Genomic DNA, 141,912 nt, shown 5'->3' on the forward strand with positions numbered 1-141,912 from the left:
GATGACATTCCTCTTTGTGGCACAGCTTTTTGTTCAGCTGTGTGCTGCGCTCACCTCAAGGCTCCCCATTTCTTCCTGGGGCTCCCAGGGATGCAGGAAGGTTGTTCCTCTGCCTCTCCTTCTGCTGCATCCTCTGCCTTCCATCACGGATCCCCAGGCTTTGATGATGCAGTACTTGCCTGGAGCTAACTGAGATTCTTGCTGCTGCTTGATGGCCCTGAGATTGTTAAAATGTGCTGGTCAGGTTTATCCTTCCTAATCCTGAATTATTCAAATTGTCTGCTCTGTCTTTCATGTTAAACAAACAGACAAACAGCAAGCCTTAGGAAGCAAAGTCCTGATTTGCTGATTAGACCCAGCCCTGCTGGAATCTCATCCTAAAATCCATCCGAGTGCATCTGGTAGGCTCCCCTGGAGAACGGCATCATTGTGAGGCTTGAAGGGCTGACTAGGAAAACATTTGCATTCAAGCACAGATCAGAATGGCCTGTGAAAAACAAGCACAGGGCAGCTGTCTGAGGCATGACTTTGCTCCCTTCAGCGTCAAAGGGGTTGCAAGAGAGACTGTCGAGAGTGTTAGTGGAGGGAAAGAAGGAAGGAAGGAAAGGAAAAGAGCACATATGCTAGAATTTATTTGCTGCTCTTCATTAGCAGTTCAAACACTGATGCATTCCTGGTAGTTCTTAGTGGTGTAGCCAGGAGTGAGAGGCAGTGATATGACCTGAAGGGAAAAAACCCAAATAACAGCAAACTAAGCTCAGGGTGGGGAAAGGATTTCTTCCTTCCACACACCTGGAGAATGTGGCAAAGATGTTTACCTGCAGATGGATGTTCCCTTCTCACTGCTCTGCTTCTCCAAGTGTGTCTGCACTGGGAGAAGGCTGCAACATAACCCTTGGACACAAACTCCTGGAATCTTTTGTATATTTTGCTCTCTGCTCGTGTTATAAGCTCAGGCTGCACCAGGGGAAGTTTAGGCTGGAGGTGAGGAGAAAGTTCTTCACTGAGAGAGTTGTTGGCAGTTAGAATGTGCTGCCCAAGGAGGTGGTGGAGTCCCCATCCCTGGAGGTGTTCAAGAGGGGATTGGATGTGGCACTTGGTGCCATGGTTTAGTCATGAGGTGTTGGGTGACAGGTTGGACTTGATGATCTTTGAGGTCTTTTCCAACCTTGTTGATTCTATGATTCTGTGATAACCTGACAGAGAGTGGCTCACTTCCTCTTAATTTAACTGAAGAGCTCCTAGTGCCTTTTCCAAGCCCCAGCTTCTAAGACTTTCCAATACAGTTAGAAGGGAGAGTCCTCACAGGGAGGTTGCTCCCTCTGGAGCAGGAGCTGGAGAGTTCAGGTAAGTTCTTCCCTGTCTCTGCTCCTTCTCTGCCTCTGAGCCTTTTCATAGTTTCATAGTTTCATTCAGGGTTGGAAGAGACCACAATGATCATCTCGTTCCAACACCCCTGCCATGTGCAGGGACACCCCACACTAGAGCAGCCTGGCCAGAGCCTCATCCAGCCTGGGCTTAAACACCTCCAGGGACGGCGCCCCAACCACCTCCCTGGACAACCCATTCCAGGGCTTCACCACCCTCATGGTGAAGAACCTCCTCCTCACATCTAGCCTGAATCTCCCCACCTCCAGCTTCATTCCATTCCCCCTAGTCCTATCACTACCTGAGATCCTGGGGTAAGGTGAGGCAAAGCCTATTTCTTGGTGCTCTGCCCTAGCTCAGTTAACACAAGGTGTGTTTACTGTCTTCTGTTTGCAATCCTGGTTAAAGCTCCTCCATTCCAAGCTGTTGTTTCCTGACTGGTTTGCTCCTTACTCCTAGCAACTACCTGTGCTGCACATTTGTAGCTGTGTAAACAAGGTCTCCTTGTCCCTTTCTGTCTGCTCTTCTCTCTTTAGTGAAAGAGGTGTCCCAGTATTAGGTCCCATAAGAGATAATTAAGAGCTCTCAAACTCATGGGGAGTTGTTCCCTTGCTACTTGGTCCTGTGCAGCTCAGAAGATCCCTTTCCTCTTTCCCATCAGGCACCCACCTGATTGCATCTGCATCCCTGCTGGGAGCTTTTGCCTGATGCTCAGGCTTCATATATTCTGTGCACAGTTTTTCCCCATTATTCCTAGTTAAACACTCTTGGATCACCCAGAACATGAGGAATGTGCAGCAGCTTCCCACAGCACAGCATAATTAGCTGCTTCAAAACCCTACCTGCAAAGAGTGATGCCCTCATTATGCCGAGCAGAGGAGGATTCGGTGGGGCGAGATGGCTCCAGCAAGAAGATGCATTTCACTTCACAGAAAGAACCAGAGGCAGCCACTGCCCTCCTGCAGGTAGCTTTATCACTCCTTGCCTTGGGAGCATGAAGGCACATGCCAGTGCCTCATGATGAAAGCAAGCACCTTCCATTAGTTCACAGTGATTAAAAGAAAACCTTGTGGTGCAGAGGCTGCAGCGTTCCCAGCAAGAAATTGCAGCTGTCCCTGGAAGAAGCTTTCCCTGCATTCCATGGAAGGTCAATGTTCTGCTAGGAGTCCTTCAAAACATACCTGTGGGCACCAGTTTAACCAGGCTTGGTGCTGCAGCAGTGCAAGTGACTCAGGGCATTTGCCCTGGCTGGAATCCTCTCCCATCCTGCTTACATCAAATTGAGTTGCTTCGCTGATGAGACAGCCCAAAGGAGCCAGCCTTGGAACGAGAAGCAGCAGCCAGTTTTCCCTAGGTTGTTTAGCCTGGAGAAGAGGAGGCTCAGGGGAGACCTTATTGCCACCTACAATTAACTGAAGGGAGGTTGCAGCCAGGTGGGGGCAACCAGCACCAGAACAAGAGGACACAGTCTCAAGCTGCACCAGGGGAAGTTTAGGCTCGAGGTGAGGAGAAAGTTCTTTCCAGAAAGAGAGATTGGCCATTGGAATGTGCTGCCCAGGGAGGTGGTGGAGTCCCCATCCCTGGAGGTGTTCAGAAAAGGCTTGGATGTGGCCCTTGGAGCCATGGTTTTGTTGTCAGGAGGTGTTAGGTATTGGGTAATAGGTTGGACTTGATGATCTGTGAGGTCTTTTCCAACCTGCTTGATTCTATGATTCTGTGATTTCTAGAACCCAGGCCTGGCCAAGAAGTTTCTAGTGCCTGCCTGTCAAATCACAGCAACACTCCATGCTTCTGCAGCATTTTTCCTCTAGGCTCTCTGAATGCTTTGCAAACAAAAAGTAAATAAGCTTAATGTCAACTCTCTTGGGCAGGTATTATGATACTTACTTAACAGGTGTGTAAACAGACACAGAGAGCTCAAGTTCTCCATGTTCAAAGCACTTTGCAAATACTACCTAATTAATCCTCGTGCTGGCCTTGGGAGGTATGGATTGGTCCCCTTCAAGGGCTGAGCAAAGTCACTGGTAGGAGGAAGGAGTCCTGAGTGCTGGTTGTCTTGAGCTGCAGCACTAAATACTGGGGTGCTCTTTGCATGCACCTTCAGGGAGCTAAGAAGTAAGTCTGTTGGTGTCTCTGGGTTCCCTTTAAAGTTAAGGGAGGGAGAGCTCAGGGCTGAGATGGGCTTCTGTTGAACTTCATCAGTTAAATTTTCTAAAGCCTTATCAGGCTCACTCATTGAAGCCTCTTAGAAGCTCAGACTTGGGGTCTGGAATAGTTTCCATGAGGACTTGGAGTCATGAAATGATGATGGCAGTTCTGATTCCTGGCAGGAGCCAGGGCAGGCACAGGCAGCCAATCTCAGGATTAATACCAAGGGAGGTCTCCAGGTATTGCTAGTGAGAGTGGTGGCATGATGGCAGCATGGTATTGAATATAGAATACAGAATTAACCAGGCTGGAAAGGACCTTTGAGATCATCAAGTCCAACCTATCACTCAATGTCATCTGATCAACTAAACCATGGCACCAAGTGCCTCATCCAGGCTCTTCTTAAACACCTCCAGTGGTGGTGACTCCACCACCTCCCTGGGCAGCACATTCCAGTGGTCAATTACTCTTTCTGGGAAGAACTTTTTCCTCACCTCAAGCCTAAACTTCCCCTGGCACAGCCTGAGACTGTGTCCTCTTGTTCTGGTACTGATTGCCTGGGAAAAGAGACCAACCCCCACCTGTCAACAACCTCCCTTCAGGTAGTTGTAGAGAGCAATAAGGTCTCCTCTGAGCCTCCCCTTCTCCAGGCTGAACAACCCCAGCTCCCCCAGCCTCTCCTCAATGGGCTTGTGCTCCAAATCCAAACTCCAAATCATCAGGTTCAGCTGAACCCATGACACCTGGTGTGCTCTGGTCATGATTCTTCTGTGTCACCTTCTCTAAAGACAGTCATAGAATCACAGAATCACTTCAGCTGGAAAAAACCTCTAAGGTCATCCAGTCCAACCATCAACCTAACACCACCATGGCCCACAGTGCCACATCCACCCATTTCTTGAACACCTCCAGGGATGGTGACTCCACCACCTCCCTGGGCTACCTGCTCCAATGCTTGACCAGGAGAGAAGGAGAAGAGAAGGAGAGAGAGAGAAATTGCAGCAGAGAAATTGTTCTTTATGCATTGCACCTATGTAGGTTTAGGCTGAACTTTAGGAACAATTTCTTCCCTGAAAGGGTAGTCAAGCCTTGGCCCAGGCTGCCCAGAGCAGTGGCGGAGTCCCCATCCCTGGAGGGGTTTAAAAGCTGTGTAGTTGTGGTGCTGAGGGAGGTGGTTTAGTCGTGATGGTTAGGCTTGATGATCTTCAAGCTCTTTTCCAACCTGAAGGGTCTATGACATAAAAACCTTCTCTGGGATGGTTTTATGCTGGTCTGATGTTTGAGTAAGTGCCTCCTCCTGAATGTTAGTCATAAATGGTCCTTTCTCTGCCATTCTGTGGTCTGGGGAAAACAGCTCAGCCTCTATGATCTACATGGGAGAATGCTGGCCCTGCTGTTCAGGTATTATTCACTGTAGCTGGGACTATTAACCAGCATTACCAAGCCTGCAAGTGTCATGGAGATAAGAAGGTCCCTGGCACTTGAAAAGTTCACAGACAAATGGGGGATTTTGCTGCCACTTCATGTTCTTGTGAGCTTTGGCAATCAGGCTACAGGTTGCTGTGAGCACGAATTCTGACTCTTCAGGAGCCAGCAATTACAGGCAGTGAGTTGCTACTTACTCATCTGGGGATTTGGGGCTCTTGTTATGATGGCTATTTTTGCCCAACTTGAATCACTTGCTGGCAATTCCAGTCACCAGGAAGGAAGTTTTGTACCTTTTAATGCACATACTTCTGCAGGGTGTTGACCTCATGGATTCATAGAACGCCTTGAGTTGGAAGGGACCTTAGAGATCATCCAGTTCCAAACCCCTGCCACAGGCAGAGGCATCTCCCACCAGCCCAGGTTTTGCCTGTGCTGTGTGGTCATCTTTTGCATCCACACATCCTGAGCTGCAGTCTAGACTGGATATGAAGTGGACAAGTGCCTGGAACCTGGAGTGCTTGAGTTGAATTTAAATTCATGTCTTATACAGAAGGTCTCATCCAACCTGTCCTTGATCACCCCCAGGGAGGGAAACATCCATGACCTCCCTGGGCAGCCTGTTCCAGTGTCTCACAAGGTTTGCAAAGCCCTCTCTGGATGAACCTCACTCTGAGAACAGAGAGCTGCTTGTACGTGCGTGGTGAGGGTGCAGAGACACACAGGTGTGAAGTGTGGTCAGGAGATACTGCAGCCCTGACTTCCAGAGGTGCCAAACCAGCAGCTCTCTGCTGGAGCTGGGCAGCTTTTTCATCAGTGGATGTTCTGATCCCATGAGTTTTTAAAACACAGATCCCAGAGAGCACTGAAACATTTTATTAGCCTTTAACAAGAGAGAGTTATATTCAGTTTGTTCAGCATTAATTATACTTTCTGCAGTGTTCTACCTACACCATCAATTATTAATTAATCTTACTCCATATTTTTAGCTGGTACCTGTCCCTAATCACCTTGCTGCTATAACTTTCTGGGCTTATGCCAACCTGTGTTGCCAGACCAGTTGAAGACATTAGTTCAGATGTAATTACTTCTTTATTGCTTGTGTCGTTTTGAGTCCCCTACATAGATTACCTGAGACAGGCTTCTTGGAGAAGGAAAGGTAAACACAAAGCTTGTGAGGGGTCTGGAGCACAAGCCCTGTGAGGAGAGGCTGAGGGAGCTGGGGTTGCTTAGCCTGGAGAACTGGAGGCTCAGAGGAGACCTTATTGATGTCTATAACTACCTGAAGGGAGGTTGGAGCCAGGTGGGGGTTGGTCTCTTCTCCCAGGCAACCAGCACCAGAACAAGAGGACACAGTCTTGAGCTGCATCAGGGGAGGTGTAGCCTGGATGTTAGGAAGAAGTTCTTCATACAAATAGTGATTTGCCCTTGGAATGTGCTACCCAGGGAGGTGGTAGAGTCACCATCCCTGGAGGTGTTTAGGAAGAGCCTGGATGGGGTGTTTGGTGCCATGGTTTAGTTGATGAGATGGTGTTGGGTGAGAGGTTGGACTCAGTGATCTCGAAGGTCTTTTCCAACCTGGTCTGGTCTATTCTGTTCTGTTCTGTTCTGTTCTATTCTATGTGAGGAGAGACTGAGGGAGCTGGGGCTGCTTAGCCTGGAGAGGAGGAGACTCTCTACAACTACCTGAAGGGGGGTTGTAAACAGGCAGAGGTTGGTCTCTTCTCCCAGGCAGCCAGCACCAGAACAAGAGGACACAGTCTCAGGCTGCACCAGGGGAGGTTCAGGCTGGAGGTCAGGAGGAAGTTTTACACAGAGAGAGTGATTGCCCATTGGAATGGGCTGCCCGGGGAGGTGGTGGAGTAGCTGTCACTGGAGGTGTTCAGGAGGAGACTTGACAGAGTGCTTGGTGCCATGGGTTAGTTGATTAGGTGGTGTTGGATGATAGGTTGGACGCGATGATCTTGAAGGTCTCTTCCAACCTGATCTATTCTATTCTATTCTGTTCTGTTCTGTTCTGTTCTGTTCTGTTCCGTTCCATTCTGTTCCATTCCATTCCATTCCACCCCCCAACGCATAGTTTCTTTCATGCCAGCAGCTGTCTTTCTCACTCCAAGACAGGAGAGTGACCTTTGTGTCACACTGACATGAACCCTGGATGCTGTGAGCTGGATTGATTGATTCATAGAATGAGTTGGCTTGGAAGGGACCTTAAAAATCATCCAGTTCCAACCCTCTGCTATGGGCAGGGACACCTTCCACCAGCCCAGGTTGCTCAAGGCCCTATGAAAGCTGGCCCTCAACACCTCCAGGGAGGGGGCAGCCACAACCTCCCTGGGCAGCCTGTTCCAGTGTCTCCCCACCCTCACTGTAAAGAATTTCTTCCTCATCTCCAGTCTAAATCTCCCCTCCTCAAGCTTCAATCCATTCCCCCTTGTCCCACCACTATAAACCTTTTTACAAAGTCCCTCCCTGGCTTTCTCATAGTCCCCTTTATGGTTCTGGATGCTGTGACCCTTCTCTGACCCAGCTCTAACCCAGCCATTGTGAAGTTGTGTCAGTACACAACAAGGCTTTATTGAAAGAGCTTCTGCAGGCAGGGTAGGTAAAGTCCCCAGCACTGCTGTGTGTCAGCAGGGTCAGAGCTGCTTGCCTCCAAAAGCAGGTACCCACAGCTGCAGCTCTTGTAAGCTCCAGAGAGAACCTTTTGCCTTCTCTGGCCTTGGACATAGAATCATTGAATCATAGACTGAATTGGAAGGGACCTTTAAAGGCCATCTAATCCAATACCCCTGCAGTCAGCTACATCAGGTTTATTAGGGCCCCAAACAACCTGCCTTGGAATGATTCCAGGGATGAGTTATCCACCACCTCTGGGCAACCTGGGGCAGTGTCTCACCACCCTCACTGCAAAAACTTTCTTCCTTCCTTCTGTCTCTTCAGTCCTTGTCTTTGGTGAATCAGTGATCCAGAGGCAAGGTGTCTTCAGCAGGAGGCTTCTGCATGTGGGAAGAAAGTTCTTCACAGGGAGAGCTGTTAGCCATTGGAATGGGCTGCCCAGGGAGGTGGTGGTGGTGGTGTTCAAAAAGGGATTGGACGTGGCACTTTGTGCCATGGTTTAGTAATCACGAGGTCTTGGGTGACAGGTTGGACTTGATGATCTTGGAGGTCTTTTCCAACCTTCTTGATTGTATGATTCTATGTGGGGGCCCTCCTCTGCCTGCTGTCCCTTTGTCACGCAACACAGACATCACAGCATCAAAATGAGAGAGCAGGGGAACAGAAGCTCCCTGGTCCCTGCATTAAGGGTTTCAGGTTTATCCTGTTTCTACACTAAGCTCCTTTTGCCTCTTTCATCACAATTATCACATCAAGATGTTGCCACAACCTTTCTCTCAAAGCTACCCAAGGAAAAAAAAAAACACACCAATATATATATATAGCTTCTTATTTGTGCATGCTAAATCTTCCCACCCTGCTGTGCTGCTTGCAGCTGGGGCTGTGTTTGTGTGCTCAGGCATGTCCAGGACTGCAGGTTTCCAGGCAGAAGATAAAACCCAGCCAGCCAGCAGACCTTACAGCCAAACCTTCCTTTCTTTCTTCTGCTTTCCAGTGGCTGCTTCCCTGCTGCTCAGCTACTTGTTGTTTGCGTAGAGGAACAAATGTCTCCACAGCTGGTTGCAGTGGTCAGTGCTGGGAAGGAGACAGTTACAGAAGAGGCTGAGGTTGAAGTTCCTTCCTCTCTGCAGCTGAGCCCAGCTGTGTTTGTCAGATGGTGTTTGTGTCCCTGCTTTGCAGCAGTTGGTGTGCTGGGGTGGCAGAGCCAGCTCCCCAGCCTGATGGAGCTTCGCGAAGGTCAGCGCCTGGGCTGCCATCTCAACTCCTTCCTCTGTTCCCTCCTGAGAAACAGGGCTGAAGCTAATCAACTGATTGCTGGTTTGTGTCACTAAGCATGGGGGGGGGGGGGGGGGGAAGTGTGTTTGGCAGGGCAGAGGTGCAAAAAAACCCCAATAATAATATTTTTCTTGGAAAGGGGAAGTGGGAAGGAGTGCTGAGGTAATTTATTGTTAGAACAGCACTTCACATCCATCCCTTAGCTCTGTGCTTTAACTTTGGAGTGATTATGTCCCCCAGAGCTGGCAAAACATTTGGAGAACTCTCTCTCTCTCTCTCTCTCTCTCTTTTTTTTTTCTCCTTCTTGGATACTCATTCTTCATTCACCCAGCCAAGATATTTCTGTGAGCACAACTGTGTAGCAGCTAAAAAGCTGAGTACCTTGACAGAAGTCCTTGAACTGCAGGTCTGGAAGCATCCACTCCAATAAATTAAACATTTCCAGAGTGTTGTGGATGAGCAGTCGTGCAGCAGAAAAGAGGAAGAGCAAAGCCATTAACTGAGCATAACAGGAAATACTTTGGAGCAGATTAAGCAGAGGAACCAGAGAGCCACACAAGACCCAGGGCTGTCCCAAGGTTTAGGTCTGAACGTTGAAGATCCAACATCTGCTTCCTTTGTTCTGCAGGAAAGAGCTGGCTGTGGAGGGCCAGAAGGGCAGAGCAAAGACCATCCTGGTGTAGAGAGCTGTGCTGGTGGGCACCATCAGCCAGGCCATGGGCTGTCAGGGTTTGCAGTCAACACAGACAAGCAAATAGTTGTTATGCACTGGGTGTGCAGGTGGAAGGCAGGGAAATCTCTGGAGCATCTTTGCTGTCTACAACTACCTGAAGGGAGATTGTAGCCAGGTGGGGGTTGGTCTCTTCTCCCAGGCAACCAGCACCAGAACAAGAGGACACAGTCCCAAGATGCACCAGGGGAGGTTTGGGCTGGATGTTAGGAAGAAGTTCTTCATAGAAATAGTGATTTACCCTTGGAATGTGCTACTCAGGGAGGTGGTGGAGTCACCATCACTGGAGGTGTTTAGGAAGAGCCTGGATGAGGCACTTGGTGCCATGGTTTAGTTGATGAGATGGTGTTGGGTGATAGGTTGGACTTGATGATCTCAAAGGTCTCTTCCAACCTGGCTTATTCTATTCTATTCTATCCTATCCTATCCTATCCTATCCTATCCTATCCTATCCTATCCTATCCTATCCTATCCTATCCTATCCTAAGACTTGCTGTTGGTTAGCAGTGCCTCCACAGCCACGGACACAACGTAGTTGATGGTTAAGTTTGGCTGAGTGAATTAGAAACCTTGGAGTCATCATCATCATGGAGTGGTTTGGGCTGGAAGGGACTATAAACACCATCTAGTTCCAGCCTCCCTTCCATGAGCAAGGACACCCACCTCCCACCAGCCCAAGTTACTCAAGGTCTCATCCACCCTGGCCTTGAACATCTCCAGGGAGAGAGCATCCACAACCTCCCTGGGCAACCTGTTCCAGTGTTTCACCACTCTCACTTGCAAAGAATTCCTTCCTAATATGCAATCTCAATTTACCATCTTCCAGCCTCATCCATAGCAGCCATGGAAGAGAAAAGCTCTGCACAGAGAGAGCTCAGAGCACTGGTGGCCTGGCCAGGGGTTCAGATGGTGCCAAGGCATCAGTACCCAGCCTGCTGGGCAGCACCTGCTTGATCCACTTGGAGTAAAAGACCTTTCCCAGTTGTTTGGGAAGTTTGCTGGCAGGTGCTCCCTTGCTGCTGGTGGGGAACACGGTGACAGCTGAGCTGTGGAGCAGGGCTGGAGGTCTCTGTGGTCAGCACAGAGGCAGAATAAGGCTGGGAAATGAATTTGTTGCCCAGAAAGCTAAATTTTCAACTTGTGTGACAGAAGTGGGATTAGTTCCCTTTCAAAAAATCCAAACTGCATTCTCTCTGAGTGGGAGAAGACAAATTCTGAGGTGAGTGACTGGAAGCACCACAGCTGCAGATAAACAAAGGATTCCATAACTCCTTTACAAATGAAAAGCCACCCAGAGCAAAGGCAAGGTGTCAAAAAGCCAGGCAGGGGGAAAGCCTGGGAACATCCAGCCTAGCAATTAGCTACAATTAGTGTGGCCAATCAGATCTGCTGCCAGGCTCATCCAGACAGGTTTGCCACGGGGTCAGGCTGGCACTTTTGACCAGCCAATCCTGGCTGCCTGCAGCTCAGGAGAGCTGGGGAAAGAAAGGCAAAATAAAAAGGGTGGGGGAGAAGGGGTGGGGGAGGAAAAAAAAATGCAAACCAGAGGGAGTTAGCTCTCAGCTGGCACAAATGGGTGCAGCATTCCCTGACATCAGTAGAATTATGCCTGAAATCTGGGCTGCTATTTTTTGCAAGGGTTTTGATTGCTGCTTTGACTCTGGGAGTCGAAGTGGTGCTGCTATGTTGGGCTGGTGGTGGGAGCTGGAGCCTAGGCTGTGAATAAAGCTCAGCAGTAACTTTTCTCCCGAGTGCTGCTGTTCTGTTTTCCCTTAGAATTTGCCAATTTGTCAAATTTGTTTGCAGAAACAGTGTGATTCTTTTTTTTTTCCTTTCCTATTTTGTTTTATTTCATTCTGGAGGAATCATGGCAGCTATGGAGTGCAGTCTGCTTGGCACTCTTTTTTTTCCCCACCCCCTCCTACCCTTAGATCTGCTTTCGAGCTGGAGCTGCCTGCCCGGCAACTCAACTCGCTGAAAGCCTGGAAGCTGCTGAGATCTGGCTCCCAGCTCTGCTGTCCCATATGGTGCTCCTCAGGATGGCAGTGCCCGCTCCATTTCACACAGAAGTGAAAACATTTTCTCTGCTAAATGCAAAGAAGTTGTTCTCCATCCAGCTCTGATGTGAATTCCTTCGTGCTGCAGAGGCTGCTTACCTCTGGTGACTGTACAGCTCCAGCACAGCAGCCTTTGGTGCAGCTGAAGTATTTATGTGCTCCAGAGATGTGTTAGGTACTGATGGAGAGCCAAGTGACCACCAGATCAGAGTAGCTTGTGAGAGGGAAGGGATGCTCAGTGCTGGTTTACATTCTTCCAAGCTTGCACTTGCAGGTGACACACAGCAAAATATGCCTTCCAAAATCTTTTGGGTTTGTGGGTTTATTTCCTGTCTGATAAGCACAAAGTGCCTGGAGCTGAGGGCTTTGCAGAGAAAGAACATTCCCACCCATCTTCAGGGCTTGTCCTCTTTACCATAGAATCAATAAGGTTGGAACAGACCTCAAAGATCATCAAGTCCAACCTGTCACCCAACACCTCATGACTACTAAACCATGGCACCAAGTGCCACATCCAATCCCCTCTGGAACACCTCCAGGGATGGGGACTTCACCACCTCCCTGGGCAGCACATTCCAGTGGCTAACAACTCTCTCTGTGAAGAACTTTCTCCTCACCTCCAGCCTTAACTTCCCCTGGCACAGCTTGACATCATGGAATAGCTTTGCTTAGAAAAGACCTCCAAGATTCATAGAATGGTTTGGGTTGGAAAGGACCCTAAAGATCACTTAGCTCCAACCCCCCTGCCATGGGCAGGGACACCTCCCACCAGCCCAGGTTGCTCAAGGCCTCATCCAAGCTGGCCTTGAACATCTCTAGGGAGAGAGCATCCACAACCTCCCTGGGCAACCTGTTCTAATGTCTCCCCACCCTCACTGCAAAGAATTTCTTTCTCATCTCCAGTCTCAGTCTGCCCTCTTCCATCCTAAAGCCCTTCCCTCTCATCCTATCACTACGAGCCCTACAAGATCATTCTCTAACTCTACCAAGTCTGGTGCTAAACCATGGCCCTCAGCACCACACCTCTGTCTCTTTTAAGTCAAGATCCCTCAAGTCCCAGCAGCTGTTCTGCTGTCTCTGATGGTTTTTTTTCCCCTCCTCCCAGGAGTTAAAGCACCCTGCAAACATGAAATGGTGCAGAAGGCTTGAGGAGTAAAGGAGAATAAGGACACTCAGACCTCTGCTCAGAGCTTTAAACTGGCAAAGCCTGGCCATTCCCTGCCTCCCTTCTCATGCATTCTTATTTCAGGAAGATCCAGGAGAAAGAAATTAAAAGCAACCAGAGAGAAATCCCCTTTCCTGAAGCTCTAGCAGGAGTATGGATCTGTTATCCTCCACACAGGCTGGGCAGATACCTTCTGTGCCTCTGATGCTCTCACTGGGCTTAACTGCTGAGTTTGATGGGACAGCCATGTGACAATGCAGATGTTAACAGCTCCTAAGAAGTTAGTTAAGGCTTGCTGCAGCCAGCACGTGAAATGGAGAAGGAAGGGCATGGAAATGATTGCACTGTGTGGCCCTGTGAAGTGATGGTGATAGGTGGTGGTGTGGATGACTGTGGGCTGGAAAACGACTCTGGGACCTGTTTGGGTTTACTCCTTTGGCTCAAGTGGTTGTGAATAGTGGAGTGAGCTGGAAAGTAACCCTGTTGACAGGGCCATGGGGCTCCATTCAAACCCTACAAGGAAAATGGGGGAAATTGTACTGGGGACTCCAGGTAGAAAGAGGACAAGAGGACAAGACAACTTTCAGTCCTCAAGAAGAGCACAGGAAGATGGAGAGATGCAGATTCTCACACTCAGCTCCAAATAACTTTTTTCATCTCTTTCAGTCAAGCTTTCTTCTGCTCTAACCCTGGCAGTTGTAAATCTCTGAGCTGATTCTGGAGAGATGGGAAGAGTGAGGATAATTGCCCTGTAATTCAGAGAGCCTTGGTGGGGATGGAGGGGTGTGGAGTGCATGGGAGAGAGGAATGGCTCCTTTTATTACAGCAGCTCTATTTGCTATCAAAGCTGAGTGACAGCCCTGCTTGAACCTCCTCATGCCCTTGCCTAAACTTAGATATCTGAACCAATTCATGATCCTTCAATTAAAAAACAGACAAACAAACCAACCAAAAAACTACATCTTTTAATAAGAAGTAACAAAGTGAGGGCTGAGGTGAGGAGGCTGAGGGAGGATCCTATTAATACTTAGAAATATCTAAAGAGTGAGGCTGAGGGAGGATCCTATTAATACTTAGAAATATCTAAAGAGTGAGGATCTTATTGATACTTACGAATATCTAAAGAGTGGAGCTCAGGAAGATGGGGTCAGACTCTTCTCAGTGGTCCCCTGTGACAGGTGAAGAGGTAATGAGCACAAACTTCAACATGGGATGTTCCATCTAACCACGAGGAGGAGCTTTGAGTGTGGCAGAGCACTGGAACAGGCTGCTCAGAGAGGTGGTGAAGTCTCCACCTCTGGAGACACTCAAGGCCCACTTGGATGTGTTCCTGTGTGACCTGTGCTAGATCCTACGGTCATGTGTGACCTGCTTTGGGTGATCCTGCTCTGGCAGAGGGTTTGGACTGGATGATCTTCATAGAAACACAGAATCATAGAATCAATCACAGTATCACTAAGGTTGGAAGAGCCCTCAAGAAAAGACCTCAAAAATCATCAAGTCCAAGCTGTCACCCAAGACCTCATGACTACTAAACCATGGCACCAAGTGCCACATCGAGGTGAGGAGGAAGTTCTCGAGGTGAGGAGGAAGTTCTTCACCGAGCGAGTCATTCGTCATTGGAACGGGCTGCCCAGGGAGGTGGTGGAGTCACCATCCCTGGAGGTGATCAAGAGGAGATTGGATGTGGCACTTGGTGCCATGGTCTAGTCATGGGGTCTGTGTTGATAGGTTGGACTCGATGATCCTCGAGGTCCTTTCCAACCTAAGTGATACTGTGATACTGTGATCCAATCCCCTCTTGAACACCTCCAGGGATGGGGACTCCACCACCTCCCTGGGCAGCGCATTCCAATGGCCAACATCTCTCTCTGTGGAGAACTTTCTCCTCGCCTCCAGCCTCAACCTCCCCTGGCACAGCTTGAGACTGTGCCCTCTTGTTCTGTTGGTGGTTGCCTGAGAGAAGAGACCAGCCCCCACCTGGCTCCAACCTCCCTCCAGGTAGCTGTAGAGAGCCAGAAGCTTCCAACCATTCTGTGAAAGCAGGCATTCAGCCCTTGCTTCAGCACTGAAGTTTCCTAACTTCTGAGTGTTCATTTTGGGAACCTTTTCCTTTTTATGCTTCTTTTTTTGGTTGAATACCGTTTCAGGTGAGTTATTTCTGGTTATGGGTTTGGGGTTGTTTTTTTAACCTAAAGCTTAGTATCCTAGCCCAGCTCGTAACAGTTGGCAGAGCTCTTGACAGCAACGTGGCCTGTGGGATCAACCACCCTGTTGTCAATAAACTCAGCTCCTTTCCTCATTATATAACAATGCAAATGTAATAATTTCTTCCCTGCTTCAGTTGCTACTCAATCCCCGATTAATTCAGCAACTGGGCTAGCAGTGAGTGTGGAATTGGAACTGCTAGCACAGCATAATGTGAAGTTTGGGTTTATTGTCAGGTTGCTATTAATAACCTTTGTGATTAGGCACCAACCTTCCCTTTTTTTCCACCCCCCCTCCCCGGAGCTGTTGAAATGTTGCTGCCGGAATTCAGGGGGGGTGAAAGGAATCTAATCTCTTTCCCCCAGCCCTCAACCTCTGTATCACAGGAACTTGAAAACATGCAGGGTTGAGGGGGTTTGGTGGTGCTTTTTTTTTTTCCCCTATTGTTTTTCAGTCTGTTGTAGAAGTGCTGCAGTGATTCATTCTTGCATAACTCTCAACACCTGTTCCAGAGCCTGTCGAACAGGGCCCAAGAGCTGAGATGCCTTCAGCTCAGCCCAAAGGCTAAAGAGAGGCAAATGTGAGTGGAGCAAGGGCACAGACATGCTGCTGGTGATGGGGTGGTGAGCAGTGGGACTGAGGGCTTGGGCAAATCTCTCTCTGCCTCTTCTACCTCCATCCTTCAGAGCTGATCAGTCATAGAATACCAGGTTGGTAGGGACCCCAAGGATATGCTCCAAGCTTTCTAGGTGATAGTGGAGTTGAAATGAGTTGGCCCTGCACCCTGGCAAGAGTAGAATAGAATAGAATAGAATAGAATAGACCAGACCAGACCAGACCAGACCAGGTTGGAAAAGACCTTTGAGATCATCAAGTCCAACCTATCACCCAACACCATCTCATCAACTAAACCATGGCACCATGTGCCTCATCCAGGCTCTTCCTAAACACCTCCAGTGATGGTGACTCCATCACCTCCCTGGGCAGCACATTCCAATGGCAAATCTCTCTCTCTGGGAAGAACTTCTTCCTAACATCCAATCTGAACCTCCCCTGGCACAGCTTGAGACTGTGTCCTCTTGTTCTGGTGCTGGTTGCCTGGGAGAAGAGACCAAGCCCCATCTGGCTACAACCTTCCATCAGGTAGTTGTAGACAGCAATAAATTCTCCTCTGAGACCTTAAGCTGAGTCTTAAAGCTGTTCAGTGTGGGGGACTCCATTGTTTCCCTTGGGAGATGATTCCAATCTCTGGTTGCTCTCATGGAGAAACATATTCTTCTGGAGTCCAGTGGGAATCTCCCCAGCAGTGACTTGTCCCCATCACCCCTTGTCTTTTCCATGGGAACTCCTTGTAAAAAGGAAGTCTCCATCCTCCTGGCAGCCACCCTTTAGGTATTGGTCCATGATAATAAAGTTTCCCCAAACCCTTTTCTTCTCTAGCCTGAACAAACCCAGCTCTCACAGTGTTTCCTCACATGGTAGGGCTTCCAGTCCTCTAATAATTCCTGTGGCTCTTCTCTGGACACTTTCCAGCTTTTCTACATCTTTGTTTGTATCAAGCCAGCTCTCAAGGATTGATAGCAGTCAGTGCCCTGACCAGGTGCTCAAAGGTCTGGCTCTGCAGCTGTCTTCTTTACAGAATCACAGGGGCTGGGAGGGACCTCTGGAGATCATTCAGTCCAACCACCCCACCCAGAGCAGATTGCACAGGACAGCAGCCAGGTGGGTTTTGAGTTACTCCAGAGATGGAGACTCCACCACCTCTCTGGGCAGCCTGCTCTACCAGACTCAAAGCAAAGCAGTTCCTTCTCTTGCTTAGCTGGGACTAGCCCTTGGTACTGTCCTCCATCTGTAGTTTATTGTCTTCTTTACAGATTCACAAGGGCTGGATGGGACCTCTAGAGATCATCCAGTCCAACCACCCCACCCAGAGCAGGTTGCACAGGACAGCAGCCAGGTGGGTTTCGAATTCCTCCACCACCTCTCTGGGCAGACTGCTCTACCAGACTCAGAGCAAAGAAGTTTCTTCTTTTGCTTAGCTGGGACTAGCCCTTGGTACTGTCCTCCATCTGTAGTTTATTGTCCTCTTTACAGATTCACAAGGGCTGGAAGGGACCTCTAGAGATCATCTAGTCCAACCACCCCACCCAGAGCAGGTTGCACAGGACAGCAGCCAGGTGGATTTTGAGTTACTCCAGAGATGGAGACTCCACCACCTCTCTGAGCAGCCTGCTCTACCAGACTCAGAGCAAAGCAGTTCCTTCTCTTGCTTAGCTGGGACTAGCCCTTGGTACTGTCCTCCATCTGTAGTTGTTTATTGACTTCTCGTTGAGCAAGCAGAGCCCTGTGGCACTGTGCCTCCGCTCCCTGCCTGCCGCAGCAGGGTCTTGATCTCACGTGGACTTTTTAGATGCTCTGTAATGCAGAGAGCCAGGCGACAGCCCAGCCTGCTCAATTTATGGCAGCTGGGCTCTTTTCTGTTGTTTCTTTGGGGTTTTATTTTGCTGGACTGCATTAATGATAAAGTATTGATTCTCATCTACTGGGACCCAGGCAGACTTGGGTATTGTGTTTAATTAAGGACTTTAAAAGAAGGCCTTGTAAGGTGATCAATATTTATTAGGACAGAGTAATCTTGTTTTGACTTTTAAACAGTGGGGCTGGAATACGTCACCCAGAGGGCTGTAAACATGGAGTAGTGAGATGTGCTTTTCACTGGGTAGCAGCTTTTATGATAACCCAAAGCCTAGCTTCACTTTAATGGCAAAATATATCACCCTGTTCTGCTCCTGTTCCTAGCAGCTCTTCTTTATTCATTCAAAGAAGGGAAGGGGAGGGGGGGGGGGGGAAATAAAAACTCAAGAAGGTCTGTGAAGGGGGGAAAAAATGAGCAGAGAGGTTACTGACTGCTATCTATGGTCTTGCCACAAAGGCACATTTACTAACACACAGTAATCCAGCAGCAGCTTGCATTTAACAAACTTCATCAGAAGTGCTTCCCAGGCAGGACTGGCTGAAAAAAAAGCCAAAGTCTGACTTTCATACCAATATAGAATCCATCCGTTCAGCTCTGTTTGATTTATTTCTTTCCCCCCCCCTCCCCGTACTTCATTCATCCCTATTGCATGAGAAGTCTCCTGTGATGTGTGAAGATCTCAGTTTCACCTCAGATTAAAGGCAAGACTTCTCTTTGGGCAGTGTTTCCTACTAATGAACAAAGGGAAGGAGGAAGGGGTACCGTGTGTGGAAGGCTTGGTCCCTGCTGTGGCAGCACTCTGGGTATCCTTTTGAAGTGTCCTCCTATGGAGTGACTTTATTTATCCAGAGTCCTGGCTCTTGACCTGATTTTTCTACTCTACAGTATCTCCTGTGGACACTGACATCTAAAGCCTGTGAAAAGGTTGCTATTCTAGTTCCTGTGCCTGGCTATAATGAACACTGTGCAGAGTAGTGGAGAATGGAGGTTCAAGGTTGGACCTTCAGTCAATGGAAAGGGCTGGAGCTCCAGAGCTCAGAGGTCGTTTTGGATGCTTCCTTGTCCAACCTGTTCTTAAAATGATCTCCTGTTGAGGAAACTGCAGGACCTGCCTAGGCAAAGGTGAAATGCTAAATAAAATATTGGCATGCTTGAGGAGAGAAGAGTTCAGTTAGGTTGGATATGAGGGAAAAATTCTTTGCTTAAAATGTGGTCTGGCATTGGGAGAGGCTGCCCAAGGAGGTGGTGGAGTCACCACCCCTGGAGGTGTTCAAGAAATGGGTGGATGTGGCACTGTGGGACATGGTTTAATGGTCATGGTGGTGTTGGGTTGATGGTTGGATTCAGGGATCTTAGAGCTCTTTTCCAACCAAAGCAATTCCATGACTTTGTTGCCTGAACAAGCCTCAACCTCTGGGCTGAAACCTCGGTGATTTGTTCCTGCGCTTGAGCATCCTGAGAGCTGCAAACTTTTCCCTGCAGTCTAACAGTAAATCTCCCAGCTGGAGGCTGGTGCTGTACACAGGTTCATCCTGTGCCAGCATCCAGGAGATGCCCTGAAGTGGAAAGTGAACTTTCACTTCAGCTGCACTGTCTGTGCTCTGGATTTTTTGACTCATCCACTAAGAAGGACAGGGAGAGCAGGAGAGTTTTTGTGTGCTGTGTTGGCTTAGCCCCAGCCACTAATCCTGGGGGAAGGAGAACAAGTGCAAACCTGCACGCCAAGCTGCAGACAGACCTCCTGATGCCTAACAAGCAGCGACTAAAAATGTTTCCTTCCTCCTCTCTTTAGCTCCAAGAGAGCTAATCCCAAATGAAAACCTTTGTTTTGCCTAGCGAGAGGCGGCAGGCTGAACTCTGCTCGAAGTGAATGTGTGTGTGTAGGGGTGGGGAGCTCTGCAGTGTCACCAGCAGGGCTGGGGAATTTGTGTGACAAAAGAGTTTACTCACAGAGCAATGCAGTTTCTGAGTGGGAGGAGGCAAAGCTGTTCGTGAATTTGGGTCAGATTCAGCAAACAGTTACTGCCAAGGGGAGAAGGGGGAAAAATCTAATAATAATAATAACCAAAGACAACCAACAGCAACAAAAAAAAACCCAACCAAACCAACCATGCCCACACACAAAACCCCAACCACCAAACCTCTCCTTTATTGCTTTTCCAGATAATCAAAATATTTCATTTGCTACTTCCCAAGCAGCAAAAGAAAACCCCAAACAAACAAAAAAACCCAAAACCCACCCCCAACAATTCAGAATTAACCTCTTCTTTTCCCTTGGGAGTATCCCACACTGAGGGACACAGCTGAGCAGCACCACTTGCCCCTGCAGAACGTCTTATTTAGCAAACCCCTTTGTATTTCATGGGGAAACAGCTGCAGGGTTCTGGTGCAGGTGGGGGCTCCTGTTCCCACCTCTCCCCCTCCCCCCCAGTTCGTTGGCTGAGATAAGGGCAGCTTCTAGGTACCGTTGCCTTGTTAAGAGGAGAAAAGCCAGCAGATGGTGCTGGAGAATACACACCCTGGCCTTTGGAGCTACACCTGGGTGTAACTCTGGCGCAGTCACCCTGACGGTGTCCTGGGGCTGGGGGCGCAGACAGCCTGGCTGGAGCCGAGCAAGAGGGTAGGAGGTGAACTGGGCATCTCCAGGTCTGATGTTGCCTGTGTAGCACATCTGTGCTTGCCCTCCTCTGGCTGAAGGTGTGATGAAGGCAAGTTGCACCAAGGAAGGTTTAGGTTGAAGATTAGGAAATATTTCTGTCCTGCAAGAGTGGTCAGGCACTGGAACAGGCTGCCCAGGGAGGTGGTGGTGTCACCACCCCTGGAGGTGTCAAGAAATGCATGAACATGGCACTTTGGGACATGGTTTATTGGCCATGGTGGTGTTAGGTTGGTGGTTGGTCTTGATGATCTTAGAGGGCTTTTCCAGCCTTAATGATTCTGTAACGAAGCCACAGTGCTGCTGCCTCTCTCCTCCCCAGCTCCAGTTCCAGCAGCAGCAGCCATTGATGTAGAGACCTGCAAGGTTGACCTAAGGGGATACCAGGCTGCCATCAACACTTCTTTTTAGGAGGTGTTCAAGGCCAGGTTAAATGTGGCCTTGAGCAACCTGGTGTAATATATCTTAAGGGGGCCTACAGGAAAGCTGGGGAGGGACTTCTTAGGGTGTCAGGGAGTGATAGGACTGGGGGGGATGGAAGGAAGAAAGAAATGGGTAGATTCAGATTGGATGTTAGGAAGGAGCTGTTTCCCATGAGGGTGGTGAGAGCCTGGCACAGGTTGCCCAGAGAGGTGGTGGAAGCCTCATCCCTGGAGGTTTTTGCAGCCAGGCTGGATGTGGCTGTGAGCAACCTGCTGTAGTGTGAGGTGTCCCTGCCCATGGCAGGGGGGTTGGAACTGGCTGAGCCTTGAGCTCCCTTCCAACCCTAACAATTCTATGATCCTAACAATTCTATGATTCTAATGTTAGCTGTCCCTGCCCATGGCAGGAGGGGTTGAAACCGGATGATCTTTAAGGTCTCTTCCAACCCAAACCATTCTGACTCTGCCACATTTCCCACCCTGGCAACTCATCTCTAGGAGCTGTGTTGCCAGACTGAGAAGTGTCTCTTTCTTCTCCCCCCTCCCCCCCTTCTTCTTGTTTCCAGCACAAGGAGATGTAATCCTGCTCCATTTGCTCCTTTAATGTGTGAATTAAGCACAGAGGGAAGGGGAAGGCTCCCAACATCTGTCTGTTGTTGTCTTTGCAGAGATGCTCAGGCTGTGAGTCAAGGCATCGATGCTGTTGCATTCTGTCTGCGTTCAGGACACATGGGGCTGAAATTACTGTGGCTGCAAATAAAGCCTCTGATGTCATATTTAAAGATGAAGCAACTGCTCCCTCGCTTTTCTTCCCATGCTCTCTCCAGACTGTCAGTGTTCACAGTTTCTGAAGGCTTGGTTTGAAGAGGGGAAAAAAAGAAAAGAAGTAAAAACCCAGTCCCCTGTGTGTGTGGCAGGCTGCCCCAGCACCCTGGGTGCTGCTGGCTGCTGGCAACCTGGTGTGATAAGGTCTGGCTTGGGTGATGGATTCACACAGAGGCACTCAGGGCAAGAGGTGTGTGTCTGTCTGTGCACCTCTCAGCCAGATGCATCTGTGCATGCATGCATATCTGCATAAAGCCCCATCCCTAAGGACTGGGTTTGCAGCTCAGGCTGTGCTCAGAGGCTGGGAGGCTTTGCACATGCTTGTGAGTGCTTGCATACAAAGGAAGGTGTGATGGTGTGAACCTGTGTGAGCACTCACCCTACAGGCAGCACTCCAGAAGGAAAGGGAAGAGTCTTATCCTTTCTGAGACACTTTGCAGCACAAAAAGGCTTGAGGGAGGGCTCTCAGGAGCTGTGTCTGGCGTTTTGTGCTTTGATTTGCTGCCTTTGTGGAGATCAAATCATTTCAGTGTGATAGTGCAGCAGGCAGCAAGACTTTTGTTCAGCCCTGCCATGTTGGTTCCTGTCTTCCTGAACCACATCCTCTGAGGGCAAATACTAGCTTGTCTAGAGCAAGGTACAGTGTATTGTCTGCTGCATCTCCCAGGAAGGTGTGTGCTTTCCATAGGCACAGCTCAGAGGTGGACATGGAGCCTGTGTGGATTTGGGGAGGCTGTTCAAATCCATCTACTTGGTTTCATGCAGTCAATGCCTTTAGCAATGAGCCAAAGAGGCATGGATTTGGAAATACCTGCTCCTACCAATTTCATCTCCTCCAGACACTGTGATTACCCACAGTGCATTTCCCAGGAGTGCACTGAAATACATTTGAAGTTGCCTTCTGACACTCTGGGCAGCTTATCTTAGAGCTGTTGGAGGCTGAATAGATTCTACAAGCTGGATGCTCTTGGCTCACCTGAAGAGTTTTCTCCCTTCCCTCTTGATTTATGGAATTTGGGTCTCACTCCATCCCTCCCCACACCAAGAGCTTGGTGTGGTGTCCATCCTCTCAGCAAAGCACAGTTCTCTTGCGTGGATATCAGATAATGGAGATGAGGAGGAAATTCTTGACAGTGAGGGTGGTGAGACACAGGAACAGGTTGCCCAGGGAGGTTATGGCTGCTCCCTCCCTGGAGGTGTTCAAGGCCAGGTTGGGTGAGGTCTTGAGCAAGCTGGGCTGGTGGGAGGTGTCCCTGCCCATGGAAGAGAGGTTGGAACTGGATGATCTTTAAAGTCTCTTCCCAAACCATTTTCTTATTCTGTGATAGAGCCTCTGTGAATAGGTCAAATTCCCAAAGTATTTTTTAATGGGGGGTGGGGGTGAGGTGGGGGAGAAAAAGAGCAGGAACTTCTCATTTGGAAGAAGGGAAATTATCATAGTAGCATAGAATCAGTCAGGGTTGGAAGGGACCACAAGGATCATCTAGTTCCAACCCCCCTGCCATGGGCAGGGACACCCCACACTAGATCAGGCTGGCCAGAGCCTCATCCAGCCTGGGCTTAAACACCCCCAGGGCTGGGGCCTCAACCAGGACTTTTTTCAGGATTCATTTTTTTTCATAGCAAACATCAAATTTTTATCAATTGTAGGGAAAAAAGAACCCTTCCTCCTCCCCCTTCACCCCCAGCCCGTCATTGAAACACGTGAGCACAACACTGTCAGTCAGTGGAGAGGCAACTTTTATGTCTCCAGCCAGGAAAAAGCAAGGCTGAGCTCAGCTGGGATGTGTCACAGGCAAGCTCTGCCTCCAGAGGTAAGGCTGGTGAGAAGCTGGAGAGTATCATAGAATCAGCCAGGTTGGAAAAGACCTCACAGATCATCAAGTCCAACCTATCACCTGATACCTAACACCTCCTGACAACCAAACCATGGCTCTAAGGGCCACATCCAAGCCTTTTTTGAACAAGGCTTGGATGGGAACTCCACCACCTCCCTGGGCAGCACATTCCAATGGCCAATTACTCTTTCTGGTTAGAACTTTCTTCTCACCTCCAGCCTAAACCTCCCCTGGTATAGCTTGAGGCTGTGTCCTCTTGTTCTGGTGCTGCTTGCCTGGGAGAAGAGACCAACCCCCACCTGGCTACAGCCTCCTTTCAGGTAGCTGTAGAGAGCAATAACATCTCTCCTGAGCCTCCTCTTCTCCAGGCTAAGCAACCCCAGCTCCCTCAGCCTCTCCTCACAGGGCTGTGCTCAAGACTTCTCACAAGGTGGTTTGGAACTAGATGATCTTTAAGGTCCCTTCCAACCCAAACCATGTTATGATTCTTTGACTGTCTAGCTGATAAGAAGTAGGAACCATCCATGGACCTATAGAATTCAGTCTCTTCTCCCCCTCTCCAAACAGTGCTTTATTTTCACTCTTTCCCCCAGTTTCAGAGCTGATCACACTGTAGAGTCCCAGTGCCTGAGCAGAGCAGTGCCTGAGCAGAGCAGTGCCCACCAAACAGAGCTGATGGCCTCAGCCATGGGAATCTCAGCCTTTCCACCTCTGCTGGGATATTCTGCTGCAGCAGAGCCTCTTGTCAGTGCTTTTACAGGAAGCTTTCAGTGGCCTGCTTTGCTATTCATGCACATCTGTTCCACTGCAGGCTGTCATTAATCTCCTGGTGGAGGCTTAACTTTTCCCTCCTGTGTTGGCTGCCTGGTCAGTCACAACAGAGACAACTAAATGAATGCTGATACAAAACAAATAGTAGCTTTGGGGGTCACCTGGTGATTGTTTTCTTGTTAAAATATACATGATGCATCTTTCACTGAAGGGAAACACTAGGTTGAGCTCGTGGGGAGGTCCCTCCAGCCTCATCAGAGAGCAAAGCTTGGAGATAAGCACAGTTGTGGTCCTCCATGGTCCTCCTGCACGTCACAAAGGGTGCAACAGGCTATGGTCTAGAGAAGAGATTGGCTGTGCCCTCTCCATCCCCAGTAACAGCCTGAAGTACAGAACTTATCTTCTCATGCTCCACAGTCCTCCTGCACCTCACAAAGGGTGTGCTCAAGAGAGCAGGCTGGCTGTGCCCTCTCCAGCCCCAGCTTTCCCCGAAGTGCAGTAGTCATCTTCTCATCCTCTCATTGCTCTTCATGAGAGTGGTAAAATACTGCCCAGAGATGTGGTTGAGGCCCCACTTCAGGAGGATTCAAGGTCAGGCTTGACAGGGTCTTGAGCAAGCTGATCTAGTTGGAAGAGTCCCTGTTAACTGCAGGGAAATTGGACATGATGGCCTTTGAAGGTCCCCTCCAACCTAATGCAGAGTGAGAACATTTGAGAGATCAGACTGGCTGTGCCCTCTCCAGCCTCAGCTTTCCCAGTTCACCTTACAACCTGAAGTACAATACTCATCTTCTCCTCCTCCAGGTCACAAAGGCTCTAGGGAGCAGACTGGCTGTGCTGTGCCCTCTCCAGCCCCAGCTTTCCCAGGTGTAACCCAAAGCGCAATCCTCACCTTCTCAAAATGTGATGGTTGCTGGGCAGGGCTGCAAGCAGAGCTGCAAATGCCTTGCTGGGACTGCAGCATACAGGTAGGAAGGGGCAGTTTTCAGGCACCTTCCTGAAGGAAGATGGAAATTAAGAAGATAATTTTTGTCCCAGGGCCAGACCCTGAGTAAGCTTAATTTGGCTCTGATGACTTCATAGGAGCAGTGCCAGTTTGTGCAGCTGAAGACCCATCTCTGGTATCAAGAAAAAAAAACCCCACAAACCTCATTTATTCTGTGTCCACCTATTGGAGGAAAAAAAAGAATGAAACATAACAGAGCAGCCCTGCAGTCATGAGGCCAGCACACATCAGAATACAGGATTAAACAGGCTGGAAAATGGCTCAGAGATCCAGTCCAACCTATCACCCAACACCATCTGATCAACTAAACCATGGCACTAAGTGCCTCAGCCAGGCTCTTCCTAAACACTTCCAGGGATGGTGACTCCACCATCTCCCTGGACAGCACATCCCCATGGCCAATCTCTCTTTCTGGGAAGAATTTCTTCCTCACCTCCAGCCTAAACCTCCCCTGGCACAGCTTGAGACTGTGTCCTCTTGTTCTGGGGCTGGTTGCCTGGGAGGAGAGACCAGCTCCCACCTGGCTACAGTCTCCCTTCAGGTAATTTTAGATGGCAAGAAGGTCTCCCCTGAGCCTCCTCTTCTCCAGGCTAAACAACCCCAGCTCCCTCAGCCCCTCCTCACAGGGCTGTGCTCCAGACCCCTCCCCAGCTTTGTTGCCCTACTCTGGACACCTTCCAGCATCTCAACTGAGAGGCCCAGAACTGGACACAGGACTCAAGATGTGGCCTGAGCAGTGCTGAGTACAGGGCAGAATGACCTCCCTGCTCCTGCTGGTCACACTGTTCCTGATGCAGGCCAGGATGCCATGGGCCTTCTTGGCCACGTGGGCACACTGCTGGCTCATGTTCAGCTGCTGCCAACCCTTACCCCCAGGTCCCTTACTGCCTGGCTGCTCTCCAGCCACTCTGACCCCAGCCTGTAGCACTGCATGGGGCTGAATCAAGGCAGTTAAAAGGAACAAAAGGGATTCTCTGAGGGGGGAATTTTTCACTGGGTTTTGGGTTGTTGGTTGGGGTTTTTGGTATCAGTTTTTTGGTGGTTTGGGGGTTGTTGGTTGGTTGGTTGGTTTTGGCCTTGAAGGGTTCTGTCCCCACGTTTCCTTTGCAAACACAAGGGTGAGAATGCCTTTCTCCTGCAGGAGAGAGACCAAAAGTAGGTGGCAAGCATCACATTGTGAGATTGAGAGTGCTGTTTTCACAGGGAGCAAGGCAGAGACAGAACTCTGGCAGCCCCTTCTCCCACTTCCCCCTCCCAATCTGTCACATCCTGATCACAAAGTCTCACTCCAGGAGCTCTGGTGGCATGGAATGGCTTCCACCAGCAGTGGGATGTTCACAAGGTCACTCAGGAGTGTTTTGCCTTGCAGTGTGGAGAGAATTTCTGGCCATGGATCATTTGAAATGAGCTCCTGGCAGTGACAGTTCTCACGCTGTGCTGTCCTGGGCATGCTGGGTGGTTCTAAAGAGCACTGCTTTGTTCTTCCAGGCTGCCTCAGGAGGATGTTCTGGCACAGCAGAGTCCTGTGGGACAGTGTCTGGTTTACTGTGACTGCTGGGATTGTGTTTTCTCAAGCTGCTGCTTTCTCTGAGTGTTTTGTTCATAGAATTGTTTCTGTGATGACCTTAAAGATCATCCAGTTCCAACCCCCATGCCCAACCTCCCACCAGCCCAGGCTGCTCAGGGCCTCATCCAACCTGGCCTTGAACACCTCCAGGGAGGGGACATCCACAGCCTTTCTGGGCAGCCTGTTTCAGTGTCTCCCCACTCAGCAGAAGACAAAGACAAGTGGTCAACACAGAAATGGGGCTGAAAGCTACCCTAGCCCCATGCATCATTTCTCTTCTCCAGGTCTGTGCCTGCCTGCTCCAGCCCACCAAGGATCTGTTTGCATAGATTCACAGCATGGGTTGAGTTGGAAAGGACCTCAAAGCTCATCCAGTTCCAATTCCCCTGGCACAGGCAGGGACAGCTCCCACCAGCCCAGGTTGCTCAAAGTCTCATCCAGCCTGGCCTTGAACACCTCCAGGGAGGGAGCACCCACAACCTCCCTGGGCAACCTGTTCCAGTGTCTCCCCACCCTCACTGCAAAGAATTTCTTGCTAATAGCTTGTTCCTGCAGTTTGTTCCTTCCATCTTGTTGATGGCCTCCAACCCCTGTGCAGTAGCTGAGATGGAAACAGTCCATCTCCATGGAAGTTGTCCTCCTCCTTCTCACAAGAGGTTTTTTTGTCTTGGAATTATTTGTCAAGTGCTTTAATGTCGTCAGGTGCAAGATGCTAGAAGATTCCTCTCTTCTCTTTCTCTTTTTTTTCCCCTCTTTCTCACCCACTTCAGCACAAGGAAAATGAGTGAGTCAAATGCTTGTCATAGCCCAAGTGAGAACAAAGGGCTCAGCTGGACAGGCATCTAAGCAGGCTCGGAGAGAAAAGCCAAGTCCATGCACCCACAGTTTGGTTGTTCCCCCCCCTCTCCACCACCACTGTCTGTTCAGTATCAGGTAATTTACAGCTCATCCCTAAATGGTGAATTTTAATACCATTTGCTTTCCAGAGTGTTAGACACAAATTTGCTGTACCCAGTGCAGAAGTGTCTGCAGGCACAGGGATCGTTAGTGCTGGGCTGAGTGCTCAAGACTGATACCTTGAGAGGGGAAAAGAGAGATTCTCTCCAAAGTGGGAACTCAGATTGTAAATGAAATTTGTCCATAGATATGGAAATCAGGATCTCAGGTAGTGACAGGACTAGGGGGAATGGAATGAAGCTGGAGGTGGGGAGATTCAGGCTAGATGTGAGGAGGAGGTTCTTCACCATGAGAGTGGTGAAGCCCTGGAATGTGTTGTCCAGGGAGGTGGTCGAGGCCCTGTCCCTGGAGGTGTTTAAGCCCAGGCTGGATGAGGCTCTGTCCAGCCTGATCTAGTGTGGGGTGTCCCTGCCCATGGCAGGGGGGTTGGAACTGGATGATCCTTGTGGTCCCTTCCAACCCTGAATGAAACTATGAAACTATGAAATGGTTTCCAGTTTCCTCTCCTCCCCAAGCACTGCTGGGATGGGTTGTTCTGGTGCCACGGTGTTGGTGTGGGAAGAGAAAACAGCAGTCCCTGCTCTGGCTGCAGCTGACAGGGTCCCAGTGTGGGGATCTGTTGTCACAGCTTGAGGCCACCTGAGTTAATTAGGTGCTCATCAGTGATGGCAGCAATGCAAAAACCTTTAGGAACAGAGGTAAAGGGCTTTGAACCTCCAGGAAGGTTGGAGAGGGACTTCTCATGAGGCTATCTGGTGATAGGGCAATAGGGAATGGCTTGAAGCTGGGGGAGAGTAGGGATAGACTGGAGCTGAGGAAGTGGTGAGACTCTGGCACAGGCTGCCCAGGGAGAGCGTGGATGGTGTTCAATGCCACGTTGAATGAGGCTCTGAGCAACCAAGCCCTTAAATGTCTTTTGTATGAGACTTTTGTGCCAGTGCTTGTGAAGCAGTCTGTCCAAACGCTGCCTGCTGACGCTGGAAGCTGGATTTAAGGGAAAGCAGGTTAAGACAGGAAGAAGTCACACTGTGAAGGCATAAAACTGAGTAACAAGATGTGCTTTAGAGCCTCAGCTCCTCCCAGTGCCACCAAACAAACTCCAAAGTATGAAAAATGTAATGAAAAACCAGCACTTTGAGAAATGGGCAAAGTCAGCCCAGCATCAGAACAGAAACGTGATGGAGCCTCCTCACCCTGTGGTCATTAGCCTGGCGAGCAGAGGTCTTAGCTTGGGGCTGCCTTTTGCCCTGCCTGGGAATTTATTGCACTCCCATCCATCCTGACAGGAGTGGCTTCATTCTTTTGGTTTTAGTGGGGTTTGGGGGATTTTTCTTTCTTGGTTCATTAAAGTGCTCCTTTGTCTCCCTGCCATAGTTGTCCTCCCATCTCAGACCTCTGTGGTTTTCAGGTGGGTGGTGGACCTGTTTCTCGGGCTTGTCTGATGTTTGCACAGCCTTTCTGTAAGGGAAAGGGCTTCAGCAGGTTGTGCTCCTGCTCTTCCCTCTCCAGGTCACCTCACATCTCCTCCTGGCAGCTCTGGTTCATGTCACCCCACGTGCAGCTCAGGGGTGCAGGACCAGTGCAGGATGGAGCCTGCTGCAGGGAGGGGTGGTGGCTCCGTGACATGGATGCTGTGTTGAGCAGGCACAGAGGACGGTGAAAGCTCATTTGTTGTGAGCTGCCTATCTGTCAGGAGCAGGCTGGCAGCTGACATGGTGACAGACACTTACACTTGTTTTGCTGTTGCTCCTGTGCAATGCCTCTGAGAGGTCAAGGAGCTGCACTGACTCTTTGGCATCGTTACCGCCTTGGGCTTTGTTCCTCTCAGCTCAGCCCCTCTCCCTCTCCAGACATCTTGGTGTCCCTCAGCACTTCTGCAGTCTTTATCAGACTGCTTCTACAGCTGACCCCAATTACTTTCTTTTCAATCCTCCCCTCACCCTAAAACCCTCCCGTGCCTCCTGCCAGCAGCCTGTCTCTGCCTCACAGACCCAGCTCTTTTCTCTCTCCCACTTCTCCACAACTCATTATCCAGCTTCTCTTGGGCCAAGGAACAAGAGTTTTATTTAGGGCTATAGCCAAACCCATTTCAAGTCTCTAAAACTCTCCTCCTGACATCAGTGAGGCTGAGTCACAACTGATGTAACTTCACAGGTTGGTGACAAATCTCCAGCCTTTGCAGTACTTAGCTGAGTGAATGCTCTGAGCCAGAAAGAAGCTACATCAAGAAAAGAGAAGCAGGTTCCTTGGGAAAACAAAATGCAGTTCTTTTCCCACCATGCTTCTGCTCCCAGCCAGGATCCCAGGGGGGTGTGAGCTGGCCTCCCTCTACCTGCTTGAAAAGTCCTGGTGAGGGTTTTTCTTTTCCTCCCTTCCTTCCCTCTGTGCTTTCGAGCACAGAGTGAATTGTGAAGAGCTGGGTACCAAAGTCCAGGCTTTGGCTGCGAGTTAAACACCAAGAGTTAAACCCCAGCCACTGAGTTACAGAAGGCTCTGCTTTATCAGAGCAGTGTCAGGCTTCCCCTGGCTGTGACTGCTATCAGTAATTAGCACACCCTACAGAGCCTGCTGCTCACCAGTCCACATGCTGAATGCTGCTTTGTCATCAAAGTACACTAGCTTGTAACTAATTACATCCCAGCTTTATCTGGACCAGTTCTTCCTTTTAAATACACTTAATAACTCCGCCTTTGAAGGTTCTAGGCATAAAAATAACCACTTCAAATAATCTCCTGAAGACACATGTCACATTAGGTGCAGAGCTGAAGTAGGCACCCTGGATTATCAGAGCACAACAAGAGCCCTGGGGCTCCTGCTGGGGCATGGATGGAGAGCTGAGGTCTGTTGTGCTCTCTGTGTGTTGGAGAGGGGAAAGCTGGAGAGCCAAAGGCCACGTTAGACAGGAGTCCTGTGCGTGCATTGTCAGGAAAGATGTGAGGAAGGAAAGGTGGACTGTGCCAAAACAGAGCTGCAACTCAGCAGTCACTGACCTGGGTGGAAAGACCAACAATGTAAGGGCTCAGATTCAGCATTAGTCCTGAGTCCTCCTCCACGACCCCAAGACCATCCATTTCTTCCCCTAAATCATGCTTGAATGTTGCCAGTTGGGCTGGATTCACAACTCTGTCTTCTGTCTTCCTCTCCCTGACCCTGTCAACAAGAAAAGGCCAAAAGAAAACATTTTCTTTTCCTGACTCTTGGAAGCTCCTGTGGGATGGGAAACACCTTTGCAGAAGGAAGAGCTGGTTAGCATGGTGTGGAAATTAGGCTGGAAGTTGGTGGTGAGACCAGGATGGATGAACTGGGTGTCTGTTGAGAAGAATTCTCCACTGGTTTGTTTGAAGTGGTCACTGTTTGTGCTGCTCACTGAAGCTCTGAACTCTGGATAGCATCATGGTTGGAGCTGATGGTCTTGGAGGTCTTTCCCAACCCTATGATCCTCTAATTAGGCACTAAAATATCCCATAAGGCAGGATTGATTCTTGTCAGAGCTGGCTGGGCTTGGTGTGTGTTTTTCTTTATTGCTTAATTTTCTGTTGCATGGGGAGACCATAAACTCCAGTGGTGCTTGGGATAGATGGGAGTCTGCCAACCTCCAGCAGTTTCAGGGTCTTTAAGTTAGGGAAAAGGCAGAAAATCCCAATTCAATCCATGCAAGTACCTTGGCAGGAGGGAGGAACAGAGCAGATAAGGAGGCTTGCAGCTCACCCAAAAGCAAATCCAGACAGAAGTTGAACCTCTGCAGTGAAAATGTCCTGGCTGGGAAGCACCAAGGACATAGAATAGAATAGAATAGAATAGAGTAGAGTAGAGTAGAGTAGAGTAGAGTAGAGTAGAGTAGAATAGAATAGAATAGAATAGAATAGAATAGAATAGAATAGAATAGAATAGAATAGAATAGAATAGAATAGAATAGAATAGAATTAACCAGGCTGGAAATGACCTTGGAGTCCAACTTATCACCCAACACCATCTACTCAACTAAAGCATGGCACCAACTGCCTCATCCAGGCTCTTAAACACCTCCAGTGATGGTGACTCCACCACCTCCCTGGGCAGCACGTCCCAATGGCCAATCACTCTCTGAAGAATTTCTTCCTAACATCCAGTCTAAAGCTCCCCTGGCACAGCTTGAGACTGTGTCCTCTTGTTCTGGTGCTGGGTGCCTGGGAGAAGAGGCCAACCCCCACCTGACTACAACCTCCCTTCAGGGAGTTGTAGACAGTAATAAGGTCTCCTCTGAGCCTCCTCTTCTCCAGGCTAAGCAACCCCAGCTCCCTCAGCCTCTCCTCACAGAGCTGTGCTCCAGACCCCTCCCCAGCTTTGTTGCCCTTCTCTGGACACTTTCCAGCAACTCAACATCCTTCCTAAACTGAGGGGCCCAGAAGAGGTAGCAGAAGAGGAAGAAACGGTGGCACTTCTAATGAAAGATATTAGGGAGATTCCTGGAGACAAGAGGCTGGGAGTTAGGAAGGGATTTGTTATGGAGGGACTGACTGTGCTGGTGAACCACCTGAGTGCTTTGAACCTGCCTTACTGCGCCCTCAAAGTGCAGATGGGATCACTAGGGGTCAGTGAAAGCCTGTGGGTCTGATCTCAAACGAGCAAGAGAGGCTCTGGGAGCCAAGATGAATATTTACCTCTCCATCATTTCCCCTTCCACCACCCCTCTCAGGCTTCATGGGCAGTCCAGAACAGCGGTGATCTTCAGCTCCCCCGGAGCCAAGCTGCTCCCAAATGTGCTCCCCCTCCATAACCTTCTGCCTCACAGATTTGTCTGCTCTCTCCCACAAGGAGCAGGCAGCAAAAATGTGTCAGTTTTCAGCTTTAGACAGAGTTGACAACTTTCAGTTTGCAACTTGCCACCAAAAGGAAAAAAAACACCAGTGAAAAACCGGGGGGGGGGGGAAGAGAGGAGATTGTTTTGTCAACACTCACATATGGAGGCTCATTCAGCTATACTGGGACACAATTAATTGTTTGAGTCTGCTGTCTGTCAGAGCACTGCAAAGAGAAGTTTTGGCTGCTTTGTTTGTTGAATCCATAGTGTCTTTTGCTTCCTTCAGAGTGGAGCTCTCTTCTGTTTCTCTTTTTTTCTGTAGTTTCCTCTTATCTTAGCTCTTTCTAAAGCTTTCATTCCTGCAGTGCAAACGGTCTCTGGTGGCTGTGCCGCCGTCGGCGTCTCTTCTCTCCTTGCTGCACCAGAGATTCACAGAATGGGTTGGGTTGGAAGGGATCTTAAAGCTCATCCAGTTCCAATCCCCTGCCATGGGCAGGGACACCTCCCACCAGCCCAAGCTGCTCAAGGCCTCATCCAACCTGGCCTTGAACACCTCCAGGGAGGGAACATCCACAACCTCCCTGAGCAACCTGTTCCAGTGTCTCACCACCCTCACCATAAAGAATTTCTTCTCCTAATCTCCAGTTTTAACCTCCCCTCTTCCAGCTCAAAGCTATTGTCCCTCATCCTGTCACTACAAGCCTGTGTCAAAAGTCCCTCCCCAGCTTTCTTGTAGACTCCTTCAGATACTGGAAGGTTGCTCTAAGGTCTCCCCAGAGCCTTCTCTTCTCTAGGCTGGACAGCCCCAACTCTCTCAGCCTGTCCCCACAGGGGAAGTGTTCCAGTCCTCTGATCATCTTTGTGGCCCCCTCTGGACCCTCTCTAGCAGTCTGATCAAATCACCTCAGATGGAAAGGCAACAAGAAGTGCCCAGCAGCAGCAGAGCTGGTGGCTGAGCAGTCAACTGGGGCTGGGAGGCAAAGCAGATCCCTGCTGTGGCTGGAGGTCTGGGTTCATGCTAGCTCTTCTCATCACTTAACAGAGATGATGCCTGGGGGGATAGCTGTGCTAGCTGTTGCCTGAGTCAGTGAATGAAGACCTCCCCGGTGTGATTCAGCCCGGAGTCACTGTCTGTCTCCCTCTCTGCTGACTACAACCCTGCCAGGGGTGACTAAACCCTTCAACTAGATGCCTACAGGCAGGATCTGTGCCTGCAGAGAGAGGCTGCATCCTGCTGGGGTGCACAGTCCCAGCTCTAAGGGTTTAAGGGAGAAAAGGTGTAAGCAAGGCAGATGTAGATTGAGCCATCTTTTGAGCTGCCACACTGCTGGCAGAGCTCAGGAGGGCTGCCCACCATCATCCATCCCACATGGTGGTAACCCCAGGTCACTGTGTCCCAGCAGCACCTTGGTCTTTCTCCCCAGCACTGGAAGAGAGCTGTGGTGCAGGGGCTGGAGCACTGAAAGGTGGCTCAGTTGGTAGCACATAAGACCCTTAAAGGGAAGGTTGTGAGTTCAAGCCTGCAGTGGGCAGTAGTGTCCTCCCTACTCTACTCATGAGGTCTGTGGTGACAGGTTGGACTTGATGATCTTTGAGGTCTCTTCCAACCTTAGTGATACTGAATACTGAATGCTGAATACCTGCAGGCTCTTCCCAGACCTTCTCCCCTCTTGCCTGCAGACCATGGGGGCAACAATCCCCATGCCACAACTTGGAGCATCTTTAGGTGCTGGGCCCACTGTGGTGTTTGCAAAGCCCTTCAGCAGCTGTGGAAGTGCCAAGTGTCCTCACGGCTGCTGCTGCTGCAAACGCTGTGGTGTGCACAGGCAGCCTGCAGGTCAGGAGAGCTTTGGCTGTGCTCTGCAGGTGGCAGCTGCCATAAAGGAAACAGATGTTTGGTGACTATTTCTAAGGACCTCTAACAGCTTTGTTAGGTCTTGGGGAGCAGAGGGCTGAGGTCAGCAGTGAGCTGTTGTGGACAGTGCCGCAGGACTGATTTTATCATCAGAAAAACGAAGGCTTGTTAGTGCAGGGGAGAGCTGGGGGAAAAATATGTCCTGAGGAGGGGAAGTGTTTGTGAGTGTTGGCTTGCTATGAAAGCTGTGAGTGGACTTGGCTGGGCCTGCAGTTCCCTGTTATCAACTGCCCACAAAGCCTGAAAGCAACAACTGTTGGGTTCCAGAAGTTTCTTCGAAAGAGATCCACTTGCGCTTTGCACAGTGAGGATGGTTGGACCATATCCTGCTTTGGCTTGCTGGGGATTGTGCTTTGGAGGCTGTCACTGGGTGCCAGGCTCAGCAGATCTAAGCTGGCACTCTGAGAGCCAACAGGAAAAGAGCACTGGGGGAGTTCCACAACCTCCATCAAGAGCAGGTGGTCTCCTTTGCTTTTGGGGCTAACCGAGGGACAGGTCACCCCTCAGTGGTACCTAAGGTCCTGGCACTTGTAAAACCACAATGGGACAACCCCACACGAGGTGTGTTTCCCAGACCTCTCTCTGGCTTCAGAGCCAGGCTTCTCCACAGGATTCCCAAATGTTTTCCTTCCAAAGCCTTAATGTCAAATCTTGGAAGTTCAACTAATCATCTGCATTCGGATTCTGCTTAGCTCAGGGTTTTGTTTTCTCCTTTGATTCACTTTGCAATGTAGCCTTCTGTGCAGGGTATTAATCTCCTCTCTTTTTTTTAACCAGCTGCTTTTATCCTTGAGACTTGAATGCCAGGCACCTTGGGGCAAACTGGGTGGCCACAGGCTGGGAATAGTCGGTGAGTGAGTTCAAAGGCAGGAGGAACATTTCATCTGTTCAAAGCCAGCTCCAGTCCCAACTGCTGAGAGTTTTTAGTGGCTCTCAGAGAGGCTAATAATATTTAATTAATAAAAGTAAAAAATAACTCTTTCATAAGCAGCATTTGAAGGGGTTTTGCTCAGGTTGCTGCGGAGGGAAATGCCTCTGCACCCTCCCTAGCAGTCATAGAATTGTTTTGATTGGAACAGATCTTCAGGATCATCATGTCCAACCATTGTCTAACTCTGGGGCAAGTTCTGGGGACAGCAGTCCCGTGTCTCTCTTATGATGAGGACACCAGAACTGGATGCAGCATGGTGTCATAGAGTCAACAAGGTTAGAAAAGACCTCAAAGATCATCAAGTCCAAGCTGTCACCCAAGACCTCATGACTACTAAACCATGGCACCAAATGCCATGTCCAATCCCCTCCTGAACACCTCCAGGGATGGGGACTCCACCACCTCCCTGGGTAGCACATTCCAGTGGCTAACAACTCTCTCTGTGAAGAACTTTCTCCTCACCTCCAACCTAAACTTCCCCTGGCACAGCTTGAGACTGTGTCCTCTTGTTCTGGTGCTGGTTGCTTGGGAGAAGAGACCAACCTCCACCTGGCTACAACCACCCTTCAGGTAGTTGTAGACAGCAAGAAGGTCTCCCCTGAGCCTCCTCTTCTCCAGGCTAAACAATCCCAGCTCCTTCATCCTCTCCTCACAGGGCTGTGCTCGAGGCCTCTCCCCAGCCTCATTGCCCTTCTCTGGAACATGTTCAAGAGTCTCAGTGTCCTTCTTAAATTGAGGGGCCCAGAGCTGGACACACTGTGTCATTGCTTCAGAGGTAAGCAGTGGGACTGCTCAGGGAGAAGCATCCTCATCTAATTCCATGTTCCCCCTGACCCCAGCTCGGATGCTTGCAGGGAATGTGGGAACTGGGGAGAAGGGAGCAACTCGCTGGGTGACGAGCGAGTACCCCCCGCTGAGCAAAGAGCATCTCTGCAGAGCTGCAGACAGCACTCAGCAGCTGCAGTCACAGCCAGGCTGATCTTCAAGATGAATGTTATTTAAATTGCTGTATTTCAGCTGCTGTGGGAGCTGCACACCTCAGCTTAGCAGGCTAAATATACCTTATTAATTGCCTTGCTCTTTACACACACCGGAGCCTGGTGTGTCGTTAAATACACCGAGAACATTTTCTTACAGCATTCCAGTTGGTAATGGCTGCTCTGCTTGGGATCAGGCTGGAGCTGGAATATTGGAGCTTGTCCTGTTTTCAAAGAGTCAGGAAAAGGCCTCTAAGATCATCAAGTCCAACCATCAACCCACCACCACCATGGCCACCAAACCATCTCCCAAAAGTGCCATGCCCACATGGTTTTGGAGTAGCTGCAGGGACAGTGTCTCCACCACCTCCCTGGGCAACCTGTTCCAATGCCTAACCAACCTTTTGGTGGTGAAATTGTTCCTAACAACCAACCTAAACCTCCCCTGGGGCAATTGTAATCCTTTTTCTCTGGTTCCAATCTAAACCCCTCCTCAGCAGAGCACAGCAGCAGTGTCCCAGTATCTGTAAGTACTTCGTGTTTGTCCAAAGCAGCATTGTTAGCCTGGAGGAGCAAACACCTCCTGAGAGTACTTAGCTCTGCTATTTTTCTCTGCTGCTGCATTATCTAAAGGCTACAGCTGAGACTGCTCTTTGCCTTGTGCAAAGGGAGAGGCAGCCTCCCAAAGTGCAGTTTGCAATCTAAGTAGGCAATTAGGCAAGTGTCAGGGTAGAGCCCAAACACAGGTCAGAAACTGAGACCCTCTGGCTCAAGGCAGTTCACAGCATGACTCACTTCAGAAAGCACAAGGGATAGAACCCGAGTCCAATTTCTTGCTTATTGTGCTGGAGCTGCTGCTTTCAGGCCAGCACATAATTGGCCCAAGAAGAGCATCTGAGTGGTGATCACTCCACTCCAGAAGCCCACGCTGTCTTGGAATACATGAGCTCTTTCTGGACCTGCTTGCATCCACGGGTGAGGACTCAGAGGGGTTTGCAAAGAGGGTTTGGGAGCTGCTTAAGGTTTCTTTCCAAAAGTGCCTACCTGCATCCAGAGTGCTGCAGAGGAGCAAACGCTGGGAGAGCTATTTCTGATGGGAACAAACCTATCCTTGGCTGCACTCGGTATCACCACCTAGAAGCGTTCAGGGGGAAATGGGCTTGGTTTGTTTAGAGTAGGGGAAAAAAAACAACCCTCAGCTCCAAATGGCATGTGTTTTTATCGAGCTCCTCTTCCTTTTTTACAGCCCTGTTTGTTTTTGCTGTAAAAGCTGGTGAAGCCCCTTGCACAGCAGTGTTAGTTACAGCAGCTCCTGCCAAAGCCTCTGCTCCCTTCCAGCGCCGCGGCACATGGGGAGATGAGCGCACGGGGCTGTGAAGAGTGGGACGCAGCCCATGGGTGGGCTTTGAGGGTCCCTCACAAGGCTGTGATCCACCTCTGGATCATCTTCCATCCGCAGAGCCCCGGCCCTTTGGTAGCCTTCTCTAAACGACCCGTTCCTTCAGGCGGTTTCGAGTCTGCCTCCTTTCCTGGTTGCATTTGTAAAGGAAAACACAACAGCAATCACCAGGCAACACCTTCTTGTATTATTCATGCCCTGTAGTTGAGAGTGATTGAGGTGGGGAAAAGGAGGAGAAAAACCCTGCAAAATTCATTTCCAGCTTCAACACCACAGAACCTCACGGGATTCGGGAAATTGTGGCTTTGATCGGAGCTAATGTGTCCCTGTTGCTGAAGAGAGGTCTTTTGAGTGGATGTACTTTGGGCTGCAGCAAAAGCAGTGTGACCAGCAGGACCAGGGAGGTGATTCTGCCCCTCTGCTCTGCTCTTGTGAGACCTCACCTGAAGCACTGCATCCAGCTCTGGGGCCCCCAGCATAAGAAGGACATGAGGCTGTTGGGGTGGCTCCAGAGGAGGTCACGAAGATGATCAGAGGGTTGGACAACTTCTGCTGCAGGGACAGGCTGAGAGGTGTTCAGCCTGGAGAAGAGAAAGCTCCAGGGAAACCTTAGAGCAGCATTCAAGTACCTGGAGGGGGCTAAAAGAAAGCTGGGGAGGGACATTTTACAAGGGCTTGTAGTCATAGGATGAGAAGGAATGGATTAAAGCTGGAAGAGGGGAGATTGAGCCTGGAGATTTGGAAGAAGTTTTTTACAGTGAGAGTGGTGAGACCTGGAACAGCTTGTCCTGCAGCTGTTCAAGGCCAGGTTGGTCTAGTGGGAGGTGACCCTGCCCATGGCAGGGGGTTGGAACTAAATGACTTTTAAGATCCCTTCCAACTCAAACCATTCCATGAATCTCTGTGCTGAACGCCTGTGAGTGTTGGGTGGGCCAGAATTAAAGGTCCCCAGTGCAGGTTTCGGATGGAGACATCATGAGTCACGGGGGAAGCCCTGGGAGTGACTACAGCAATGACCTATGCTGTGACCCACCTCCTCTGCTTCATGATGGCAGTGTTGCTTTACACTTGTTCTGTCTTGTCTGGTGAGGCTCTAGATGGTGGGACAGAGACTTTCCTACCCATCGCCTCCGGCAGCTCCTGACACGTTCGGGCTCTGATGTCTGCAGCTGCTGCAACACTTAGGTGGAAATACAAAGGAATTACTGTAACCTGCTCTGGCACAGACATATTGTGAGCACCAGCACAGCTTCTCAGTTCAAGGGCATGATTTAATTGTTGGATGCTCTTTGCTGTGTTGCTACGTTTTTCAAAGCAGACAAGTTTTGTGTTTCCCAGGCCTTTAGAGAGGGAAGGAGATGTCCATCCAAGGTATTTATGGACTCCTTGATCTTCAGAGCTAATATCTGATGTGTTTATCCTTGCACTGCCTATTGGTTTATCAGGCATAGTTGGTTTTCTACTTTTCAGGCTTGTGGGGAGAGAGGAAAATAAATGCAGACAGCTTAACAGCTTCTTTGGTGAGGAAGTTCAGGTGGAGCAGCACTCCTGCATTTCCCAGAGCTCTCCAGTCTCTGGATCATCTTTTTTCTGTATGGAAATCACTGGAGCTTCAGTCCTGCCCCTAAATATTCAGCTGCAAGTCCTGTGGCCACAAAGAGCAAAAACAGTGTGACTGAGGCTTTCTTCTGGAAGTCCTCTAGCAGAAGGGCCACGCTGTGGTTTCCATGCTGTTTCCCCCTTTGCTAGCCTGTCTGCTCCGTGGCTGTGCTGGTGATTGCACCACTTTCAGCCTGACCCTCTGCAGACAGAGGAGGTGGCCATGGGTGGATCAGTTTTCTGAAGAGGGATCTTTAGTTCCTCTCTCTAGCAGTAGGACAAGGGCAGTGGTTTGAAACTCGAGCAGGGGAGATTTAGATTGGACACTAGGAAGAAGTTCTTTAAAGTGAGGGTGGTGAGACACTGGCACAGGTTGCCCAGGGAGGCTGTGGATGTCCCCTCCCTCGAGCTGTTCAAGCCTGGGCTGGATGGGCCCTTGAGCAACCTAGGCTGGTGGGAAGTGTGCCTGCCCACGGCAGGGAGGTTAGAACTGGATGATCTTTAAGGTCCCTTCCAACCCAACCCATTCCATGATTCTATGACCTGTAGCCATCAGCAGAATGCTGATTTCTGCTGCTCTCTTTAAAGCCTGGTTGTCTCAGAGTGGACTCTTCCTGGCAGAGCCCAGGAGGCTGGAGAGTAAGTAGAGGATGAGGAAGGCTGAGCTGATGGTGTCTGATTAACTTCCATGCCAGACCTGCTTTGTTTTCTGTGCTGAGCCACGACTTCTTCCAGATTTGAATTAATTATGACTATCAGCACAGCAGCAAAATGCTGCTTTTCAAATCAAACTTTTCCCACTCAATGGCTTTTTGTTTTCCTGCACAAAATAAAATGCTGCCTGATCCAGGGGGAGACAATTCTCTCTCTCTCTCTCTCTCTCTCTCTCTTTCCCTCCTCTCCCACCTTCACTACTGCCTGATCTTTACGTGTAGTTTAATTAAAACCACACAGAATTTCCCCAGCTTGAGTCCTGCTCTGCTGCTAGCCTTGTGTTTGATTTATATACAGCATTCTAGTGAAACTGCCTGGAAAAATTAAATAGACATGAATCAACTTGCCTGCAGGCTTTTGAAATCAAACATTTCACAGCTAACTCCCTGCAGACATCTCCTTTCAGCCTGATGCAGGATAAATGTTACTGTAAGCTACTAAGTACAAGGCTATGTTAAAATGCAGTCATTAGGTTTGGGGTTGATAATTGTAGCTGTTTGCCAAATCACAGCTTAAGAGTCAGGGAGCACTTTGATTCATTACTCATGATTATAGGATTATTGGGGGGGGGGGGGGGGGGGGGAATAAAAGAAAGCAAACCAGAAGCACTTTGGGTTGTTAGAGTTTGATTTGTTTTTGTCTTGGCTTTGGGAATGAATTAAACCAGTGGCCAGTGTCAGATGATTGTAGGCAGTGCAGCAAAACTGGGGTTGATGAAGCTGTTGGAGATGCTTTCCCTGTCTGTGTTTTATCTGGAGGTGTATGCTTAGCTCTCAGATGTTTGTTCTCAGCTGAGCTGCAGCTCCTCTCAGGAGCTTAGTACATCATAAACAAAGTTAACTCCTTATCAGAGTCTCAGCTATAGTCTCTTTTTATCAGTGTGACTGAAAATAGACAAAAAGCAAGGCAGGGTGCAACAGAAAACCTGCAGGAGCAGTGCTCTTATTCCATGCACTGCTGAGGCCACAACTCAACTCATGGATTCAGCTTTGGGACCCTCATTGCAAGAAGGACATTGAGGTGCTGGAGCAGGTCCAAAGAAGAGCAGCTAAGCTGGTGAAGGGTATGGACAACAGGGCTGCTAAGGAGCAGCTGAGGGCAGTGGGGTTGTTTAGTGTGGAGAAAAGGAGGCTGAGGGGAGACATCATTGCTCTCCACAGCTCTCTGAAAGGAGGTTGGAGGGAGTGGATGTTGGTCTGTTCTCCCTAGTATCAGGTGATAGAACAGAGGGAAATGGCCTGAAACTGTGCAAGAGTGGCCAGGGGTTGGAACAGGCTGCCCAGGAAGGTGGTGGAGTCACCAACCCTGGAGGTGCTCAAGAAACATCTGGCCATGGCACTTTGGGACATGGTTTAATGGGCATGGGGGTGTTAGGTTGGTGGCTGGCCTGGGTGATCTTAGAGGACTCTTCCACCTGAAACAATTCTATGATTCTATGTACAGCACCATAGAGACTCAGAGAGTTGTTTTGCTGGAAAAGGCTTTTAGGATCATCAAGTCCAATCATCAGCCCACTAAACCATGTCCCAGAGAGCCATGTGCACATATCCTGAACACTTCCAAAGATGGTGACTCCACCACCTCCCTGGGCAGCCTGTTCCAATCCCTGACCACTCCTGAAGTGAAGAAAGTTTCCCTAATACCCAACCTAAACCTCCCCTGGTGCAGCTTGAAGCCATTTCCTCTCCTTCTATCACTTGTAGCTATTGTTACTAGTCACAGTGGAGCTTCCAAGATGCCTCTCATCCTTCCTGCCTCATGCTAGACAGGACTTAATCACGAATTGCCAGCCTTGTGGAAGACAAAAAGAGCCCTCTGTGGGATTTGGGCTCAGCTGTGTCCTTTCAATGTTTTATAATAAGTCTTGGGCTCCGATAACCTAATCACAAGGATTTGGGGAAAGAGGCAATGAATTTGTTTGTTTCCTCCCAGCCACAGGTGATATTAAAGCAAAGAAAGAAAAACTAATCCCCCTTCCTGATTTGTCTTCTAAAAGATATGCAAATGGCATGAAGGGCTGATCCAAATGGCAGTGGCTGCTGGGCTGCTTGGAGCGAATGCTCAAGCAGGACCCTCTGGAAAGCCGTGCTGTGGTGGCTCTCTGGAAGGTCTCTGCTGCTGTTAGGCAGCAAAAGGCTGCAGGTTAGAATTCCCTCCATGGTCAGCCATGGAAGTATGTTGGAGAATTTGACTGAGAGATGCAGGATGTGGCCTTGGTCTGGGCAGTTTGGGTATACTGGGTGCTAAACACTGTTTAGGGAGGGAGGGAGCTGAATGCCTTCAGAGAAGTGCAGAATGATGCTTGAAGGAGCAGAGGATGCAACATCAAACCCAAAGACATGAACTTGCCTTGACAGATACCACCTTAGAATCATAGAATCAATAAGGTTGGAAGAGACCTCAAAGATCATCAAGTCCAAGCTCTCACCCAAGACCTCATGACTACTAAACCATGGCACCAAGGGCCATGTCCAATCCCCTCTTGAACACCTCCAGGGACAGTGACTCCACCATCTCCCTGGGCAGCCCAGGGATCTAAGCTGTGTGCATAGAAATATCTAAGGGGTGGAGGTCAGGAGAATGGGGCTGGGGTCTTCTTAGTGGTGGCCAGTGATAGGATAAGGGGCACTGGGCTCAAACTAGAACACAGGAGGTTTCATTTGAATTTAAGGAGAAATGTCTTTGAGGGTGCCAGAGCCCCAGAGGAGGCTGCCCAGAGAGGTTGTGAAGTCTCCTTCTCTGGACATGTTCCTGTGCAATCTGATCTAGGTGAACCTGCTTTAGCAGGGGGGTTGGACTGGATGATCTCCAGAGGTCCCTTCCAACCCTCACCATTCTGTGATTCTATTACTCCTCTGTGCTGTCTGCTGCCATGAGTGGGAGAGTGCAGTGTGTGTCTCTGGGGTGTTTTGCAGACAGAAGGCAGCAGCCTGAGATGCCCAGGGGTGAGGTAGCACTTAGTGAGCCCAAACTCTGAGCTCTGGTGGAAGGAAGGAAGGAAGGAACTGGACTCTGAAACAGGTTTTCATGGCTACAAGGCCTCCATCCTGTGCTGCAGACCTGCAGCTGCTGCCAAGAGGTTCCACAGTAGAGCTTCAGCTGCTCCAGAGCTCAGCTCATGCATGATAACTCCTTACACCACTGTGAAAAACCCAAGGGAAACAAAATGCAGGGGGAGTAGGAAAGCCAGGATGAGATAAGGGAATGGACTGAAGCTCAAGGAGGGCAGACTCAGACTGGGGATTAGGAACAAATTCTTGACAGTGAGGGTGGGGAGACACTGGAACAGGTTGCCCAGGGAGGTTGTGGATGCTCCCTCCCTGGAGCTGTTCAAGGTCAGGTTGGATGAAGCCTTGAGCACCCTGGGCTGGTGGGAGGGGTCCTTGCCCGTGGCAGGGGGGTTGGAACTGGATGAGCTTTGAGGTCCCTTCCAACCCAAACTGTTTCATGGATCTATGAATCTGTGAGCAGTTGTGTGAAGGAGGAGCACAGCAGCAGCATGTTGGTGGATCTCAGACTGGAGGAGCTGCTTGATCTGGGCTCTTGGGTGCATGGTGTGGAGCTGGTGGGGTGGCTGAGGTGGGTGCCAGCCATCCTGGCCTTCCTGACCTCCGGAAATCCTGCCATGTGGGAGGGACCCTGCCAGGGCCTGTTTGGAAGTGCTGTTCAATTTAATACATTTTAATCAGAAAATTAATCAGGAAACACCAGTTCAGCAAGATAATTGAACAATGAAGAGACATGATAATTACTGTTTAGTCTAATTAACTTTGTTAAGTCTTTATTGGGAACAGAGACTTCCTGAGTGAAACTTATTAAATGTCTCTCCCTGGAAAACAGAATCCCCATCAAAAAAGCCTTTGTTCCTCCTGCTGTTCCTTAGGAATTGGGTGCATGTCTTGCAGGCACAGTTAGGGATGCCAGCAGGTGGGGTTTGGGAGAGCTGTAAGTCACCTCTCAGGCTGATCCTCTACGTCTTCGATTCATTTACATCTCTTTAATCCACTGCTCTCCTCCTGTCCTCTTCCCAGGCAGGCAGGATTTGATTGCCAGCAACACCCTCGGGGCTGTGCAGAGCTGCATCCATGTGCAGCCACAACGGCTTTGTTCCCAGCCTTCATCTTCAGGCACATGGAAAATAGCCAAGGGTCCCTGTGGCCCTCGTGGCCAATGGTCTCCTGGGGTGCATTAAGAAGAGTATGGCCAGCAGGTTGGGGAAGGTTTTCTTCTTCCTCTACTCTGCTGAGGGGCCTGGAGCATTTCTGTGAGGAGGAAAGGCTGAGAGCCCTGAGGCTATTTAGCCTGAAGGAGAGCAGCCTGAGAGGGAATCTGGTCAATGCTCAGCAAGAGCCTAAAGGGTGGGAGGCAAGAGGATGGGGATGGGATCCTCTCAGTCGTGACCAGTGACATAGAAGTGGCACAGACTGGAACTCAGGAAGTTTCACTTGGACTTAAGGAGAAAATTCTTTGCTGCCAGGCTGCTGGATCCCTGGAAAGGGAAACCCAGAGAGGTTGTGGAGTCTCCTTCTCTGGAGAGATTCCAAAGCTGCCTGGACATGTTCCCATGCAACCTGATCTAGGCATACCTGCTCTAGCAGAGAGGGTTGGACTGGATGATGTCCAGAGGTCCCTTCCAGCCCCTACCTTTCTGTGGTTCCATGAAGTGGCCAGGGCTTACCAGCAAGGAATGCTGAGGGGCTGCTTGTTGCCCTGATAAATAGGTACAAGCCCACAAACTCTTTGGGAGGGCTCTGACAGGGTGGAGCTGGCAGGAAGCCTCCAGCAGCTGACATCAAGGGGGAAGGTGGTGGTCCTTGTGGGTCAGGTTGATGTGGTCTGGGGGAGGGCAGGTGTGAGATGGAGAGGTGTTGGGTACTGGGACATTGTCAGAGCCCTGATGTTACTACTGAATATTTCTGTAGGGGCAGAAAATTTAACCTGGGTGAAACAAAATCAAAAGCCTTCAGGAGCAGGACTTGTCTTTGTGCCTGCTTTGTGCTCCCTGGCTCTGACCTCTGTCCTCACAGCCTCTTGGAGGCCTCAGACAAAGATCTGTGCCCATTGAGGAACATTAATGGGTGGAAGCAGCAGCATGCAAAGGAGCAGGAAAGAGTCCATCTGTCTGGTCCGAGCTCTCTGCTCTGCTTTTGCTTCACTTTGCTTTCCTGGTAAGGGCACAGCATTAAATATTTATCGTTTCAGAATGGGGGATTAAAAATAAATATTGAAATGAACTTGATTGGCTTTTGATCTGCTGAGAGAGCCCTTTGGCTGGCCACAGTCCAGTCAGCAACTGACACACCGGTAGCTCCTGCATTATTCATCCTAGGTTAGGTCAGGAAGATGAGAGAGACTCAGGATATCGACCCTTTAGGAGAAGCAGGAGGGAATGTGATTTAATCATCCCTGCCTCGTGGGGTTATCTTCTCCAGGCAGCAAGCTATGAACCAGGGGGAACTCAGGAGCTTAGATCTCACTGTTAAGTTTCAGCCCGGCCAAACCTGAGCCATCCTTTCATAGCCAAGGGGTTGACATCCATGTAGCTGGGCAGAGCAGAGCTTCCCCAGGGACAGCAGTGTCCAAAACAAGCTGCAGTCCCTTGGCTGTTGAAGGTGAGGTTGTTGAGATGCTGGAAGGTATCCAGAGAAGGGCAACAAAGCTGGGGAGGGGTCTGGAGCACAGCCCTGGGAGGAGAGGCTGAGGGAGCTGGGGTTGCTTAGCCTGGAGAAGAGGAGGCTCAGGGCAGACCTTCTTGCTCTCTCCAACTCCCTGAAGGGAGGTTGTAGACAGGTGGGGGTTGGTCTCTTCTCCCAGAAAACCAGCACCAGAACAAGAGGACACAGTCTCAAGCTGCCAGGAGAGGATTAGGCTGCATGTTAGGAAGAAGCTCTTCATAGAAAGAGAGATTGGCCATGGGAATGTGCTGCCCAGGGCGGTGGTGGAGTCACCATCACTGGAAGTGTGTAAGAAGAGCCTGGATGAGGCAGTTGGTGCCATGGTTTAGTTGATTAGATGGTGTTGGGTGATAGGTTGGACTCCAAGGTCTCTTCCAACCTGGTTAATTCTATTCTATTCTATTCTATTCTATTCTATTCTATTCTATTCTATTCTATTCTATTCTATTCTATTCTATTCTATTCTATTCCATTCCATTCCACTCCATTCCATTCCACTCCACTCCACTCCATTCCATTCCATTCCATTCCATTCCATTCCATTCCATTCCATTCCATTCCATTCCATTCTCATCAGACCTTCATCTGTTCATTACAAGTAGGGGACAGGATTGCTCCCCACAAACCCTGCTCTCTCCCACAGTTAATTTGCCCAACTAACAGCCTGAGTGCTTTGAGTTTGTAGCCTGCACTGTAATTGAAATTCTAATTTATTTGGTCCAGTTTCTAATTAAAGTAAGTACTCTCTCACTTATCGTTGTGTGCTTGCTCTTGGGTTTTTCCACCCATGTCCTGCTTTTGAGGCTGGAAACCATCTGCCTTGTGCTCAGCCCTGAAGCACAAGGGAAACAACTTCATTACTGGCTGGGTTGGGGTTTTTTTTCTGGGTCAGCCCGTGGCGGTCCTTGCTTTGTTGGGCCGAAACACGGAGTGTTTTCACAGCTCAGGACGGGGGTCTGCTGGGAACAAGGCTTCTTGGAGAGTGCAGCCTAGCAGCCCTGCCTCCTTGTTTGTTTTCTCCTTCCTCCTCTCTTTCAGTTAATTATTGTGTAAATGCGGCTGGTTGCTGGAGGCTCACCCTGGCAGCGTTCGCCTTTCACCAGGGAAAGGCAACAAATGGCTCTTCCAGGGGGGCAGCTCTCGAGAAACCTTCTGATTGAATTCTTGGTGGTGGTGGTGGTTTGTTTGGTGGGGGGGGGGGTTTGTTGTTGTTGCTGTTCCCCCATAGTCATGTAGAAAAGAAAATTGCTGGAAGCTGTCAAAAGCTTCCTGGGCTGAATGAGAGAGTTAATTGTTATTGAAGAGGGACAGTTGGGCAAGGTCAGAAACTGTGAAACGCGAGAGAGGAAAGCGGAAAAAAAAGGGGAAGGAAAGAGAGGCTGCTTCTCTGCGGCGTGGTGTTGGTACAGAGCAGTATCTGCAGTTACAAGGTGGAAGGGGAGGAGGATTATCCTTTTTCATTTCCTGCAACCCTTCCAGGACTCGCAAACAGCAATTTTCTCCTTCAGAAGGGGAGATGGGAACTGGGGAGCTTGCTCGTCGTGTTTCAGCCCAGCTTGGTAGCCATGCAAATGATCTGAATGACCATGCCTCGGAGACACCTACCCTTAGCCTTTGTGAAGCCAGCTGTGGTGTTCCACAGATCACAGCTGGAGGCTGCTCTTTGCCACGCTGCCTTAAAGACTAAAATCCCCATGGCAGCAAATATCTTCTGTCTTGTGTCTGCACAACAAATGGCACAGCACATGGTGGGATGGAAAGGGCAGGGGATTCCCTAGGCACCAACAAAAGCAAGGAATTAAGAACATCATAAAGCTGAAATAGGGACTTCAGCCTGTTCTTCAGGGTAGCTTTGCCCCTGTAGACCTTGATTGTGTTTAGGGAATCACAGAATCACAGGATGATGGAGGTTGGAAGGGACCTCTGCTGATCATCTGGTCCAACACCCCTGCTACAGCAGGCTTCCCTAGATCAGGTTGCTCAGGAACATGTTCAGAGGGGTTTGAAATCTCTCCACAACCTCTCTGGGCAGCCTGCTCCAGGGCTCCAGCACCCTTCACACCAAAGAAGTTTTCCCTCAAGTTAAAGTGAAACTTCCTTGCTTCCACTTTGCACCCACTGCTCCTTGTCCCATTATTTGGCACCACTGAGAAGAGCCCAGGCTCATCCTCATGACCTCCACCCTTTAGCTCTTGCTGGGTATTGATATTCCCTCTCAGGCTGCTCATCTCCAGGCTTCACAGAGGTGCTCCAGACCCCCCAGCATCTTTGTAGCCTCCACTGGACTCTCTCCAGTAGTTCCTTGTCCCTCTAGAAGTGTGGAGCCCAGAACTGGACCCAGTACTGCAGGTGCAGCCTCACATGGGCAGAGTGGAGTGGGAGGAGAACCCCAAAGACATTCTGTGTTGGTTCTGCTCCCCAAACCCTGTCCCACACCTTCCTTCCCCTGCTCAGCCCCTGCACAGGGCAGATGCTGTGCACGGGTAGAGAAGCCTTTCTCCAGCAAGGAGGGTGGAATATTTTCACCAGCAAAGACTCTTCAGTCCTGAGCTCCCAAAGCCTTTGTCTTGAGGCTGTGACGTAGCAGATTTACCTCACTGCCCTGTGCACAGCCACAAATGCTTTTGCTGCTCAACAGGCAGCGAGTCACAGGCTGCTGCAAAACCTGCCCCACGCTGCTCCGTTTGATCCTGTACCCTGCGGAACAGCTTTCCCCCCAGCTTCTTGTGCAGCCTATTTGCTTTTGTCACAAAACTTCCCAGCGCTGTGCCTCCAGCACTCACCTACCTGTCTAATTTCACTTCACAGGCAGGCTACAGAATGTGAAAGAACTGCTCGCTGGTCATTAAAGCTGTATTTACAGAGCCTTAACAGCTCCGGAATAGGCAGAGAACTTGCTCTGCAGAGTTGTTACTGCATAAATACAGCAGAATAAGCAGCTGGTAGTTAAAAGCTTTGTAATGCATGGGAAGCTGTAATTTGCTGATTACCAATGGTTGATTGCAATTGTATTGCAATATCTATTTCCTAACAGCACCAGAAACCTGACCCAGCCAGAAGCAAGGGAAACAATGTTAGAGGTGCGGGAGAGTGATCAGCAGCTTGAGTTTTCACCCATAATGTTGGACTGCTTTGGAGGGGAGGTGGGGTTTTGCAGTGCTGCGAGGTAGCTGTTGGCAGGAGATGGTGGGGGTCAGGATGGAGGTCAGGATGGGGGTCAGGGTACATCTCCTGGCAGTTTGGCTTTCATGGAATCATCGAATTGTTTCAGTTGGAAAAGTCCAGTCCCACCATTCTCTAACTCTGCCAAGGCTGGGGCTAAACTGTGGCCCTCAGCACCACATCTCTGCCTCTCTTAAACACCTCCAGGGATGGGTATTCAGCCACCTCCCAGGGCAGCCTGTGCCAGGCTTTGAGAAGCCTTTCAGGGGAAAAGCTTCTCCCAATATCCAGCTTAAACCTCCCTTGGAGCAGCTTGAGGCCATTTCTTCTCACTCTGCTCTTTGTTACTAGTGAGAAGAGACCAACATCCACCTCAATCCAACCCTCCTTTCAGGGAGCTGTAGAAAATGAGAAGGTCTCCCCTCAGCTTCCTATGCACCAGCTGAAGAGCTGCTTCTTTACTGCTGGAGCTCGAAGCCATCCTTGCTTTTCTCCCCTCACTAATACCCTGCTGCCCATTTGTTGGAATTCCTCAGCAAGTCACTTCACCTCTATCTGCCTTTCTTCTGGGCTTTCTCTTTTCAGGTTCCTGGCATCTCAGGATGCTCTTTGCTCAGAACCTGCTGGACATGAAACTGTTTTTCCATGCACCTCTGCAGCGTGGATGAAACCACTGAGACCACTGAACTCTATCTGACTGGCAGGATTTGGGTGGGATGTGGGTTTACTCTTTGCATGAACATCCCTTTCACCCAAAGGTGTCTTCAGACTCTTTGAGTCTTCATTTTAAATTATATGAGATGGAGGGGGGGGGGGGGGAGAAAAAAAAGAAAAGAAGAGGAGTGGGGAGCATAAATTAAGCCTTCAGATGCATGTGCAGTTCTCTGTGACACAAACTTTGCTCTTGGGGTTTATGATGCTAATAAAATACTGCTCAGTGCTAACAGATCTTTCCTTCCTAGCCTCACAAACTGAGACAAATAAGTGCATGGATTGAAGGAGTTCACATTTTATGCCTCTTTGCATCAATATGGCCCTTCCTTTATTGACATTTTTAGGTAGAAAGTGGCCTGTCATGCCTGGACTGTGTTAACTAGTATTTATTATTTGGATTGAGGACCCAAGCCGCCCTCCTCCCTCTAGGTGGTTGTACATACAAATCAAAACTCTTTTTGTATCCCAAAGAGCCTCTAAATATTGTGAGAGACAAGGACTAAGGAAGATACAAAGAGCAGGAAGCAGTGAGCTGATTGAGTGAGCTGGGGTTGTTTAGTCTGGAGAAAAGGAGGAGAGGAGAGGAGAGGAGAGGAGAGGAGAGGAGAGGAGAGGAGAGGAGAGGAGAGGAGAGGAGAGGAGAGGAGAGGAGAGGAGAGGAGAGGAGAGGAGAGGAGAGGAGAGGAGAGGAGAGGAGAGGAGAGGAGAGGAGAGGAGAGGAGAGGAGAGGAGAGGAGAGGAGAGGAGAGGAGAGGAGAGGAGAGGAGAGGAGAGGAGAGGAGAGGAGAGGAGAGGAGAGGAGAGGAGAGGAGAGGAGAGGAGAGGAGAGGAGAGGAGAGGAGAGGAGAGGAGAGGAGAGGAGAGGGGAGGGGAGGGGAGGGGAGGGGAGGGGAGGGGAGGGGAGGGGAGGGGAGGGGAGGGGAGGGGAGGGGAGGGGAGGGGAGGGGAGGGGAGGGGAGGGGAGGGGAGGGGAGGGGAGGGGAAGGGGAGGGGAGGGGAGGGGAGAGGAGAGGAGAGGAGAGGAGAGGAGAGGAGAGAAGAGGGAATAGAATATGGAATGGAATGGAATGGAATGGAATGGAAGAATAGAATAGAATAGAATAGAATAGAATAGAATAGAATAGAATAGAATAGAATAGAATAGAATAGAATAGAATAGAATAGAATAGAATAGGATAGGATAGGATAGGATAGGATAGGATAGGATAGACAAACCAGGTTGGAATAGACCTTCAAGATCATTGCATCCAAGACCCCATTCTCCCTACAACCCCTCGAAAGGAGGTTGGAGTGAGGTGGGGGGCTGGTCTCTTCTTCCTAGTATCAGGTAATAGAATGAGAAGAAATGGCCTGAAATTGTGCCAGAAGTGGTTTAGGTTGGAGATGAGGAAAAAATTCCTCGCTGCAAGAGTGGTCAGGGATTGGCACAGGCTGCCCAGGGAGGTGGTGGAGGGCTTGTTTCAGCTGAGGACCTGGACTCTCCTATCTATGCTTCTGGATTTCAGCTGTCAGGCACCCACCAGGGCAGTTATTTTAAGTGATCAGCAAGAATAATTTTTTGTCATCCTTATAATTAATCATGTTAGGAGCTGCCTGAGCAGGAACACCTCTGACTAGATCAGATGGCTCAGGGCCACATCAAGTTTGACTTTGAATGTCTCCAGGGATGGGAACTCAACCACCTCCCTGGGCAACCTGTTCCAGTATTTCACCACTCTCGTTGTGCAGAACTGCCTCCTGATGTCCATCCTGAAGCTCCCTTGCTCTCTCATCCTATCCCCACAGGCCCTTCTAAGCAGGCCCTCCCCAGCCTTCCTGCAGGTCCCCTTCAGATGCTGAAATGCAGTTCTAAGGTCTCTCCATGGCTTGGAAGCTGTGATTTTACAGGCTGGTGACATTAGGCTTGATCTTGCACTAGAATCTGTGATTTCTCTAATCCAAGTTCTCCCAGTCTCTTAGCTTCACACACTGTCATACAGATAATGGACTCAATCATCTTGGAGGTCTTTTCAAGCCTTAATGACTCCATGATAATAATGCTTTCTTTTTGTTTTCTTGCCCAGCTTCTTACTGCCCTGGAACAGTGACAAATGCCTCTGTCTGATCCAGAGATTCATGTATGGAACCATCTGGGGAAACCACAGAGGAAACCTGGTGCAGCAAACAGCCCTCAAAATGGAATTAACCTTTAGGAAGATCTCATAAGTAAGTGGTTTGTATCCTTCAAGGCATTCTGTGAATCATTGACAATATGACCAGGCTAATTTAAGCATTTGTCACATAGACAAGGGAGAGTCAAATTCAGTTCTTCAGCCATAGGAATGCAGGGAGAGGGAAGGGCAAAGATCTGCACTCCCCTCTGGTTGACTTCCCTGGATTCCACCTCAGTGCTGCTCTGATGGGGACAGCCCCAGCTCCACTGACGGTAGGGGAGTGGGTCTGTCCCAGCAGGGATGCTTCAATTGCTTCCCTTGTGCCTAGGAAATCTCTGCACTTAATTTGCTCTCTTTTTAGGACTTAGTCTGGTTTCTAAAAATAGAGCTTTATTCTTCATGTTCACTGCCTAAAGGACAATGACAAAAGGGGGGGGAGAAAACGCCATAAACTGGGACATTTTGTTACCACATTCACTGCACATCTGGGAGCTCTTTTGGTACATAATTGCTGCATAATGCTGCTCACAAGCTGTACACACGTCCTCTTGGAAGCTGCTGGTGTAGTGCTGGAGCCCTTGCTCTGGAAATTGAGCGTGACCTATTGGGCCAAGTGCACGCCTCACGGAGTGGAAAACTCTTGGTTCCTTCTCTTTGCCCTGTGAGCTCTTGGCCAGGCCAGTGCTGTGCTAGCTGTTGAGGCTCTGAGAAAGCCTCATTGCTACCCAAATCCACTGCTGAGTGGAGGGAAGTGCCCTGCTGGAAGCCTTGAAGCTGATTCAGTGCTAGGACTGAATGTGTAGCTCTCTGCAAGGCTGAGACACGGATGAGGAAACTCCTCTGTGTCCCTATTTGTTTTGCTGTTGCAAATATCAGCTTATAATGAAGCAGAGAAACAGCTCCATTGTTTTTTTGTTATTCAAGGAAGGAAATGTGACCACAGAAATGTTACCCAGCAACCTGGTCGTGATTAACAGCCCCTGTGCTGCGTGTTCCCTTTCTGCTCTTCCAACAAAAAGAAAGAAAAGGGGGGGGGGGGGGAAAACACAACCTCCCAAAGCCAATCCAAAACACACTGTTGAATTTCCTAACTGTTCCAAATGCAGTTTCAGCAGATAGGTTTTGGAAGGGGGAGGGTTGAGGGGTGTGTGTAGGGGGGGAAGGCTGGTTAAGATACTGCCCTACCTTCCCTTGGGATTATGTATGTCCTAACCAGTGAACCCCAACATTCTGGGGGGGGACAGCAGGGGAGGAGACAGCAGTTGGAGGGACAGCTGCATGCAGTGCTGGCTGCTTTGCCAGCAGCAGGATGACCCAGCAGGTTTGTGGACGTGCAGTGTCTGATAATGGATGAATGCAAGTTTAAAGCAAAGATGATTGAGTAAACCTCCACCACCCTGACTTGGAAGCGGTGCCTGTCCGTGCCACACGGGGAAGATGATGAATTGCAGTGAAGCCGGGACCTGGAGCCATCAAATTTCCTCCCCTGTCTTTCTTAACCTTGGGACAAATTAAATCAACTTCTTCTCTGAAGCCTAAAGACACAAAGTTTGTTAGCTGTAGCAGGATCTCCTGCCAAGCAGTTGGGACACCCTGGCACTAATTACTGTCTTCAGGAAGATACACAAATGATTCAGGGGGAAGCCACCCAGCAGTATGTAAAGGATGAAAATATGTTACAGCATCAGTTTGGTTGGAAAAGACCTTTGAGATCATCCAGTCCAACCATTCTCTCGCTCTACCAAGGCTGGGGCTAAGCAATGGCACTCAGCATCACATCTCTACCTCTTTGAAACACCTCCAGGGGTGGGGATTCAGCCACAGTATCACAGTATAACTTAGGTTAGAAAGGACCTCGAGGATCATCGAGTCCACCTCCCAGGGCAGCCTGTGCCAGGCTTTGAGAACCCTTTCAGGGAAGAAGTTTCTCCTAACAGCCAACTTAAATCTCCCCTGGACCAACTTGAGGCCATTTCTTCTCATCCTGCTATTTGTTACTAGGGAGAAGAGACCAACACCCACCTCACTCCACCTCCTTTCAGGGAGCTGTAGGCAGTGAGAAGGGAGACCTCAGCCTTCTTTGCACCAGCTGAAGATCTGCTTCTTTATTGCTGAGGCTCAAAGCCATCCTTTCTTTTCTCCCCTCACTCATATCCTGCTGCCACCCTGCTGGAGTTCCTCAGCAAGTCACTTCACCCCCATCTGTCTCTTCCTTCAGGGCTTTCTCTTTCCAGCTGGCTGGCATTTCAGGGTGCTGTTTGCTCAGAACCTGCTGGACGTGAGAGCTTTGCAATTCCTGTCAGTGACCATCCAAACTCCAGTTAGTGGTTTTCTGTGGAGAGCAATAACCTGTTCTAAAGCTGCTTCCATTCCTGATCAATACCATATCAAATATGAACAGCATTAACACAACTGCTGCAATGGTGCATGGGAGTAATGACCACTTAGGAGCTGAGCAGGAGGGGGGGCTGCTGGAAGTCCTCCTTGCTATTAGCTCTTCTCTTCTGGGGCAAACAGCACCAGCTGAGGGGGGTGCCTGCCATCCCAGCCTGTACATGGCTTTTGCTCCACAGCTGTAATTAGTTTCCCACACGTTTTCAAGAAGGAAGGCACAGGCTCTGCTCAGTTGCACCCCGTGAGGAGAAAGTTCTTCACAGTGAGAGTTGTTAGCCATTGGAATGTGCTGCCCAGGGAGGTGGTGGAGTCACCATCCCTGGAGGTGTTCAGGAGGGGATTGGACGTGGCACTTGGTGCCATGGTCTAGTTATGAGGTCTGTGGTGACAGGTTGGACTCCATGACCTTTGAGGTCTCTTCCAACCTTGGTGATTCTGTGACAAGGGGCAATGGATACAAACTACAGCACAGGAAGAGGAGCTTCTTTGCTGTGAGGGTCACAGAGCCCTGGAAGAGGTTCCCTAGAGAGGTTGTGGAGTCTCCTTCTCTGGAGACTTTCAAGCTCCATCTGGATCTGTTCCTCTGCAGCCTGTGCTAGATTCTATGGTCCTGCTCTGACAGGGGAGTTGGACTTAGTATCATAGTATCAGTCAGGGTTGGAAGGGACCACAAGGATCAGCCAGTTCCAACCCCCCTGCCATGGGCAGGGACACCCCACACTAGATCAGCCTGGCCACAGCCTCAGCCAGCCTGGGCTTAAACACCTCCAGGGACAGGGCCCCAACCACCTCCCTGGACAACCCAGTCCAGGGCTTCACCACTCTCATGGGGAAGAACTTCCTCCTCACATCCAGCCTGAATCTCCCCACCTCCAGCTTCCTTCCATTCCCCCTAGTCCTATCACTACCTGAGATCCTGAGAAGTCCCTCCCCAGCCTTCTTGGAGCCCCCTTCAGATACTGGAAGGCCACAATGAGGTCACCTGGGAGCCTTCTCTTCTGCAGACTGAACAGCCCCAACTCCTTCAGTCTGTCCTCACAGCAGAGCAGCTCCAGCCCTCTGATCATCCTCCTGGCCCTTCTCTGGACACCTTCCAGCACCTCCAGATCCCTCTTGTGTTAGGGGCTCCAGAACTGGAGGCAGTACTCCAGGTGGGGTCTCACCAGAGATGAGCAGAGGGGGAGGATCACCTCCCTTGCCCTGCTGGCCACACTTCTCCTGATGCAGCCCAGGATCTGGTTGGCTTTGCAGGCTGCAAGTGCACACTGAGAGCTCCTGTTGAGCTTCTCCATCCCCAGCACCCCCAAGTCTCCCTCCTCAGGGCTGCTTTCCAGCCTGGATTTGTGCCTGGGATTGCCTCCACCCAGCTGCAGGACCCTGCCCTTGCTCTTGTTGAACCTCCTGAGGTTGGCTTGTGCCCACCTCTCCAGCCTGTCAAGGACTTGAGGATCTCCAGAGGTCCCTTCCAACCCCTAGCATCCTGTGAACTTCTCAGCTCCTCCTCACACAGCTCAGAGGGTCCAAAGCATCCTCATCTGTAGGGTCAGGCTAATCCCTGTTGCTGTTGGCAGGGGCCTGGAGATGCCCTACCTGAGTTCTTTCTCAGAGCAGTGAGAATTTGTTTTCCCTGTAAAAATACATCCTAAAAAAAAAGACTCAATCTTTCCAAACCACCCAGCTCTAGGCTGGGATGCAGCAGCTGATGAAGCTTCTACTACTCCCAGGTTGTTGCAGTGATTCATTACCCCATTTAGGAAAAAAAAATAAAAAGCAAGCATTATTTTGAATTCAAATTTGGCTGCTTTTAATTTCCACCAAGAGATTCTCCCTCTGCTCATCTCTGCTAGATTAAAGAGCCCTCAGTAGCTGATAGTTCCCTCCTGTGAAAGTGCTTGTGCACTGTAATCAAATTATCTTCTGAATTTCTTCCTGATAAGTTAAAGAGATTAATCTTCTCACAGTCTTCACTCTGAGGCATTTGGTTCCGTGAGTCTGAGTCACTTCTCAGTGCCCCATCTCCAGATTCCTGCCCTGTAATGATGCACAAATACTGCAATTAGCTGGAAGTGCTGGGAAACTCAGCTCAGAAAGAGCCCAGGGTGGGGGGGCAGGTGCCACACTGATTCTCCTTGCTGGAGCAGACAGGTCAGAATCCCAGGAAGCCAGGATGGAAGGGACCCCAGGGATCATCTGGTCCAACCTTTCTAGGTGATAGTGGAGTTGAAATGAGCTGGCAGCTGGCCCAGCACCCTGGCAAGCTCAGTCTTTAAACTGCCCAGTGCAGGGGACTCCACTGCAGCAAACACAGAAGCAGATATCAGAGCCTTGCAGTGATGTGGCTCGGCCTGCTGGGTACTTTACCAGCACAGGGTCATGGATGCCCTCTCCCTGGTGGTGTTCAAGGCCAGGTTGGATGAGGCCTTGAGCAACCTGAGCTAGTGGAAGGTGTCCCTGTCTGCATCAGGGGGGTTGGAACTGGGTGATCTTTAAGATCCCTTCCAACCCAAACCATCCTATGAAGCTATGAACACCAACACATGGCTGCTGTGACCTCCAGAAGCTCTCTGCTCCAATGTGAGCTGCTGGCCCAGCCTTTTGCTGAGCTGGGCTGGCTGCAATGCCTGGAGCATCAGAGAAAGCCATCCCAGCTGGGGTGGAGGCTGAAGCAGGGAAATGATTTCCTTTTTAAATCAGAAACTTAAGCAGCAAGTGGAGTTTTACAGAGTCCTGCAGTCCTCCAGGAGGCAACTCACCCCCATAAACAGGCACCCCCAGCTCTCCAGCACGCCATAAAACCCTCCAGTAACGACCATCATGACAACTCTAAACCTGGTGTCTCCATTCTCTGTGATTTATGGAGCTGGTGGGAAAGGTGGGGCTGCTGTTTTATAGGGCTGATCAAACATTTGCAGAGGGGAAAATACAATCTGCATTCCTCCAAGCCTGCTCTTATACCCCGAGCCATGAACACCTTTCCTTTCCCATTAGCAATTGAACAGTGCAGGGGACAGAAGCACTTCTTCAAAGGGATTATTTCCTTCCCTTTTTAAAAGTAAAATCCTGGCTTGATGGGAGGGAATGGAAGAAAGAGGCCATGCAGCCGTGGAGAGCTAGCTCTGGAACCTGCCTCCAACTGCCTGTCTCTGGGGTTTGTTCTTCCCAGGCAATATTGAAAGTGGAAGTTTTCAGTCCTAATGGGGGTGAAGCCACGTTGCAGTTTGCCAGAAGCCTCCACTGAGCAACAGATTCCTTCTCTGGAAGCTCTGATAGATGCAATCACCTGTCCTGCCCCCCCGAGGTGCTGGCCTGTGATAATGGTGAGCACAAGCAGTGCAGCAGCCATGGCTTGTGGAGCAGAACAGCTGAGGGGAAGGGATTTTGGTTCAGAGAGAAGAGAGGCTGCAGGGGGCCTAGAAGAGAGCTGGGGAAGGACTTTTTATTAGGGTTTCTAGTGACAGGATGAGTGGGAATGGATGGAAGCTTGAGGAGGGGAGATTGGGACTGGAGATGAGGAAGAAAATCTTGACAGAGAGGGTGGGGAGACTCTGGAACAGGTTGCCCAGGGAGGTTGTGGATACTCCCTCCTTGGAGCTGCTCAAGGCAAGGCTGGATGAGACCTTGAGCAACGTGGGCTGGTGGGAGCTGTCCCTGCCTGTGCCAGGGGAATTGGAACTGGATGAGCTTTGAGGTCCTTTCCAACCCAACCCATGCTGTGAATCTATGCAAACAGATCCTTGGTGGGCTGGAGCAGGCAGGCACAGACATGGAGGAGAGAAATGATGCATGGGGCTAGGGTAGCTTTCAGCCCCATTTCTGTGTTGAACACTTGTCTTTGTCTTCTGCTGAGTTAAAAAGTCTCCCCAGGTACTCTGGAGCTGCTGCCTCTAATAGGTGCAAACCTGGAATCGAATACAATTAATAACAGTAATTGTAGCAAGCAGCACACTTTTGTAATTGACCTAAATGTTTCTTACTAATTAGAACAACTCCAGCTCAGAAATCGTTCACAGGCTAGAAACAAGGCTTTGTGCTGGGGAAAAACAGGCTGGCCTCCACCTGGGACACACAGCAGTGGCAACAGAGCAGTGGCCAGGGGCAGGGTTTGGTTTATTGTGATGTTTCCTTCCGTTTTCTGGGAATATTTGAGGTCTGCCCCATGGGACTCAACCAGTCAGCCACTGGGGAAGGGGCTACTTGGGCAAGCAGCACTTCCCAAGAGTGGCACCATGGGCTTCAGCTCCTAAGCTCGTCTCAAGAATGCTCTCAAGTGTGTTAAGGCAGAAACAGTGGACCAGATCCCTAGCTGGTTGTGCTCAGGAGAAGTCCACAGCTGGACATAGAACTGATGGGGCAGAGCCAGGTGAGAATGGCTGACAGCAGCTCCCTCAGCTCTCTGCAAATTGGCTCTCCCCAGAGTAATGCCACCCACAGACATCCTTCACCTCTGCAGCACTTGCCAGTTTCACAGAGTCACAGATTGCACCAGGTTGGAAGGGACCCTCAAAGGTCATCTTGGCCAACCACCCTGCAATCAGCAGGGACACCTCCAACTAGAATAGACTGCCCAGGGTCACATCAAGTCTGATTTTTAATGTCTTCAGGGACAAGGCCTCAAACACATCCCTGAGTAACCTGTTCCAGTGTCTCACCACCTTCATGGTACAGAGCATCCTCCTAATGTCCAAACTAAACCTCCCCTGCCCCGGTTTCAAACCATTGCCCAGTTTAAAACCAATTCCCCTAGAAAAAATAAATCACTAACCCCTGCCCTTCAAGGAAGGGAGATTGGGTAAGGTGAGAGCAGCCCACACTGCCATCCATGGAAGAGCAGAGCACTGGGCAGCATGAGTCAAACTGCTGGGGAGGCAGAGAGGTTGGCTTGGTAGGAAAATCAAAAGGGAGCACTTAAAGGCCTTGGCAGTTGGTTGCCCAAAGCAATGACAAACATGTGTCTCACCCTGGTAGGTCTCCTGAGCACAACTCAGATGTCATTTGATCCTGACAAGTGAGGGAGAGACAAAGCAAGCTGTCTTTGGTGGAAAACAATGAGAGAGCTGCAGGGAGGAAGGGAGCAGAGGAGAACAGCCCTAGGTGAGTTGGGTCTCATTTGCATTCCTCTTCTCCCATGCTTTGTCCAGTGGTGTTAATATAGTCCAATGGCATCAGGTCAAGGAAGGTTCTCCTCCCCCTCTACTCTGCCCTGGTGAGGCTATATCTGGAGCATTTTGTTCAGTTCTGGGCTCCCTGCTTCAAGAAGGACAGAGACTTGTGGGAGAGGATACAGGAAAGGGCTACAAAGATGATGAGGAGACTTGAACCTCTCTCTTGTGAGGAAAGGCTGAGAGAATTGGGGCTTTTCAGCCTGGAAAAGACAAGACTGTGGAGGGATCTGATCAATGCTGATCAATGCTTCAAGGATAGATGTCAGGAAGATGGGACCAGGCTTTTTTCAATGGTGCCCAGTGACAGGACAGGAGGTAGAGGGCACAAACCTGAACATAGGAAGTTCCATCTGAACATGAGGAGGAACTTCTTTAATTTAAGGGTGAATAAGATGCTCAGAGAGATGGTGGAGTCTCTGTCTCTGGAGACATTTAAAGCCTGCCTGGATATGTTCCTCTGTTGCCTTCTGTAGGTGACCCTGACTTGGCAGAGGGGTTTGACTTGATCATCTCCAGAGGTCCCTCCTGACCCCTACCATTCTGTGATTAACTGGGGGGGGGGGGGTTATAAGGGCTGGGTTTGCAGCAGCCCTGCTACAGCTCTGTGCCAGGCACTGCATAAATACAGGGGAGTAGAAAGGACCAAGCCCCTGAAGCAGCTGCTGTGCAACCAGCAAAGACTGGAGGCAAGGCACTGAGCACTGATCCAGAATGGTTTTTAGGAGATAAAAGTTCCATTCCCAAATTTAACCTGCACTCCTCTGTGGGATGGTTGGGCAGTTCTCTTAATCCCTCTGTGCCTTAGTTCTCCAGGCTTAGACACATTAGAAGAGCTTTAGGTACAGCTGATCCCACGTTAGGGAATGAGGCTGTATCCAACACCGTGAGAAAAGAGCCACATCAGAGGGCAGGGCCAGCTGCAGGGACCTGTACCCAGCTCAGATGCCAGGGAGATGCCTGAGGCTCTTCCCTCCTTGTGTGCAGCACAACAAGACACCATCTCTCTGCTGGCACTGCCCTGTCTCACAGAGCTGATCATTAGGCAGTGCCCTTCCATCAATCAGCTCTCTCCAGCCAGCTCTGCTCCTGCAGGAGGGATTAAGCAGCAGGTCCAGCTTGCAGAAGGTGTGCTGGGCTCCCTCTGGCCTTCCTCCCACCACACACCCACACTTTGGGTGTTTTTCCCTTCCAACACATTTCAGTCTGAGGCTGAAGCACAATTGTAGAGGAAGGACAGCAGGTCAAGGCGTGGGGCAGTCTCTCTCCTCCAGCCCAGGGCTTTGTTCAGTCCCCTTCACATCTCTGCTCATGGCTGCTCAGTAGGTGCCTCTGCCATGGAGATCTGTGCTGCTTTCTGGCTGCATTAAGCATGGGGCTCCAAGTGAATTTCTCTCAGAACTAATAAAAGGACTAAAACCTGCCAGATCCCACTTGACAAATGGCTCAAAGGAGGATGTCTTCTAAATGCTTTTAGCATTTGCAGTGATTGATCAGGGCAGGCTCAGAAGCAGCTGACCTGTTGAGTTTGGGTTAGGTGTTGGTTTTTTTCAGAGGGGAGATGATGGAAGGATGATATTGCTCCTTTCTTCTTGATCACTGTAATTTTTGCTTTGCAGCAGATAATGCAGCCACTGGGCAGAAATCACCACCTGTGATTTGGAACTAGCCCAGGAATATGATTTACATCCATGCATGCTAACTATGCACCTCTCTGTCAGTCCCCTATTCATGCAGCAACACAGCTGGGACTCAGAGGACTCGTGCTGCGGTCCCTGCTGCAGACAGGTCACACAATAGCTTGGATCAGAGCCTGGCATCAGTCACTCCAGCTCATTCCAGCAAGGGCCTGTCTGCAGCCAGGCATTTACTCTTCATTTAAACCATGTCAGTCTTCAGCAAAAGCTCTGAAAGCCCAGGCTCAAAGATGGATGGGTTTTTGCTTAGCTGGAGCAGGGAGAGCCATTCCTGCTTGGCACACCCAGTGTCCATCTCTGGGCAGTACAAGCTGGCAAAGCTGGCAGGAGCTGCTCAGCAGCAGTTTGCCAGGGCACAGAATGAGCTGAACCATAAAGCAGAGGAAAGGACCAAAGCTGAGTGGACAGTGCCTCCATTTGACCTTGGGCAAGATAAGAACATGAGGATTTCCCTCCTTCAGTCAAATTCAGGGCAGGGATCCTCCTTCCACAAGTACTGAGTGCTTCCAAGTCCTGGAGAGGAGCTGAATCTCCAGTGATCTGTGCTGGCTCCTCTTGGCCAGACAAGATGAGGGACCTGGGATCTCCTCTAACTGCTGTACTTACCCCTGAGATTTTTCTCATCAAATACATTTCCAAGCCACAGTGGCAGCTGGGTTTTGCTCACCTAAATAAGTAAATCAACCTAATTGTCTAAAAGGAGGCACACCATGAGGTCATCAGAAAACCTGTCCTGTTCCTCTGCAGGATAACATCTTATGATCCTTCTCCCTTCTGCCTTCTCCCTTCCCCATCCCCATCCCCATTCCCTTCCTCATTCCCATCCCCTTCCCCTTCCCCCTTCTTTCTTTTATCATTCCTCTCTTTCCTCTCTTTTCTCCTCTTCTCCATCCCTATTCCCTTCCCCTTCCCTATCCTTTTCCCCTATCTTTTCCCCTTCCCCTTCTGTATCACTTTCCCTTTCCCAATCACTTTCCCCTTCCCAATCACTTTCCCATTCCCTTCCCCTTCCCCTTCTGTATCACTTTCCCTTTCCCAATCACTTTCCCTTTCCCAATCACTTTCCCCTTCCCCTTCCCCTTCCCCCTCCTTTCTTTTATATTTCCTCTCTTTCCTCTCTTTCTTCTCTTTCCTTTCTTTCTTCTCTTTCTTCTCTTTCCCCTCTTTCTTCTCCTTCCTCTCTTTCCTCCTCTTAATTTCTTTCTTCTCCACCAGGCAGCATGATTAGCTTCAACAACTGCTCACAAGAGATTAGCCAACAAGCTGAGAACAGTTCCTCTGGAACACGCTTGGAATCAGGCAGCTCTTCCCGACCCCTGTCTTGTCCCTCTCCTTCCCAGGAGCTTTCCCTGAGCGCTTCAGGAATCTTGAGGAGCCTTTCTGGAGGTGGATTTTCCCAGAGGGTCGACACCACAGCTGCTGATTTCCCCTTGTGAGCAGTGGATAGGAGCAATTCCATGTTCTACTCTGAAACCTTGTGTTCATTTTATGAGTAACTCCTGTAAGTGTCACTTCAGAAGCTTATTCAGCAAAGCAACAGGGAAGGGACACACATGGCATGTCCAGGGGGAAAAAAAAATAAGGGAAACCAAATCCTGTCAGCAGCTTGGGTGCCTGGGGGTATTTTGTAAGCTCACCCTGGTGGGCTGGTGCTCAGGGAGAGGAGAGTAGGCACTGGAGCCTGAGCCTGGCACAGAGCCACTGGTGCAGCTTTCCTTGCTGTCTCTGTGGCTCTCCAAAGCACAGGGAGCTGTGGAAGCAGGGCAGCAGCATCTTCTCCACTCCCATCTGTTCTACACCCTTGCAGAGCTCTGCAGGAGCTGTTAAGGTGAGGTGTAACTGGAGTTCATCTATTCTTCTGCAAGCCTGGAGCAGCTGAAGTACAGCCTGCCTCCCTCCAAGCTCTGCAAGAAGCTGGCCTGATAGGAAGGACTTCATATGGCCTGAGCTGGGGGGGGGGGGGAAAGGGTATTTTGGGTTTGTCAAAAACGTGAACTACATGGAACTAATGCTTGCCTTGGGAAGAGGTGGTCCTTGCCATGGGAGCTGGGGTGGCCTTTGAGTGCTTGTGGGTGCAGGGAGGCTGCCTGTGGGGTGCTGATGGCTGTGAGCTGTGTTGGTTTGTTCAGGCTCTCCCCAGGCTCTGTTTGTCCAGCTTTGCCTGGGGGGGGGGGGGGAGTTTTCCTGCACCTGTTTGTACTGAGTGGAGAGCATGTGGATGCTTCTTCAAGGGCTGATGCTCAAGAGGATGAGTGAGAGGACATCTGTGCTGCTCTGAAAAGACCTCCTGTGTACTTTGAGACCCCCTGCTGCTCCAGCATGGCTGGGGTCCCCCCTGGGTGGGAGTGTTCCTGGGGCTGTGGCAAAGCTGAAAGCAAAATGTCAAATCCCCTTCCTCTTTTTGCAACAAAAAGGAGAGGAGAAGAATACAAAATGCTGGGAAAGCCTTTAAACTGGCCTGGGCCAAGCATCCTGAGGGCTGTGTGCACTCTTTTTCTCAGGTAGAATGGATGGATGCTCAGCTGGTGTCACCTGACATCTCTGCCACCTGTCCCAGCCCCATGTGGGTTTTACCTGAGACCCCCAACTCTGAACCTGGCCACTTCAGTGCCTTCTCCATGGGGTGAGCAGTGCAGAACCTGACCTCTTCAGTGCCTTCTCCATGGGGTGAGCAGTGAGTGCTGAACCTGACCTCTTCAGTGCCTTCTCCATGGGCCGAGCAGTGAGTGCTGAACCTGACCTCTTCAGTGCCTTCTCCATGGGCTGAGCAGTGAGTGCTGAACCTGACCTCTTCAGTGCCTTCTCCATGGGCTGAACAGTGCTGAACCTGACCTCTTCAGTGCCTTCTCCATGGGCTGAGCAGTGCTGAACCTGACCTCTTCAGTGCCTTCTCCATGGGCTGAGCAGTGCTGAACCTGACCTCTTCAGTGCCTTCTCCATGGGGTGAGCAGTGAGTGCTGAACCTGGCCTCTTCAGTGCCTTCTCCATGGGCTGAGCAGTGAGTGCTGAACCTGGCCTCTTCAGTGCCTTCTCCATGGGCTGAGCAGTGCTGAGGGGCTGGGGGCATGACTCACACACCAGCGCTGCTTCTGGAACGCTGTCAGCATTTCTTTAAGATGCCACAGGCTTTAATAAGCAAGGGATTAATTACTCTTCCCATGGCTGCTTGGCAGTTTCACCTTCCTGCTGGAGCATGTCAGCACATCATTAGTCAGAGGGCAGTAATGTCCCGGTCCCCCCCTGCTCTCCCCCGGCTGCTCGTTCCGCCGTGCTGCGCGGTGGCGTTCGGTGTGATTGCTTTGGATTCCTCCTCCAGAGGAGATGGAGGCTGTGCTCCCGGGCAGAGGGTGAGCTGTGCTCCGCAGGTCACCAGTCCTCTGCTCTAACAAGTGTAATTGAAGGGATTTACTCCATTATCCAATTTGATTACAGGCAGGCTGCTGGGTAAACAAGGGAAAGGGAATGCTTGGGTGAAACCGCACAGCTCGAGTGGCTCTTTGGAGCTGAGCTTAGCAAACTTGTTTATGGAGCTGTGTTTGCCAGAGCTTCTCTGGCGCAGCTTTGAAGGTCTCTTGCTCGCTCTGCAAGTGATTCATGGAACCAGCTCCGTGTGGTGAACCGGCCTGGCAGGACTTGTTTCCTGCTGTGGGCAAACGGGGCAGTCCCCGGAGCGTCAGGTTTCCAACCCCCCTGTGCTGGGTTACACCCACCCCGGGGGAGGGCTCTCGGGAGCAGAAGTCCTTCGATAAATGCTTTGTGTGGGGTGTCAGGAGGCTGAGAGACTTGGGGCTGTTCAGCCTGGAGAAGAGCAGACTGAGAGGGGATCTGCTCAGTGCTGGTCAGTAGCTAGAGGGTGAAGGCTGTGAGGATGGGACCAGGCTTTTTTCAGTGGTGCCCAGCGACAGGATGAGGGCTAGCAGGCACTAGCTTGATCAGGGGAAGTTCCACTCAAACCTGAGGAAATATTTGCTTTGAGGCTGGTAAACCACTGGAACAGGCTGCCCAGAGAGGTTGTGGAGTCTCCTCCCCTGGAGAGTTTCAAGCCCCACCTGGAGGTGTTCCTGCTTTAGGTGATCCTGCTCTGACAATGAGGTTGGACTCCATGATTTTCAGAAGCCCTTTCAAACCCCTACTGTCCTGGGGTTCTGTGAGCACTGAGGACAGCACCAGCCAGGAGTCTCTGTGCCACCTGCTCTGGGTGACCCTGCTCTGGCAGGGGGGTTGGACTCCATGCTCTCCAGAGGTCCCTTCCAACCCCTTTCATTCTGTGATTCTGCTCTTTGTGACTTCCTTTGAGGAACCTGGGATGACTTCTCAGGCAGTTCTGACCAAAAATGTCACCTGAGGTGTTTGCTCCTTGGGGAGCTGAGCGTGAGACAGATCCTGCTGCGTCCTGTCTGATGAGAGTTAATTGTGCTTGTGCTGGAACAGAAGCAGGCTGAGGGCTGCCTGGCTGCTCATGCATTGATCAGGGCTGAAGTTTCAAGAAAGTACAATTGAGCTGAACTTCTCAATAAAATTTGAGCCAGGGATGATGGATCAGTCAATGGGAACTGCACTGAGAGCTTTCCCTTGCCCAAAAAAACCCTGAGCTGCCGTGCCCAGAGCAGCCTCGGTGCTGCAAAGCTGGAGACACAGGCGGTGGCACCGAGACAGTGAACCTGGCATCCACTGCCTAATTTACCTCCAATCAATGCCAAAGTGTTTATCTTTGATGAACACAATTGTTTGGCTTAGTGCTGGGAGTTGGCAGCAGCTGTGGTCTGTGTCAGGGAGATGTCTTCCCAAGGCTGTCCTCCCCGCTGGGCACAGGGCTTTGCCTTCCTGCTCTGGGCTTGGGTGAGGACCTCGAGCTGTCAGGCAGTGGCTGTCAGACTGCAGAGCCAAGGTGTCACTGCTGAACGTGGGACCTGCTCCAGCTGAGCTGTGTGTCAGCAGATGCTGTGAAAGGGGAATCAGCTCCACAGCTGCCTGAAGGGCCCTTCTTTGGGTTGCTTTTGTCGTTGGCAGATGTCTGGAGAGTTGCATTTCATTAATTTGAGAGAATCACAGAATCCCAGCATGGTAGGGGATGGAAGGGACCTCTGGAGATCGTCCAGTCCAACCCCTCTGCTGAAACAGGGACACCCAGAGCAGCTTGCCCAGGATCACAATGGCCAGGCAGGTCTTCAAAGTCTCCAGAGAAGGAGACTCCACAACCTCTGTGGGCAGCCTGCTCCAGGCCTCCAGCACCCTCAATTTGAAGAAATTTCTCCTTAAGCTCGAGTGAAACCTCCTGGGTTCCAGTTTGTGCCCACTGCCCCTCTGTCCTGTCACTGGGAACCCCTGACAAGTCTGGCCCCATCCTCTTGCCCCCCACCCTTTAGCTCTTGCTGAGCATTGCTCAGATCCCCTCTGGGGCTGCTCTTCTCTACGTTAAACAGCTCCAGGGCTCTCAGCCTTTCCTCCTCACAGAGGTGTTCCAGGCCCCTCAGCATCTTCCTGGTCCTCTATTATTAGACTCTCTCCAGTACTTCCCTGTCTCTCTTAAACTGGAGAGCCCAGAAGTGGACACATTATTGTGTCTTTAAAACCAAGAGCCATACTGATGCTTGCCCAATGGTTTATTGCCCTGAAGAGCCCTGATGGCAGAGCTCCAGCTGCTCAGGCAGCTCTCGGGTGGGTAAAACCATCTGAAGTCTGCTTCTCACAGACCATCCATCACATCCAGGCTTCAGCAGTGCAGACCTGCCCCCCAGCCTGATTACTTACTGCTTAACAAGTGCATTAGTGCAAATCAAGGGGCATGTTTCAATTATCTAATAGGGGAGTTATTGATCCACACTCTTGTTCTGAGCGTCCGAATGTTCCAGCAGGAGAAATATTTGTGTGTGCCCTAAAAAAACAACCCCAAGCAAAAAAGCCTGAGGAGTGTTTGTATGTTTCAATTAGACCTTGCTTGGAGACCTGTTGCAAGATCATAGAATAGCAGGGCTTGGAAGGGAGCTCTAGAGATCATTGAGTCCAGCCCCAGACAGTTCACGCTGTCCCTTGGTGATGGTGTAAAATGCAGTTGAGGGATAGAAGAATAGAATAGAATAGAATAGAATAGAATAGAATAGAATAGAATAGAATAGAATAGAATAGAATAGAATAGAATAGAATAGAATAGAATAGAATAGAATAGAATAGAAAGACTAGAATAGACCAGACCAGGTTGGAAGAGACCTTCAAGATCATTGTGTCCAACCTATCATCCAACTCCACCTAATCAACTAACCCATGCAACCAAGCACCCCGTCAAGACTCCTCCTGAACACCTCCAGTGATGGTGACTCCACCACCTCCCTGGGTAGCCCATTCCAATGGGCAATCACTCTTTCTGTGTAAAACTTCCTCCTAACCTCCAGCCTAAACCTCCCCTGGTGCAGCCTGGGACTGTGTCCTCTTGTTCTGGTGCTGGTTGCCTGGGAGAAGAGACCAACCTCTGCCTGTCTACACCCCCCCTTACAGTAGTTGTAGAGAGCAATAAGGTCACCCCAGAGTCTCCTCTTCTCCAGGCTGAGCAACCCCAGCTCCCTCAGCCTCTCCTCATAGGGCTGTGCTCCAAGCCCCTCACCAACTTTTTTGCACTTCTCTGGACATGCTCCAGCAAGTCAACCTCCTTCCTAAACTGAGGAGCCCAGAACTGGACACAGAACTCAAGGTGTGGTCTAACCAGTGCAGCGTACATGGGCAGAATGACCTCCCTGCTCCTGCTGGCCACACTGTTCCTGATGTTCCCACTTCCCTTTGATGGAAACCATGGGGCTAATATAGAAACTTCAAACCCATTCCAGGCTCTCCTCAACACTTTCTTTTTAAAGCAGCTCAGTTCAGCTGCCAGTCCCTAGCTCCACTTTTAATTAAAACAGGTTGGTAGTTTTCAGTGACAAGCAGACATCTACAGTCAGTTTCAAGCTCTAGAGCAACTCTTCTCAGCTTAAGGAGGATGCCAAATAAAATGTCACTTCCACCTCTCCAGGAGGCCTCTCCCTCTTTGAGAGTAAACAAACAAAGCTGTCACCTGGCAAGTGGTTGACAACCTCTTTGTAGGACAAGGAGCTTAGATGAGACATGATAGAAGCTGTGTGTTTCATGCAGCCCCAAAAATGTTGCTAAGAGACTTCATGGTCCTGAATTCTCTTCCCCCCCCCTCTATCCCCCTCTCCATTGTGCACTGTCACACATTAAGCATGGCAGGGCTTAGTGGCCACGGTGGTGTTGGGTTGATTGTTGGACTCCATGATCTGAACAGATTGAGCCAGTTGTATGATTCTGTGACAGAGTTTGGTGTTTGTGGTTTGGATGCATATTTGCAGGGCTGCCCAGCAGTAGCAGGCTGGGGTCAGAGTGGCTGCAGAGCAGGCAGGCAGAGAGGGACCTGGGGATACTGGTTGACAGTAGACTGAACACGATCCAGCAGTGTGCCCAGGTGGCCAAGAAGGCCAATGGCATCCTGGCCTGCATCAGGAACAGTGTGGCCAGCAGGAGCAGGGAGGTCATTCTGACCCTGTACACTGCACTGGTGAGACCACACCTTGAGTTCTGTGTCCAGTTCTGGGCTCCTCAGTTTAGGAAGGAGGTTGACTTGCTGGAAGGTGTCCAGAGAAGGGCAACAAAGCTGGGGAGGGGTCTGGAGCACAGCCCTGTGAGGAGAGGCTGAGGGAGCTGGGGTTGCTTAACCTGGAGAAGAGGAGGCTCAGGGGAGACCTTATTGCTGTCTACAACTCCCTGAAGGGAGGTTGTAGCCAGGTGGGGGTTGGTCTCTTCTCCCAGGCACCCAGCACCAGAACAAGAGGACACAGTCTCAAGCTGTGCCAGGGGAGCTTTAGACTAGATGTTAGGAAGAAATTCTTCAGAGAGTGATTGGCCATTGGAATGTGCTGCCCAGGGAGGTGGTGGAGTCACCATCACTGGAGGTGTTCAGGAGGAGACTTGATGGAGTGCTTGGTGCCATGGTTTAGTTGATTAGATGGTGTTGGGTGATAGGTTGGATGCGATGATCTTGAAGGTCTCTTCCAACCTGGTCTGGTCTATTCTATTCTATTCTATTCTATTCTATTCTATTCTATTCTATTCTATTCTATTCTATTCTATTCTAATCACAGAGCTCCTTCCTTTCCCCCAGCTGCTCTCAGTTCAGAACCCTGCAGGAGATTATTCCACATCCTTTTATTGAGCAGAACATCCTCTCCTGGGCTGAGCAGTGCTGTAAAACCATCCAGGTGGGAAGCATAAAGAGGGGACAGTGGCTGTATTTTCCCTCTCCTGTTTACACTCTGGTTCAATTGGAGGGGGTGGGGGGTTGTTTGGGAGGGGTGCTTTTGATTAGCTGGAGGAAAAGGAAAAAATATAGGAAAAAAAGGGGGGGTGGAAGGTGAGGGGAGGAAAAAAAAGGTGAGGGGAGAAAAAAAAGGTGAGGGGAGAAAGAAAAGGTGAGGGGAGAAAAAAATATGTGAGGGGAGAAAGAAAAGGTGAGGGGAGAAAGAAAAGGTGAGGGGAGAAAGAAAAGGTGAGGGGAGAAAGAAAAGGTGAGGGGAGAAAAAAATATGTGAGGGGAGAAAGAAAAGGTGAGGGGAGAAAAAGAAAGGTGAGGGGAGAAAAAGAAAAGGTGAGGGGAGAAAAAGAAAAGGTGAGGGGAGAAAGAAAAGGTGAGGGGAGAAAGAAAAGGTGAGGGGAGAAAAAGAAAGGTGAGGGGAGAAAAAGAAAAGGTGAGGGGAGAAAAAGAAAAGGTGAGGGGAGAAAGAAAAGGTGAGGGGAGAAAGAAAAGGTGAGGGGAGAAAAAGAAAGGTGAGGGGAGAAAGAAAAGTGAAGGGGGGAAATAAAAACCCTGTTTCAATTGAAATTAATTTCTCTCCAGAAACCTGCTCTTGTGAAAAGTTTGGGTGGTTTGTTCTGAACTGGAATGCAGGCAATGGAGTGAGAGAAATCAATTTTCCTCCCAGGTCTAATCATGACCAGTGTGAAATTAAATTGTCACACAGTCCCCCTAATGTGCATGTCTAAGTGCAAGGCAGAGTGTTTGCTGAGGCAATTTGCAGCAACCTGCTTCTTCCCCATCCCCCCTTCTCTCCCCCTCCCCCCCTTTCTCCTGGAACCAGGCTTCCCTTGTTACTAAACACTGCAGGGCAAACTGCAGCATGACACCTTGACACCAGGCAGGCACAAAAGTTTCAGAGGAGGGAAGCAGGGCATGAAATAGCAACATCAACTGGTAGGAATCAAGAAGTTATTTATGAGCCATTTACTCAGGTAACCCTAAAAATAGCTGAGGGCTGTGTGTGAAGATAGGGCTGTGATTGAAATCAAGCCCTAGACATGATGTCATGGGGAAAGGGGAGGGGTGCAAAGGCAGATGCAATCAGTTGTTCTATCAATAGACCTCCTGTTCTCTCCAAGGACGGGGCAAGAGGCTGGTTTGGGCTTTTGCTGCCAGGTAACTGGAGGGGTGAGTGGGGCTGGAAGAGTTGCCTTGTGCTGGCCCAGGCTGTGCTGCAAGACTGAAGGCAATGGAAACACCAACAGTGCTGAGACTGAAATCCACAGGGATGGTGACCTGCAACCACCTCAGAGTCTCCTGGCTGGGGATGTCCTCAGTGCTCACAGAATCACAGGGTGGTAGGGGTTGGAAGGGGCTTCTGAAAATCATTGAGTGCAACCCCACCATCAGAGCAGGATCACCTAAAGCAGGAACACCTCCAGGTGAGCCTTGAAACTCTCCAGAAAAGGAGACTCCACAACCTCTCTGGGCAGCCTGGTCCAGTGTTCTGCCACCTTCAAGGTTCTTCCTCATGCTCAGATGGAGCTCCCCATGTTCAAGTTTATGCCCTTTACCTCTTGACCTGTCTCTGGGCACTATTGAGAAGAGTCTGGCCCCATCTTCCTGACAGCCACTCTCTAGATATTTGTAAGCATTGCTGAGATTCTCCCTCAGCCTCCTTTTCTCCAAGCTGAACAGCCTCAGCTCTCTCAGCCTTTCCTCTCTGCCACCACAAGATGCTTTGCTTCCAAGCGCTCTCTCAGCTGCGAGCCCAGGAGCTCAGTCCAGAGGACATGCAGAGGGATGTCTGTGTGGCAGGTGGCTTTGAGGAGCATCCAAAAGAGTAGAACTGAGCTGCTCTGACACCATTTTGGTGTTTCTTGGATACCCTCACAGCAGGACCTGCGTTAGGAGGGTCACTGGTGCTTCCTGTTAAGAGGGTCACTGAGCTTTCTGTAGTGTTCCAAGCCCCTCCTTACCCACAGCATCAAACAGGTTGGAAAAGACCTCAGAGGTCATCAAGTCCAACCTATTACCTAACACCTCCTGACAACCAAACCCTGGCTCCAAGTGCCACACCCAAGCCATTTTTTAACACCTCCATGGACAGGGCCTCCACCACCTCCCTGGGCAGCACATTCCAGTGGCCAATTACTCTTTCTGGGAAGAGCTTTCTCCTCACCTCCAACCTAAACCTAACAAGACTAAAGGTGCTGAGTAACTTCTGCCGTTGTGCTTGCTGGAAACAGCAGCCTGCAGCACAGCCTCTTTGATCCTTTGCTTCCATCTGGCATTTTATGACCCTTGCTCCACAGCTGCAATGTCTAACATTTCTTTTTAACTGAAGAGGTGACACACTCCCTCTGGCCTGCTGTGGTCCTCTCAGGTCCTTTGATGCTGGTGCAAACACAACATCCTGGCTGGGTGACCAGAAGCAAGCTTTGCCTCTCTCCTTTACCTGCACTGCAGGGTTTAAGCTTGGTTTAAACTGTGTTTAAGCTCTAGTTATTGCAGGGACTAAATGAGGGCAGGTGTGCAAAGCCACCAGGTCTTTCTGTGGCCTGGAGAATTTGCCCTGTCACACTTGGGCAGCTTTCTGGCCTTCTTTTAGAGTGGGCTGAGAAGCAGAACTCTGCTTTTGGCCCAGGGCAATGAAATAAATCCACTGCCACCCATAAAATTGAAACCCTGTGAAACACAGCTGCTGTGTCCTGCTGGCCTTTCAACAGAGATGCTTTCCAGAGCAATAGGTCCAGGTGTGTGTCTGTGCCAGACTGGCTCAGGAGGGTTTGTTGCAAGGGCTTGATGAAATATTTTGGCAGATGTTCCTCTTGGGCTGGGAGATATTGCTGCAGGGAATGAGAGGAATGGAATGGAATGGAATGGAATGGAATGGAATGGAATGGAATGGAATGGAATGGAATGGAATGGAATAGACCAGGTTGGAAAAGACCTTTGAGTCCAAGCTGTCACCCAACACCACCTAATCAACTAAACCATGGCAGCAACCACCCCATCCAGTCTCCTCCTAAACACCTCCAGTGATGGTGACTCCACCACCTCCCTGGGCAGCACATCCCACCACCTCCTTGGCCAATCACTCGTTCTATGAAGAGCTTCTTCCTAACATCCAGCCTAAAGCTCCCCTGGCACAGCTTGAGGCTGTGTCCTCTTGTTCTGGTGCTGCTTGCCTGGGAGAAGAGACAAACTCCCACCTGCTAAATCCTCCCTTCAGGTAGTTGTAGAGAGCAATAAGGTCTCCCCTGAGCCTCCTCTTCTCCAGGTTAAGCAACCCCAGCTCCTTCAGCCTCTCCTCCCAGGGCTGTGCTCTAGACCCCTCCCCACCTTTTTTGCCTTTCTCTAGACACATTCAAGTGGGGCCCAGAACTGGACCCAGTACTCCAGGTGTGGTCTAACCAGTGCTGAGTACAGGGCAGAATGACCTCCCTGCTCCTGCTGGCCACACTGTTCCTGATGCAGGCCAGGATGCCATTGGCCCTCTTGGCTGCCTGGGCACACTGCTGGCTCGTATTCAGTCTACTGTCAACCAGTACCCCCAGGTCCCTCTCTGCCTGGCTGCTCTCCAGCCACTCTGACCCCAGCCTGTAGCACTGCATGGGGTTGTTGTGGCCAGTGTGTAGAACCCAGCACTTTGGCTGGATATTTAGGTTGGACCTTAGGAAGACTTTCTTTCCTGCAAGAGTGGTCAGGGACAGGAACAAGCTGCTCAGGGAGGTGCTGGCATTCCCAACCCTGGAGGGGTTCAAGAACTGTGTGGCCATGGGAGATGGTTTAATGGCCATGGTGGGGTTGGGTTGATGGTGGGACTGGCTGACCTCAGAGGGCTTTGCCAACCTGAATGATTCTCAGAAATAAGAAGCACCCTGCACTGCAACAGTCAGTGACTTGAGGTGTCCCTCTGAACATCCTCCTGCCACTACTCAACTCTGTTGTAGTTCTTCAAACATTTTTAGACCCTAGAAGAGAAATGTTGTTTGTCACCTCTAATTTCCACAACTGGCTCTGAAAACCAATTAGTAGAGCAGACTGTACCATCTGCTGCCTTGCTATCTGCTCCTGCTCTAACTATGTGTATTTTAAGTTGTGGGTTGTTGAGGTTCTTTTTTTTTCCCTCTTGGAATTGCTATTGCTTCTCAAATGGCTTCATTCCACCTATTGATGGTTTCTTGTGGAGCTGGATTCTGCTCCTTATGTATCTGCAGCTCTTCTTGACATAAAGATGACCTGAGAGGAAGGAAACACAAACCAGAACTTAATCCTTGTCATTCTTTCTGCTCAGAAGTGTCTGCTTTGTGTTCCTTGCTGGAAATCTCTGTAGGGTTTGAAGATAAGAATCATAGAATCATTTTGGTTGGGAAAGACCTCTGAGAACATCCAATCCAACCATCCACCTAACACCACCATGGCCGTCAAACGATGTCCTGAGGTGGGCAGGGGCTTCTCACCTTGCAAAGCACAGAAGCATTGAATGTTTTGGTTGAAAAAGGTCTCTAAAATCACAGTGCCCAACTGTCAACCTAATACCACCATGGCCACTAAACCATCTCCCCAGGTGCCCTGTCCTCAGGTTTCTTGAACACCTCCAAGGATGGCAATTCCACCACCCCCCTGGGCAGCCTCTTCCAGTGCCTGGCCACTCTTGCAGTAAATAAATAGTTTCTAATATCTAACCTAAACCTCCCCCCAAGGGACACTAAATCTCCATGGAGAGGAACTTGGGCTCCCTCTGTCCCCTCAGCCCTGAGAACAGGAATGTCCCATGGGCTGGGAAGGTGGTGGAGCTGCTGTAAGTCAGCCATGGCTGCCTGTTCATGGCTAGTGGGCTGACCTGAACTGCTGGGGTTTGGTCAGTTGAACATCCTTCAGAGCAGAGCAGGAGTGATGCTTTTGCTATGCTGAGGAGTGTTTTCCAGCTCAGAGTGTGGCACAGCTCAGTGATGCTGCATGTTTCCCCTAATATTCTGCTAGCTCAGTGATGCTCCATGGTGGATGTTTCCCCCTAATATTCTGCTGAAATTTTCTATTACTCATTTTAATATCATTATTATTGTTTACACACCAAGCAGCTCTCCTTCCCTGCTGTTCCCTGTCCTCATTGCATCTGCTTTCTGGAAGAAAGCCTCTACTTGAGAGCAAAATTTCGTCTTTAAGAGAAGCTGAGCAATGAAACCTTTTTAGTCCTGGGTTGCATCTGCAGGATGGGTGATGCTTCCCCGAGCCTGAGCTCCCAGCTGCATCCAATTTTGCTTTCCAAGCTGTTGGGATGGAATTACAACAGGGAGGGGGGAGGAGGAAGCTGGTGCTGACTTTTCAGCAGGGCTTCCCTTCTGAAATGGGCTACTGCCATGTAACTGCCAGCACTCCCAGAGGAGGGGGAAGAAGATCAAAACTAATAACTCAGACTAGCCATGTCAGAAATGACAAGCTGAAGCCCAGCCAGGTGTTGTGATGTGCACCTTGCTGGGTTCTCCTCACTTGCAGAAGTATTGACTGTTAACAAGAAAGAAAATTGAAATGCTGGTTATGGGCTAGCTAAAACAAAATCTATACCTGTGATGGATGCTGTTCCCACTCCCAGATGCCAAACTTCTTCAGACCCCAGGCTTCTTTCAAGCTCATGAGACTCCCATCAAGCCAACAAGGGTTATGCCTGCCAAATAGCACATCTCAGATGAGAGCTGCAAGATTCTTACTCTGCATGAGCTGAGCTGGTTAGATGATGCCCTGCTTTCATCCTTCCCTTTGAGGTCTCCTAGGCTGGTGGCAAGAAAGCCATTATCAAGTAGCTGTTCCTTTGCCTTGGCTTTGTGGATATAAATACTGATCCCTTGTTCCATTTTTCATGCCTTACTTCTTTTCCTGTCCCACTCAAAAGGACAAAAGGAGTTCTGAGCTTTCTGAGCTTGGAATTTAGGAGGTTTTGCTGGGTGGTGCTGCTGATTTTTTTTTCCTTGCCCTTCCCTTCATCAAAAAATAGCTTTTCCTTGTACCCATGGCCGTGAAGGGGAAGGGGAGAAGATGAGGAAGGAGCTGAAATGCTGAGGAAAGCTGGGGGGGAGGCCTAACCTCCATGCATGAAGCAGTAACCAAAGTGATTTTATTGTTTGTGCTTTCCGCTGGCCATCCCAGACCATCAATAAGCTCTTGCTGTCTCCCTGCTTAGCCTTCCTTGTTAGCTGAAGGTACAGGGGAGTGCTGCCTTTCTGCAGCTGGCTGGGAAATGGCTGCCTGCCTGGTTAATTCCCCTCTCCCCCCTTCCTCTCCAGCTGGCTTTCATTTCCATTTGGAATATAGATGGGACGGGAGGCACACATGACTCCAGGGAGCAGGAGGATTTATGGCCAGCAGACAGTATTTAGTACAGATGTGCAGAGCAGCAACTATCAGTTGCCAGCAAAACCTCTGGAGATATACATCATAGGAGGAAGTTGTCAGCAATTAATTTTCAGAGGGCCAAACTTCACCCATTTTTTAATAGAAGAGGAGTCTGAGGGACCACAGAGGGAATAAATCATTGGCACTCGTGGGAGTTTTTTAGCTACTTGCAGAGCAAGTGGTGCTACTTTTTCTCCTCTGCAACAGGTGAAACATCCATTTCCCAACCACTGAGACAAACACTTTTACATAAGCAAGGCTTAAAAACAAATAAATAACAGCCAAAATTACTCTTCTTTACGAGATCCCTTGAATCCATCCCCAAAGATACCCAGCACACAGGCAAAGGCCTGGTTGAACTCATAGGTGATGCTTAGCAGACACAGTGAGGGGGGCTGCATAGGGAAGAACTTATCACCTTCCTTCTTTTCCCTCTCCTTGCTATAATTAGTGGATATTGAAAGGCTGCTGACAGGCCTGGGACTCTTCAAACTTGCTTATGGGTTGGGTTTTTTTAGGTGGAGTGGGAGAAATGTCATTTCTTTACAGCTTAATTCATCTGCTAGCCCCCAGACTTGAGGGAGGAGATCCAGCCTCTTCGCTCTAGAGATGGACACAGCATAATTGCAGGACTCGTTTATTGGTGGTTCATGGTTGTAAGCTGAATCAATAATGTTTTAATGATTCTGTGTTAGGAAAGGATAGATGATGTTCTTTCTGCAGAGCCTCCATTCATCAAAGCAGGTCAGCGTTTTGCTTACAGTTGTGCTGCTCTGTACAGGAGAGCCAGGCAGGAAAACTGAGGAGCAGAGCGAGGTGTCCAGCTTCACATCTCAGAACAGGCTTAGGTTCAGCATGGATTTTGGGAACCATTTCTTGCCCCAAAGGGTTGTCAAGGCCTGGACCAGGCTGCCCAGGGCAGTCAGTGGTGGAGTGCTCCCCCCTGGAGCGGTTTCAAAGCTGTGGAGGTGTGGTGCTGAGGGACATGGTTTAGTGGTGACCTGGCAGTGCTGTGTTAATCATGTCAGAGCTGGAAGGGACCTCAAGGCTCAGCCAGTTCCAAACCCCCTGCCATGGCCAGGGACACCTCACACTCCAGCAGGTTGCTCACAGCCACATTCAGCCTGGCTGCAAAAACCTCCAGGGATGAGGCTTCCACCACCTCCACCAGTGTCTCACCACACCTACGGGGAACAACTTCTTCCTAACATCCAATCTGAATCTACCCCTTTCTAATGTTGTTCCATTCCCCCCAGTCCTATCACTCCCTGACACCCTCAAAAGTCCCTCCCCGACACCCTCAAAAGTCCCTCCCCAGCTTTCTTGTAGCCCCCTTCAGATCCTGGAAGGCCACAATTAGGTCTCCTTGGAGCCTTCTCTTCTCCAGACTGAATAGTCACAACTCTCTCAGTCTGTCCTCATAGGAGAGGAGCTCCAGCCCTCTGCTCATCCTTGTGGCCCTTCTCTGGACACCTTCCAGCACCTCCAGATTCTTAATGGTTGACCTCAATGATCTTGAAGGTCGTCTTCCATGACTGCTGTGCACTGTTTAAAAGGGCTCATCAGTGTTTAGCACCAGATCTGTGCTGCCAGGCAAACACTAACACTGTGTGGTAGCTTTTCACTGCTAGTGAAGTTTTTCAGTGCCACTAAAGTTGACAATTATCTTCCTACATTAACCAAAGCTTTCCTGTAATTAAAGAAATCCACACAAATCTTCCTGTGTTCATTATGGTGTTGCTCTGGCAGGTGGGGTTGATCTAGATGGTCTCCAGAGGTCCCTTCCAACCCCTATCATCCTGTGATTCTGTGGTGACAGCTTCAAGCATTTCTCCCCCTACTTTACATCACTCTGCTTCCAAAGTGCAAAAGGCAGTGGGTGGTGAAACCTTCTGGAAGTCAGCAGCAGCAGCCAGTTCCCTGCCATCAGCAGAGCTGTTCTGCCTTCCCCCAGGTGAGGCAGTGGACTGGAAAGCTGAGGAGATAAAGAACTTGAGCAGAGTCACTGGAGAAAAATTCCACTGTGACATATTCCTCTTTATTACCCTTTCCTCCACGGCCAAGATGGGATTAGTGATATTTCCATTTGTCTGCTTTATGTATTTTGTTTTCCCTTCCCCTGAAAAATGATTACAGGGTGAAAAGTTTGTCAGGCCTTGGAGTTCTGCAAAGCTCTCCCTCCATTTAATATCCTCCTGTGGAGTGTGAGCAGGCACCTAGAAAGGCACTGTTTGATGAAAGTTTTTGTTTTAACAGAAGAAAATGGTTATTTTTGGCTTCCTGGTGAGTGCAGGACACAGAGCTCTGTGGGAAAGGCAACAGTTTTGTTTGTCAGATGCCTGAAGACTTACAAACCAAAGAAGCAGAGGTGACTTCATGTAAAGGAAGAGGGGACCATCCATCAGCAATCAGTGACACAGAGTGTGGAGGGTTTGAGAGGAAAGCCCAGCCTTCTCCCCCCCCAACAAAGACAAGACTATCTACCTTTGCTTTCAACAGACCTGCTCAGCCCTGAAGAAGAAGATTCAACATCCATCAGTGCTCATGCCTCCACCTCTGGAAGCTCCAGAAAGACCCATGATGGTGTCACGCAGCTGAGGGTAGGGTCAGCACCTCGTGGGATCTCTCCTCTTGGTTTTGAGCCAGAAAATCATAGAATCACAGAATGGTTTGGCTTGGAAAGGACTTTAAAGATCATCTAGTTCCCAACACTCTGCCATGGGTAGAGACAGCTTCCACCAGCCCTGGTTGGGCTGAGGGGGCATCCACAATCTCCTTGGGCAACCTGTTCCAGTGTCTCCCCACCCTCACTGGAAAGAATTTCTTCCTAATCTCCAGTCTAAGTCTTCTTTCTAATCTGCAGTCTAAATCTTTCTTCTATCCAGTCTAAATCTACTGCATCCAGCTCTGGAGCCCTCAATGCAGGAAGGACATGGACCTGATGGAGCAGGTCCAGAGGAGAGCCATGAAAACAACCAAGGGGTTGAAAGACCTCTGTTATGAAGACAGGCTGAGGGAGCTGGGGCTGTCCAGCCTGGAGAAGAAAAGGCTCTGGGGAGACCTGAGAGCAGCCTTCCAGTACCTGAAGGGGGCTACAAGAAGGATGGAGAGAGACTGTTTGTAAAAGCCTGCAGGGACAGGATGAGAGTCAATGGTTTCAAACTAGAGAAGAGCAGATTTAGATTAGATGTGAGGAACAAGTTCTGAACCATGAGGGTGCCCATGAGGCTGCAACAGGTCACCCAGGGAGGCAGCTGAGGTCCCTTCCCTGGAGATACTCAATGCCAGGCTCAACAAGGCTCTGCGCCTCGCTCTAGTGGAGGATGTCCCTGCTGACTGCAGGGGGGCTGCACTGGATGATCTTTGGAGGTCCCTTCCAAGCCAAAGCACTCTGTGATTCTCTGATTCTAGCCTCTGATAAGGAGGAAGGGTGAGGGAAGAGAAGTTTTGCTCCAGCTGGTTCTTTTCTAAACGTTAGAAATTCGACTGCGAAGGAGAAAAGCAAGAGGAGCAAGCACAGTGTCCTTGGATCAAACACAACACAAGTCAGATGAGCTGAGATCTGTCAGAGCTTGAGGCCCAGCAGAGCCAGATTCAAAGGGGTCTGGCATGAAATGGCTCTCTTGATTTTATCATCCTCTCTGTAGAGTCTCTCAAGGCCTTGATCTAATTGAAGGGGTTTGTTCCGACACCTGCTGCAATCACAGCTAAATACTTTTCATGTAAAATCAATGCCAGTAATGAAGCCTGTGCTGTGCCTGCCTCCACACTGCCTCTCTCACACTGGTCTCCACTTGTTCCCAGTTGCAAGAGACCCTTCTGCTCCACCACTGCTTCCACCTGCAGCATCTTCCTGCAGCTGCCTCCAGGCAATGTCTAGCCTGAAAACTTGTGGGGCTTTCCTCCTCCCACATTTCAGCCTTCCTCCTCCCCTGCTCACTGGCCTCACAATCATATCAATTACTGGCCTGGAATCATATCAGGGTATCTGCAACTGCCAGTGCCTGAAGGGGACTTCAAGGAAGCTGGGGAGGGACTTTTTACAAAGGCTTGTAGTGATAGGAGGAGGGGCAATGGATTGAAGCTGGAAGAGGGGAGCCTGAGGCTGGAGACTAGGAAGAAATTCTTTCCAGTGAGGGTGGGGAGACACTGGAACAGGTGGCCCAAGGAGATTGTGGATGCCCCCTCCCTGGAGGTGTTCATGGCCAGGTTGGATGAGGCCCTGAGCAACCTGGGCTGGTGGGAGATGTCTCTGCTCATGGCAGAGTGTTGGGAACTAGATGATCTTTAAAGTCCTTTCCAAGCCAAACCATTCTGTGATTCTATGATTTTCTGGCTCCAAACCAAGAGGAGAGATCCCACTAGGTGCTGCCACTACCCTCAGCTGCGTGACACCATCATGGGTCCTTCTGGAGCTTCCAGAGGTGGAGGCATGAGCACTGATGGATGTTGAATCTTCTTCTTCAGGGCTGAGCAGGTCTGTTGAAAGCAAAGGTAGATAGTCTTGTCTGCCTCTGTGCCACTGATTGTTGATGGATGGTCCCCTCTTCCCTTACATTAAGTAACCCCTGCTTCTCTGATTGATCGTGCCTTGAGCCTTAGTCCTTCCCAGTATGACAGTTTATTCTCTCTCACACAGAATATCTTCTTTCCTGCAAGCCACTGACCTTCTGGCTCCTGTGCTGTGCTGCACTCAGTGTGTGCAGCAGGATGCTAACAGATGACTCAAACTCCTTGCTGGTGTTTGCTGCTTTGCAAAGAAAAGAGCAGCGGAACACGTGCTGCTGAAATAGGTGATGCTGTGTGCTCCAGAGAGCCTGCAGCCAGCTCCCCTCAGAACCCCCAGAGCCTGAGGCAGGACCTGGAAGCAAAGCCCAGCGCAGCTACCAAAGGGAGTCAGCAGCAAGGCTTTGGAAATGCAAATGTGTGTGCTGGTGCTGTGGTTGGAGCTGAGTCAAAGGAGAGGGAGGGTTTATTTGATTATTTTGCTCATTTTGCAAAACATTATTACATTAGCCTGCCACTCCTGCATCCTTATCCTACCATGGCATTTATGCATGAGAGGGGCTGTGCTCTGAAAGGAACATCAGCCTGAAGAATGCTCCATGATGATGGAAAGGCTTCTGTTTATCCTGCCTTTTTGGAATAAGAGCTTCTTTTTTGGCTTTAGAAGCAAACGCGACCTAGTTTGGATCCAAAATGTAATCTGAGCCGCCATCTACACATTTCAGGGCCTTTATTGAGGGCTGAAAGTACTCAACTGGAGCTCTGGGAGTCGTTTTTATATGTGTATGTACAGAGAGCATGCTTGCAGTGGGTGGGGGGAGTCATTGAAGAACCAGGAGACTTTATTTCTTCCTCTTTGATGTGCTCGGAGGTACAGCCTCTGGCTGCACCAGCATCTGCTGGGGTTCAGACCCCTCACCTCTGAGTGCCAACACTGGCTGTGCTCCACCAGAGGATGTCCAAATCCTCTGGTTGATGTGGTGGCAGAAGAATAGAGTCCCCTGTTCCCTCCGGGGTACAGCACCAGTGGGGACCGCAGCCAGGTCAGTGTGCAGAGCCTGGAAGGCCAAGGGGCAGTGTGAGATTTCTCTGGTGGCATCAGTAAATTTGCTGATGACACCAAGCTGGGGACAGGAGTTGATCTGCTAGAGGGTAGAGAGGATTTGCAGAGAGACCTCGACAGGCTGGACAGATGGGCAGAGTCCAAGGGCATGAGATTTAACACATCCAAGTGCCAGGTTCTGCACATTGGCCACAACAACCCCAGGCAGTGCTACAGGCTGGGGTCAGAGTGGCTGGAGAGCAGCCAGGCAGAGAGGGACCTGGGGGTGCTGGTTGATGATAGGCTGAACATGAGCCTGCAGTGTGCCCAGGCAGCCAAGAGAGCCAATGGCATCCTGGCCTGCATCAAGAACAGTGTGGCCAGCAGGAGCAGGGAGGTCATTCTGCCCCTGTACACTGCACTGGTTAGGCCACACCTTGAGTCCTGTGTCCAGTTCTGGGCCCCTCAGTTTAGGAAGGAGGTTGAGCTGCTGGAACGAGTCCAGAGAAGGGCAACAAAGTTGGTGAGGGGTTTGGAACACAGCCCTGTGAGGAGAGGCTGAGGGAGCTGGGGCTGCTTAGCCTGGAGAGGAGGAGACTCAGGGGTGACCTTATTGCTGTCTACAACTACCTGAAGGGGGGTTGTAAACAGGCAGAGGTTGGTCTCTTCTCCCAGGCAGCCAGCACCAGAACAAGAGGACACAGTCTCAGGCTGCACCAGGGGAAGTTCAGGCTGGAGGTCAGGAGGAAGTTTTACACAGAGAGAGTGATTGCCCATTGGAATGGGCTGCCTGGGGAGGTGGTGGAGTCGCTGTCACTGGAGGTGTTCAGGAGGAGACTTGACAGGGTGCTTGGTGCCATGGGTTAGTTGATTAGGTGGTGTTGGATGATAGGTTGGACGCGATGATCTTGAAGGTCTCTTCCAACCTATTCTATTCTATTCTATTCTATTCTATTCTATTCTATTCTATTCTATTCTATCATCTGCAAGCCTGGTTAGAGCAGGTTGAGATATCACAGTATCACAGTATCACAGTATCACTAAGGTTGGAAGAGACCTCATTGAGTCCAAGCTGTCACCACAGACCTCATGACTACTAGACCATGACACCAAGTGCCACATCCAATCCCCTCTTGAACACCCCCAGGGATGGGGACTGCACTACCTCCCTGGGCAGCACATTCCAATGGTGAATCACTCTCTCTGTGAAGAACCTTCTCCTCACCTCCAGCTTAAACTTTCCCTGGTGCAGCTTGAGACTGTGTCCTCTTGTTCTGGTGCTGCTTGCCTGGGAGAAGAGACCAACCCCCTCCTGGCTACAACCACCTTTCAGGTAGTTGTAGAGAGCAATGAGCTCACCCCTGAGCCTCCTCTTCTCCAGGCTAAGCAACCCCAGCTCCCTCAGCCTCTCCTCACAGGGCTGTTGCCCTTCTCTGGACACATTCAAGAGTCTCAATGTCCTTCTTAAATTGAGGGGCCCAGAACTGGACACAGGACTCCAGGTGTGGCCTAACCAGTGCTGAGTACAGGGGCAGAATGACCTCCCTGCTCCTGCTGGCCACACTATTCCTGATGCAAGCTTGTGGTGAGCAGGGAAGGTGACAAAATGCTCAGTGATGTGGAGGCTGCATGGCTGTGGGTTGGGGTTTCTTTTAGACACTCTAGCTGTTATACATCATGCTGGCAGGAAAAGGCAGAGGAAGAAGATTCTTCATAGAGAGCAAGCAATTCTTCTTGGACCTGAGGAAATTAATTATTTTATATCCCAGAACTGAACCTTGTAACTCAGCCTAATTGGCAGGAGAAATCCCACAGCAGCAATCCCAGGGTCCGTTACTGGTTCCTCTAGCACTCCGCTGTGGGCAGGCTGGAAAAACAGCCTCCTGCTCCTGGTGTTTATTGGCAAATGGTTAAATAAATCAGGCCAGCTTGTACAGTAAAGCTCAACCATAAGTAATTTCTCCTCTTGCAGTGTTAAGTGTTGGGTGGGGACAGGCAAGTTTCATGGCACCCCTCTGGCTGGGGTTGTGGTTTACAGCTTGTGAGAGCTGGAAGGGCTTGAGACGCTTTGCTCTGCTCCCAGGCTGCCAGTACCTCACTGTGTGACCTTAAAAGGACATGGATTAATCTTGTCCTGCCCCTCATGTGCTGTTAAAATAACTCATTCATTGCATCAGACACTGTTTGTAGCTTCCATGGAGGAAACCCCTCCTCCAGCAACATCTTGTAGCATGGTTCTTGTTTCCCACACTGTGCTCCTTGGTCCCCAGGGGTTTCTCACCCTCTGTGCAGCCCAATAACAGTAAACCTCCCCCAAAAGTACTGGGGTGAGTGTCATCCATTATCCCTGGGGCCACCTTAATGGTCTCTGGTCCACCCTCATCCTGGAGGAGTTTGTGTAGGTCCATCTCCCATGAGGACAGACTAAGGGAGTTGGGGTTGTTCAGTATGGAGAAGGCTCCAAGGAGACCTAATTGTGGCCTTCCAGGATCTGAAGGGGCTACAAGAAAGCTGGGGAGGGACTTTTGAGGGTGTCAGGGTGTGATGGGACTGGGGGGAATGGAACAAAACTAGAAATGGGTAGATTCAGACTGGATGTCAGGAAGAAGTTGTTCCCCATAAGGGTGGTGAGAGCCTGGCACAGGTTGCCCAGGGAGGTGGTGGAAGCCTCATGCCTGGAGGTTTTTGCAGCCAGGCTGAATGTGGCTGTGAGCAACCTGCTGTAGTGTGAGGTGTCCCTGCCCATGGCAGAGGGATTGGAACTGGCTGAGCCTTGAGGTCTCTTCCTACCCTAACAATTCTAGGAGTCTCTGGTCAGACCCAGCTGTTGAGGTGCCTCTTCCAGTTGAGCTCAGCCCTCGTCGGCTTTCTGCCATGCAGGAGCTGAGTGTTTACCCAGGAGCTGCTGCTGACGTTCTGTCTCCCAGGCCCTCTGAAGCTGTCTGCCTCTAGCAGCTTGATATATTAAGATATTTTTTTCCTATCTGCTTCTAATTTCTGCCTATTTATCTCCCAGGTGGAGTCTCCAGTGACAAGCTGAGCAGAGCAATGCATCTGTACAGACGAGCATCACCACCACCCTGCCACGCTCCTGCTCAGGGTTGGCTCCAGCTGAGGTTCCAGCAGAGGCTGGGAGGAGGGGATGGATAACAGAATCCTACTGAAAGGCTGCCCCAGGAACCCAGGGATGGGACAGCACAAGGAAAATGGCAAAGCAAGAGATCACTGATGACTGAGGCATCTCCACCCCACTGCTGCCACTGGGGAGAGCACAGGACCAGGGATGGCTGAGGACAATGCTCCAACGTAATGCTCAGGTAGGAGAGCTCAAGATGTGTCCTCAGCTGGATCAAGCTGGCCTCAGTTTTTAGTTCAGTTTTTAAAGGATGGGGATCTGAACTGTTACAGAATCACAGAGTCATTAATGTTGGAAAAGCCTTCTAAGATCCATTCCAACCATCAACCCAACACCACCATGGCCATCAAACCATGTCCCAAAAGCTCTATGTCCACATGGGTTTTGAACACCTCCAGGGATGGTGTCTCCACCACCTGTTCCAATGCCTGACCACTCTTTCAGTAAAGAAAATGTTCCTAATGTCCAACCTAAAATGTAATCTGTCGGTCATTAAGGTCTTCAAGCTCAGCTGTTCTGCTCCACTTGAGCTTCCTGGCTGCTAACAACACACCTGATGTGTGGAGGAGACTTAAGCACACACTTGGGATGAAGGGTATCAATAAATGTTTGCCAGAAATACATCTTGAGTAGCCCAGGATCAATTCAGTTTTTCTTGAGCCTTTATTTATATATATATTTGTATGGAGAATGCTGGTTCAATGAAATTGTTATCTTCATGGAGCCTAGGTCTGTTGGTGTGAAGCCACAAGAATTCCAGAGAGAATTTAAACAGGAGTGTGGGTTGGAGTTGTTGGTGAATTTCTTTTTCTGTCCCTTCTGACAAGAGAAGAAAAACCATGGTCATGAACTCCACAGGTAGTGGTTGGAAGGCAGGGTAGCTCCTATTAAATTAGTCAGTTATGGACAGTTAATCATAGAATCAATAAGGTTGGAAGAGAGCTCAAAGATCATCAAGTCCAACCTGTCACCCAACACCTCACGACTACTAAACCATGGCTCCAAGTGCCACATCCAATCCCCTCTGGAACACCCCCAGGGATGGGGACTCCACTCCCTGGGCAGCACATCCCAATGGCTAACAACTCTCTCAGGGAAGAACTTTCTCCTCACCTCGAGCCTAAACTTTCCCTGGTGCTGCTTGAGACTGTGTCCTCTTGTTCTGGTGCTGCTTGCCTGGGAGAAGAGACCAATCCCCTCCTGGCTACAACCTCCCTTCAGGGAGTTGTAGACACCAATAAGATTTAGGGAAGGACCTCACAGACAAAACCTCCCAGACTTGGTTTCTGTTTCATGTGCAGGGTACTTAGGTCAAGAGTCAGACTGTGGCTGTCTGGGGCTGGGAGAACCTGAGCAGCATTTGGATGAGGACAGCTGGCTTGGCATGGGAATGCCCTGGTTGTCTTCTGTGGTGACAGTGATGAAGAAATGGAAAGAGCCCCTGGGAATGGTGAGTAAATGGGTGAAGGTTCAGTCCTGCCTGGACTCTTTCCCAATCTCAGCTGTTTCTAGTGGTACATGAGGAAAGGAGGCTGTATGCTGCTTGTCCAGGCTGACATCAGAGTGGATATGACACAACCCTCCTGTGATGATGGCATGAGAGTGTGCAGATGTTCAGATGTCAGAGGATGTGCAGCAGCTGCAGGAGGCTGATGCTGGAGCTCAGGCCGGCCTGGCAGATGCGTCCGGTTCCGGCAGCCAGATGTGCTCTCTGCTTTCACCAGGGCCAAGGTTGCAGCCCTCAGACAGGAGATGCTCTTCGGGATGTAGGGCCTGGAAGCATCACCAGAGATGCTACAAGCTTGTGTTTGTGGGGATCCCTGAGGGGAGGGTGCTTTAGGTGGAGCACACTTGGCCAGCCTGGGACCAGAAGGGTTTATCCTCACCAGAAGCCCCATGGCTACATCTCTTCTCGCTCCCCTGTCCGCTGCTGTGGAACAAACCTTGGGTTGGAAGCAGAAAATCCTGCTCTGGGGTTTGTTTGTGCTTTGTAAAACCCAGCACCAGGGGATTCTGCCTTCGTTTGCTTTCAAAGACCTGGCTTCACCTTCCCCTTGACTCTGGGATGCCAATTAAGTAGCTTGAAGCAGGGAAGGCTGTGGATGGTATTGATTAGGGCTCTAATTGCTTATCTCTCCAAGCTGGCCAAGGGAAATGGGCTCTGTAGAGATGCACTGAGTGAAAAAGAGAGGTGGCTGCCTGCCACTGGAATGGAAACCTCCATTGTGCTCCACACAGGGGCTGCAGGGATGGTTTTGAGCTACTGTTTCTCAGTAGTGCCAGCTTTGTCTCACTGCTGCTGTCTCTGCCAACCTGGTTCCTGCCAGTGAGGCCCCACATTGTGATCAGCCAAGGGGGGAGGGGCAGGGAAGGGCATTCCACCGCAGGGACCCCCTAATGTGCTGTTCTGAGCACCCCCCAAGCAGTCAGTGCTGTGGGAGGCCACATTGTGTACAGGAGTTAGACATTCATTTCCTTCCAACCATTCCCTAGCTTCACTAATTCTGGGGCTAAACCATGGCCCTCAGCATCACATCTCTGTCTCTCTTAAAGCCTTCCAGGGATAGGGATTCAACCATCCCCCTGAGGAGCCTGCTCCAGCTTTTGAGAGCAATTTCAGGGAAGAGTTTTCTTCCAATGCCCAACCTAAAGCTCCCCTGGTGCAACTTGAGGCCATTTCCACTCATCCTGTCACTTGCTCCTTGGGAGAAGAGACCAGCCCCTATCTGGATTCAACCTCCTTTCAGGGCTGAGCTTCCTTCAGGGCTTTCAGGGCTCAGCCTCCTTTTCTCCAGGCTGAACACCCCCAGCTCCCTCAGCCGCTCCTCCCCAGCCCTGTTCTCCAGACCCTTCCCCAGCTTCGTTGCCCTTCTCTGGACCAGCTCCAGCCCTTCAATGTCCTTCTCGGGGTGAGGGGCCCAAAACAGAGCCCACAGCTCAGGGTGCAGCAAATACCTTGAAGGGAGCTGCGAGGAGCAGCGCAGGTACTGCAAGCCTGAAGAGAGTGGAGCTGTTTTTTGGTACCTTCTTGGCTTTCAGATCAGATCTGCATATTTATACCCTATCTCCACGCACACTTAATCCCCAGTTGCAGTGGGACATGAGAGCTGCCTGTTATTGCAAACTCCTTCTCTGTGCAATTTCCTGTTGTTAATGCAGCTCTCAGCCCCTGGTTTCTATTCCAGTCAAATCACACCAGTTGTCTTTTCTGAGGTCATTGTGCTGCTGCTCCAAACACCACCCCCCTGCCTCTCAAAGCTGATGAATAAAGAGCTCTCTAAGGAGAGAGCTGAACCAAGGTGCCACAGCCAAGTGAGCACAGTCCTGGAGGGGCATTGCCATCACCTGATTAGCTGCCAGTCTGCTGCTCTGAGCACAACCACGCTTGGCCTCAGACACATCTGACTTTATTTACTTGTTCTTCATACCTAGACAGCCCTTAGAAAGCCCCACTCAGGGGTAGCAAAGGATAAAGAAGTTTTCAGAATCATAGAATAGAATCACAGAATCAACCAGGTTGGAAAAGACCTCTGAGATCATCAAGTCCAACCTATGACCTAATACCTCACACCTCCTGACACCCAAACCATGGCTTCAAGTGCCACATCCAATCCCTTTTTGAACACCTCCAGGGATGGTGACTCCACCACCTCCCTGGGCAGCACATTTCAGTGGCCAATTACTCTTTCTGGGAAGAACTTTCTCCTCACCTCCAGCCTAAACTTCCCCTGGCACAGCTTGAGGCAGTGTCCTCTTGTTCTGGTGCTGGTTGCCTGGGAGAAGAGACCAAGCCTCACCTGGCTACAACCTCCCTTCAGGTTGAGAGCAATAAGGTCTCCCCAGATGAAAACCTAATTACTCAGCATGTTGGGGTTGATGGGGAAGGAATGTAAGAGACTGCCAGATCCTAGCACAGTCTCATTCAGCAGAGCATTCTGCAGCCCAGCTCTGTGGTTACTCTGCTCTATTTAATGTCAGAAAAGGATTTGAACTCACCCTCACTGATTTTATGAGGGCTACAAGAAGGCTGCAGAGGGACTGTTTGCAATGGTCTGCAGTGATAATGGGGGGCAATGGTTTGAAATGGCACCAGAGGAGATTGAGATTGGATGTGAGGAACAAGTTCTGTACCATGAGGGTAGGGGAACACTGAAACAGGTTGCCCAGGGAGGTGATTGAGGTTCTATCCCTGGAGCTATTCCAAGTCAGGCTTGACAGGGCTCTGAGCAACCTGATCAGGATCCCTGCAGTCAGGAACCCCTGACTGCAGAGGGGTTGGACTGGATGAGCTTTGAAGTTCCCTTCCAACCCAAACCATTCTGTGATTCAGGACATGGTTTAATGGCCATGATGGTCTTAGGCTGGTGGTTGGAGCTGATGATCTTAAAAGTCTTTCCCAACCAAGACAGTTCTCTGATTCTGTGGAGCAGACAAATGCTGGAAACCCATAGCAACAGGCAGCACATCTCAGAGGTTTTAAGTGTCACAACTTCTCACTTATTTCCTTCCAAAATGGGCATCCTGGAAGGCTCTGTCAGCACAAATCCACATCAGCTGGAAATAGTTTTCTTAGGTTTTCATTTGCAGCCATGGTGTGATATTAATCAGGCTACCAGCAGACAGGAGGGGATGTGACCTGGTTAGAGGACTCACCTCAGCCTGGCATAAGGCTTAGGCAGTCATGGACTCATGGAGTGGTTTGGGTTGCAAGGTACCTGTCAAGGTCATCTAGTCCAACCCCATGCAGTCATCAGGGACATCTTCAGCTAGAGTAGGTTGCTCAGAGCCCCATCCAACCTGACTGGAATGGTTCCAGGGATGCCAAAAGGTGAATCTCTCTCATGTTTCTGGTGTTGAGTTTGGACTTTAGCCCTCCTCTTCCAAACCTGGCCATGCAGGGATGTAGCTACCCCCTGAATTCTTTCTGGCATCTCTTCCCTTACCTTGGTACCCCACTGGCAGCCTTCCTGCAGTCTGGATGAGCAGAGCAGATTGCCCATCTGCCATCCCAGTGCTGTACTGGAGGATGCAGGTATGGAAATGTTTCCTCATGAGTGGTGGTAGCACATAGGAACACGAATGAAAAGCTAGGGCTGAGGGCTGTGAGTGTTCTCCTGAAAAGCAACAAACAAATCCCAACAACAAGGAACCCCCAAGGGATTCCTGCTGGGGTGAACTAAACCCAGAGTGTTGAGGGCCCTGCAGCGAGGTGAGCTGTGGGGAAGGGGTGAGTGGTGGAGCTGGGCTGGGCACTGCAGCTGAGCTGACAACTGGGAGAGGCTCAAGATGAGAAGTTTTCCATTTCTGCTTGCTCCTGGAAGTGCAGGAGGAGTTTCTGGGCTCCTTTCAAGTGCACTCACACTTGTAGGGCTTTTGAGGGCTAGGTGGAAGAAGTTGTAGCATACTTTTATAATGCAGTTATGTGTGGTCTGGGGACAGAATGCTCTGGCTCCCTTTGCCTCTCTCCTGCCTGTTCAGGCAAGGGTGGGATGGATCAAGAGAGATTGGAAGAGGTGAGGTGAGGAAGGGCTCCTTCATTCAGGAGCTGCTGCTTCTCAGAGGTACAAACACAGACACTAGAGGGAGGGGGGCCAAGCTTGGAAGTGGAGAAAATGAGCTTGTTGGCAGTGATAGAAAAACTTCCTGCTTTTCTTGTAAGCAAACAAAATCTGGAGTGGCAGAGGTGGCTCATTGCTGCAGAGCTGCCTCTGACAATAAAACACTGAAGTGTCCACGCAGGGAGCAGCAAGTTTGTGTTCCTGAGTCTCTCTGATAAGTAGCAGCACATTGTGCTTCATCCAAGTTCAAAAGGAAGCTGTTACTCTTCTGAAGATCTCATCTCACTTCACAGTCTTTTCATTCCAGTTTTTCTGAGTCTCAGGGTGAGAGGAGAGGTCAGGCCACCTGGGCTAGTGCTGCAGAGAATCTGGGAGCATCCCTGGCCGGATCAACCCAGTGACGTGCGTTTGAATTCGCTGCAACAAATCCCCCGAGGAGGTCCCATCAGGGAAGGGAACAGAATGGATACCTCATGAGGTTAAAAATAGCTCCTCACTGTCACCAAGCCTGTGTCACCTGGCAGGAAAGAGGGTCCTGGCCCTTCCCCAAGCTCACAGCTTCTTTTGCTGCCTGCCAGGCAGGAAGGAGTAGCCCCCTTTTGCCTCTCTGCTGGCACAGCAGAATTACAAATCTCACCTAGGTGTGTGATGAAAGGGCCCACAGGAAAGCTGGGAAGGGACTTCTGACAAGGGCCAGGAGAGACAGGATGAGAGGGAATGGATTGAAGCTTGAGAAAGACAGATTTAGACTGGAGATTAGAAAGAAACTCTTTAAGGTGAGGGTGGGGAGACACTGGAACAGGTTGCCCAGGGAGGCTGTGGATGTCCCCTCCCTGGAGGTCTTCAAGGCCAGGTTTCAGGAGGCCTTAAGCAAGCTGGGCTAGGGGAAGATGTCCTTGCCCATAGCATGGAGTTGGAACTGGGTGATCTTTAAGGCCCCTTCCAACCCAAACCATTCCATGAATCTCTCTGTGTCATGACAGGAGGAAGCCATCAATTCCCACCACAGGCACAGGTAGAGCACCAGCTTGGAGCAGGCTCCTGGGTCGTTTTCTTGCAAGGCTTTGCCTGTCCCAAGCTGTGTTTGGGGCACCTTGAGCCTGGCTGTGTTGGTGAGATGCTTTTGCCTCTCTGCTAGGAGCTTCCTCTGCAGGTACATTTCATCCTGGGCAGGCTGCTGCGTTGTGGGCATGCACGCAGCAGGCGCTCGCTGGAGCTGGCAGGCTGGAAGAACAATGGTGTCCTGAGGGAAAACATCAACTCCCTTGTTGGTATCTTCCTCCCCTTCTGCTGGCAGTTTCTCTGCACATATCACAGCCTTCAGCCTGCTGCCCCTGATAGCCAGAGAGAAAGATAAAACATTCTCATCACAGCAATGTTCTTTCTCCTTCAAAGTTCTCTCGTGCTTTCGTACGTGGCGGTGGGGATGGAGAGCTGGAGGTGGCACAGAGCTGGAGGAGATGGCACAGAGCTGGAGGTGGCACAGAGCTGGAGGAGATGGCACAGATCTGGAGGTGGCACAGAGCTGGAGGAGATGGCACAGAGCTGGAGGTGGCACAGAGCTGGAGGTGGCACAGAGCTGGATCTGTGGACAGAGATGTTGAGCTGAGTGTGACAGCTGGGTGTCTGACTCCTTTCCATTTCAAAATCTGATCCCTCTCCTCTGCCATCAGTTTGATTTCAGGCTGCGTCCAGCTCCTTTGTCAGGAGGGCTGGGGGCTCTGTGGAATTTGAAGCTTCACTCCCAATGAGCTTGTCAGGTCTCAGCCCACAGCAGTGAGCTCGTTAGCAAAATCAATGCTGGTGAAGATCTCTTGATTACAGGAGGTGTCAGCATGTGCTGTGTCTCAGTGGCTGAGCTGCCCTGGCACCAGTCTGTTTCAGTGGTGCCCAGTGACAGGACAAGGGCTAACAGGCACAAACTTGTGCATAGGAAGTTCCTGCTAAACGTGAGGAGGAACTTCCTTAAGGATTATGGAGTGCTGGAACAGGCTGCCCAAAGAGGTGGCAGAGTCTCCACCTCTGGAGAGATTCCAAACCCACCTGGACATGCTCCTGTGTGACCTTCTGTAGGTGAATCTGCCTTGGCAGAGGGGTTGGACCCAATGATCTCCAGAGGCCCCTTCCAACTCTTACCATGCTGTGATGGTGTCATGTGGGGTGGCAGGTTGGGTTTTTCACACTCACACCCCACACCACTGGGTGGTGTGGCAGTAAGAGACCCCCATGGGGATCCACCTCACCTCTTGCCCAGCTCAACATCCATCTCCTGCACAAGTAGTGGGGTTTAATTTGATTGCCATGGCCACAGTCTTGTGCTCAGTGCAGTCAGAGGGAGCAGCACCAAACTCAGCAGGAAGGATTCCCAGCTTGGCATCAGGAAGGGATGGCACAGCAGAGGGGTTGGTAGTAGGTCTGTGCCAGTCTCTGCCTGGATCATGCTGTGGTTCTCTCTGCAGCACCATCAGCACCAGAGTATTCCTGCTGCAAAGCTAGAGAAGCAGACTTGCTGCACGTAGAGCAGGAGCTGATGAAGCCCAGCACCCCCTCTTCTTGTTTCATGTTTAATTAGCTGGTGTGGGAAGGATGAATTGGATAGAACAAGGAAGCAGGAGGAAGAAGGAAGGTTAATCTATGTCTGGCCTTGCTGTTCCTTCTTCCTTGTGATCTTGAGAAGCAAGGAGATGATGTGTCCTTTGAAGTGCAAAGTATTCCCCATCCTTCTCCCCAGATGGTCTCACTTCTCCTCCTCCTCCTCCCAGCCTCAGCCCAGCTGCTTTCTGCAGAGTGCTGCTGGTAGCTGAGGTGCTGAGGTCCTTGTGGGGGGCTGCAAAGGAGGTTTGAGGAGCAGGATTTCAGACTGGCTTTTCTAAGCACCCTCAAAGTCCTGTGCCTGTCCAGACAGCCCTGAAATGTTGGGGTGCTTAGATTGGAGTTAGGGGTTTGGGAGGAAGGGAGGGAGGGTTTGGGCTGTGAGGGGCATGGGCTGCAGGAAGGTGCAGGACAGTGGGCAGGGGTTGGGCACTGCTGCTCAGGGAGGGGACAGGATGCTGTGGAGCTCACACTGATTCTGGAAACTCCTGGTGCTGCCTGGGGTCCCACCAGGATCTGAGGTCTTACAAAGAGCAGCTCAAGACCCCAAGCTCATGTTTGCAAAGCAAGCAAGCTGAGCTCCTCCTGAGCTCCTTCCTTGAAGGGTCTTCAACAGCTCTGTTCAATTTTTCAGGAAACTCTTTCAGCACAACGACTCAGGGAAGCTGAGCAGAAGGAGAGGGCTGTGGTGGCATGGTGGAGTGAGCAGCCTTTCCCCAGGCCCCCTGTTCTCCCCTACTCATAGTAATTGAATTGTTTTAATATTAATATCTTCTCTGGAGCTCTGCTGATGGGAGGGAGGGAGAGATGCTTCTTCCAAAATAGTCTTAAGCTGATGCAGAAAGTATGAATAAATCTTTCAGAGATTATAGCCCCTGGAAAGCTCCTGTGAATATCAGAAAGACATCCTCACTGCTATGGGAGGGTTGATTGAATTACAAATTTGAGGCAACTCCAAAGCAAAACTGATTAAGTCTTCTCTCTTTTTTCACTCTCTTGTTGTAGCTTTTGAAAGCTCTAAAGCTTTTTAATAATTAGAAATCCCCTTGTCCTGTGTGCAAGTGGTGCTCATTGGCATGGCTCTGTCTGCAAGTGGTGCTCATTGGCATGGCTCTGTCTGCAAGTGGTTCTCACTGGTATGGTCCTGTCTGCAAGTGGTTCTCATTGGCATGGCTCTGTCTGCAAGTGGTTCTCATTGGCATGGCTCTGTCTGCAAGTGCTTCTCGCTGGTATGGCTCCGTCTGCAAGTGGTTCTCATTGGCATGGTCCTGTGTGCAATGGCCATCACTGGCATGGCTCTGTCTGCAAGTGGTTCTCATTGGCATGGTCCTGACTGTAAGGAGGTCTCATTGGCATGGCTCTGTCTGTAAGGAGGTCTCATTGGCATGGCTCTGTCTGCAAGTGGTTCTCATTGGCATGGTTCTGTCTGCAAGTGGTTCTCACTGGCATGGTCCTGTGTGCAATGGCTGTCACTGGCATGGATCTGTCTGCAAGTGGTTCTCATTGGCATGGCTCTGTCTGCAAGTGGTTCTCACTGGCATGGCTCTGTCTGCAAGTGGTTCTCACTGGCATGGTCCTGTGTGCAATGGCTGTCTCTGGCATGGATCTGTCTACAAGTGGTTCTCATTGGCATGGCTCTGTCTGCAAGTGGTTCTCACTGGCATGGCTCTGTCTGCAAGTGGTTCTCATTGGCATGGCTCTGTCTGTAAGGAGGTCTCATTGGCATGGTTCTGTCTGCAAGTGGTTCTCACTGGTATGGCTCTGTGTGCAAGTGGTTCTCATTGGCATGGATCTGTCTGTAAGGAGGTCTCATTGGCATGGCTCTGTGTGCAAGTGGTTCTCATTGGCATGGCTCTGCCTGCAAGTGGTTCTCACTGGCATGGCTTTGTGTGCAAGGAGTTCTCCATGGTCCTGTGTCCACAGCGATGGCTTTGCAGGGATTCTGCAGAGCAAGGGTCTGTTGTGAGGAGCACTATCACTTGTTACAACCATGAGGGACCCACAGCTCCTGTCACAGAATGATCACCTGAGGGTTTGGAGAAGACAGTGGGAGATTGGGATGACCTTCAAGAGTTGAAGCCATGGGTGCTGCAGAGGGTGGTGGAGGTGAAATGGAGATAGGGCCTCAGTTCAGCCCCACAAAGCAGGGAATTAAGGAACAGCTCCTGAAATCAGCTTTTTCTTGGCTGGTGTGGACATAGCAGAACCTCCTTTCACTGATTCAGAGATTCATAGAATGGTTTGAGTTGGCAATGACCTTAAAGACCATCCTGTTCCAACCCCCTGCCAGGGGCAGGAACACCTCCCACTAGCCCAGGTTGCTCTAAGTTTCATCCAGCCTCCAGGGAGGGGACATCCACAGCCTTCCTGAGCAACCTGTTCCAGTGCCTCACTTTCCCCAGGCACAAAGCAGCTGCAGGGTGGGAGAGCAGGATCCTTCCTGTTGGGACTGGCTCAGCTCTTCCCATCAGGTGTGCATGAGCCATAGCTGTGCCCACAGCCACTGGGGTGTTGGATTAACATTGTCACCATGCTGCCAGTATCTACCTCACTGCTTTGTCAAACATCATCAGTGTAAAGGCACTATAGAAATCACCTCATTCAGTGCTCTTCTATTATACCAGACATTAAAAAGAGAGAGAGAGAGAGGGAAAGAAAGAAAGAAAAAGCAGAAGCATTGTACCACAGAAGCTTCACATCTCTTGCAGGGCTGTCTGTATGAAGCAGAAGAAGACAGCTGTGGTCTTTACCAACCCTTGACAAGTGATTTTTCCAACAATCAGAAGGGAGAACATGCTCTGTTAGGCTTATAATTGATAATATAGCACTGTTGAAATCTGCCTGTCAGTCCTGCAGGTAGATAAAATTGTATCATTGATATTCCATAACAGTTTTCACAGGCAGCAGCTGAAACCACATCCTCCCCTTGGCAGATAAAAGGTTGGGCAGGAGGATGTGTCAGCAGGATCCGACCTTCTGCTTCAGCGTGGGAGAGAGCAGAGGAGCCAGCTTCAGACCTCAGGTCACAGAATCATAGAGTCACAGACTTGTCAGGGTTGGAAGGGACCTCAAGGCTCAGCCAGTTCCAACCCCCTGCCATGGCCAGGGACACCTCACACCACAGCAGGTTGCTCACAGCCACATCCAGCCTGGCTGCAAACACCTCCAGGCAGGAAGCTTCCACCGCCTCCCTGGGCAACCTGTGCCAGGCTCTCACCACCCTCATGGGGAACAACTTCTTCCTCACATCCAATCTCAATCTACCCCTTTCTAGTTTTGTTCCATTCCCCCCAGTCCTATCCCTCTCTGACAGCCTCAAAAGTCCCTCCCCAGCTTTCTTGGAGCCCCCTGCAGATCCTGGAAGGCCACAATCAGGTATCCTTGGAGCCTTCTCTTCTCCAGGCTGCACAACCCCAACTCCCTCAGTCTGTCCTCACAGCAGAGCAGCTCCAGCTCTCTGCTCGTCCTTGTGGCCCTTCTCTGGACACAGTCCTGGACAGCCTCCTCCAATGCCTGACAGTTTCCAGCACCTCTTTTCTTGTGCCCCACGGATCATGTCCTGCTTAGGTGGGTGCTCAGCTGCCAGCCTCATGACACAGGCTGTGGAGATGGTTAGGATGAGGGCTGAACATCCACATCCTCACCCCTTTAACCTCCAGTTAGCATCTTCACCAAGACACTGGAGCCTGCCTGGCACTGGCATTTTCTGTGCTGAGACTTGTGCCCCTTCCTTAGTGCTGTTGACCAGCAACAGGAGTCAAATGAATGGTGTGAGGCTGATCACCAGCTCTGAACTCTCTTCAGGGTTGGCTGCACTGAGTGAGATTAAATCTCCCAACATCCCCATTTCCCCTTCCCCCTCTACTAATTAGCCCTCCCCACCTCTTGGAGGTTGACATTTAGAATGAACTCAGCTAAAATGAGTAGTTTTGTAACCAGGGTTTGCAGGGCTGGGAGTAGGAAAAAAGGGGAGAAAAAACCAATTCTGAACTAGATGACAGACAGGGAACAAGACATGGAGAAGCTGGGTGTCCTGGATCCATGGAAAGGCCATGGAGAAGCTGGTTGTCCTAGCTCCATGGAAGGGGGCCATGGAGAAGCTGGTTGTCCTAGCTCCATGGAAGGGGCCATGGAGAAGCTAAGTGTCCTAGCTCCATGGAAGGGGCCATGGAGAAGCTGGTTGTCCTAGCTCCATGGAAGGGGCCATGGAGAAGCTGGGTGTCCTAGCTCCATGGAAGGGGGCCATGAAGAAGCTGATTGTCCTGGATCCATGGAAAGGACATGGAGAAGCTGGTTGTCCTAGTTCCATGGAAGGGGGCCATGGAGAAGCTGAGTGTTCTAGCTCAATGGAAGGGGCCATGGAGAAGCTGGTTGTCCTGGATCCATGGAAAGGCCATGGAGAAGCTGATTGTCCCAGCTCCATGGAAAGGACATGGAGAAGCTGGTTGTCCTAGCTCCATGGAAGGGGGCCATGGAGAAGCTGGTTGTCCTGGCTCCATGGAAAAGGACCTGGAGAAGCTGGTTGTCCTGAATCCAGAGAAGGGGCCATGGACAAACATTGTCCTGGCTCCCTGCTGCTCTGAGGACAGCACTGGCTGGAGCAGGACAAGCACTGCTCCCACCCAGCTCTGATGACGATGCTTCCTGGGTTCATGTTCACCTGAGAAGGTGCCAAGAAGGTTCCTTCAGCTGGCACATTAAGGGGATCTTTGTTTTTCTTTCTTGCCTCCCTGACCAAGTTCCTTTTGTGACAAATTTCTCCCTTCAAAATCCACAAGCCAGTAAATTCTGGGCTAAGTCTGCAAATCCCCAGCTGCTGTTGGTGACTTTACTCTGCTGAGTAAAACGTGGAGCATAAAGACAGGACTTTGAGCAGCGCTTCATGACCAGGCTGCCAGGCTCTTAAACCCCCAATTTCCTGCCTTTTGATGGGTTGGAATCAGGCAGGGCCTAGTAATAATGATAGCTGGTACTTATGTGGCACTTTATCTTAAAAGCAGTGTGCAAACAGTAATTAATTCTAGCCCCAGCCAGCCCCTGCAGATGTATAGCTGAAGATGCAGGAGGCTCCAGAGCCACAGCAGCTTCCAGCCAGGAGTCTCACAGCCTGTGCAGAGCACAAAGCCCATCTGTGGCAGAGCTGTTCTGGGCTTCTGATACCTGCTGGGGGTGGCAGCTGCCTGGAGGTGGCCCCAAGAAGTGATTAAAGAGTCCCATGTGTGCCTGTGATTCCACCCCTCCAGGCAGACTCATAGAATTGTTTCAGTTGGAAAAGATCTCTGAGATCACTGAATCCAACACCACCATGGCCACTAAACCACAGCCCAAAGTGCCCTGGCCACACAGTTCTTGAACACCTCCAGGCATGGTGACTCCAGCACCTCCCTGGGCAGCCTGTGCCAATGCCTGAACACTGCGTGCTGGGACACTGCATCCCAGCTGGGATGGGATGGTGTGTGCTGGGACACTGCATCCCAACTGGGATGGGATGGTGTGTGCTGGGACACTGCATCCCAACTGGGATGGGATGGTGTGTGCTGGGACACTGCATCCCAGCTGGGCTCTGCTGGTGTGTGCTGGGACTCTGCACCCCAACTGGGCTCTGCTGGTGTGTGCTGGGACACTGCATCCCAGCTGGGATGGGATGGTGTGTGCTGGGACACTGCATCCCAACTGGGATGGGATGGTGTGTTCTGGGACACTGCATCCCAACTGGGCTCTGCTGGCGTGTGCTGGGACACTGCATCCCAGCTGGGATGGGATGGTGTGTGCTGGGACACTGCATCCCAACTGGGATGGGATGGTGTGTGCTGGGACACTGCATCCCAGCTGGGATGGGATGGTGTGTGCTGGGACACTGCATCCCAACTGGGATGGGATGGTGTGTGCTGGGACACTGCACCCCAGCTGGGATGGGATGGTGTGTGCTGGGACACTGCATCCCAACTGGGATGGGATGGTGTGTGCTGGGACACTGCATCCCAGCTGGGATGGGATGGTGTGTGCTGGGACACTGCATCCCAGCTGGGATGGGATGGTGTGTGCTGGGACACTGCATCCCAACTGGGATGGGATGGTGTGTGCTGGGACACTGCATCCCAGCTGGGATGGGATGGTGTGTGCTGGGACACTGCATCCCAACTGGGATGGGATGGTGTGTGCTGGGACACTGCATCCCAGCTGGGATGGGATGGTGTGTGCTGGGACACTGCACCCCAGCTGGGATGGGATGGTGTGTGCTGGGACACTGCATCCCAACTGGGATGGAATGGTGTGTGCTGGGACACTGCATCCCAGCTGGGATGGGATGGTGTGTGCTGGGACACTGCATCCCAGCTGGGATGTGATATTGTGTGCTCCATGCTTGGCTGGGAGGAGGGGCGGGAGGGTGGCAGCAGACATGGAGGAAGGCAGGCTCTGTCTTCACAACCTTTCCCCATGTCTGACCACATGCTGGACATGCAAAAGATCTCTGTTTCCGTGGCAACCAGCTCTGTCTGCATGTGCTGCAGTGAGTGGGGAAAGTTTGCCTTCATCAAACCCCCATGGTGAAGAGAATAAGCTCCAGAGCTGCTGTCCTAGGGACCACAGCCTGATTGCTGCTGCTGCCTTATTTACATCTCTTTAAGAAAAGGAAAAGGAAAAAAGACAACCTCCCTCCTGCCCCTTGCAGAGAAGATCTCTCCTGGTTCCTTGTAAGCCTTTTTGCTGTCTGTGGGTAGAGCAAATTCAGCCACAGAGCCATCACTGAGCACCCCAAAAGCTCTGCAGAGCCTGGGCTGGAAATGCTGCTCCCCGTGCAGCGGCCAAGTGTCAGCTGTCACCTCGCTTTGCTCCTCTTTATTTGCTTCCCAGTAAATGCAGCATCAGGCCAGGCTTTGAGATGAGTGCCAGAGATGCTGGACATGCTGTGTCCATCCAGCCCTGCCACCAGCCTGGCCCTGCAGCTGTTGCCAGCTTGGAGAGCACAGCTGTGAGGGCAGGGGCAGGGGACATCCAGGTGACCCCAGGCTGCCGTGCTTTCCTTTGCTTCCATGGGGAGCAATCCCTGCCTCTGCTTCTTTCCCAAGAGCAGATCTGCAAATGCAGACACCCCAGGGAGATCAGAGCAGAGAGCAGGGACGTGCATCTGGCCACATTTTCTGGCTGAATCATCTCTGAGTCTCTGCTGCTCATGTCTCTCGGCAGCTCAGCTCAAGGGGATGCTTGGAAGATGCTCTCAGCTGCAGCATGCAGCAGGTTTGGTTTACCCTCGCCCCTGTCACTGCACTGACCTGCCCAGGACACAGCTGGGGACACCCCAGGGTGATGCTCCATGTGCTGAAGGCAACCCTGGGTGCTGGGCACCGTGAAAGGACTATGAGAAGGGGGAAGCAGAGGGGGGAGTCTGGTGTGGAGAGCAAGGATGGGGGTGAAGTGAAGCCCAAATCCTGTCCCAGAGTGGCTGTGTGGGTGTTTAACCCAGCACATCTCAGTGCTCCAGCCTTGCAGCTCAGAGAAACCTCATCAATATTTTAACTTGGGGAGGATGAAAGGAAAACAAATGGAGATAGGTTTGGGCCTTTGGGGCATTGCTGTGATCATCTCTTTAGAGAAACAGCCCTTTGGCTGCTACGTGGCTGTGGTGTGATGGAGCTGATGCAGGTAGGGCTGGGTGCAGGTGATGCAGGTGCTGAGCATCCCCCACCATGGCTGTGGTCAGAGTTGGAGGAGGGCTGTGATGAAGCAGCCAGAGTTAAAGGGACTATTTATAGCAGAAAGACACAAACCAGGCAACCCAAAGCCCAGAGTAGTCATTTTCTGACAGGGATTTCCATCCCAGTCTTGATTTTGGAGCAAGGGGAATCATAGAATCACAGAATTGTTAGGGTTGGAAGGGACCTCAAGGCTCAGCCAGTTCCAAACCCCACTGCCATGGGCAGGGACACCTCACACCACAGCAGGTTGCTCACAGCCACATCCAGCCTGGCTGCAAACACCTCCAGGGATGAGGCTTCCACCACCTCCCTGGGCAGCCGGTGCCAGGCTCTCACCACCCTCATTGGGGAACAACTTCTTCCTAACATCCAATCTCAATCTACCCATTTCTAGTTTTGTTTCACTCCTCCCAGTACTCCCTGACACCCTCAAAAGTCCCTCCCCAGCTTTCTTGTAGTCCCTTCAGATCCTGGAAGGCCACAATGAGGTCTCCTTGGAGCCTTCTCTTCTCCAGACTGAACAGCCCCAACTCCCTCAGTCTGTCCTCACAGCAGAGCAGCTCCAGCCCTCTGCTCCTCCTCCTGGCCTTTCGCTGGACACCTTCCAGCCCCTCCAGATCCTTCCTGGCACAGAGGCTCCAGAACTGGACACAGAGCTCCAGGTGTGGTCTCAGCAGAGTGGAGCAGAGGGGCAGAATCCCCTCCCTGGCCCTGCTGGCCACACTTCTCTTGCTGCAGCCCAGGCTCTGCTTGGCTCTCTGGGCTGCAAGTGCTCACTGCTGGCTCCTGTTGAGCTTCTCCTCCCCCAGCACCCCTAAGGCCTTTTCTTCAGGGATGCTCTCAAGCCAGTCCCTGCCCAGCCTGTATCAGTGCCTGGGATTGCCCTGACCCAGCAAGCAGAGCTGTCCAACATTTCAGGTGAGAGGGATTTTTACTCCTGCTGCTCAACCAAGGTTTGCCAAACTAAACCATTTTGACCAAAGCCTTGAATACTGACCCAAAAAGGGTAGGTCAACGTCATGGGTGGGGTTTGGGGGTTTTGCCATCTTCCTCTGCTTGTTTTGACTGTTTCTACCTCTGAAGTCTGATCTGACTTGGAGAGGGGAAATTTCATGTGAAGATTTTTTACAGCTGGAAAGCAATGAGGAATGATTAAATACCCTTTGCTGAGCATTTCATTTGGAAAATACACTAAAAAGCAGGGAATTAATGGCTGGGTGATGGAGGCTGTGAATCCTGGTTAATCATCATTTTGAAAGCTGGGCTGCTGGAACTCTGCAAGCTGAGAAGCATCATCAAATGTTTCAGTGCTTTTGCTGTCAGACACTGCACAGATGCCATGGCAAACCATGAGCCCAGCACTGCCAGGTCACCTCCAAACCATGGCCCTCAGCACCACATCTCCACAGCTTTGAAACCCCTCCAGGAATGGTGACTGCACCACTGCCCTGGGCAGCCTGAGCTTGACAATCCTCTGGGGGAAGAAATTGTTCCTTGTGTCCAACTCAAACCTCCCCTGGTGCAACTTGAGGCCATTTCCTTTTGTCCTACTGCTTGTTCCTGGCGTGAAGAGACCAACCCCACCTCTCCTTCCCAATCATCACCTCAGTTCTTTGGCTGCCTGCTGCTCATGGGCTCATTTTGAAGAGAACCTGCTCCCTTTTCTGAGCAAATCTGGATGCAGCTTGTGGAAATGATGCTCAGCTGATGCCTTTGGTCTCAGTCTAAATCCCAGGAGAGATCAGCTTTTGGCTTTAAAACCTGAGAGCAGCTCAAGCAGAGGGCTGGATAAAGGGAAATTGTTTGCAGAATCTCTTTGCAAATCAACTCTTTAACGTGGTGCCTCGCTCTGGAGAGGTGGAGAGGAAAGATAATCCCAGATTTGGACTTGGAGCACTCAAGGCACAGCTGCCCTTCACTTGGAGATCAGTGGGAATTTGTCCTGCTGTGGGACCAGAGGATCTGGAGCCCTGAGACATCCAAACAAATTACACCATGCTCCCATTGCCTTGGCCTGGCTCCAGGAGGTGTCCTCCCATGCCAAGTGCAAGCAGAGTGTGAGGGGTTTGACATCTTCTCCTAATCCTGGGGTTTCTAAAGCACTGACAGATGTGCACAGAGGTGACTAATGCCTGCAGCAGCAGCCTCCAGCCCTGCAAAGTGAGGACAGCCACGGGGAGCTGCCCCCTGTCAGCCCAGCACTGACCCTCCTGCAAAGCCACTGCTTTTGGTGGTTCCTTCATGGGTGTGCAGGGTGGTGCCCAATGTAGAAGCTTCAGGGCCATCCATCCTCCAGGTCTGGCCTCACCACATCTCCATGTTCTCTCCTGCTTCTCCAACACAGAAGCTTCAGGGCCATCCATCCTCCAGGTCTGGCCTCACCACATCTCCATGTTCTCTCCTGCTTCTCCAACACAGAAACTTCAGGGCCATCCATCAGTGCCTCCAGATCTGGGCTCCCCACACCTCTGTGCTCTCTCCTGCTGTATGGCATAAAGGAAGAACATCCCAAGCGATGCAGCCAGGAGCAACCCCGTGTGAAGTGTGGTTCCTGGGGCGCTGTGAGTGCTGTGTGGAAGCCAGGGCAGCTTGTCACATTTTCCTCTTTGCAAATCTGCTGATTCCTCAACACCTTGCAACGGATCTGAAGCAGAAACCCCTTCCTCACACTGCTGTCCTGCACTGGAGGCTGGTTCCACAGGCAGCCAATAAATTCTTGGGTTCTTATGGCTTTAGGCTGAGGTTTGGAGGTACAGAGGTGCTGCTCAGGATCTTCAGGACCTTCAGTGCCTCTACAAAGCTGGGTTTTGGTAACCAGCCAGGGAGCTTCAGCCAGCAGGTGACTTGTAGCCAGCCCATGGTGCAGGGAAGCAGCGTAATGCTCTCATTATCTCTGCCTCGCTCAGGAAGGATATTGTGATTTTAATAACTTCTTGGATCCATTTTTTCCCTGGTAGCTCTTGTTGCCTTGGATACAGGCTCTGGAGAGGCTCAGCCCTGCTAAAGATGGTAGATCATTTAAATGGAATAGAAGATGAGGTGTGGATTTGCAAACTGCTTTAGCTCTCGGAGAGAGCTGGCTGGAAGCGTTCCAGCGGCGCTGAGCTTCCTCGGGATGTGCCGGTTTGTAAGAGAGGTCCCTGCGCGTGGGAACGTGGCCCTAGAACCTCTGCACAAGGTTGGTTGCAGTGTCTGTTGTGCCAGTGTGCCAAGGCCAGCCTGGAAAAGAAGGCAGAGCCCCAGGGATTTGTGCAGTGGTGTTGTGCTGGTTCCCAGGGCACCGAACAGGAGCGGAGCTGGACCTTGGCACCTTTGGCGTGGAGCTTCATGGACCTTCTACTTTGCTGCCACTTCCCAGGGTCCACAAGACCTGCAGGGTGGGCTGAAGGCCATCAGCTTTTTCAGCATGTGTGCCTGGTGCATGTGTGCCTGAGATCCATCAGGATCCCAGGTAGTGATAGGACTAGGGGGAATGGAAGGAAGCTGGAGGTGGGGAGATTCAGGCTGGAGGTGAGGAGGAAGTTCTTCCCCATGAGAGTGGTGAAACTCTGGAATGGGTTGTCCAGGGAGGTGGTTGGGGCCCTGTCCCTGGAGGTGTTTAAGCCCAGGCTGGCTGAGGCTCTGGCCAGGCTGATCTAGTGTGGGGTGTCCCTGCCCATGGCAGGGGGGTTGGAACTAGATGATCCTTGTGGTCCCTTCCAACCCTGAATGATACTATGATACTATGATTTCTCCTGGGAGCTGGGATTCAAGGTGTGATTCCTATCCCCAGCACCCCCCCATTCCCTCTCTGCCAGCCCACTGTGGATCAGCTGTGCAAACCAGAGGAATTCTCATTTCGTGGCGGGAGGTTGCCCAGCCCTAAAGGTCACCACAGCTATTAAAGCAACAGCCTGGTGCCCAGGGCTTTGGGCACCTCATTGGGCTTGCTTTGGTCAAATTTCACGCCGCTGTAGGTTTTGATTTATGCACTTTGAAAGGCCTTTTGCTGTGCTGGAGGAAGCCTGCTCGGGGTGCCTGCTGTAATCAAGCAGCTGAAGCTTTGCTGAGATGCCTTTTCTTCTTTTAATGACTCTGGGGTGTCCAGGCCCATCTTGATGATAAACATCTAAATGAATTGCTTTCACTTCCTGGTCCTCATCACAAACAGCTTTGGCTATGACAGCTGCCTGACAAATCATTAAGATCATTTGATCACTGTCAGACTAAATCAGCCTGACTGGAGACAATGAGCTGAACCTGGAGCTGCTGCTGGGGTTAGCAAGTACGAGATGCTAATGACACTGTGCTCCTGGAAATGATTTCTTAATTGCTTTGGAGTAGCTGGAGGAGATCACAGCCTTGATGTGTTGGGTGACACAGCAGGGCAGAGCTGGTAGAGGACCAGCAAAGCCAGCACCCAGCAGCACCCATGCTGCAGCAGAGCTCTGCCCATGCCCTGGAGTGGCCAGGGAATTGTAGCATCACAGAATCATTAAGGTTGGAAAAGGCCTCTAAGCTCACCAAGTCCAACCATCAACCCAATGCCACCAGGGCCACTAAACCATGTCCTGAGAGAGGCCAAACCCAAAGGGCAGCTCCTGTGGTGCTCTCCTGCATGGCTGAGGATGCTGTTGGGTAGCAGGACCAAGGGAGATGAGTCTGTGTGAGCTCACCTGGGCCAGGCAACTCCTGCTATTGCTTCCCAGCTGGTTTCCCCAGTCTCTGTTGGTTTGAGTTGCTCAGCTCTGTCTGTGCCAGCCCTGCCTATCACCTACAGCTCACAGGAAGGACCTGGAGATCCCTGAAGGGCTCAAGAGCTTCACCCTTGGTTCTGCCTCGGGGAGAGGGCGGCAGGGGCCCAGGAGAGGAAGAAGGAATCATTTAGGAAGTAGCAGCAGAATAAAGAAGAGAAAAAACCCAATCTTTTTTCTTTGCTTAAAAAGATATCTCAGCCTTCCTGAAGAGAAGAAGAGAAGAGGAGGGAGGTAGATGCACCACACAAAGAGAAGAAAATGTGCTGAGAAACCACAAGGTGTTTAAAAGCTCAGGCAGGGAACAAACCCTCTTTGATATCCCCTCTCATTGGAAACATTTGAGGCCAGGATAACACTGCCATGGTTTATCACACAAAGAGATAAGAAAGTGTGTGGATCCAAAAGCTCCTTTCTGGTTCTTAGGACAAAGGAAGACTTTGTATTAAATGACAATGAATAAGCAAAGAGGGGAAAAAAACCACAACTAAAAACCCCTCTTAGTAAGATGTGTTTGTTGAGCAGCGACGTGGTGCACCCAGGAGCCACCTCCACCCGGGTGGAAGAACATCCCTGCCCTGCTTAACCCTCCTTAGAGAGTCACAGGATCAATTCATGGCTTGCAGGCAAGCAGTTGGACCTGGTGATCTCAAACCTGATCATCTCCAACCTCAACAGTTCTGTGGTTCTATGATTTTGGTAGGAGAAGACCTTTGACCTGAGCTGATCGTTGCTGGGCGATATTGATATTGATAGTGAAGGTCTCTTCCAACCTGGTCTATTCTATTCTATTCTATTCTATTCTATTCTATTCTATTCTATTCTATTCTATTCTATTCACTGGATAAGGAGGGAGCAAGATCACTTCAATGGCTCCTGTAGAACAACAGGAAAGATTTCTCCAGGCTCTTTTAGTTTGCACTCCCCCCACTTTGAATTAGGAAACTACAACACAACTGAGTGTAAGGCAGCCTGGGATCTGAACCCTAAAGTCACTTCCCAGGGAGGTGGTGGAGTCCCCATGCCTGGAGGTGTTCAAGAGGGGGTTGGATGTGGCACTTGGAGCCATGGTTTAGTTAGTCAGGAGGTGTTGGGTGATAGGTTGGACTTGATGATCTCTGAGGTCTTTTCCAACCTTATTGATTCTATGATTCTATTCTATGATTCTATGGGCATCACTCCTGCATGAGGTCACTCCTCTGATTTGAGTGCTTTGAGGAAAAGGCTTCAAGCTGCACCAAAGAAGGGTTGCATTAGGATATTAGGAACAATTTCTTCACTGCAGGCATTGGAACAGGCTGCCCAGGGAGGTGATGGAGTCACCATCCCTGGAGGCGTTCAAAACCAGAGTAGATGTGGCAGAATCAGTAAGGTTGGAAATCAGAATCATTAAGGTTGGAGAAGCCCTCTAAGATCATCCAGTCCAACCATCAACCCAACACCACCATGGCCACTAAACCACGGCCCAAAGTGCCATGGCCACATGCACACCTCCAGGGATGGTGACTCAAGGACCTCCCTGGGCAGCCTGTCCCAATGCCTGACCACTCTTGCAGGACAGAAATTGCTCCTAATATCCTCATCTAAACCTCCTTTGGTGCAACTTGAGGCTAACTTCTCTTGTTCTATTCACAGACTGCATCAGGTTGGAGGGGACCCTCGAAGGTCATCTTGTCCAACCCCCTCCCTGCAGTGAGCAGGGACAGTGTCACCTGATCCTAAGCAGAAGAGACCTCCAGCCAAGGCTGTGCACCTGGTAACCAGGACCTAATTTTGCTCCCAGCTCCTATGATTCATCTCTACTCCCTGCATTGGCAATGAGGTGTGAAGCAGCCCCTGCCACCATCAGCATCGCTGGGCCTTGATTTGTTTCAGCAAGAGCACAACACTTTTTCTTTTATCCCAAGCAAAAGTCATATTGGGATGGGATTAAATCTTAACCCCCTTTGAATGCTTAATTCTGACTGGAATGCAAAACGAAGCCTGCAGCCTGTGGCACCGGTCCCAGGCAGCAGGCTGAGGATGGCAGTGGGGTTCTGCCTCCAAAATGTTTTCAATTGCAAAAGCAAACCACACACACACACACAGAGACAAAGAATAATAGAAAGTGGGAAGAAGAGAGGCCTTAAATGATGTGAAAATAACCCTGTTTGAATTAATGTGTCAGCCCTGATGGATGCTTTGTGCTGCCCAGGGTTTTGAAAGGGCTCTGACAGGTAAGGTATTGCCAGGTGAGATTTACCTACAGCCCATGGCTCCTAGTCAGCAAAATCTGAGATGAAAACCTATCCTTCACTCCACCCTGACTTCCAAAGAATATTGAATCAAGATAAAGACCTAGAGGGCCACATACCCAAAGGTATTTTGGCATCTAAGTCCCATTTGTTTCCATGCAAGTTTTGGCATTTGCAGTTATTAGTTTTGATTTAATCAAGTGAAGGAGGGGGTCAGATCTCAGCCCCAGCTCACACATGCAGGCAGATGAAGGTCTGGGCTGTGTGGGCAGGGCTGGCCAGCCCTGCCTACAGCCCCTGCTCTGTGGGCAGCAGAGCTGCTGGAGCTCTCCTGAGGGTGGTGGCTGCAGGGGGCACTGGGTGCCTGCTCCGCTCTGCTTTGCCAAGTGCAGTTTTTCAGCTCGTCTTCTGTGTCATCGTTTCAGAGCCTTCACACAGATGTGCTGCTGCACACTTCTCTTCCTCCCAGAGCAGAGAGTGACCTACATACAGGGGTGCTAAAGCCTGGGAGATGCTGGACTGTACAAAGTGGGTTGTGTAAGGGTTCCCCTCAGCGGTGCCCTGCCCCTTTCCCCACGGGCACACTCGTTCTTGGGTGGGGACAGTACTTACGTGGACACCTTTCCCTCTTCCTCCACTCCTCTTCTCCCCAGCCCAGGCTGGGTGGTGATTCATGGCACTGACACACAGAGCAGCCACTTCTCAGTGCCTGGGGCCAAAGAAGGGAGTGAAAAGAAAGAGAAAGCAGAAGGCAAAGATCACAATGCACAGGCTGGGCAAATCCTGTCTCCTGGCCTTTGGAAGTGGCTGCTGATGGCCATGGAGGTGAGGGTGAGTTGTTGCCTTCAGGCCAGGTGAGGCACGGCAGAGTTGTGACCAGTGCTGCTCCAGGCTGGCACTGCTGGAGGAAAAACAGCTTTGGAGATCCTGAAGAGCTGCCTCTGAACAAAGGAGGCTGTTCTTTATCTTCCTTTTGTCTCTCGGTGTCAGATGAACTTTCTTTGCTCTTTCTTCTTCTTTGGTACAGGTAGGGAATGTGAACTGAAAAGAGAAGATAAATAGAGAGCATTGAGTGCTCTTCAGGGAGGAGAGTGGCTGCAGATGTGCCTGTGAGATGGGGACCAGCTCACTGGAGGTTCAGGCTTTGATCCCTTCTCAGTTCTAATGCATGCTCACCCTAAAGTTCTGTGGAATCCTAGAATCATTCAGGCTGGGACAGACCTTTGTGTCAAGGCAAGAAAATCACAGAATCATAGAATGCTTTGGGTTGGAAGGGACCCTAAAGATCATCCAGTTCCATCCCTCCTGCCATGGAGGGACACCTCCCACTCAACCAGGTTGCTCAAGGCTTCGTCCAGCCTGGCTTTGAACACTTCCAGGGAGGGAGCATCCACAAACTCCCTGGGCAACCTGTCCCTGTGTCTCCCCACCCTCAGCATAAAGAATTTCTTCCTAATCTCCAGTCTCAGTCTCCCCTCTTCCAACTCAAATCCATTCCCCCTCACGCAATCACCACAAGCCCTTTTATAAAGTCCCTCCCAGCTCTCCTGTAGCCTCCCTTCAGGTACTGGAAGGCTGCTCTAAGTTCTCCCTGGAGCCTTCTCTTCTCCAGGCTGAACAAAATCCTGAAGGAATACTGATAGTGGGTGCCTTTTATTGCTAGGGAAGAAAAGCACCCTGAGAAAAGACGAGGCTGTGTTCTGTGCAAAGCTCTTCAGAGGCTGAGACGAGTATTTGCTGTTTGAACATGCAGCAGTTGAAAGCCAGGGCTTTCTCCCCAGAAGATAAGTAAGGTTTTCATTTGGAACTCGCAGTATCTACACTCAGCCAGCTGCCAGGAGCTGGGTCCCTCTGAGCCCAGCAGCGTGGGTGATGGAGGAAAGCTCTGCCTGCTGCAGCTTCTCCTCTGCCTGTTCCTCCCCTCCCCAGCTGCCAAAACCTGGGAATCAAAGCAGCTATGGGAAGGAGCACCCTGGGGTCCTGGCTTGTTTGAGACCAAAATGAATTTCAAAGTCACTCCCACTCTGCTTCCCTTTGCTGGGCACTCAGGAAACGTGGAAGGCTGGGGGGTCATGATCTCCTCTACCCTCATGTTTCATCCCACTGGCCATCCCCAGCATGTCAAAGCCTTTGCCAGGTAAATCAGTCACAAGAGAGATGTCTCCATGGACCCAGTGGCAGCAGGGTTAAAGCTCAGCTGTGCACTTTTAGATTTGCCTTTCACTTTTCAGGAGGTTTTTTTAGGAGGTTTTTGATCATTTGTGTTTAAGGCCTGAGGATTTCACTTCCTTTTTGGCCAGAGTTTGCTGCCTTGTGTCTTTGAAGCCCTTACCAAAGAGGTGCTGTTGGCTTTGTGCAGGAAAGCAGAGCAGGCCTGGGGAGAAGCAGGCTGCACCAAGGAGCTGGTGGGGGAGGTGCAGCCCCAAGCCCTGGCTCTTGGTCAGCCCAGAGAGAATGCAACTGTGCAGCTGATCTCTGACTCTCTGGGTGAAAACTGAACTGCACAGGGAGTGTTTTGGTGGCTCCACAGACTGCAGTTGGTGCAGAAGGGGGGGGGAGTGACCATCCTGAGAGGAGCACAGCTCTGGCTGGAGGTTGGGTGGGTTTAGGTGGCCGCTCTGCTGCTACTTTGCTGGCGCAGCTGGCTTCAGCAGCTCTGCTCCTTGGCCAGGGTGGGAAGATGAATGGTTTGTGCTGCTCAAAGGGTCGAGTTCCTCCTTAGGTAACTTTAAACTCAGTCATGCTTGACTTTGCTTGCACAGAACCGGTGAGGTGCCCTGGAAGCCTGGTGCTGCCTCATTGACTCTGCGTGGCGCTGACTTTGCTTCTGCAGGAGCACACAGAGCCCTGCCCAAGCCTCTCTGCAGATTTGCTGCCAGCACAGGGCAGGGTTTCAGTGTGAGAAATGAGAGTGATTTGGGAGAGAGCCCAGCAGAACCTCACCTGCCCACTGCCAGGATTGATGATGCTCTCCTCACAAAACCTCTGTGCCAGGCTGCTGTGTCGCAGTGGCCGGCGCTGCCCTGGGCTCAGTCACCCTGCCCAGGGCACACCAGGGTTCCTGCTGTGCCAAGCAGGAAACTGGGGTTTGTAAAAGAGGGGGTAAGGTGGTGGCAGCCCTCCCAGGGCAGTGTCTGCAGCCTCTGCTTTGGGGGACAGAGGTCTTGCTGGTTCAGTGAGGCATGGCCAGACTGATGAGTCAGGCAGAGGGAACCTCATGAAGTTCAACAGGGGCAAGTGTGGGGTCCTGCACCTGGGGAGGAACAATCCCCTGCACCAGCACAGGAGAGGAGTGACCTGCTGGGAAGCAGCTCTGCAGAAGGACCTAGGAGTGCTGAGGGAGAGTTCACCATGAGCCAGCAAGTGGCCCTTGTCAGCCAAGAAGGCCAATGGTCACCTGGGGGGCACAAGGAAGACTGTGGCCAGCAGGTTGAGGGAGCTGCTTCTCCCCCTCTGCTCTGCCCTGGTAAGGCCACAGCTGCACTATAGAGTCCAGTTCTGGGCTCTTAAGCTCAAGAGGGACAGAGAACTACTGGAAAGAGACCAGTGGAGGCTCTGGAGGAGGCTGAGGGAACTGGAGCATCTCTTTCTGCCTGGTGTCCAAGGAAACTGGGCCCTTTACTGCTTAGCCCAAACTACTCACTCCAGTATTGAACAAACATGAACAAAAGAGTGGAGGGGGGAATAAAAAAGCCTTTCAGGGAAGCACAAGCCACAAAGCAAACCACTAGTAATCTATTATTAATAAATTAGTGTCAGCATGAAGAGTCATGCAGTGTTTGGCAATAATGCTACAGCTTTCTCTATTAATAAGTGCAGTAATATTCATCCACATTCTGCACTAAATAACATTGTTCACAGCAGTGGCTCCCAAGGGTTGGTTAAAACTCCTGCTCCTTGCACTTTCTGTCCAGTCCCTTCCCCCTCTGCCCTTGCAGGGGGCACTGGGTGCAGCATCTCCCTGCTTGCAGCATCTCCCTGCTTGCAGCATCTCCCTGCTGGCAGCACCTCTGAACTGCTGCTGCTGGATTCCGTGGAGAATTCCCACCCTTAGTCAGGACCAAAGGTCCTCTCTGTGTTTATGGCCTTGAAGCTCTTTATTCACTATTTCTCTGCAGGGAGCTGGCTACCCACAGCCTGGAGGGGAAGACAGAGAGAGGTGCCTGTATCCTGTTAAGAACTTCTGGTCTTCTGTTGCCCTCTGGGTGGGATTCAGACCAGCCCCAGGTAAGGCAGTGCTGCTGGCTCTGTAGGAGCTTTGTCCAGGCAGCCCTGGCTGCCCTGCTTCTGGGATTTGCTGTGCTGGTTCTCTGTGAGTTAGGCAGAAATGGCTCCAGCCACAGAAGGCTGAGTTCAGTGCAGTGATGCAGAGCTGCAAGGGGTGGGCCATGATGTCTTTTGGGTCTGGGGCTTTTTTTGCATCAGAGATGGAGCACGCTGCAGGCAGCCAGTAGTGAGAAAACTGAGACTTGGAGAGGCAGGATTTCAGTAACCAGCAGCAACTCCCTGTTGCCCCAGGCCCTGCCTCCTGGTCCTTGCTGGGTGGAAGCCCCTCTACATGATGCTGTTGGGTACCATAATTAAGCTTCGTGGCTTGGCCACGTGCCGAGCTTCCAGGTCCTCCCTGCTGGAATGTGGCCACCAGATCCTGCAGCTCCTGCTGCTGTGCTTCACAGCAAAGGGTAGGTCAGCTCAGACCTGTGTGTTTGTGAGGAACCTGTGAGCCTGCAGGCTGCTTGTTGCTGTTTTTCTTTCTTAATTGGCTCGGAGTGGCTGTGTGTGGATGTGCATGTGCCTGCCTCCCTCATCAGCAGCACCCCTGGTATTCAGCAGAGTAATTAGAACATCTAAATCTTCCCTATATGTCATCCAGACTTTGGAAAATTAACTGTGATTGCTGGCACCAGCCTGCAGACGTGCCAGATCCCACCCCAGCTCCTTGATAAGCATAATTGCTCCTCATTGTTCCTCTGGAAGGTCTTGTGCCATGCCTGAGCTCCTTCCTGCTCCCCATTATATTAGCACCGAGTTAAATGACTTTGGCTTGCCTTGGCTGGGGGAGGATTTATGAGGAGCTGCACACAACTGAACCCAGAGCTGCTTCTTGATGGCTGAGCAAACAAAAGCCCTGGGTTCTGGGCAGGGTCTGTTCAGAAGGGCCTGTGGTGGCAGGATGAGAGGCAATGGTTTGAAACTGGAGCAGGGGAGGTTCAGGTTGGACATCAGGAGGAAGTTCATTGCAATGAAGGTGGTGAAACGCTGGAACAGGTTGCTCAGGGATGTGGTTGAGGCCCCAGCCCTGGAGACATTCAAAATCAGGACTGATGTGGCCCTGGGCAGCCTGCTGTAGCTGGAGGTGTCCCTGCTGCCTGCAGGGGGGGGTGGACAAGATGCCCTTTGAGGTTCCCTTCCAACCTGATGGAAGCCAGTCCAGGGGAGGTTTAGGCTGGACATGAGGAGCAATTTCTCCACTGCAGCAGTGGTCAGGCTCTGGAACAGGCTGCCCAGCCAGCTGGTGGAGTCACCATCCCTGGAGGTGTTTATGTGACATTTGGCTGAGGAGCTTAGGAACATGATCTGACAGCTGTGTGCAGGGAGGTGTTAGGTTATGGCTGGACTTTTGCAGCCAGGGAGGTCCATGGTTCCCCTCTGTATCCAAATAAAATGCTATCCATGAGCTTTTCAGAGGCAGATGGTTTGGGGGAGCTGGCTTTGTGCCTCACCCCACAGGTCAGTGTCACTTCTGCAGCCTGAAGGTGCATTTTGAGTGCCACTGACACTCCATCCATCTGCCTGTGGCTGTGTTGATGGCCTGCTGTGGGAAGGTGCCAATTCCAGTAGCAAAATGGTCCCAGGAGAGGCTAAGGAGCAGGTATTGATCGTTATTAGTTTCTTGTTAAATGAGTGTGACATTGATCACTTAGCCATTTCCTGACCACAGGGTGAAGAAATACAGACTTTGTCTTTCTGAAGCTTTATTTTCCTCCTCCTCCCTTTCTCCTGGCACATAGAGAGCAGCACCACCTCCTACCTTCCCAGCTTGCCTACTGCCCAGATGTCTTCCCCATTTCTCCATCCCCTTGAGGGTGCTGGGTCCCTTCCACCATTCCCAATTGAAAGCAAGCTGAACAAAAAAGAAGCAGCACCAGGGAGCTAACTTTGCTAATGACTTCACTGACTGGCGTGCTTAAGGACACCTCAGCATCATGGCTGCTCTTCTCCCTGCTTTCAAGAGCTAGTTTGATTTAGGCCTTGGACCAATTCCTTCACTTTGTTTTTACCTCCCAAGTTGCTCAGCATGGCACAGCCACGAGAACTGGTGGCTGGTTCTTGAGGATGGAGCAGGGCAGAGTAGCAGGCAGGAGGGATGAGGAGCCTTGGGCAGCATCCCTATGGCTTTGACCAAGCAAGGGGAGAGCTGGGGAGTGTCAAGGAGCTACCTCAGGAGCACTAAGAACCTGGTAATTGTGAGGAAACTGCTTCAGAATTCAACCAAGAGGAGGCAAGGTTGGCATCTTCAGTGCAGTGCTCTGATGTCTCTCTACTCCCATTACACCTCCCAAGTGCTCTTGTACAGCTCAGAGGTTAATGTCTGGCTCTGATGATGTGCTTTGGATCAGTGTTAATTAGCCTGGGTGCAATTCCAGGGATTCTCCCCTCAGTAAAGGCTTTCTCTGTGCTTTTAGCCATCATTTTTATTACTACTTGCTCCACTGTTTACCCAGGAGAGGACTCGAGAGGGAAGGCTGGTGGGGGCTGCAGTTTTCCACCACCATGACCAGCAGAAGCTCAGGGATTTGTTGCAGAGCTGCTGCACCTCCAACAAACATCCCCAGATCTGGGACCAGCCCAGCTGCTGGGGCTGTTTAATGTCACTGGGTGATTTAAGGGCCTGGCATGGGAAATGGGGCTGAGCAGCATCTTCTCCTGCTGGCACTTTGCTGTAGCCATGCAGGACAGATGGGTTCATGCTCCCAAAAAGCTTCCAGAGCTGAGGTTCACAGAATCACAGAGTGGGAGGGGTTGGAAGGGACCTTTGAAGATCATCCAGTCCAAACCTCCTGCCAGAGCAAGATCATCTAGAGCAGGTCACACAGGAACACATCCAGGTGGCTCTGGAATCTCTCCAGAGAAGGAGACTCCACAGCCTCTCTGGGCAGCCTGCTCCAGGGCTCTGCCACCCTCAGAGCAAAGATATTTTTCCTCATGTTGAGGTGGAACCTCCTGGGTTCCAGTCTGTGTCCACTGCCCCTTGTCCTGTCACAGGACACCACTGTGAAGAGCCTGGCCCCTTCTTCTTGACACAAGGTTCTTCCATCCCAAAGCAATGTGACATCCAAACTCCCTCTGGCTCCACTTGTGTGTGAGCTTGTGATGTGCCTGCAGATGGGGAAACTCAAGCCCCGAACTTCATCTCTGCTTTTCATGGGTTTCTCAGTGAATGCCCTTCCCTTTGCAGTGTAGGGGGGGCAAAATGGGATTTCAATCAGTGGGAAGGGAGAGGCCATTTCCCAGCTCATATTAGCTGGCCATAATTGCTTTGAGAGCAGAGGTTTAATCTCAGGGTTTCATGCAGCATCCCTCTCCAAGCAGGTTTCCCACCAGGTCCCTTCTCACCATGATGGCCAATCCCCAAGTGCTGCCTTGGAAGTCTCCTTTAATCCAAAGCCCCAGAGAAGGGCTGCAGGTCTCACAGCAGCCAAGGGCACCTCCTCCAGCCAGCTCCACTGCCCAGGGAGGGGTCTCAGCCCAGCAGCAACAGCCCCAGCCAGAACAGCCAGCCTGGGAGCAGCCCTCCCCACACCCACCTTGTCTCACCCATCCTATCTGCACAACACAAAGGTCAATTGAATTCATTACAGTCTAAAAATGAAGTTCTCTGATTGATTGAAGGTTCTTCTTTAACACTTCAAATAAATGTGTTGGTTTTACTTGATGGAATGCTTTAAAGGTCCATTATAAAATACCCTTTTAGGAGAGAACTCATTTCTTTACATCATTTCTCTTTTCCCTAATTTTTTGTGGAACATAATTATGCCTTCCCCCCCCCCCCTTCCCCCCTCCCCCATCCCCTTTCTTCCATCATTTCTTCCCTTTCCCTCCCCAGTGGATCACGAGCAGCATTATTTAAAGGGGCAGAGGGATATGATGGATACAGTGGATGGAAGATGAGATGGATCCATCCATCTCAGACTTTCAATGGCTCCCATTACTCACTCGATTTCAGGCCCTTGTTTTCATTGTGAGCAAAGCTGGAGGGCAGTGGGATGCTCAGATCCCAGCACAGCATGGTCCTGGGTTGATGGTTGGACTTGATCATCTTACAAGGTTTTTTTTCCCCAGCCTTAAGGAGTCTGTGATTCAAGACACCTTCCCCACACTCATGCTGGGAGGAGATGGAGGTGTGGGGGTCTTTGGGGCTGCCAGCCTCCATTTTCCTGCTCCAGCCAGCACTGTTGTGTCCTGCTAAAGGCCAATGGAGCAATTCCTCAGGGCATGGCTGTGGCACTCACCTGAACGCTGAGTAATCATCTTCACAATGAACCCCTCTGCCCTGATTTGCCTGGGCACTGGAAGGAGATTTGCTCTCGTCTGTGAGTGCTGCTGGGAGGGAAAATGGGGACAAAAGGGAGAATGAGGCCATTTGAGGCTGGGTGAGTGGTGGCTGCCTGCTCAAGGGAGGCTGCAGCAGTCGTTAGAGATCCTGAGGAAGTGATGGTAATGAATGGCTGCACTCAGCTGAATCCAGGCTGGAGTGAAGTGTTGACACTTGAGAGTAATGCAGGGCCAGAAGCAAACAGGAGCCCGGGGCTGGAAGGGTGGATCTCACCTTTTGGAGCAAGTTATGCTGACATTGTCCACATCTAAAGGTAGCTGGAGAAGAGCAGCCTGAGGGGATCTGCTCAGTGATGATCAATAGCTAAAGGGTAGGGGGCAAGAGGATGGGGACAGACTCTTGTTGGTGGTGCCCAGTGACAGGACAAGGAGCTATGGGCACACACTGGAACCCAGGAGGTTTCATCTGAACAGGAGGAGAAAATTCTTTGGTGTGAGGGTGCTGGAGCCCTGGAGCAGGCTGCCCAGAGAGGTTGTGGAGTCTCCTCCTCTGGAGAGATTCCAAAACCCCCGTGGGCATTGTGATCCTGGGCAGCTACTGTGGGTGCTCTGCTTTAGCAGGGGGTTGGACTGGATGATCTTCCAACCCTCACCATGCTGGGATTCTATGATCTTACAGCTGACTCCCAGGTGGAAAAGCAGGTGGACCCCAAATACTGTCTGTGCAGGGAAAGCAGAGGCTAAGGTGTGCAGGCAGCTCCTGGGAAGAGATGGGCTTTAAAGCTGGGCTTAAGAGATCAGACTGAATGAGCTCAATTAGTTAATTGATTGTTTAGAACTTTAATCCCTAAGTCTAAGCAGGAGCAGAGCATCTCTCCTGCTTGGCTCGGACACAGGGGTGAGACATCACTGGGCTTGGCAGAGAGGTGCAGGCTCAGCTGCTTTGCAAGGGGGAGCCTTGTTGATGAGTCTATAGCCAACAGGGAGAAGGGATCCTTTGCCCCAGAATGGGATCAGGTTGCAGTGACAGCCCCTGGCTGCCACGGTCTGGTGACTTGCTGCACTCAGTGCTAGAAAACTTGGTCTGCTCTGTGAAGGTCAGAGAGAGCTTTGGAGAGCCAAGCTGAGCGTTTCCCTGCCCTGCTGCAGGAGGAGGTGGATCCTCATGGCCCATGTGGCAGGGCTGAGGGAACTGAGGAAGACAATGTGCTTCATTCTCATATTAAGGAACAACCAAATAACTAACTAACTAGATACTGCTGGTGTGTGTTGGTGCCCCAGGGGATGGTCAGCACAGACCTCCGTGGCTGCCGAGGTGCCAGCTCCGGTGCAGCGTGAATAATGCTCCTTGTCAGCTCTGATAAAACCTGAAATCTATCACTGGCCCTTTCCTCCAAAGGTTTTCTTACTGAGGAAAGTAATTACAATTTGTCCTTAATTCCAGAAGTGTGCCTCAGAAAACTGCCTGGGAGGAGGCTGGGGCTGCCCCGGGGCAGGGCCACAGCCAGCAGCCGCCTCCTGGGGTCCTGAGCAGTCACTTTGGTGGCTGCTGGGGATGGAAATAGTGTAGAGAGGGTGATGGAAGGATGAGCAGGTGGCTGCCCTCAGCCAGGTCCTGTAGTGCTGTTGCTGCAGCCACAGCTCATGGCTATGCTGGGAGGGTGAGTTGTTCCTCATGAGCACCTGGAGTACCTAGACTATTGCATGCAGTTCTGGGGGCCTCAGCACAAGAAGGACATGGAACTGCTGGAGTGGGTCCAGAGGAGGTCACAAAGATGATCAGAGCATTGGAGCACCTCTGCTATGGGGACAGGCTATTAGGGCTGGTCAGCCTGGAGAAGAGAAGGCTCCAGGGAGACCTTAGAGCAGCCTTCCAGTACCTGAAGGGGCTACAGGAGATCAGGGGAGGGACTTTTGACAAGGGCCAGGAGTGCCAGGATGAGATTAATTGGGTTGCAGCTTGAGGAGGGGATATTGAGGCTGGAGATTAAGAGGAAATTCTTTCCAGTGAGGGTGGTGAGACACTGGCACAAGTTGCCCAGGGAGGCTGTGGGTGCCCCCTCCTTGGATGTGTGGATGAAGCCTTGAGCACCCTGGGCTGGTGGGAGGTGTCCCTGTCCCTGGCAGGGGGGTTGGAACTGGGTGACCTTTAAGATCCCTTCCAACCCAACCCATTCTATGACTCTAAGAATGTCCATGATGAGATCCCTGCCCTGGACAGCTGGACCTGAGCTGATGTGTCCCACAGAATCTGTTTTTCAGCCCCAGCTGCTGAGGGGATGGGGAAAAGGCTTCCCTCTGCCTCGGGGTCTGATGTAAGGAGACATCTGCGGCGGAAGATGAATCGAGGGCTGCATCCAAAGTGCCAGATACATAATCCAGCCTAAATAGGCTTCATTAGTGCTAACAATTAGAGTTACCACTGTGGATTGGGTACAGGTTTTATTAACTTTGCCCTTGTCTGCAACTTGGGCTCACCTCATAATAATGAGCTGTGTCACTTCTGATCTATTTCTCATAATAGCTGCTTTCTCCTCAAAACCTGGGCAAAAGATGATTTATAGGCTGGGACCTCCCTCTCCGTGTCAGCCACCAGCAGGAGGGAGGGAGGGAGGATGTTGACTGGAGCTCACAGCCTTTGCAGGCTCCTTATGGTGGGGTTGGGATCCGGGGTGATGTCCGTGGGTTAAGGTGTTAGAGGTGGGCTGGGACTGGAGCCTTCCCATGGGAATCACAGGATTGTTTTGGCTGGAAAAGCTCTCCAAGGTCACCCAGTCCAACCATCAACCCACCATAGCCACTAAACCATGGCCCCAAGTGCCACAGCCACAAGTTTCATGGACACCCCCCAGGGCTGGGGACTCCACCACCTCCGTGGGCAGCCTGTGCCAATCCCTAACCACTCCTGCAGCAAAGACATTTTTCCTAGTCTCCAAATTAAACCTCCCCTGGCACAATTTCAGGCTGTATTCTCTCCTTCTATCACCTGATACTGGAGAGAAGAGACTGAGCCCCACATCACTGCAGCCTCCTTTCAGGGGCACAGCCCCTGAGCCCTGGATGAGGGCAGCTACAGCAGATCACAGTCCCTTCAGCAGCTCCTCTTCTTCCACCCACAGCTCAGAGTTGACTCCCCCAGCACCTCAGAGCCACCACAGCTCCTTGCCTGTAGAACACATCATAGAGCCATAGAATCACTTTGGTTGGGAGAGACCTTTAAGCATGCTCTAACTCTACCAAGGCTGGTACTAAACCACGTCCCTCAGCACCACATCTCCATGCCTTTGAAACACCTCTAGGGATGAGGATTCCACCTCCTCCCTGGGCAGCCTGTTCCAGCCTTTGAGAACCCTTTCAGTGAAGATTTTTCTTCTAATGTCCAACCTAAACCTCCCCTGGTACAACATGAGGCCATTTCCTCTTATCCTATCACTTGTTGCTAGGGAGACCAACCCCTGCCTGGCTCCAACCTCCTTTCAGGCAGCTGTAGAGAGCCAGAAGGTCTCCCCTCAGCCTCCTCCTGTCCTCATCCTCCTGGAACAAAAGGAGTGAAGGTACCCAAGGATTAAGCCTGGTGCTCTCCTGCTGCCCCAGCATTCCCTTTATGGAGGGATTTATGGCTGGCTGAAATACATTTTTAACATCCTAACTTTCATTCTGGATTGGAAGGGCAGAAAAGGGGAGGGCAGAAAAAGGGGAGGGCAGCCCTGCCCTGCTCTCCTGGCAGGCTCTTGAGGCCCTCCAGCACTTCTGTTAGAGCAGAGCTTTCCGTGGGCAGGGAGGTGGCACTGGGGAGGGCAGAGATGCCCTGCCAAGGTGGGATGCTCAGCCCTTGCTCTCCTTTAGGTTCACACACCAAGAGCAGAAGTTTTCAGACAAGGTTTGGTGCAAACTGTCCTGGTGGGGTTTGGTCCTCACCCTGAAAACCCTGTGTTTGAAGCAGCCCTCAGCTCCAACCCCCCTGGCAATGATCCACCTGCCTCCAGCCAGATGTGTCCATGGTCCTCATTCCCTCAGGAGGTCACAGTCCCAGCAGGCAGCAGATGCTCCAGGAGCCAAGTGAGGATTTTTCCCAGGGAAGATATTTTCAGAGAGCTCTTTATGCCTCACCTCATCTCCTCACCCATCTTCCTTCAGCTCTGAAGGTATCATAGGTTGGGCACGATGATCTTGAAGGTCTCTTCCAACCTGGTCTATTCTAGTCTAGTCTAGTCTAGTCTATCTTTCTTGTGGGCATGCCACACATGTGCCCTGCCACTGAGGCTGGCCTGCTGGCTCATGTCCCCCAGCACTGCTTTGGGGTCCCAGCTCTGCTCCTAAGCCCTGGTATTTGATGCAGCTCAAGGGGTTTAGGCTGGACTGATTCTCCTTGCACTGGCTGGACCTGTGGGTGAGAGGACAGCTGGAAACTGCCCCTGTGAACCTGCTCCTGTTCCATCCACCTCTTGACCCCCTCTGTCTTGGATGAGGTCCTGAGCCTCTGCCAAGTGGAGAGCAAGCCAGAGCAGTGGCAAAAGGCCTCCTGAGAAATGTCCCCCACCTCCCTGTGAAGCTGGCTGTCATCTCCTTCCATCAATAGTGATTAAGAGAGGAAACTGGCAGTTAATCCCCTGCAAGGTATTTTGATGATTAAATTGAGAGTGTCTGCCATAAAGCTGGAGCATATTAAATGTGTCTCTGGGCAGAGCAATAGGGAGGCAGCAGTGACATGACCCTCTTCCTCAGACCACCACATCTCAGAGGAGCACTCAGCTAGGAGGGGGTCCCCATGGAGTGTTTTGGTCACATTCTCTAGCCCAGAGCCTGCCTGAGTCCTAGCTCAGTAGCTGGGTGGGGGGAGCAGAGCTGCAGCTGAAGTGCAGGTTGGGTGTCCAGGGTCAGTGTGCCTCATCTTCTCCCCTGGCTTTCTGGGGGTTGTCTTTTGGGCTGCTTTGCTCTGAGGAAAGAAAACAGTGGAGGAATAATAGTAGAAAAGTAATAGGGGGGGAAAATTGGGGGAAAAAATTAGAAGAGGGAAAAAGTAATAACGGAGTCATGGCAAATATGATTCCTTCAGCCCAGGTCAAACAGACTGTGATGCTTCAGGACCTTTCCTGTTAATTCAAAGCAGAATTTATTCTGTCACTTGCCCATAAAGAAGCCTCCATGCCAGGCAGTGTCACATGTTGGGGTTGTGCTTGCTGCAGCTGCTGGAGTGCTCCATGGTGGCTGTTTGGAATTCCTCCCTCTGCTGTAGGTGTGCACAGGCAGGCAGGGCTGGCTCCTGTCCCTCTCTCTGCCTGCCCTAGAATCTCAGAATCAGCTTTTAGAATCAGCTGGGTTACAAAATACCTTCAAGTCTATTAAGTGCAACCATTAGCCTTCCTCTACCAAGTCACAGAATCATAGACTTGTCAGGGCTGGAAGGGAGCTCAAGGCTCAGCCAGTTCCAACCCTCTGCCATGGGCAGGGACACCTCACACTCCAGCAGGTTGCTCACAGCCACATCCAGCCTGGCTGCAAACACCTCCAGGGGTGAGGCTTCCACCACCTCCCTGGGCAACCTGTTCCCACCCTCATGGGGAAGAACTTCTTCCTAACATCCAGTCTGAATCTACCCATTTCTAGTTTTGCTCCATCCCCCCAGTCCTATCACTCCCTGACACCCTCAGAAGTCCCTCCCCAGCTTTCTTGTAGCCCTATTTAGATCCTGGAAGGCCACAATTAGGTCTTCTTGGAGCCTTCTCTTCTCCAGACTGAACAGCCTCAACTCCCTCAGTCTGTCCTCATAGCAGAGCAGCTCCAGCTCTCTGCTCATCCTCGTGGACCTTCTCTGGATACCTTCCAGCACCTCCAGATCCTTCCTGTAATAGAAGCTCCAGAACTGGACACAGAGCTCCAGGTGGGGTCTCAGCAGAGCAGAGCAGAGGGGGAGAATCCCCTCCCTGGCCCTGCTGGCTCTGCTTCTCTTGCAGCAGCCTAGGATGGGATTGGCTTTCTGGGCTGCAAGTGCTCACTGCTGGCTCCTGTTCAGCTTCTCATCCACCACTAAGCCATTTTCTCCAAGCACCACATCTACAGGGCTTTACAACACACCCAGGGTGGCGACTCCACCACCTCCCTGCTCCTCCTCGCCCTCTCCCCAGGTGCCAGCTTCTCCCCGAGCAGCAGCGTGCTGCGCAGGGGCCTTGCTGGAGGGATCTGCATCCATCCCGAGGAGGCACTTCCCGGCAGCATGGCTGGCAGCAGGCTGTTGCCATGGCGATGCAGGTCTGGAGCAGCCCGAGCAGATGATTATTGTTTATTATTTTAATCTCAGCCTGGTCCCTGCTGCGAGGCCACAGCTCCCTGAGAGCTGGGAATGCTGAGCATGGAGTGGAGATGGGTGGAGAGATGAGGAGGTCTGGGAGCAGGAGCAGAGGGTTCTGCTCAGGAGGGAGGGAGTGGATGTCCATACCAGCACTGTCTTTTGGTCAGAGAGGACTGGGTGGGCAGGGACAGGACCTCTTGGGTGCCCAAGGAGGTACCCAGCTGAGAGGAGGACTCTGACCCCTCCTGGATATCACAGCAGCCCTTGTGTGCTGTGCCAGTGCTGCTCAGCACAGACAGCACCAGAGCCAACATGAGGAGAAACTTCTTTGGTGTGAGGGTGCTGGAGCCCTGGAGCAGGCTGCCCAGAGAGGTTGTGGAGTCTCCTTCTCTGGAGAGATTCCAAACTAACCTGACCATTGTGATCCTGGGCAAGCTGCTCTGGGTGATCCTGCTTTAGCAGGGGGGTTGGACTGGATGATCCCCAGAGATCCCTTTCAACCTCTACCATGCTGGGATTCCGTGATCTGTGACTCTTCACCTGGATTCAGGCTGCTGAAGTTTCTCTCTGTGCATGGCATCAACATTGTCTCCAGCCTGCTGCTCACTCTGCCAGCTGGGGAGGTGCAGGCAGCTGCTGGAACTCATTTCTCCTCCTGATACTGTTCATGTGTCCATACCAGAGCAGTCACAGGCAGCCCAGCACATCCAGAAGTGCAGGCAGAGGCAACCTGTGGTTACTTCAAGGGGCACTGCACACCTGAGTTGGTGCTACTCAGGTTGCAAGCAAAGGGACAAAATCTGCCAAATGCCACAGGTGGCATCTTCTGATGGAGCAGAGAGAAGGGGCTGGGCTTTGCTTGGCTGGCTGTGAAGTCACAGCATCACCTCAGCCCTGCTCAGAGCTCTGCTTCACTGCTGAGCTCAGCCCATGGCTGAGCAGAGGTGCCCATCACCTTCCACTCTGGACCTCACAGAGCTAACCCAGATTCGCCCTCACTCTTGTTCTGCTGAGCAGCAGAGGATAGGATAGGATAGGATAGGATAGGGTAGGGTAGGATAGGATAGGATAGGATAGGATAGGATAGGATAGGATAGGATAGGATAGGATAGGATAGGATAGGATAGGGTAGGGTAGGGTAGGGTAGGGTAGGGTAGGGTAGGGTAGGGTAGGGTAGGGTAGGGTAGGGTAGGGTAGGGTAGGGTAGGGTAGGGTAGGGTAGGGTAGGGTAGGATTAACCAGGTTGGAAAAGATCACCAAGTCCAACCTGGTCTATTCTACTCTACTCTACTCTACTCTACTCTACTCTACTCTACTCTACCACCCAGCACTATCCAATCAACTAAACCATGGCACCAAGCACCCCATCCAGTCTCTTCTTAAACACCTCCAGTGATGGTGACTCCACCACCTCCCTGGGCAGCACATCCCAATGGCCAATCTCTCTTTCTGGGAAGAACTTCTTCTTAGCATCCAGCCTAAACCTCCCCTGGTGCAGCCTGGGACTGTGTCCTCTCGTTCTGGTGGCAAAGCTGTGCCAGCCCCCTTGCTGGGGGACATCCCCTTGCATGGGCCGGGGGGGGGCGAGGCGTTGGCAATGCCTCTGCTGCCGGGGACGCGGGGGTGCCGCAGCGACAGCCCAAGGTCATCAGAATGTCACAGCAGGCCTTGGAATTGAGATTTCATCTCGAGGAGCTGCTGGTGCTTTGCTGTCAAAGCCATCCTTCATCCCTCCTGAGGGAAGGGGCTGCCTCGCCCAGAGCTTTTCAGAGCCGCGGTATCAATCTCCGTGAGGGAAGCACTTTTATATTGAAGATCTGATGGAGGAATAAATTCCCCCAGAAGTAGAAAGCAGAAGCTAATAGGCTTTTTCACAATGAAAGGATAGATCTACTGACAAAGGCATTTCCAGGGCATCAAAATAAACTGTATTTTTTTTTCCCCCCCTGTGAAGACCAAGGCTCCTCCAGAGCTCCTTCGACTCTGCAGCCAGCCCGGCTGGGAGCAGCCACACAGAGCAGCCCTCCTGGGGACACTCCTGGCTGGCTCCTGAGTGATGGTTGTCCTATCTGTCAGCCACCTGGAGCAGCCCCATGTGTGGTGTATCTCGAGGCAGTTTTGTCCCTCCTGGTCCCCATCCCCTGCTTGTCTGGACACTGCTCCCTGCCTGCCCATCCATCCTGCCCTGCCAGAGCCTGGCTGCTCTTAGTTCTCTTCTGTAAGGGATTTCTGAGCCTTGCTCTGATTTTACTTTGCTGGGCTTTATCCTGGTCAGTTCCTCCAGTCCCTTTTGCTGGCACTCACTTTCCAGGTGCATCCCTGACCCAGCACACAGCTCTAGTGTGGCACCTGCCTGTGCCTTGGGTCTTGCTGTGGCCAGGGCCTGCCCACGCTGCAGTGATGCTCCCATCCCACCTTTTCTAGGGGTGATTTTAGCACAGAGACCCCCTCACTGGGCTGTCCCAGGTAGGGTTGGTTTGAACTATCTTTTCCCTGGTTCCCAGCATCTCTGCTTCTTGCTGATGTTGCCTTCAACAGCAGTTGTAGGCTGGGGAAGATCATGCAGCCCAGATAATCCTTCTGGTTAAGCTCCTTACCTGAAAGTGGCTCTTTGGAATTAGCCCTCGACCTGCACTTCTGTGCACTGCAGGCAGAGTTCCCAGCTGGGATAACCCTGCACTTCAATGTGTCATCTTCACTGGCCTGCCAGCCCTGTGCCCTTCTCTTCGCACCAGGCTGAGGCAGGACCATGCCACCACATCAACACTCAGGCCCCATTTTTCCTGGCAAATCCCCACCCACAGCCTTTCCTCTCCCTCTGCCCCATCACTGCTCTCAGGGCTGCCTCATCACAGCTCAGGCAGTGGGAAGGTGAAACCCTGGGCAGGTCACACCACACCAGGCTTACCACCACCACCACAGTGCTCCCAAGAGGTAGAGCCAGTGTTCCTGAGTGGCCACAGAGGTTGCCCAGAGCTCAGCTGTGGCTCCTGTGCATGGCAGTGCCATGGGAGCTGCCTGCATCCATCCCTGCCTGCATCCATCCCTGCCTGCCTCCCTTCTTAGTATCATAGTATCAGTCAGGGTTGGAAGGGACCACAAGGATCATCTAGTTCCAAGCCCCCTGCCATGGGCAGGGACACCTTCCCTGCCTGCATCTCCCACGGGCAGCTGCCTCCCAGCGCTGAGCTCTTCTGTCATTTCCCCTTTTGAAACTAACTAACTAAATCAATAAATCCCTGTGAATTTGTCTTTTCAATCAATTGATTTGCCAGTTAAAACCGCTCTCTGCCTGCCCTTGCAATCCACCCTGCAGGAAAATCAGCCCTGGAAAAGCAACAAATCCCCACCCCCCCCCCCCCACCCCAGCACGTTGCTTAAGAGACTCAAATCCAGTGAAGACTCCCAGGCTCTGAGCCCCAAAGGGGGGGGTGAGAGGAAATGATTTGTTCAATTAATTATAAATGTTTTAATTTAAATGGCTAATGTAGGAGATAGTCAGATATAAACCAGCAAGCTACTGAAGTGTTTTATGGCTCCTTAAAGACCACTAAATGCTTGTTCTGATTCTGCTAAGATCACTCAAATGACTTTTCCTCTTGCATTCAGGGCTGGGTGCGGTGGGAGTCGAGGAGGGGGGTGGAGAGGTTTCCTCTTGTATTGTACATACCTGCAGGCAAGTTGTGATCCACGTTTAGCAACTCCTTTCTTTGGGGCTGGAGTTTGCCTTTGAAAAGGGGAAAAAAACACAACAATGTGGAGAGGTGAAAAGAAAGAGGGGGGAAAAAAAAAGCCCACACCAAAAAACCAAACAGAAGAAGAAGAAATCTTCTGGGTCAAGGTCATCTCTTGCTGTAGGGTTACTCCTACACCATCGCATCCCTGATGGTCTCCTTGATGTCTCCTGCATGGCATGAGGCAGCCAAGCCCTTACTGATTTACACCGGGAGTGTTCCCAAGCAGCCCTTGATCTTTGTCAAAAACACTGCCTTCAGAAATGCAGATTGAGGACTTCTTGTTCCAAGACAAAAAGACACATCCCATCAAAAGGTGGAATCCTCCAAGGGAAACTTCTGGAGCGGAGGGAGAAGGAGAAGGATCCTTCGTGCCTGTGTCTGGCATGGAGCAGGATGGCATTCCCAAAGGCAGGACCTTACTGCTGCCAGGTTTTTCCTCCCACCCCTTCTTTTTGCATCACCTTGCAGTTCAGACTCCTCACCATCACCACTGCATTCCATTCTCTTCATTTTCCCTCCCACTGCCGTGCCTCTCTACACTGCAGCTGCTGAATTACAGAATTGACCAGGTTGGAAAAGGCCTTTGAGATCCTCCAGTCCAACCTATCACCCAACACCATGGGGTGTCCCTGGCCATGGCAGGGGGGCTGGTACTAGATGATCCTTGTGGTCCCTTCCAGCCCTGACTGATACTATGATAATCAACTAAACCATGGCACCAAGTGCCTCATCCAGGCTCTTTTTAAACACTTCCAGGGATGGTGACTCTACCACCTCCCTGGGCAGCACATCCCAATGGCCAATCTCTCTTGCTGGGAAGAATTTTTTCCTAACATCCAGCCCAATCCTCCCCTGGCACAGCTTGAGGCTGTGTCCTCTTGTTCTGGTGCTGGTTGCCTGCAAGAAGAGGCCAACCCCCACCTGGCTACAGCCTCCCTTCAGGTAGTTGTAGGGTGGTGCTGCTGCCAGTGCTTCTCCTTGGCTCTCATTTTGTTGCTGAAAAGGAAGAGAGAGAGGGAGGCTGGGAGGGGAGGGAAATTGACCACTTCATAACTGCATTGTCTCAATTCCTTTTTCCTCTCCAGACTGTCCTGCCCTGAAAAGTATTTTCCAGGAGTTCTCAGTTTGTTGACCCCTAAAGCTCCAGAACTGTTACCTAAAATGAAATGGCTCTGCTTTGCTTTTCATGCTTCAGCAAAACCTCTCTTGCTTCCAGCACAGCCTCTCTCCTCCCAGGCCACACAGAAACAATTACAGCAGCAAAAGGCTTCTGTAGACATAATTATTCTGCCTTGCAATGTGCTGGTGGGATCTGCTCTGGAAGGGTGGATGGCTCTGGGTGCTGCTTAGAAAGTTCTTTACTGTGAGGGTGGTGAGGCACTGCAATGGTTTGCCCAGAGAAATTGTGGACACTTTATCCCTGAGAATAGAATAGAATAGAATAGAATAGAATAGAATAGAATAGAATAGAATAGAATAGAATAGAATAGAATAGAATAGAATAGAATAGAATAGACCAGACCAGGTTGGAAGAGAACTTGGAGCTCATCCAGCCCAACCTATCATCCAACACCATCTAATCAACTAAACCATGGCATCAGGCACCCCATCCAGTCTCTCCCTAAACACCTCCAGGGATGGTGACTCCACCACCTCCCTGGGCAGCACATTCCAATGGCCAATCTCTCTCTCTCTATGAAGAACTTTCTCCTAACCTCCAGCCTAAACCTCCCCTGGTGCAGCTTGAGACTGTGTCCTCTTGTTCTGGTGCTGGGTGCCTGGGAGAAGAGTCCAACCCCCACCTGGCTCCAACCTCCTTTCAGGGAGCTGTAGAAAGCAATGAGGCTTCACCTCAGCCTCTTCTTCTCCAGACTAAATAACCCCAGTTCCCTCAGCTGCTCCTCATAAGACTTGTCCTCTAGACCCCTGCTCTTGGCTGGCATGAGCTGTTTTGCTGAGCCTGAAGTGGGTCCTTGTGAGGGAATTTGCATCTTGTGATTATAGAGGGAGTCTTTTAATTGTTCTTTATTTCCCTCAACCTTTCCCTCTCCAAGAGGAAAACACCAGACCTGCAGGTTTCAGAGTGGGTTTCTCATTAGCAGGGCCATCAAGGGTTTATTTTAATTGGTGTGGCAGTGCCCAGCTGGCTCCATCAGCCATGCCCCTCACAACCCAGGGGAGGAGGTGACAGGAGGTGGCTTCAGCAAGCCCCGCATCGTGCTGCCAGCTTCTTTGTGTCATGCAGGAGAGGTTTGTTGTGCAGCTCTTAGCATGGCACTGCCCCGAGAGCAGGAGCTGGGGGGCTGCCAGGGGAGAGCAGAACCCCTGCAGCTAATTGGAGACCCAGGGGACTCACATGTGCCAACCATCTGGAGGGGTTACGGCAGCACTCAAAGCTCGGGAGCAAACACAGCAGTGAGGAGCCAGGTTGTGTGAGCTTCCCTGGTGGAGGGGGTGAGGTGGTGTGGAGATCAGCTGCTGCTGTGGCTTTGCACTCAGGAGGGTGGCAGGGGCAGGCACTGGGAGTGCTGAAGGATCCATGTGAGCAGTGCAGGCTGGAGAGGCTGGGAGATGCTGCATTGGGCTCCTCAGAAGCATTGGCTTGGAAGGGACCCTCAAAGGTCATCTGGCCCAACCCCACCTCAGCAGGCAGCCCAGTTGAGAGCAGCCACCCAGACCAGCCCTCCTGGGGACATTCTGCAAGGGCTCCTGAGCCTGAAGAGGGGATTAGCCACGTGGAGCAGTCCCCTGTGTGGTGTATCGTAGGTCAGTTTTGCCCCTCCTGGACCCTGTGCTCATCCCCTGCTTGCCTGGACACTGCTCTCTCCCTGCCCATCCATCCTGCCCTGCCAGGTCCTCTCCCATATGGGATTTCTGAGCCTTGCTCTGCTCTCCCTTTGCTGGTGCAAAGCAGTTGCAGCTGGGGAGGGGGGAGAGGGGTGGAGGAGGGAGCATGTGTGCAGCTGCTGTGAACAAGGGTGAGCTGTAACCTGTCTTGTTAGAAAGCAGAGAGCCTCTCACAAATGGATTTCCAATTTCCCATCCGCCTGCTTAGCTGAGACAGATTTCTTGCTTTATAATTACTTTTTGGGTACTTACAAGATCTGGTATCCAGGCAACTTGATGCCTCTTAAATCCTCTTGCAAATCTGTGGAGGTTTTTTTTTTGGGTTGGTTTGAGGTTTTTGGGGTTTTGTTTTATTTGTTTGGGATTTGAGTTTTTTTATTCCCTGTTGGTTTTGAGGTGGTGGAGAAACATCACCCCAACTCAAGGCAGAGAGCTTGCTTTCTTCATGAGCATTTCTCTACCCCAGGGTCTGCTGGACCTTTGCCCACACTGCCCAGGGATGTGGTTGAGGCCCCATCCCTGGAGACATTCAAGATCAGGCTTGGTGTTGCCCCAAGCAGCCTGATCCAGTTGGAGGTGTCCTTGCTGCCTGCAGGGCATTGGACATGATGAGCTTTGGGGCTCCCTCCCAGCCTGATGCAATCTGTGAACAGACACAAAATGCTGTGTCAGCATCTCAGGGGCTGGGTACATGGCAGAGCAGCTCCTGTGGCTGCTACCTGTGGACCCTGCCACCTTGCACAGCCTCCCACAGGTCATAGGCTGGTTTCTGATCAGATCTTCCCCAAACCCAGCTCCTTTTAGCAATGCATCCCCAACAGCATCCTGAGGCGGTGATGTCTTCCATGGACTACATCTTCTCCTGCCCCATGAGCCCTCAGGGCATGTGCTGTTGATTTCAGGGGAGTTTGTGATCCTCTCTGGGTCAGGGTCACCCTGTAGATGCTTTTCTGAAGGCAGAGGCACAGTTAATCACTGCAGTGAGCTCTCCTGGCCTGTCCGTCATGGTGTCAGCGCAGGAGCAGGGCTGAATGTCACCCAGGCACGCGTCCCCATCACAGGGCTGCACACAGACCGAGCTGTGACCTTCCCCTCCATGCCTATATTTGCATTTTCATGGATAACTGCAGCAGGGGGAGAAGGAAGGGATGGCACACGCTGCTCTTCACAGGTCCCAGCAGCCTCTTCATTACTATGCCAGAGGCACAGGCAAGTCAGTGGACCCCACAAAAGGTCAGGCAGCAACACTCACTCGAAAGCTTTGCCCTCTGTGGGGTGAAGTGTAATTGCATTAACTTCTGCTCGACTGTTGCCATGCTGGAATCATTGGGGAGCCTGGATGCCGTTGGACAGCCCATGCTGCTCCCCTGGCTCCAGCCTCAGCAGGATTTTGCCCTCTCTCCCTCTCCCCAGCAGGCTGGGGATCCTGCGGCACGGAGCGCCGGGGCTCGAAGCTATCGCTCGTGTCCTGGTGGCAACAATTAGGCCATCAGTCAATAAACTGATCCTCTCATTTACAGTCATTAGGGACTGCGGATCCAAGCATCTGCTCCTGCTAATGAGTTTAAAAGTTGGCTGAATATGGCAGCCCTGCTCTGCTGGAGAAGGCAGCCACGGGAGCCCGATGCGCAACTGGACTCGGCTGAACACGACATCAATTCCAATTAGCAAGCTTCCAGAGTTGCCCAACAAAACCAAACGGGGAGGGGAAAGGGAGGCTGCACAGGGCCCCCAGGTGGCTCTGCCAGGGTGAGAGAGCCCCAACAGGCACACTCCTGGCACCAGCCTGGCTCATGCTCAGCACTTTGTTTTTGCCCAGAGAGGTGGTGGCAGCCTCATCCCTGGAGGTTTTGAAGGCCAGGCTGGATGTGGCTGTGAGCAGCCTGCTGTAGTCTGAGGTGTCCCTGCCCATGGCAGGGGGCATGGAACTGCATGATCATAGAATCATAGAATCAAAAAGGTTAGAAGAGAGCTCAAAGATCATCAAGTCCAACCTGTCACCCAACACCTCATGACTAAACCATGGCACCAAGTGCCACATCCAATCCCCTCTTGAACACCTCCAGGGATGGGGACTCCACCACCTCCCTGGGCAGCACATTCCAATGGCTAACAACTCTCTCTGTGGAGAACTTTCTCCTCACCTCCAGCCTAAACTTCCCCTGTCACAGTTTGAGACCTTGAGGTCCCTTCCAACCCTAACAATTCTGTGATTCTGTGTTGCTCAACTACTTCTCTGCTGTCACACAGATCTTTTAATCTGGTGAGGAGTTATTTGTTTCCACCTCCAGGCCTAACACACTAGCTACCATGGGAATGCTGGAGTTTGAAAAGCCCTATCGTGGAGCTCTTGTAGCTTAGAGGGAAGAGAAAAAGCCTCTGAATGACTATCAGTGTTTCTTTTTCCTCAGAGATCGTGGCTCAGAAGGGGCTGGTAATCCATGAGCTGGTGTTTGACCTGATTGATGGTGTTTGACCTGCTGGTTGATGGTGTTTGACCTACTGATTGATGGTGTTTGACCTGCTGGTTCATGGTACCTGCCACTCCTCAAACCCACTGCACCACACAGCATGGGTTGGTAAGGGAAGCAGCCTCCTCCCCCTCCCTCTCTGAAGCTTTGGCCATCAGCAGAGCTCACAAATGACCCCTGGATCCCACATGGGCAGTTCCTGGGTACCAACCAGGAAGCTTGAGGATGGTAGATTTAGACTGGATATTAAGAAGAAATTCTTTACAGTGAGGGTGGTGAGACACTGGAAGAGGTTGCCCAGGGAGGCTGTGGATGCCTCACCCCTGGAAACATTCAAAGCCAGGCTGGATGAGGCTTTAAGCAACCTGTTCTAGTGGAAGGTGTTCCTGCCCACAGCAGGGGTTTGGAGCTGGATGATCTTTAAGGCCCCTTCCAACCCAAACTATTCTGTGATTCTATGATTCCAACCAACTCCCTTCAGCAGCAGAAGAGCCCTGTTAGCTCTGCACCAGACAGCTGAGTGCTACCTGGTCCTGCTGCAGCCAGGAGCCTGACCCTGGACCACATGGATGTGTGTGGAGCCTAAACAGAGACAATTTTAACTGCCTTAATCAATATTCTCTGTTTTCTAGGCAGGCTAACAGAATCTGCAATGAAAGATACAGTTTGGGAAGGCAATAATGCAAAGATAAATGCCATTAAGAAAATGCAGGATGCTCTGAGCAGCAAACCTTGGCAGATCACTACTCTAGAGCCACACATCTCCCTAGGGTTCGATGGCACAAGGTGCTCTGTGTCTTGCCCATGTGCCACCACAGCACCCAAGGCTTTGAGGTTGAGAGCCCTGGGGCTGTTCAGTCTGGAGAAGAGAAGACTGAGAGGGGATTTAATAAATGTTTATAAATAGCTGAGGGCTGAGTGCCAAGAGGGAGGGGACAGGCTCTGCTCAGCTACACCCTGTGATAGGGCAAGGGGTGATGGATTTAAACTCCAGCACAGGAGGTTCCACCTCAGCAAGAGGAAGAACTTTTTCACTGTGAGAGTCACAGAGCACTGGAGCAGGCTGCCCAGAGAGGTTGTGCAGTCTCCTTCTTTGGAGCCTTTCAAGACCCATCTGGATGTGTTGCTGTGCGACCTGTGCTGGATTCTATGGTCCTGTTCTGGCAGGGGGGTTGGATTTGATGAGCTCCTGAGGTGCCTTCCGACCCCTGACATCCTGTGACCCTGTGACCCGAGCACCGCTGCCCTGCGGAGCCTTGGACCTGGCCACGTTCCCTGGGGTCTCTCCAGGCAAGGGATGGAACAGAGCCCAACCCTTTGTCCTCTGAAAGCTGTGCTGTTATTTTCCTGATAGATCTATGCCTGCAGAACACCAGGCAGCACGTTTTGCAGGGATCTCATGTTCCTCAGCGCAGGTTAAAGCAGCAGATAAAAGGAACCATTTGAAAAGTCATCTCTCCTTTTCTTCAGTGAGTCAGATCGAGGCATTACAGCTGTCAGGGATGTTTTAAGGCAAGGCCTTCTCAGGATAAAAGCAAAGTCCAGACACAGGATTTAGCTTTCAGGCAAGATTTTTCTTCCTGAGCCCTCACTCCTGGGCTGCCCAGCCTGTACCCCACGTCCCTGCCTCGTGTTCCACCCACTCACAGCCACCTGATTGGGACAAGGTTATGGACAGCTCAATTCTGAGGGTGTTTTGAGCTTAGCTTCCCCCAAAGGAGGTTCTGATAAGTTTAAAAAAGGAGACAATCAGCCTTATTTTAGAAGGTGGTGATTTTTTCTTGCAGTGCCTACAGAAGTCTACAGATCCAGGAAGGTCTGCAGGAGAACTGGAGACTGCTCAATGAGCCTTTTGCTGGCTGCCCTGGGCCACCTGTGTGCAGCTTGTGGGTGTAGCTGAGCATAGGGATTTGCAAGAACAGCTTGGAAAAGTCAGGTTGGGTGAGTTCCTGGGGTTTTCCAGACAGGGACCCCCAAAGAGCATCCTTGAAAGGGCTTAGGGAGGCTGGAATAGGGGAAAACCTCTGTCTGAAATAGGGCAGTGAATGGCTGGACTTGATCCTGTACTCTGCTTTGGTTAGGCTGCACCTTGAGTACTGTGTCCAGTTCTGGGCCCCTCAGTTTAAGAAGGACATTGAGACACTTGAAGGTGTCCAGAGAAGGGCAACAAGGCTGGGGAGAGGCCTTGAACACAGCCCTGTGAGGAGAGGCTGAGGGAGCTGGGATTGTTTAGCCTGGAGAAGAGGAGGCTCAGGGGTGACCTCATTGCCTTCTACAACTACCTGAAAGGTGGTTATAGGCAGGAAGGGGTTGGTCTCTTCTCCCAGGCAACCAGCACCAGAACAAGAGGACACAGTCTCAAGCTGCGCCAGGGGAGGTTTAGACTCGAGGTGAGGAGGAAGTTCTTCACCGAGCGAGTCATTCAGCATTGGAATGTGCTGCCCAGGGAGGTGGTTGAGTCATCGACCCTGGAGGTGTTCAAGGGGAGATTGGACGTGGCACTTGGTGCCATGGTCTAGTCCTGGGGTCTGTGTTGATAGGTTGGACTCGATGATCCTCGAGGTCCTTTCCAACCTAAGTGATACTGTGATACTGTGATACTGTGATCTCCAAGGTCTCTTCCAACCTCCACAGTTCAGTGACTCCATGAGGAGTCTGGTGCAGAGGAGAGTTTGGCAGTAGTTTGTCAGGATGGAGGTGACCCAGCAGCCAGCAAGGTGCTGCTCCAAGCCTCCACTGCCTGCCCAGGGGGGGATGTGCTGAAGGTGGCTGTGCTCCAACCTTGGGGCTCACCACGGGCTGGGTTTTAGAGGGGGCTGCTGGTCAGTGGAGCCGCACTCAAGTCTCTCCCAGGGGAAGAGAATCAGTGGTGGCTGAGGCTGAGGAGCGACAGCAGGACCCTGCAGTGGGCTGGAGGAAGGCTGAGCGCTGAGCAAAGCTGCTGCAAGCCTCCCTCAGCGCCGCTCTTGATGCTCTTTTTAATACATATATTAAAAGGGTGATAATAAGCAAATCCGTCAGTTATGCAAATGAGTGGCAATTGCATCTTGAAGAGCATCCCACAGTTTAATTACATCATAATTGCAATGTAACACTTTAATTACCATATGCATCACAAAATCATGAGCACTGTTTCTAATCTCTCCGCTAATATTTCAAATCAAACAGCTTGCCCAGGGCCCAGCACTGCGCCGCCAGCCAGGGCCCAGGACCACGCAGAACCCCGAGGGCAGCAGCAATGGGAAGGGCTGGAGGTCAGGGAGCTGCTCCCAGCATCCTCACCCCTTAAACAGATGGCTGAGTGGATGTCATAGAATCCATAGAATCATAGAATCAATAAGGTTGGAAAAGACCTCAAAGATCATCAAGTCCAACCTGTCACCCAACACCTCCTGGCTACTAAACCATGGCACAAAGTGCCAGGTCCAATCCCCTCTTGAACACCTCCAGGGATGGGGACTCCACCACCTCCCTGGGCAGCACATTCCAATGGCTAACAACTCTCTCTGTGAAGAACTTTCTCCTCACCTCCAATCTAAACCTCCCCTGGCACAGCTTGACACTGTGTCCTCTTTTTCTGGTGCTGCTTGCCTGGGAGAAGAGACCAACCCCCACCTGGCTACAGCCTCCCTTCAGGGAGTTGTAGACAGCAAGAAGGTCTCCCCTGAGCCTCCTCTTCTCCAGGCTAAGCAACCCCAGCTCCCTCAGCCTCTCCTCATAGGGCTGTGCTCCAGACCCCTCCCCAGCCTTGTTGCCCTTCTCTGGAACACGTTCAAGAGTCTCAATGTCCTTCTTAAACTGAGGAGCCCAGAACTGGACACAGGACTCAAGGAGTGGCCTAACCAGTGCCTTGGCTGTGCCTCCAACCTCATCCAGCCAACAGGGATTTCACAGAATGCATCAGGTTGGAAAGGACCCCCCCAGAAAAAGTCATCTTGTCCAACCTAAGCTCCTCAGCCAAATGTCACATAAACACCTGCAGGGATGGTGACTCCACCAGCTGGCTGGGCAGCCTGTTCCAGAGCCTGACCACTGCTGCAGTGAAGAAATTGCTCCTCATGTCCAGCCTAAACCTCCCCTGGACTGACTTCACAGATTCACAGATTGCATCAGGTTGGAAGGGAGCCTCAAAGGGCATCTTGTCCACCCCCCCTGCAGGCAGCAGCGACACCTCCAACCAGAGCAGGTTGCTCAGGGCCACAGCAAGTCTGATTTTGAATGTCTTCAGGGACGGGGCCTCAACCCCATCCCTGGGCAACATGTTCCAGTATTTCACCACTCCCATGGTGAAGAGCTTCTCCTGATGACCATCCTAAATCTCCCTTGCTCCAGTTTCAAACCATTGCCTCTCATCCTATCACTCCAAGCTCTTCTAAAGAGTCCCTCCTCAGCTTTCCTGTCGGTCTCCTTAAGATACTGGAATGCATCTCCATTTGCTGGAGACAGTGCTGAGCATTGAAAAGATTCCCTCTCAGGCTGCTCTTCTCCAGGCTCGACAGCCCCAGGACTCTCAGCCTTTCCTCTGCACAGAGATGCTGCAGGCCCCACTCAGGAAAGAGGAATTTCCTCAGAGCTCTTGCAAAATGTTAGTTGAGCCAACAGAGCTCTTTAGCTGGCCTTGGTCCTTCTCTGTCTCTGCCCATGCCAGGGGTGACCACAGCAGCCAGATGAGGCAACTGCTCAGGTGAAGGGATGAGGATTTGTAAATGGCTTTGTTGGAAGAAGCAATTTGATGAAAAATCTGCCCTTGATCTTTCCTTCTGCTCCCAGCACAGGAAAATGAATTTCACATTCTCATTCCTACCCCTGAGAGGGAAACAATAACACTTGCTGGGGCATAGCTTCACCTGGAGACCTGTGAATTTGATTTAAACCAGTTTATTTCATCAGTCTTCCCAGTTTGCATGCTTGAATTTCCTTCCCTCACATCCAGCTTCTTCCTTTCCCCCAGAAAGGGACCTCTAATATGTGACTTAAGAAATACAACACAGGGGTTTAAGCACAGCCTAAAATGCATGGCTGGGGACTCAGAGAGGAATGTTCCCCAGCAGTGATGTGTGTGATGGAGAAACATAGAATGGGTTGGGTTGGAAGGGCCCTCAAAGGTCATCCAGCTCCAACACCCTGCCATGGGCAGGGACACCTTCCACCAGCTCAGGTTGCTCAGGGCCTCATCCAACCTGGCCTTGAACACCTCCAGGGAGAGGGCATCCACAGCCTCCCTGGGCAACCTGTGTCTCCCCACCCTCACCTTGGAGAACTTCTTCCTCCTCTCCAGTCTCCCTCTCCCCTTTCCCAGCTCAAAGCCATTGTCCCTCATCCTGTCACTACAAGCCCTTGTCAAAAGTCCCTTCCCAGCTTTCTTGTAGCCCCCTTCAGGTACTGGAAGGCTGCTCTAAGGTCTCCCCAGAGCCTTCTCTTCTCCAGGCTGAACAACCCCAACTCCCTCAGCCTGTCCCCGTAGGGGAGGTGGTCAGGGAGAAATGTTCTGCTGAGGTGAAATCACTCCCAGCATGGAGCTGACTGCACTGGGAAGGGTGTTAGTGCTCTTGGAAGGTGCTCATGTCCAGCTCTCCTGCTCCCCAAGGAGCTGGCACAGGGAGCAGCTCCAGCTCTGCCACCCATCCCCGGTGCTTTTGCTGTGGGTTGTAGTTTCCTGGTTTGCTCTGCCATGAGCTGGTGGTGACTTAAAATCCTCCTGTGCTAATCCATATAAATTCTGTTAATCGTGGGTTTAATCTTTTAAGCATGCAGTAATTAAATTACACACCAGCCAGAGGCACATCAGCCTAATGGGGGAGGCTTGCAGCCCCAGGAGCTCCAGGACAGCAGCCCCAGGGCTGGGACATGCAGTCACTTCTTTCCTCCACTAATTTCCTTGTTCTCGTTTTTATCCTCCATCACTTTTTCCCCACCCCTTGGAGGTGCCAGGAGGGGCTGTGCTTCAGGAAGGTCAAGAGTGGATATCACCTCAGCAGAGTGGGCTGAGGAACATCCCAGGAGATGTTTCCTTATGAGCAACTCCATCCTGTACCCAAAACCTCCCTGCACCTATCCTGAGCCACAGAGCTCCAGGAGCATCATCCAGGCCAGGAGCATGGGCTGGCTATGCCCAGTGGTGGGGGCACAGCTTATGCTGTTGTGTTTGGATTTGCAGGGAGAAGGAAGAGGAGAAGATAAAGCTTCAGCTGGAGCTGAGGACCTGGAGCACTCTTGTGTTTTCTGAGATAACCTTGGAGAGCTCCCTGGAGGGGAGCTCCCTGTGCAGGACAGAGTTGTTAGCCATTGGAATGAGCTGCCCAGGGTGGTGGTGGAGTCCCCATCCCTGGAGGTGTTCAAGAGGGGATTGGACGTGGCACTTGGTGCCATGGTTCAGTCATGAGGTCTGTGGTGGCATGTTGGACTTGATGATCTTTCAGGTCTCTTCCAACCTTGGTGATTCTGTGATTCTATGATTCTGTAATGGAGGAAAGTCAGATCATAGATTCATAAAAGGGTTTGGGTTGGAAGGGACTTTAAAGATCATCTAATTCCAACCCCACCAGCCCAGGTTGCTCAGGGCCTCATCCAACCTGGCCTTGAACACCTCCAGGGAGGGGGCATCCATGACCTCCCTGGGCAACCTGTTCCAGTGTCTCACCACCCTCACTGTCAAGGATTTCTTCCTACTCTCCAGCCTCGAATCCATTCCCTCTCCTCCTATCTCTCCAAAAGTCCCTCCCCAGCTTTCTTGTAGGCTCCCTCCAGCAAGGAGCGCCCATGAACAGATTAAACTTCATGATGGGGAGGGGAAAGCAGAGACAAACTGCTTGGGCAGAGGGATGGTTGGCTTTGGGAATGTGACAGTTCCTGTACTTAATTTTATGTCTTCCCCCCCAACATTAAGAGCCAAACAGGAGCATATATTTAATCCATTAAACCAGTATGAAGCAGCTCCTGCCATCCCAGTGCACTTAATCGGTGCTCTGTGGAGAAGTCTCAGGAAATAAGTGTCTCCTAATGAAAGGGTCCCTGTAAGGTCAGGCTGCCGCTTGTTAGCTAATCGCAGACTTATTTGTTTTGCAAATTGCTCTCCCTTTTGAACCACTGTGCAGTAATTTCCATGGCAGGGGAAGCAGGAGAGAGTTCACCGGGCTGGGTTTTGAAGCCCTCAATCTGTCATTGGGGGGAAAAAAAAATTAAAGGATAAAAATAGGCTGGGAAAGAGAAGGAGCAGGCTGCTGGGTCTGCTCCTGGCGAGCCAGCTCCGTCCTCCGTGCATGGGGACGCTGGCTGTGTGGGCAGCGGCACTGCCCTGCTCGTGCCAGAGGAGCAGAGTGTGTGTGGCATCAATACCCTCCCTTTCCCTGGCAGGAAAGTTTTCTTGTAGCAGACTGGGAGCTGTGAGTGCTCACCAGGGGAATCTGGGGTCTCCTCAGTTGGTCCTCAAACATTCTTGGTCCCTGGGATAGCTCTGCTGACTTGGCTTCACATGAGACCAGGCAGACCCAGCTGCCTTCTTCAAGCACTTGCTGAACCTGCATTACCCTGCCTGGCCTGGCTCCCAGCCTTTGCCATGAGGGCTGAACAGGCACAGGCTCTTCAGGAGTCCTTGTTTCTTGCCACCAAGGCAGCTCTGCTTTCTGCTTATGAATGGTGCCAGCAGAGACTTCCACCTTCTTCATCAGTGGGGCACAGTGCCCAAGTCACCACTTCAGTCATAGCTGCTGGGCTCTTGTTTTCTCATGAGGACTAGAGGCTGGGGCAAAGTTGCCCAAGAAGAAAACAAGACTCAGAGTCTCTGATGAGAACATGAGGGGCTTGTTAAATCCCAATGACCAAAGCTTCCCCCTGGAGCCCTGTTCCTCCTCTTCCTTAGGGCACAGTCTCTGTTGGGTGCCTCTGTTGGGCTCTGCTGCCTGCCATCATCCAAGCTACAATGTTAACAGCAAGGGTGGAGAGACACTGGAACAGGTTGCCCAAAGAGGTTGTGGATGCCCTCTCCCTGGAGGTGTTCAAGGCCAGGTTGGATGAGGCCTTAAGAAACCTGGTTTTGTGGAGGATGCCCCTGCCCATGGCAGGGGGGTTGGAACTGGATGATCTTTAAGATCCATTCCAACTCAAACCATTCTCTGAATCCATGAACATATGAGCACAGGAGGCTTTTTACATCCCAATGACCAAAGCTTCCTCCTGGAGCCCCTTTTCTCCTCCTCCTCCTCCTTAGGGGACAACCTCTGTTGGGCACCAACACAGGCACACAAACAGCCTCTCTGCTGCCCACCACCACCCCAGCTACAGCATTCATATGTTTGAGCACAAGCCCTGTGAGGAGAGGCTGAGGGAGCTGGGGTTGCTTAGCCTGGAGAAGAGGAGGCTCAGGGGAGACCTTCTTGCTCTCTACAACTGCCTGAAGGGAGGTTGTAGCCAGGTGGGGGTTGGTCTCTTCTCCCAGGCAAGCAGCACCAGAACAAGAGGACACAGTGTCAAGCTGTACCAGGGGAAGTTTAGGCTGGAGGTGAGGAGAAAGTTCTTCCCAGGAAGAGTAATTGGCCATTGGAATGTGCTGCCCAGGGAGGTGGTGGAGTCCCCATCCCTGGAGGTGTTCAGAAAAGGCTTGGATGTGGCCCTTGGAGCCATGGTTTGGTTGTCAGGAAGTGTCAGGTATTAGGCAACAGGTGGAACTCGATGATCTGTGAGGTCTTTTCCAACCTGGTTGATTCTATGCTTCTCTCATTCCCCACATCAAGCTTGACCCAAGGCTGCCCTTCCCCAGCGGGCGAGGGGCCGCGGAGTCGTCCGTAGGGAAGTACAAACACCTGCCTCCGCCGGCCGCTCCGCTCTGAGCTTGCAGAGCCCCGCGGCAGGGTCAGGGCCCGCAGCGTGGGGCCGGGGACGTCTCCATCCTTCAAGCCCATCCCTCCGGTTCCCCACCGCCGCCCGAGCGATGCCGCAGCTCCGGGCTTCAATGGCAGGAGGAGGAAAGGTCTCGCCTTGATCAGGAGGGATAAGAATAGCGAGTGGCAGGCGGCGGCCGGCGGGGTGCGGATGAAAGGCTGCTGGCTCTCATTCTTCCCACCCCCAGGGCCAGCTGCCCCTTCTGGTTTTCTTTTCCCAGCCATAATTGCAGGCCGTGCCCCAGACGAGTGTGGAGCTCCACCAAAGCCGGAGCGCCGCCAGGCCAAGGGCTCCAGGCTCTGCGGCAATGAGCGGGGAGGCAGGAGGAGGCTTTTGATCCTCCTCTTCTCCCTCTGACATGCCGGAGAACGACTAGGCTCCGAGGAAGGTATTGCTCCAGGTTGAGCTTTCTGTTGCTTTGCAAAGAAGGCTCTGGGGAGACCTCAGGGCAGAACTTCCAGGACCTGAAGGGGGCCTACAAGAAAGCTGGGAAGGGACTTCCGACAAGGGCTTGGAGTGATGGGATGAAGGGGAATGGATTGAAGCTTGAGGAGGGCAGATCAAGACTGGGGATTAGGAAGAAATTCCTGACAGTGAGGATGGTGAGACACTGGAACAGGTTGCCCAAGGAGGTCATGGATGCCCCTTCCCTGGAGGTGCTCAAGCCTGGGCTGGAGGAGGCCTTGAGCAGTGTGCTCTAGTAGAAGGTGTCCTTGCTTTTGCTGGTTTCTGCTCTTGGAAGTCCTGCTGGAGACAGCCTTGCCTGGGGCAGCAGAGCCCTTTGAGGTAGTGTTGTGCTACCTCAGCACTGAGATTTCCAAAACAGGCATCGTGGCCTCCTGCTTTCCTGTGTTTTTCCAGGTGCTTCCTCTGGCTTTGCTGTAGTTGACATAACAAAGCACACAGAGCACAAGAGGACTTGAACCTCCATCTCCAGCCACCAAAATGCAACCATCTGGAGCAGCATCCTCAGCTGGCTGGCAAAGAAGTTCACTGTATCCTTCAGAGCAAGAAATGATCTGGAGTGTAAGTTGTGACTCCAGCAGCCTTACAGGAACAAAAATAGAATGGCAAAGGCTGGGTGAGGTGGAGATTTAAATGATGCACTAGAAAGTCTGAGCAGGTGACACCTCCACCTGAGATCCCTGTGACTGGAGCTTTGCTTTCAGTGGGACCTGGCAGCAGTGCCCAAAGGAGATGAGAAGGAAAACCCTGACACTGGTGGTCATGACAGATGGGGATGGAGGTAGAAGAACAGCAGGGAAGCCTACATTGCCATGTAGGTAATGCCCTGCAGCCCCATCCCTTAATCTGCTGGCTGGGGGGCTCTTGGCTGGCTGGGGGATGATGCTGATCACCTCTGTGTCATCTCTGCCCTCTCACCAAGGGTTAGAGAGGTGCCAGGTTCCTGCCTCAAGGGGAAAGCCAGGAGGATGGGTTACACTCATGGGTAGCAGCAGGGGCTGTCTTCCCCTCAAAAGCATCTTACAACCCCCAGACTTCACCCTGCTTGCCTCATTTGTCCATGTCAGTGTGTCCCCTGCCTCACTGGGAGGGTGGCAGTGTGTCTGGGGGGCACTGGGCAGCTGTCCCCACCTAGTCTGGCACAGCCACAGCTCCCAGCCCACAGGCAGCAAGCGAGCAACTGAATCTGCAGCTCACAAAGTGTTCCTGCATGTCCCAGACCACATCCTGGAGCTCTCCATGTTAATGAAGAAGTGATGAAATGTGCTGGCAGACCTGGAGAGATGCTGGGAGGATGCTGCTGGATATGTGGCAGCCACAAGTGACCACAGGAGCCTGGAGCATCGCCTGGGGCAGGAATCTCATCACTGAGGTCCTCTGGCACGGGGCTCCTCCCTCAGCACAGCATCATCCCTACAGCTGGTCAGGGTTTCTGGAGGGGGGCTGGTTTGCCCTGTTTTTAGGAAATGCCAATGTGGAGTGGGAATTTGGGGGGGTGCTGTGGGAGGGAAAAGGTCATCCTGAACAAATTTCTCGAGCTGAACTGAAAACAGAGAGGGGCAAAACCAGTTTGCTCACTGTTTTCCCACTTCAGCTTCAGATGGCAGCTAATTACAGGGCTGACATTTCAAGACAGGAGGATGCAAAACCTCCTCCTTTGAGCCAAGTCTGAGCCCTTTTCAGGGTTCAGCTCATGGATTTGCTGCCCAGGGC

The sequence above is a fragment of the Melanerpes formicivorus genome, unplaced genomic scaffold (assembly GCF_026170545.1).
Source record: "Melanerpes formicivorus ecotype bairdi unplaced genomic scaffold, bMelFor1.0.p_v2 SCAF_45, whole genome shotgun sequence".
NCBI lineage: Eukaryota > Metazoa > Chordata > Aves > Piciformes > Picidae > Melanerpes > Melanerpes formicivorus.